The sequence below is a fragment of the Caretta caretta genome, chromosome 3 (genome assembly GCF_965140235.1).
Source record: "Caretta caretta isolate rCarCar2 chromosome 3, rCarCar1.hap1, whole genome shotgun sequence".
NCBI lineage: Eukaryota > Metazoa > Chordata > Testudines > Cheloniidae > Caretta > Caretta caretta.
The window spans coordinates 147006897-147151075 of NC_134208.1; the positions used below are offsets into that span (position 1 = coordinate 147006897).

The 144179-nt window shown below is 43.0% G+C and overlaps 1 protein-coding gene across 3 annotated transcripts; it reads right to left on the minus strand.

Annotated features, from left to right (window-relative positions):
* Positions 1–18918: 18918 nt before the first annotated feature.
* Positions 18919–92477, minus strand: RMDN2 (regulator of microtubule dynamics 2). 3 transcript variants are annotated; one of them, XR_007355715.2, is made up of 12 exons: positions 92073–92477; positions 90116–90568; positions 82203–82398; positions 79817–79919; positions 77519–77579; positions 57331–57406; positions 54546–54623; positions 48429–48527; positions 46627–46711; positions 45984–46177; positions 40217–40270; positions 40034–40115 (listed from the first exon to the last, which is right to left on the minus strand). XR_007355715.2 is itself a non-coding variant. In XM_048843618.2 (11 exons), exons 2-11 carry the CDS (start codon positions 90556–90558, stop codon positions 19701–19703), a joined length of 1245 nt encoding a protein of 414 aa, XP_048699575.1. In that variant the 5' UTR covers positions 90559–90568; positions 92073–92471; the 3' UTR covers positions 18919–19700. The 3 variants fall into 3 exon arrangements, 1 of the variants encoding a protein (XP_048699575.1); XR_007355716.2 differs by lacking the exon at positions 92073–92477 and adding an exon at positions 91372–91533; XM_048843618.2 differs by lacking the exons at positions 45984–46177; positions 46627–46711 and adding an exon at positions 18919–19754 and having other exon boundaries at positions 40035–40115; positions 92073–92471.
* Positions 92478–144179: the final 51702 nt, after the last annotated feature.

Here is a 144179-nt window from a genome sequence, read left to right on the forward strand (position 1 = left end):
CCCTCAGAGTAAATTCAGCCAATGAGAAAGTGTTCTGATTTGTGCTTCATTGTGTGAGTCTGTCCTCACTTATCAGCCTGCCAGGGGATGGAAGGGAAGCCCAGGTTTTCTCTGCCCTGTGCATTCACTTCAGTTCCTATTTAGCTCAGTAGTTTTTCTAAGTTGCATTTGGATTCTTAATCTGTTTCTCCACCTTAGAATTATATATGGATGTCCATCACCATGGTATCTGAGTGCCTTCCATAGAAAATCAATAGCAAAGTCCCTAAAGGGCTTCATGAAGTCTAGTCCATTCTATATTTGGTCTCATATGGCACTCATCACTGTAGTCTGAGCACCTTCCACTGGTGCATTAAGCAACATGACTTAACACCCGTCAAGTGTTGTCCGTTCTCTCATCCTCTCCCCAGAGAAATGGGTGCAGTGGAGTGTCTTGTTCTGGTAGTTATTGGGTTTTTTAAAACATATACGTTGCATGGATTAAAACCACCTCACAAAATAGGAAAAGAAACCCACAGATACAAGCCCACCTTTTACCATGATGATTATGAAATAATGAATGAAATACTACACACTCATTTAAAAAGTTACTCTCCATGAATGAGTGGGTGAGTAATGGGATGTTGCAGTCTATAGGATTTTGTAAAAATATGCTAATCAATATGAATATAATGTAACTGGAATATGCTTCATGCAAAAGGTCTCTTGTAAGGTATCATTACAAAGCTTATCATCCATTGAGTGTGGTCATCCTATTTGTATAAATGTATCATTCTTGTATCTGAAACTAGAAATATGAAATATAACTCTGAGGGCCTATTGTAATTATGCAAAGTGTGGGCCTTTAATGGTGGTTTGGAATCTTGATGGCTCCCATTAATCAGGACAGTTGTCTGTAGATAGTTCTGTTTTACTTGTAAGTCTTCCTGTATGTGTGTGTGCTGGCAAGTGGGTAATGAAGTCTTACAGTGACATGTGATCATGTCACCTGAACTGGAATCCATCTTTAACCTGGTGCTTTCCATTGAGAAGGAGGGGGTGGGAACCCAGAGAGGGAAAAAGGATTCCCACCTTATGCAAAAGATATATAAGTGGGTGGAACAGAACAAAGGGAGGCAGCCATCATGAGTAATCCCCTAGATACCACCTGAGCTGGAACAAGGGCTGTACCACGGGAAAGGATTGTGCCCAGACTAGGAAGGTGTCTAGTCTGTGGAAAAAAAAACTTATTGTAGCATCTCTAAGGGTGAGATTTTCTGTATTCAGTTTTTATTACTGTACTAGACTTAGACTTGCATGTTTTATTTATTTTGCTTGGTAATTCACTTTGTTCTGTCTGTTACTACTTGGAACCATTTAAATCCTACTTTCTGTATTTAATAAAATCACTTTTTACTTATTAATTAACCCAGAGTATGTATTAAATACCTGGGTGTGGGGGGGGGGGGTCAAACAGCTGTGCGTATCTCTCTGTCAGTGCTATAGAGGGCGAACAAGTTATGAGCTTTATACAGGGTAAAACCAATTTATTTGGGGTTTGGACCCCAATGGGAGTTGGGCATCTGAGTGTAAAAGACAGACACACTTCTTAAATTGCTTTCAGTTAAGTCTGCAGCTTTGGGGCCCGTGGATCAGACCCTGGGTCTGTGTTGGAGCAGACTGGCGTTTCTGGCTCAGCAAGCTGGCACTGGAGTCCCAAGCTGGCAGGGAAAGCAAGGGCAGAAGTAGTCTTGGCACATCAGTTGGCAGCCCCAAGAAGGTTTATGTGATCCAACCCGTCACAAGTAATTTCACAGGGCTTTCTTTCATCAAATCTATTTTTATTTCCTTTTGCTCATCACAAGAGACACTGCTGGGGCCTAATCCAAAGTCTGTTGAAGGCAATGTCTGTTGAAGTCTGTTGAAGGAAAGACCTCCAGCGACTTCAGTAGACTTTGGACCATGTCTTTAATAAGGTCTGCCACCTTGTCCCAGATTAAACAGGAAATGAAACAAAGTGGGCAGAAATAAAACTCTTCACTGAGCTGCTTTTGCCTCTCCATAAATCTTATCAGGCAAAGGAGGCTCAAGGCAGAAGAACCCATTGAGCTAGACTGTGAGTTGGGAAATGAGACTATGGGACAAAACAGAAGCAAAATACCAAAGCTCTGATTCAGGACTGACGTGCTTCAGTCCTCTTGACTTCCTGAAAATGGAGTGCTTTCCTGAATTAGGCCTTAAATATATCTTATTGTTCTCCCAGTGCTTTTCTTGTTGCTATAACTGCCAAAATATCTTTGATGGATAATTAAAAAGGACAGACACATACTTCAATTAAACAAAGTGATTAACTGTCCAAGGCAGATAACAAATGGAAATGATGCAAAACCCACTCAAGGCAATGGGAGTCTTTCCATTGGCTTCAGTGGTCTTTGGATCAGGACCTTAATGAAAATTTTATTTTTACCAAATGTCAAATGAATGAGAACTGTCTAGTTTCAGATGGTGACAGGCAGAGAAATAGTATTTGTCAATGTGATGGTTTTCACTGTAAAGAAATATTGGTCTTGTAATGCAGACTTAGTTTCTCTTGCTAACCAGAGGGGAAACAGCTTATAATCATAGAATTGAAGGACTGGAAGGGACCTTCATAGATTGAAGGACTCGAGAGATCTTCTATTCCGGTCCCCTACACTCATGGCAGGACTAAGTATTATTTAGACCATCCCTGACAGGTGTTTGTCTAACCTGCTCTTAATCTCAAATGATGGAGATTCCACAACTTTGAGCAATTTATTCCAGTGCTTAACCATCCTGACAGTTAGGAAGTTTTTCCTCATGTCCAACCGAAACCACCCTTACTGCAATTTAAGCCCATTGCGTCTTAATTTTTTTCTCCCTCCTCCTTGTAACAGCCTTTTATGCACTTGAAAACTGTTATGTCCCCTCTCAGTCGTCTTTTCTCCATACTAAAAGAATCCTGTTTTTTCAATCTTCCCTCATAGGTCATGTTTTCTAGATCTTTAATCATTTTTGTTGCTCTTCTCTGGACTTTCTCCAGTTTGTCCACATCTTTCCTGAAACTTGGAGCCCAGAACTGGACACAATACTCCAGTTGAGGCCTAATCAGCATGGAGATGAGCAGAAGAATTACTTCTCGTGTCTTGCTTACAACACTCCTGCTAATTATACATCCCAGAATGTTTGCTTTTTTTGCAAGAGTGTGACACTGTTCACTCATATTATATAAGGGTTGAGTGAATAAGGGGGCTGGCATGTTTGGGTTAACTTTCCTTAATCTTTCTTGTCTTAAACCTTTCAGGTGCTTCTGTACTTCCTGGTTTGGGCTGAAATACCAGGAAGAAAGTTATGCAGAAACCACCAAGGGCTGGGATCCTCAAGTGGAAAAGCCTGTTCTTTCCAGTTGCCTTGTCTGATTTCTTGGGCTGCTACAGTTTCACTGTATCTTCCCAGTTTTGGGAAAGGCAGAGAGGGGACAGATTGTTCAATATCATCTCATGTTAGTTTGTGGCTAAATTACATTTATGTCACTTACAATAAGACCAGTTTGCATTCAGACAGTGGACACACACAAAAAAAATACAACCTATTCTCATGAAAACACTACCTGACAGGTCATGGGAGGGGGGAGGGGGGGAGAAGAGATGACATGACTCCAGGTCAAACACCTTCTGACCAAAATCCAACCCAGTTCTGCTAGTGCAAGATTAAGGATCGAAACAGATACAGAAATAACATCAGTTAGTGCATCACCTCCTCCCTTGCATTGAACATGCTGTATGTATTAAATACAAAATAAATTAAGTAGCCTAACTAGTAATCAAAACTACTCTGCATGTGGCTGCGGGAGAGCAAATTTTACTTTGAGACTCTTCACTTCTGTGTTTTCTGACTGTTTAGTGTGTCAGGGGAATCAGGGAAAAATCAAAGCCAAACTTCAGGGGGTGGGAACTATGCAAACAGACAACAACATACAGGAGTTTGCCAGAATTCCTGCAAACTAAAACCATCAAGTTTTACACAGTTCTGCCCAGGATTTTATTTTTATGGACATATTTCTTTCTGGGCACAGGCTCATCTGTCTCAGGTCAAACCTATTGACAGGCTTGTGGTTGGTGTTGAATGGCCCGCCCATCTGCTTGGTGCAGAATCACTTAACAAGCCTTGAAATCCTGGCTCTAAGCTCATTGGCTTAAGGTTACGTTTTGGCTCTTTCTGACTTGGAACTCGACTGAAAATACCATTTGGTTTGGCAAGAAAACTGGAGTGGATTTAATGCAGCATTGGTGGGTGGTTTGCTGATTACAATCTTGAGATTTTTAGCTCTTTAGAGAGGAGGAGGGATACAGATGCACATTCTAGTAATCCTATACTGGGCAGATACTACAGCCTGGCTTTTGATTTAGGAAATTTGGGCAGTGTGGCTCTGCCACAAAAAGGCAGGCAGAGGAACACTAGAAGACTGCTCCCAGAGCTCCCTAGTGCACAGAGGAAGCCTGCACAATGCTACACCCCTTCATGTGATTTGGTATACTCCCCCCTGCTAGCGTGGTCTGCTGGCTAGCATGTGGCAGGGGTCAGAGCCATGGTTTCACCTGCTCCCTTCCTGAGATCCATGCACCACTGGCGAAGTAGTGAGGGACTCTTTGCACTGCCCTGAGAGCACAGACTGCAATTTGATCAGAGCCCTACCTAGGCTGCAACCCCTAATGCATAACAGCCATGTTTAACCAATTAGAAATAATCTCCTGCAAGGAAGACAATTCAGCAAAAAAAGGGAACTAAAATTAACGAAACACATTGGCACTTTAATGCCTTTGTATGCAAGATGGGAATATTCAAGAGGCATTTGAATTTTCTCAAGAGTACAAAACACTTTTTTTTCAAGCCACCTTATCCTTCCAAAGAGTGTAAATTAAGAGTTCCAAAAGGATATTCTGGAGGACAGCTGTTTTAGTAATTTTCTATGCTTCAGGGTCTTCAATTGGTTTTGGATCCATACCCTCTGCACTATATTTTTTGTACCCATTTTCTTTTAAAAAAAGATTTGAGAGTGAATTCAGAGCTCAAGATGATGAAGGAAGCCAGGCAAGTGCTGAGTAAGCTTTCCTCAAGCATTTCTCCTACCGCAGCTCAGTACTCTGCTACAGTACATTTGCTGTGCAAGTGCCAGACCCCCTTTAAGTAGAGACTTTTTATATTCATGCTGAATTGTGTGGTGGTTTAGTGATATACGTCTGCTAAGAACTAGAGAATTGAGCCAAGTCCACTGAAGTCAATGAGAGTCTTCCCATTGACTTTAGTGGGCTTTGGATTACAACCTTGGAAAAGAAGAATTTTTCTCTTTTATGGACTCAGATTAGGATCTGAACTCAGGTCCCTAGCAAAGGAAGGTCAACACATTGATTTGCAACAGCATTTACCCTTCTTCTGTCCCTCCCTGAAAAAGGGGATGAGTGGCCAGTGATAGAAACTGACTGGCCTACACCAAAATCAGTGTGCATTGTGTGACTATTAGCTAGCACTTTCTCCCTCTCTAATAAAAAGTCCACAGCTGCTCATATCTTCCTCTGATAGAGTAATTATCTCCACCTAGACCCCATCCCACGGCTGAGTTCCATTGGAGTTGCTGAACTTAAGGTAGTCAGCTGCAATTTCTCATCTTTTTATAGGATGGGTTTTAACTCTCTCCCTACCCAACACTGGACATGGCCTATACTATGCCCTGTCTTATCCTGTCTCTTGGGAAAACACTCTGTGAACCCACCTAAACGCCTAAACACAAGAAGGCCAAGTAATTTTTGCCTAACTCTAAGATGAACTACTGCACGAATCAAACTTCACAACTCCACTGTTTTATGGTGTTTAGAGAAAAATGTAGTCCTCATCCATTTTTCATATCTATGCATTCATTTCAGTATTCAAAGGTAAAGCAGAGATTAAGAACTTGAATCTGATCTGATTTACACCAGTGCAAATCAGAAATATTTTCACAGAAGCCAATGGAGTTACACTGGTTTCCAATGAAATCAGTCAAGCCCCATGGTTTTTATCCAATAATACTCAACACACAACGTAAATAAGACCTTACTGTATGCTATTGTTCAACTGCACACTGTTCTTCATCAGGAGAAACATTCCCTCACTCAACAAGTTTCTACTACTCTGGATTTTTTTAAATACATCAACAGATTGATCATCTGTTTCAAAGCTTCTCACAGAGTAGTCTTCACTTAGAACTGCAAACCAGGTCCTCAGCTGGTATAAATCAGTATAGCTTAATTGAGGTAAATGAGCCAGACCCTCCTCTCCCTGTCTAAACTGGCATAGCTCATTGCTAACAGAGCTACATAAAGGAGCTATACTGATTTACATCAGCTGAGGAGCTGACCTGCAATGGGTACAGTACTTTTATAAAGGTCCAGTAGTGAAGACTGTAATTAACCAGAGTAAGAAGAGATAAAATAAAACAATACAAATCAAATAAAAAATAGTCACATTAGCATTTTGGAGCTCAACCCACATAAATATTTGTTTTATGTTAATTAACTGTTCTCAGACAAGGCAACAAGTGGCAAACATATTTACACTATTAAAGGTCTTTTCCTTGTGTTGTATTTTAAAAGACTTTTAGTGTGCATGAAATTCTGCTAAAAATTAAAGTGCTGAAAATTTCTAATTATATGCAACATAAACAATGATCAGAAAAATCAAGGTGTTCAACATTTTTTCAAACCCTTCATTCTGTTATCCTACTTACCAATGCATATAAACATGAATGCTAGGCGCAGAGAGAGAGCACAAATAATCCACGTAGGACATGGCTTGTTTTAGTAACTAGGGCCCCAATGCTGTAACTGGTTCAACACAGGTAGGCTCTTGTGCCCTCTGGGAATGCCATTGAAGCCACAGGGACCTAATTGAAGTCAACAGGCTCCACATAGGCATTTGTCTTCCTGCATGGAACAAAACTGCAGGATCAGGGCCTTGAAGTCCTCCTTTTCAGGACATAAGGGATTTCATAAAATAAATACTATCATGCCTATGGGTAACATCCCTACCAACAGTGCAGGAAGTGAAACCAGATATTATAGGGATAACAGAAACATGATGGAATAGTAGTCATGGCTGGCATACAGGTATTGAAGAGTATGTGCTGTTTAGGAAAGACAGAAATAAAGGCAAAGGTGTTGGAGTAGCGTATATCAATGATGAGGTTGACTGTAAAGAAATAAGAAGTGATGGAATGGATATGACAGAGTCTGGGCAAAAATCACATTGGGGAAGAAAGCTACTAGAGACTCCCCTGGGATAGTGCTTGGGGTGTGCTACAGACCACCGGGATCTGATTTAGATAAGGATAGAGACCTCTTTAATGTTTTTAATGAAGTAAATACTAATAGGAATTGGGTGATCATGGAAGACTAACTTCCCGGATATAGACTGGAGGACAAGTGCTAGTAATAATAATAGGGCTCAGATTTTCCTGGATGAGATAGCTGATGGATTCCTTCATCAAGTAGTTGCTGAACCAACAAGAGGGAATGCCATTTTAGATTTGGTTTTCGTGTGTAGTGAAGATCTCATAGAAGAAATGGCTGTAGGGGACAACCTTGGTTCGAGCGATCATGAGCTAATTCAGTTCAGATTAAATGGAAGGATAAACAAAAATAGATCTGTGACTAGGGTTTTTGATTTCAAAAGGGCTAACTTTAAAAAATTAAGGAAATTAGTTAGGGAAGTGGATTGGACTGAAGAACTTGTGGATCTAAAGGCGGAAGAGGCCTAGAATTACTGCAAGTCAAAGTTGCAGAAACTATTAGAAGCCTGCATCTCAAGAAAGGGGAAAAAATTCATGGGCAGGAGTTGTAGACCAAGCTGGATGAGCAAGCATCTCAGAGAGGTCATTAAGAAAAAGCAGAAAGCCTACAAGGAGTGGAAGATGGGAGGGATCAGCAAGCAAAACTACGTTAATAAGGTCAGAACATGTAGGGATAAAGTGACAAAGGCGAAAAGCCATGTGGAGTTGGACCTTGCAAAGGGAATTAAAACCAATAGTAAAAGGTTCTATAGCCATATAAATAAGAAGAAAACAAAGAAAGAAGAAGTGGGACCGCTAGACACTGAGGATGGAGTGGCGGTTAAGGATAATCTAGGCATGGCCCAATATCTAAACAAATACTTTGCCTCAGTCTTTAATGAGGCTAATGAGGAGCTTAGGGATAATGGCAGGATGACAAATGGGAATGACGATATGGAGGTAGATATTACCACATTCAAGGGAGAAGCCAAACTCGAACACCTTACTGGGACTAAATGGGGGGGGTCCCAGATAATCTTCATCCAAGAATATTAAAGGAACTGGCACATGAAATTGCAAGCCCATTAGCAAGAATTTTTAATAAATCTGTAAACTCAGGGGTTGTACCGTATGACTGGAGAATTGCTAACATAGTTCCTATTTTTAAGAAAGGACAAAAAAGTGATCCGGATAACTACAGGCCTGTTAGTTTGACATCTGTAGTATGCAAGGTCTTCAAAAAAATGTTGAAGGAGAAAGTAGTTAAGGACATTGAGGTCAATGGTAATTGGGACAAAATACAACTTGGTTTTACAAAAGGTAGATCGTGCCAAACCAACCTGATCTCCTTCTTTGAGAAGGTAACAGATTTTTTAGATAAAGGAAATGCAGTGGATCTAATTTACCTCGATTTCAGAAAGGCATTTGATACGGTTCCACATGGGGAATGATTAGATAAATTGGAAAAGATGGGGATCTATATGAAAATTGAAAGGTGGATAAGGAACTGGTTAAAGGAGAGACTACAACGGGTCATACTGAAAGGTGAACTGTCAGGCTGGAGGGAGGTTACTAGTGGAGTTCCTCAGGGATCAGTTTTGGGGCCAATCTTATTTAATCTTTTTATTACTGACCTTGGCACAAAAAGTGGGAGTGTGCTAATAAAGTGTGCGGATAACACAAAGCTTGGAGGTATTGCCAATACAGAGAAGGACCGGGATATCATACAGGAAGATCTGGATGACCTTGTAAACTGGAGTAATAGTAATAGGATGAAATTTAATAGTGAAAAGTGCAAGGTCATGCATTTAGGGATTAATAACAATAATTTTTGTTATAAGCTGGGAACTCATCAGTTGGAAGTAACAGAGGCGGAGAAGGACCTCGGAGTATTGGTTGATCACAGGATGACTATGAGCCGCCAATGTGATATGGCCATGAAAAAAGCTAATGCGGTCTTGGGGTGCATCAGGCAAGGTGTTTCCAGTAGAGATAAGCAGGTGTTAGTACCGTTATACAAGGCACTGCAGTTCTGGTCTCCTGTGTTTAAGAAGGATGAATTCCAACTGTAACAGGTACAGAGAAGGGCTACTAGGATGATCCAAGGAATGGAAAACCTGTCTTATGAAAGGAGACTCAAAGAGCTTGGCTTGTTTAGCCTAACCAAAAGAAGGCTGAAGGGAGATATGATTGCTCTCTATAAATATATCAGAGGGATAAATACCAGGGAGGGAGAGGAATTATTTAAGCTCAGTACCAATGTGGACACAAGAATAAATGGATATGAACCGGCCATCGGGAAGTTTAGACTTGAAATTAGATTAAGATTTCTAACCATCAGAAGAGTAAAGTTCTGGAACAGCCTTCCAAGGGGAGTAGTGGGGGCAAAAGACCTATCTGGCTTCAAGACTAAGCTTGATAAGTTTATGGAGGGGATGGTATGATGGGATAGCCTAATTGTGGCAATTAATTTATCTTTGAATATTAGCGGTAAATATGCTCAATGGCTTGTGATGGGATGTTAGATGGGGTGGGATCTGAGTTACCACAGAGAACTCTTTCCTGGGTATCTGGCTGGTGAGCGTTGCCCACATGCTCAGGGTTTAGCTGATCACCATATTTGGGGTTGGGGCAGATTGGCAGAGGCTGTAGGGGTTTTTTGCCTTCCTCTGCAGTGTGGGGCACGGGTCACTTGCTGGAGGATTCTATGCACCTTGAAGTCTTTAAATCATGATTTGAGGACTTCAATAGCTAGGACATAGGTTAGGGGTTTATTACAGGAGTAGGTGGGTGAGATTCTGTGGCCTGCATCGTGCAGGAGGTCAGACTAGATGATCATAATGGTCCCTTCTGACCTTAAAGTCTATGACTCTAATTTCTGTCTTCCTCTTGGTTAGCCCCCCCAAAAAATAATTTACCTACTTAAGGGTAACCCGTCTTCCAGGTGTTGTCAACAGCAAAAAGGGCCACGTTCAATTTTTTGGAGGTTCCTTCTGAAAACAAATATCTCCAGCTTGAGCCCCCACCCAGAAACCTAGGAAACTACATACAACCACCCTAGGCGCCCTTGATAAGCAATATTTCCCTACTCACAAGCACCGAGTGTAGGAGTTTAAAACAGAGAACTTTAGAGGGAGGGAAGAGGGGAACAACAGAATGAACTTGGGAAAGGCAGCAATTACTACATGAACAAGATCTGTTAGGCAAGACTCCCACCCCCACAGGCTGTTTTAACAGTAGTCCCAACCTCAGACCTCCACTCTCGGGAGTGGCTCATACATTCTACCCACTTCCCTCCTGCCCAGCTTCCCCACTCACAGTTTGTTGTCCTGGGTGCGTGGTATCCAAGCATTCTGGAAGGTCAGTGAAGCTCCAGAGGCTTTACAACCTGACCCAGCTGGAGTGAGGTCAGCTTTGATTGCTGCATAGGAAGGCCTGCACCAGAGTCTTTCAAATAGGCTGCTGCAACTTCAGCCCAAGACACCTCAACTCTGCACTATCCACTACCTCAAAGCCACCTCACCTCTAGAACATCCACCCACTGTCTCAGCTGTGTGCTAGTCACTGTTTTGTAGCTAGCTCAGCTCAGGTCTTTGGAGAGGGCTCTACAGTACGCAGGACCTATAACAGAATCCTTACTAGGAGACACCCTCCCCTCAGAGGATAGAACCTTTTTCTTTCCCGCACTCACGTTCTTTCTCGCTCTCTCTTAAAGCTGCCCCACCCAACTGTGGTAAAGGTTAGGGTGACCCCTCACTCCAGACACAGGTAGTGCAGTTCTCTTGTCCCTTAATTTCCCAACAGGAACCATTTTATTGCCCCCAAATGTAGAACATTAACTGTTTGTTAACCAAAATGCCCCCAAACTGTCACAACTGAAATGCAAATAGGGCCTGGCCCATTCAGTCATTCCCTGTTGTTCACCAACAAATGCTGGCAAAGCTCCCTCCCCTGTGGAGCCTCTGTCCCTGTGCATGAGCTCTCAAGCAGCTCTGGGCTGCTCTTCTCCCATTTCACCAACAGATGTCAACAGCGAACTCCCATCTCTAGTGCTTCAGGACACAGGTTTACATCAGGATTCAGACACAGACTTAAGGGGACAACTTTAGGCACCCAAATTTGACAGCATTGGCTACAATGCCTGCAGCACTGTGTGTGCTACAAATACTTCCATTCTCATTTGCCACAGTTTTAAAAATCAATTTCTCCAGAACAAAAAGAGACTCGAATTGAAACAGAAATGCACCTACCACTACAAAACCACCAGCGGGGTAGGAAGAAGAGGCTGAGGCTGACTTCTGTTCTAGCCTTTAGCCTAGTGGCTGGTGTAACTCACCCAGGAGGTGGGGGACCCCTAGTTCATGTCCCTCCTTCTGCCTAATAAGGACAAGGGATTTAAACAAGGCTCTGCCACCCCTCAGGTAAGTGATCTAACCACTGGGATAGACAGTCATTCTATAGCCTAGCGGTTAGGGCACTCACCTCAGAGGTAGCAGATAACTTCCTCTTCTTCAGGCAGAGGGGGGAATTGAATTAGCAGTTTCTCACAACACAGGTGAGTGCCCTAGCCAGTGGGCTAAAGTTTACAAGAGAGGGGGCCGTCCCCTTGGCTGTTTTGTAGAGTTAGGCAACCTTTGCATACACCTAATGGATAGGGGTCCAGGTTTGTCACAGAGGTTATGGATTCCGTGACTTTCTGTGACTTCTGCAGTGGCCAGCGTGGCTGACCCTGCGGCCAGCTGCTCAGGAGGCCCTGGGGGAGCCCCCAATGGCTGCTGCTGAAATGGCTCTGCAGCCAGCCGCCTGGGCAGCCCCACAGTGAGCTGACTTGTGCTGCTGGAGCAGCCCCAGTCCCGGCTGCTGCTCAGACGGTCCCGGGCAGCCAGCCCAGGGGACCGCCCGAGCAGCAGCCAATGCAGCTGGCCCCAGGGACCGCCTGAGCAGCGGCTGATGCAGCTGGCCCCGGGGACCGCCTGAGCAGTGGTCACAGGGGCTGCGGGAGCCCCTGTCCTGGGTGCCAAAGGCTCCCCTCCTCCTCCAGCAGCGCTCCTCTCCTAAGATTCAGTCAGAGGTATTTATGGTATAAGTCATGGACAGGTCATGAGTCATGATTTTGTTTCTTGCCCGTGACCTGTCCATGACTTTTACTAAAAATACCCATGATTAAACCATAGCCTTACTAATGGATAAGGCCCCACTTGTGACTCAGCCAGCCACATGTCAATCTTTCTTCTGGTTTGTGGATCACTCTGGGGCTTAGGTGGGAGATAGATACCCAGATGCCTAGAGTGAGCCAGCAGCACACTTGCTCAGAGGCAGAAACACAGATGTCTTCAGAACTTTTACTGCAAAAAATATAGGCACCAGAATACTTTAGGCACCTACACGGTTAGGTTCCAGATGAATAGGAATTTTTGTGAATCACACTGGCACCTAAAAACAGGACTTAAGTATCTAAGTACCTTTGTGAACCCCACCCTAAGTGATGTAATTAGACACGCCTTCAAGGCAGCATAAACAGTGTAATAACAGGGTGAAAAACTATAGCCTGTGTTATATAGGAGGTCAGATTAGATGCTCATAACAGTCCCTTCTGGCCTTAAAATCTATTAATCTGTAATAAAAAATATAGAACTAATGGGTTTTAAGAAAACCACTGCTGATGGACTATTGATTTAAGCTATTGCTGAAATGACCATTTGTCCTGGTTTTTCATATGATGTCCCATTATCCCAGGAACTTCTTTCAAGACACCGGAAAAGTCTCAGTTTTTCATTTAACCAATAAAAACATTAGTTATATAATAACTGCAAAACATTTGTTCAAGGCTTTTCTATAATGAGTAGAATTTACTCTGGGTGAGATTTTCAAAAGTGCCTAACTGCTAAGGAGCAACAAATCCCACTGAAAGTCAGCTGGCTGCTTTTGAAAATCTCACTCTCAGGGTGCAATCCTGACCCCACTGAAGTCAAAGGGAGTTTTGCCATTGATTTCAGTGGGGCCTTTGCCAGGAATAAACAGTCCAGTACAACCAGTGTTTAGTGTGATCCACAGTGTGTTGAGCAAACAGAAAAGTCAAATGAGTGTAGACACTCCTCAAACTACTCTTAACTGAATGTTCATTATGATTGTGCAGGGTTACATGATAAACTCATTCAGAACATTAAGCAGAACACATTCTCCACTCCGGAGCAAAGAGCACATGTTCTGCTGAGTCAGAAGCTGGCATACAGTGATGCCAACACGCATTCTTAAATGTTCTTTTGTATGAATATTTTGTCACACTAAAAATGTTCCCACGAAAGCATCCTGTTTTTTTTATTTTGAAGATCTGATAACCTTAGGTATTGCTTTAAAACTTAATACACTACTTTATATTGTGAACCGAAGGAGGAGAGACATTATAAGATTTTACCCAGTGTTTTGGAAACTACCCACGCTAGATAACAAGACACAATCAGGAGTCTTACAGAAGATTTTTATTTCTCCCTAGAAGATTCTCTCCAGCATCAGCAAGATGAAAAAATGAACGTCTGAGTTCCTAAACTTGGGAAACAACTTGCACCAACTTTGCTATCCTGGCCCTTATTTGACTCCTCAACATTGTAAAGGAAATGTTACCCTGTGAAGTAACTGCAATTCTTTCTTCGGACGGGTGTTCCACTTCAGGTGCACATGCACCTCCTGAGCCCTTGATCAGAAATTTCTAGCTAGCAGTGCCCATTTGGCCCACACAGGTGTCCTATGCCTCCTAGTGGCAGACACCAAGACCGGGGCTATATAGGGGTGTGTGGGTGAACCACCCCCAGTTCCTTTTCCTCTCAGTCATCCCCTAGGGAACGACTGAAGCAGAGGGGAAGCAGGATGGGTACTGGAGCACCCATAGGGGGACACATCTTGAAGAACTATAGTTACTGTACAGGGTGAGTAACATTTCCTCCTTCTTCGAGTAGCATCCCTAGCGGTGCTCCATGTCGGGTGATTTCCAAACAGTATCCCCAGAAGGAGAAAGGAGCTTCAGAACAGGATCCAGAACTGAAGATAGTACTGCAGAGCCAAGTACCACATCAGATCTGATGGCACGGAACAGGGTGTAATGTTTTGAAAACGATGGACTGAAGACCTGGTAGCGGCGCTACCTATCTCAGATACCAGGGTATTCTTCAAAAAAGCAGTAGACGGCACTTCTGATCTGGTTGAATGTGCTCTCACCACCAGCAGGGGTCTGAGCACCTGCAGACTTGACCCAATATCCATTTTGAAAGTCTTTGGGCAGAAATGGGAGCCCCCTTACACCTATTCATTAGGATATGAATAGGTGGACACACTAGTGTTCTGTCTTGGGCTGAAGAGGGAGAGAAAGAACTGAATGTGGTTCACCCATATGTCCCTATATAGTCTTGCTGTCCGCCACAAGGAGGCATGGGGAGCACGTGTGGGCCAAATGGGCACTGCTAGCTAAAAATCTCTGATCAAGGGCTCAAGATGCATACATGCACCTGAAGTGGAGCATCTTGGAAAAGGGCAAATATAGTGCCCATCTATTAAAAGGGAAATAAGGACAACCTGGGGAATTACAGACCAGTCAGCTTAACTTCTGTACCCGGAAAGATAATGGAGCAAATAATGAAGCAATCAATTTGCAAACACCAGAAGATAATAAGGTGATAAACAACAATCAGCATGGATTTGTCAAGAACAAATTGTGTCAAACCAACCTGATAGCTTTCTTTGACAGGGTAACAAGCCTTGTGGATGGGGGTAAGCGGTAGATGTGGTATATCTGGACTTTCGTAAGGCTTTTGATACTGTCTCGCATTATCGTCTCATAAACAAACCAGGGAAATACAACCTAGATGGATCTACTATAAGGTGGGTGCATAACTGGTTGGAAAATCGTTCCAGAGAGTAGTTATCAGTGGTTCCCAGTCATACTGGAAGGGCATAATGAGTGGGGTCCCACAGGGATCGATTCGGGGTACAGTTCTGTTCAATATCTTCATCAATGATTTAGATAATGGCATAGAGAGTACACTTATAAAGTCTGCGGATGACACAAAGCTGAGAGGGGTTGCAAGTGCTTTGGAGGAGAGGATTAAAATTCAAAATAATCTGGACAAACTTGAGAAATGGTCTGAAGTAAAAAGGATGAAATTAATAAAGACAAATCGAAAGAACTCCACTTAGGAAGGAACAATCAGTTGCACACCTACACAATGGGAAATGACAGCCTAGGAAGGAGTACTGTGGGAAGGGATCTGGTGGTGTGGACCACAAGCTAAATATAAGTCAACAGTGTAACGCTGTTGCAAAAGAAGCAAACAGCATTCTGGGATGTACTGGCAGTATTGTAAGCAAGACACGAGAAGTAATTCTTCCCCTCTACTCCGTGATGATTAGGCTTCAGCTGGAGTATTGTGCCCAGTTCAGGGCACCACATTTCAGGAAAGATGTGGACAAATTGGAGAAAATCCAGAGAAGAGCAACAAAACTGATTAAAGTTCTAGAAAAAATGACCTATGAGGGAAGATTGAAAAAGCTGGGTTTGTTTAGTCTGGAGAAGAGAAGACTGAGGGGGGACATGATAACAGTTTTCAATTATGTAAAAGGTGGTTACAAGGAGAAGGAACAAAAATTGTTTTTCTTAACCTCTGAGGATAGGAGAAGAAGCAACGCGCTTAAATTGCAGCAAGACAGGTTTAGGTTGGACATTAAGAAAAGTTTTCTATTTGTCAGGATGGTTAAGCAGTGGAATAAACTGCCTAGGGAAGTGGTGGAAACTCCATCATTGGGGATTTTTAAGAGCGGGTTGGACAAACACCTGTCAGGGATGGTCTAGATAATACTTAGTCCTGCCTTGAGTGCAGGGGACTGAACTAGATGACTTCTCGAGGTTCAGTTCTATGATTCTATCCATAGGGACACTATTCAAAGAAGAATGACTCTTTCGGACATATCCAGCTGTTGAAATTCTATCCGCCACACTGGTCATCTCTTTCTATAAACTAGAAACCATAACTCCAGTTCTCTTTACTTGTTAGGCTGGAAAAGTTTATCCCCATTCACAGCTGACAGCCTTTAAATGTGTTGTTTCTATCAGAGCCCCATTGGTACCCAGTGAAAATCATTTATATGACAGCAGTGCCTCATTTGGGCTAGGTGCTGTACAAACACAGAGTAGCAGACAGTCCCTCTCTCAGACAGCTTACAGTCTAGGAAGACATGGGATGGGAAAGGAAACAGAGGTGAGGTGACTTGTCTAAGCTCACCCAGCAGATCACTGACAGAACCAGGACTGAAACCCAGAGCTCCTGAGTCCCAGTCTATTGCTCTAGCCCTCTTAATACAGTTCTAAAATCTCTGCCTGTTTACTGAAATTTAGTAAAACGTTTTATTGAAAAGGGTTAACATTTTAAGGAAACAGAAACCTGTTCTCATTTTCATTCTAGTATTTTGTTTACCAGTGACATAATGCAGGGGTTACACAGACATACAATGGATCAGAAAAGCTTGCTTTTTATACACCGCCAGGAATGATCTCACAGTCAGTTTGATTTGTTTCAAGGTCTACTTGAGAGGATCTGTGGTACATAAAGCACTAAAAATCACAGCATAACTTTAGGTATAAAGGAAAATCCAGGTGCTGCAGGAAGTGATGTTGGTGATTAAGCAGGTACTGCTCTCTCCTCTGAATTTGTATTGAATAAATGTTGGAGCATAGTATTCATGGTCACGAGGGATCCATTTCCCATGGAAAAATGTGGAATTTGCATTTTTACAAAGAATATTTAGTTTTTACATTTTGTGGGGAAAAAAAAAGCCATATACAATAGAACCGCATACCACTAGTGCATGCACAGGAATATGGGAAATTGACACTTCAGCCTCGGGCGGCTGGGCTCTGGCTGTCAGCCCCAGGCAGTGGGGCTCCGGCTGTCAGCTTTCATTTTAATCACAGAAAAAAACGTGCATTTTTGTGTGTTTTTATTGGAGAATTTTGGGCTTTTATATCACGGAAAACTAGGATGGCTGGTGGTCACTGTACCACAGGAGTTGCTGTGTTTTGGATAAGATTTAAAGTATAGGTTGTGACTTCTTGTGCTCATTAAAAAAAATCGGAGGACCACATACATTCCTTTGTAGGTAAATCCCCCAAATTCCCTGGAGTTCACTAGGGACTTCACAGGTGCTAACAACTTTACATGGAAGATGTTCAGATACAATCGTGAGGGGCAGAAGTAAGAATGCAAAGATCTATATAGAGACAGAAATAGGTAGATAGATAGTAAATCCATGTCTACCTACATTCCCCTGGTAGCTTCCTTTCCATATTTTTGGAGATGCTTTAAATATTATAAGAGTTTTAAAAAATAATTGGATAGAGGAGTTTTCACTTTGTTTACTAAACTATTTGGTCACCTAGTGCTTTTTAACAGCTTCTATATTGCTTTGAGAGATGGTGGTTTAGCGAATTTAGTGAAGCTTGGTAAAGAACTTTGGGATTCTGCAGAATGAAAGATGGTAGCTCTCTAAATGTAAAATTTTCATTATGACATACTTACTGTTGATATACGACCTACTAAATTAATATTACAAAACATGATTGAGACTGTAAGCTCTTTGAGGCAGGGACTGTCTCTTACTATATGAATGTACGTGCCTGCTGCAATGTAATCCTGATCCATGACTAGGATGGAGATCAGCAAGCAATATCTGAGAGTATTACTTTTATTGCAGTAAAGCACTGCACTTAGCCCTATACAACACGGTACAAAAAAATCATTGTCCCAGAGAGCTTACAATCTAAGCATAAGAAAAGAGACAGAGATTCAAGCAGATTGGGAGAGCATAAGAAAACAATAATACTAGTCAGCATGATAAGCAGAGGTCACAGCTATATATTGGTAGTAGCTCGGTCTCTTCCACGCTGCCTAAAGGTTCCAAGAAGTTAATGAAGTCAATCAGTAGTTCCCTAAAGGTGATGAAACTAGGGAACCAAGGTGGGTGAGGAAATACCTTTCACTGGTCGAACTTCTGCTGGTGAAAGAGACAAGCTTTTGAGATACACAGAGCTCTCCTTCAGGTCTTTCACCAACAGAAGTTGGTCCAATAAAAAATGTTACCTCACCCACCTTGTCTCTCTGATATCCTCGGACCAACATGGCTATAACAACATTGCATGAAACTAGGGAAGTGAGTGCTCCTCTCCTGGATGTTTTAAACATAAAGGAAAATATATGGCCCTTTGTCTGAAATGATGCTTGCTCTTGCTCATATATTCACTGGCTCTTGCTTATATATTCACCTGTTTTTATGTTTCATTTATGGGAACATTTTCTTGTTCTGGCCACATACTTTAATCCAGATTAAGATCATGACCCATAATTCATTAAGGGCAGTCGGAGTTTTTTCACTGACTTCAGTGGGTTTTGGATCAGGCCCTGAGCAAACAAAACGATTTCTCTGCCTTTCCTCTAACATTTAAACTCCTACTGTTCCATAAACTCTTGGTTTGATTAAGCAGAAGAAACAGGTCTCAGTTATTACATATGTATACATAAGCCACATTACACAAATGACATGAAAGATCAACAAATGTTACACATGGGGGAAGGGGCTCTCAAAGCCAGACTGACAATACCGCAACAGGCTATTTATTATTCAAAGACAAATGACCAGGATTCATCTACCTGGTGGGGCTCAAGTATCACACTTCTAACAGATTTAACCACAATATTTCATTTCATTGGTCCAATTTTTAATATTTTCCCTTCAAGTAACATAAAATATGACTTTAAAACATGATTTATAAAGTGTTCACACTTCCATCTAAAATTAAAAATAGGCTAAAGTCAAAATAGTTTTTTTTAAGACTATCCCTTTTTCCTTAACTTCCATCAGTCTTACACATTTCTTGTGAGTAAAAGCAGAGGAACACACATACATAGGTTTATGATGTACCTTCATATACATTTATATAGATAAATTCGTAGAAACATAATTTAATGTAGAAACAAAGAAATTGCTCCATATAATTCTGTGCTAGCATTGCAGTTTAGTTGATTAATCATTCCAAGAATACAGTTAATGCATTTGGTGTTCTCACCTATGTGGTGTCCATTGCCAGCAGTGGACTTTATAATGAGAGATTATAAGCAAGAATAATTTAAAACAAACCGTAGATCCAAAAATTAAAAATAAAGCTATGAATCAAAAAGATAGAATGCATCAATTTCATATCCCAATTGCCATCCACTTACAGGGCCTGATCCAAAAATGACTGAAGTCAAAGGCAGTCTTTCCACTTGCTTCCATGAGCTTTGGATCAGACTCCCAGGGACTATTCTCTATGGTTCTTCTACAATATCATCACGGCATGAAGAGCTAAAAGTGCTTTTCGTCACAGCTGCAACGTTAGAAGTAAAGCTTCTAAATCTTTCTGGGCTTCTTTATCCTAAGACAAGAAAACAAACAAGCATGCGATGAGATGTGGGATGCCCCGTGTGTTGCAGTTTGTTTTTATCATGCTAATATGTGCTCACGCACGTTTCTCTATTAACAAAAGATATTACGTAAAATTAATAGCCACGGAATGTCCACAACTACAAATCGTTGAACTAGTTACTTTTTCTTTTTCAGTGATCGTACAAGTAAAACGGGGGGGGGGGGGGGAGTAGAGCCCATGGCAGCCTTCTTCACACAGCTCTGACAAAGCACTTCCACCTTACCAGTAATATCCTTAGTGTGGAAGCATTGGTGCGAGGCCCACACTTTTATGGGTACACTGTGGGTCAACAGACATTTGGCTTCTATTCTGTGTGAAAGTTTGTATGCTGTGAATATACTGTGTCTAAGAGGATGCATCTCTGACTCTTCTTTGGAACTCTATCATCCAATTATCAAGAAAATATGAGAAACATACCTAATGATTTAGGGCCAGATCCTGCTCTAACCCTATGTGTCGATATACCCTTCCCTCCCCTCCTCCCAGTTCCAGGCATGCAGTGGAAGAGAAGGGGCTGCATGCCTGGTAGTTCCCCCTCCCCTGTACATGTGGGTGAGGAGTGGAGGGATGATACAGTTTTGGCTCCACCCCCAGCCCCCCCCCCCATACACGTACTACAGCCAGTAGAGTTGAGGCATCATGGGGGCAAAGGTAGTAATCTGCTACTGCTATAGTACGGCAGGTTACTCTCACTTGGAAATAAGCGGGGAGCAGGGAAAGAACTTTGGGCTCCTCCTAGGGCAGTATACAGGTAAACAGCTTACACAAGGCTGTGCCTAAAGGCAAAACCTGGCCAACCGAATTCTTTTGAAGGTCATAAATGATTACGTTTTGGCCATTAAATATAATCCATTATCCAAAGGTATTTTTGTATTTATACAAAATATCAGCTCTAAAATATGATGATCTAGTCATTGAAGCATTTCTCCTGAAAATTGCCACCTGTGTGTTACTTCTCCCTGCCCATGCACAAACTTCCATCTCACAAAGCCAGTATCAATTCAGATAAAGCTACATTTTTAGAAGTCTGTACATGATGCACACAAAGAAGTAGGGGTGAAAACACCTGATTCACACACACAAGTTCGGGGTTCACATGCACCAAAGCATAGGCATGCACACATCAGGTGTTTTGTACTAGTATTTCCAAAATTAGAAGCCGTGGTTTCTTCAACCGCCAAGGTAACGCTGCAAAGGAAATTTTCTAAAAGAAAATTCTGCAGACCAAGACAGTGAAGCAATCACTTAATTTCAGGATCACTGTGTTATTCAATCAAAGAACTGGAACAAAATACAGAACATTTTAAAATATAGTTTATGGGTGAATAAACTCCTGCTCCTCTTTATTTTGGTTAGTTGTCTATAATGACATGGTGGAATAAAGAGAAATATTTGAAACTGATAGAAAACATATGCAAGAAATGTCAAATGATATTATACTATCAGGCCGGATTAAGGCATAAATACGTTAGCTGTATAAGTCCCTTGAATATGTGCTCTCACTGGCAACAATAGGCTAAACTATCCACCTAATCATTTATCAGAGTCTTGAAAGGCACATATCGTACAGCCTGTACACTCTTGCCAGAATACTCTTGGTAACAGGAAGAAATATCACATTATATCCCACACCTCTTAAATTTCATGCCACTGCACCCCCCCAGAGTGTCTGGTCTAAGAGTATGGCTACACTCGAAACTTCAAAGCGCTCCCGTGGCAGTGCTCTGAAGTGAGAGCGTGGTCACGCTCCAGCGCTGGGGGAGAGCTCTCCCAGCGCTCCTGGTACTCCACCTCCACGAGGGGATTAGCTTAGAGCGCTGGGGCACTGTTCACACTGGCGCTTTGCAGCGCTGTAACTTGCTGCGCACGAGGGGGTGTTTTTTCACACCCCTGAGCGAGAAAGTTACAGTGCTGTCAAGTGCCAGTGTAGCCATAGCCATTGGCTCTTAATACAGAGTTGGAAAACACACAATCCTCGCATCAAGAAACTGCCACAATCTTGGTTCAGAAGTATAATAGGTTTACAAATTTATGACTGTTCATTCAATGGAATTCAGAAATGATTTTCAGGGCTAAACGCAGAAGTAACTGAACAGGCACTCTTGCTACAGTTAGGAAAAAAAAATAGTTCTAGTCTTTTCACACTTCTCTCAGCCGAAAGGTATAAATACTTCTCTCAGGTTCTGTCATATCCTAGGGAATTTTATTCAGTATTTCAAAGACGGATTGAGTTCCTTATTCACACCACAAATTATCCCTTTTAAAAATCATCTCCAAAATAGCCGTGCATATTTCTCTCTTTCCTTAGAAGAAAAACAAGACTAATACATTGGGCAATCTTTTCAGACAGTTGCAACACACCCAGAGCTAAAGGTTGGGCAATCTTTCCTGCATCTGCCTCTGCTGCTAAGAAAAGAAATTAGAGAAAGAAACCAAAATGTGGCTGCTCTAAAAATTACTTGAAAGAAGAGATTGGTAATAGCATGGAGCCTGCTTAATGGCCTGTGTGAATTGTTCTACCCAGAGAGAAGAGACCACATTGCAAAAAGCACAACTACTGGAATTTTTGCTGGCAATACCAACAAAGAAACCAAACACTGAATAGAAACAGGTCCCTCCAGGTGAGGGTTGTAGCACATTGGCAGGGAAGAAAAGCTTGCACTGCTGTTGACTGTGACCGTGCTTTATGGAGGAAGAGCTCAGATTCCAGGGCTGTCAACCTGGCATGCGGAGGTGCAGTGTGGAGGTAAAGGAGATCACTGATTATTGTGGGAGTAGAGGATCACTGGTCCTGCACAGCTTTCTCCCTTAAAGCATTTTAGAAATTCACTGGGTCTCTCATCTTCTAGGGATGAACAATCATATTGATTCATTTGTAGCTGGGAGGATGGGAAGGCCTTGATCTCCTTCTGGAGACCAGGAAAGCAGTTTGTTGGCAAGAGACCCAGTTGTTCACTCCTAGGTTGAAGATTGGCTCTAGCGGAGTAGGTAGGACCAATTGCCATTTTCAACTTTGACTTTCTACTGAAAAACACACATTGGTTAAATGCTTCTAATATATTTTTACAATCAAATGTGAGTTCCATATGTTCTGTGGGCCATAAACTGCTCCCTAAAGGACATTTAAGGTTATGGGCTCATCCACGGCTTTCTCCCCCCCTCCACCCCCCGCTCCCTTCTCTTCCTGTTTAGATGTCTCTCTTTTGTCTATCAACTTCAGGGAATTTAGCAACGGAGAGAAAGATCTGAGGGATTAGAGATAGAAAAAGTAAAGAGAGGCAGCTGAGAAAGGGGACAAAGAGGAAAGGGAGGTTGTTGAGAACAGGAAAGGGAGAAGAGGTTGTTGGGGAGAGAGGTTTGCTAGCCTTAATCTGCGGGTGTTTTGCAGCTAATTTCTGAATGTTTTTCTTTAACTGCAAATAAAAATATGGGAGAAAGATAAAAATCTTTATTTTTACCTCCCATCTCTCAGCTATTTCCTTATGCATGAAACATTCAGCACAATGGATACTTAACGTGTGTTTGGTGATAAAGCCCCAACTGTGCATCACTGGGAGTCGACACATCATGGCAACATTTCAAAATGGGTGCACCAGCAAACCAGAACATAACTTTGTGCTATTGGGGCCAAATTCTAGACTGCTATCCGTCAGGTATGACTTCACTGAAGTCAATGGGGCTACAAGGCTTGTTTCATCAGTTCAGAGTTTGGCCATCAGGGTCCAAAACTATACTCTAATATTCATTAAATGGACAGCATTGATGTTACCATGTTTTGAGAACCACTCTCATAACTTCTGGTTATAGCTATATAATTCCTGTACAGGTCCATGAGACACCCTCAAGTACACTACGAGAGAGACCCAATCACACACAATGGTGGCCAATTAATTAGAGTAAAATCTCTTGTGGACAATATATTTAGTTATATAAACTAACCTGCTGCCTGTTCCCAATTTAATAACTACCGCAGGCACTTCATATATAATAAGCATAACTGCAGTAGTCATCAGTTTAAATATAATTTCATAATATTGCTTTCCTCCTTAGATATTTCAATAAATCACTGCAGTCACCCACTTGCAATTTTCTGTGTTGTTACTGTATGTCACAAGACAGGGCGTTTTACAGTCTCACATATTTCTAATGTCTTCCTCTGGAAATGAGCCATAATTTCTCAAGACTTCTAATTATCAATGCCACCAAAATGAAAAACATGCAGTTGACTGTTTGCAATGCTGCATGTTCTAATGACACTTTATTTAAAAAATTATCAAAATGACTGAAAACTCATATTTCAGCTATTTCTAGGATTTGTGTTGCAGAGGTATGTCTTCGACAGATGACTTGAGGTTCAATTTATACTGATCATCAGTTATGTAAAGTTTTATATCCTGACTGGCTCTTCGTCCAACCTTGAAAACCAAATTTCACCACTTAATTTGGTTTCATTTTAGCACAGTTAGCAGCAGCATATCCCAAATTTTTGAAAGCTGAGCCTCCCCTCAGGAAAATGAAACTAATTGCACCTCCCTTCAATCCTGGCATGTGCTACCATCTCAATTTATATTTCTCCTACATGTCCGTAACTAGTCCTTGGAGCACCAACATGGCCCACACTGCAATCAATCAGTCACATTTTTATTACAGTGACACCTATGTTCAAACATTTAGGGTGACTGGATAGCAAGTATGAAAAATTGGGATGACCATTTTTTTTTCTCCCCAGGGCATTAGGTATATTGCATATATAAGACAAAGCCCCTAATATAGGAACGGTCCCGATAATGTCGGAATGTCTGGTCACCCTACTTACATTTGAGAGTATGCTGCCATGACTGCTTAGTAATAAACTAATCATCAGTTTCATCATAACATGTTAAACTCAATACATAGAGGTAGGATAGTTTATTAATATGTATAAAAATTACCACACAAGTGTGCCCCCAACCAAAAAAATGCAAATATCCAGGTCATCTCCCCATATACTTTTTTGGACTGTGAAAAAAATGTAAGCAATAGAAAAAGTCAAGCCTTTTGGCAATAACTTAAAAACCATGTAGATTATAATGTATGAGAGAGAGGTAAAAAAAAAGAAAAGGAGAATATAGAAGGTGTTAATCTTCTGTTTTATAAATTTAGTACCTTAACATATAGTCTGTTTTTAAGCAGCATGTTTCAGTTGTTAGTCTGTAAGAGTAAATTATGGTGCCCCAAAGATTGCCTATTCTGGCTGGGCCCTTTACTGAAATTCAAACAGTCACATTCAGTGCAAAGGGAATCCCCAACCAAATCAATATCTAATGCCTTTGGTATCAATTTCTCCACAAACAGAATATAACCCATGCCCTTCTTCTCTGCTCCAATCATACAACCATGGTGGTTTACCAAGATTTCTAGCTCTCTTCCCATGGCAGGATTATGGAAAAGAGGCAGCCTCTCTATGGTTGAGTTTGAGACTTATTTTTGACGAAAAATCCTGATTACTCCCCAATCCCAAATACTCAATAAAGGTAATTTCCCCTTAAAATTTGGTACTTTTGTACTCCCATGCCATATCTACAAACCAACTTGTCACAGAAATTTCAGATTAGGTTTATTTGAAGTATCTTGGCAAGACCTAGTAAGGGTGAACAGTTTGTGAGATTGGGAAAAGCACATTTAAGATGATGCAGGAGTGTTTCAAACATCAAAATAACCTGTGGGGCGGTGAGTTATATACACTCGTGGTGCCTGGGCTCCAGCAATATTCAGGGCCCGGTTCCACCAATGTTTGGGGCCAGGTCTCTCCCCCGAATGTCCCCAGGCCCCCACTTGCCGCCCCTGCTCACCTCCCCCACCCCGGAGCCTGAAGCTCATGCTGACTCTGCTCTGCCAGCTCCCCGCATCAACTGCTGCCGCAGGGTCCTAGTGCCCCCTATTCTTATCCTGCCCTCCCACACCCCAAGCCTCTCATCCCCAGCCCTCATCCCCCCGCACCCTAATCCTCTGCCCCAGCCCTGAGCCCCCTCCCACACCACAAACCTCTCATCCTCAGCCCCACAGCCCTTACCCTTGCACCCCCAAACTCCCTCCCAGAGCCTGCACCTCTCATCCCCTCCTGCACCCCCACCCCCTGCCCCAGCCCGGAGCCTACACCCAGCACCCAAACTTCATCCCAGAGCATGCACCCCAGACCCCCTCCCCCATCCAAACTCCCTCCCAGAGCCTTAGGCAGGTGGGGGGCGGAGTTTGGGGTGGGTGGGTTGTGGGCACCACCAAAATTTCTACAAACCTGCCACCCCTGCGCAGGTACAGCAAACTTTCAAAGGGGTCAAATGACTGATGGAAACTGCAATTCTCTCTCTTTCTCTCATATACACACATTTATTTTGTGTGTGTGTGTATACACACACATACTTTCTCTCTATATATACACATGCACATATATATAGTGCAAAAATATACATGTGAGTGTCTTTAGCCCTTTCCTATGCAAACTGTTGAAAATGTGAATCTATCACTAGGGAGGTCTGTCATGGTTATTTATATATACAAAAAAACCCGCACAGGCTGAGTTCTTCCCCTGTTGCTGCATTCTTGTCCAATATCAAGGGATTCTTCAGATTTTCACATTTCCCAGCTAAGTACCTTGACTCATCTGCCCTCTACTCTTGATCCCACAAGTTCCAGATCTTAATCCTTGTTTCCAGTCCATCTGCCTCCTCCTCATGGACTTTTTAATATTTTCAAGAGCTGCTGTAATCCTTAGTAAATCCCTGGCTCCTGCTAACCTACTACGGTCATCAGGCAATGGATGCCGGTCAGGAGTAAGGCCCTGCAGCTGCAGTATTCCTGACGCCCTAATGAGTCACCTAGGCTGCCTGATGGACTGCCCTGCCTGATTAGCTCAGGAAGCTAGCAGGCCAGTTCTTAAATACACCCACGCCCTCCCTGCTTTCTTGTGCTTACCTCTCACCAAACCCTGCTCCTCTACAGCTCCAGCCCAGATCGTGCCCTGCATCTCGTCTTGTTCCCATCCTGTCCCAGCCCTGCTCTTACCTCAGAACCAGACCTGCTCCTGCCAATAGTCTTAATGCTCGTCTTAGTTTTACTCCATTACTACTTGTTATACTACCTTAGACTTAACACTGAGAAGGGAGAAATTATTTGTACTTTCAAATACTCTTGAATGGTTATCATGTGCCACCTTACACCCTGATCCTTTAATGGGGCTGTTCATAGGCAGACCTCATCGACATCAGTGGGGCTCTATGTCAGCCCAATGGGCTGCCTATATGGAGGATCAGGGTATTAATGATCACTCAGTCAAGCTGTATATATTTAGCTCTTAGTCTTTCACTATTGTGACATAGATCCTAATATTCAGAGAAAGTTATCTTAAAGCAAAATCTAATTTTGTAACAAACTGTAAAATGAAATGGTAAAGTATTCTCTTAACTAAAACTTACTTTAATAACATTTTTACTGTAGCAACACATCATTTAATCCATCTGGTGGCAAAATGGGTCATATAGCACTCTTGGATGTCATAGCTGTAGTCATAGTTGATGTTTTGGTAACTGGTCAGACAGCTGTATTTGAACATAGCATGTTCAGGATCAGTGCCACACTATTTATGTGCTAAAGTGTTAAAAGAAGCAGTGAGAGATAAAAAGGCATCTTTTAAAAAGTGGAAGTCAAATCCTATTGAGGTAAATAGAAAGGAGCATAAACATTGTCAAATTAAATGTAATAAGAAAAGCCAAAAAGGAGTTTGAAAAACAGCTAGCCAAAAACTCAAAAGATAATAAAATGTTTTTTAAGTACATCAGAAGCAGGAAGCCTGCTAAACAACCAGTGGGGCCCCTGGACGATCGAGATACAAAAGGAGCACTTAAAGATGATAAAGTCATTGCAGCGAAACTAAATGAATTCTTTGCTAAATGAATTCCTTCACAGCTGAGGATGTAAGGGAGAGTCCCAAACCTGAGCTGTCTTTCGTAGATGACAAATCTGAGGAATTGTCACAGACTGAAGTGTCACTAGAGGTGATTTTGGAATTAATTGAGAAACTTAACAGTAACAAGTCACTGGGACCAGATGGCATTCACGCAAGAGTTCTGAAAGAACTCAAATGTGAAATTGCGGAACTATTAACTATGGTTTGTCACCTGTCCTTTAAATCCACTTCTGTATTCAATGACTGGAAGATAGCTAATGTAACGTCAATATTTAAGAAGGGCTCTTGAAGTGATCCCGGCAATTACAGACCGGTAGGTCTAACGTCTGTACCGGGCAAATTCATAGATTCATAGATATTTAGGTCAGAAGGGACCATTATGATCGTCTAGCCTGACCTCCTGCACAACGCAGGCCAAAGAATTTCACCCACCACTCCTACAAAAAAAACCTCACACCTATATCTGTACTATTGAAGTCCTCAAATCGTAGTTTAAAGACTTCAAGGAACAGAGAATCCTCCAGCAAGTGACCCGTGCCCCATGCTACAGAAGAAGGCGAAAAACCTCCAGGGCCTCTTCCAATCTGCTCTGGAGGAAAATTCCTTCCCAACCCCAAATATGGCAATCAGCTAAATCCTGAGCATATGGGCAAGATTCATCAGCCAGATACTACAGAAAATTCTTTCCTGGGTAACTCAGATCCCACCCCATCTAATAGCCCATTACAGGCCATTAGGCCTATTTACCATGAATATATAATTACCAAAACCATGTTATCCCATCATACCATCTCCTCCATAAACTTATCGAGTTTAATCTTAAAGCCAGATAGATCTTTTGCCCCCACTGCTTCCCTTGGAAGGCTATTCCAAAACTTCACTCCTCTGATGGTTAAAAACCTTCGTCTAATTTCTAGTCTAAATTTCCTAGTGGCCAGTTTATATCCATTTGTTCTTGTGTCCAAATTGGTACTGAGCTTAACTAATTCCTCTCCCTCTCCGGTATTTATCCCTCTGATATATTTAGAGAGAGCAATCATATCTCCCCTCAACCTTCTTTTAGTTAGGCTAAACAAACCAAGCTCCCTGAGTCTCCTTTCATAAGACAAGTTTCATAAGACAAGTTTTCCATTCCTCGGATCATCCTAGTAGCCCTTCTCTGTACCTGTTCCAGCCTGAATTCATCCTTCTTAAACATGGGAGACCAGAACTGCACACAGTATTCCAGGTGAGGTCTCACCAGTGCCTTGTATAACGGTACTAAAACCTCCTTATCCCTACTGGAAATACCTCTTCTGATGCATCCCAAGACCGCATTAGCTTTTTTCACAGCCATATCACACTGGCGGCTCATAGTCATCTTATGATCAACCAATACTCCAAGGTCCTTTTCCTCCTCCGTTACTTCTAATTGATGCATCCCTAGCTTATAACTAAAATTCTTGTTATTAATCCCTAAATGCATGCCCTTACACTTCTCACTATTAAATTTCATCCTATTACTATTACTCCAGTTTACAACGTCATCCAGATCCTCCTGTAGGGTATCCCTGTCCTCCTCTAAATTGGCAATACCTCCCAGCTTTGTATCATCCGCAAACTTTATTAGCACACTCCCACTTTTTGTGCCAAGGTCAGTAATAAAAAGATTAAATAAGACTGGTCCCAAAACCGATCCTTGAGGAACTCCACTGGTAACCTCCCTCCAGCCTGACAGTTCACCTTTCAGTAGGACCCGTTGTAGTCTCCCCTTTAACCAGTTCCTTATCCACCTTTCAATTTTCCTATTGAGCCCCATCTTATCCAATTTAACTAATAATTCCCCATGTGGCACGGTATCAAATGCTTTACTAAAATCGATCCACTGCGTTTCCTTTGTCTAAAAAATCTGTTACTTTCTCAAAGAAGGAGATCAGGTTGGTTTGGTACGATCTACCTTTTGTAGAACCATGTTGTATTTTGTCCCATTTACCATTGACTTCAATGTCCTTAACTACCTTCTCCTTCAAAATTTTTTCCAAGACCTTGCATACCACAGATGTCAACTAACAGGCCTATAATTACCCAAATGACTTTTTTTTTCCCTTTCTTAAAAATAGGAACTATATTAGCAATTCTTCAATCATACAGTACAACCCCTGAGTTTACAGAGTCATTAAAAATTCTTGCTAAATTAGTTGAGACAATAGTAAAGAATAAAATTGTCAGACACATAGAAGAAGATAAATTGTTGGGCAAAAATCAGCATGCTTTCTGTAAAGGGAAATCATGTCTTACTAATCTATTAGAGTTCTTTGAAGAGGTCAACAAACATGTGGACAATGGGGATCCAGTAGACATAGTGTACTTAGATTTCCAGAAAGCCTTCGACGAAGTCCCTCACCAAAGGCTCTTATGTAAATTAAGTTGTCATGGGATAAGAGGGAAGATCCTTTCATGGATTGAGAACTGGTTAAAAGACAGGGAACAAAGGGTAGGAATAAATGGTAAATTTTCAGTATGGAGAGGGATAACCAGTGGTGTTCCCCAAGGGTCAGTCCTAGGACCAATCCTATTCAACTTATTCATAAATGATCTGGAGAAAGGGGTAATCAGTGAGGTGGCAAAGTTTGCAGATGATACTACACTGCTCAAGATAGTTAAGACCAAAGCCGACTGTGAAGAACTTCAAAAAGATCTCACAAAACTAAGTGATTAGGCAACAAAATGGCAAATGAAATTTAATGTGGATAAATGTAAAGTAATGCACATTGAAAAAAATAACCCTAACTATACATACAATATGATGGGGGTTAATTTAGCTACAACTAATCAGGAAAGAGATCTTGGAGTCATCATGGATAGTTTTCTGAAGACGTTCATGCAGTGTGCAACGGCAGTCAAAAAAGCAAACAGGATGTTAGGAATAATTAAAAAAGGGATAGAGAATAAGATGGAGAATATCTTATTGCCCTTATATAAATCCATGGTATGCCCACCTCTTGAATATTGCGTACAGATGTGGTCTCATCTCAAAAAATATATACTGGCATTAGAAAAGGTTCAGAGAAGGGCAACTAAGATGATTAGGTTTCAGAGTAACAGCCGTGTTAGTCTGTATTCGCAAAAAGAAAAGGAGTACTTGTGGCACCTTAGAGACTAACCAATTTATTTGAGCATGAGCTTTCGTGAGCTACAGCTCACTTCATTGGATGCATACCGTGGAAACTGCAGCAGACTTTATATACACACAGAGAATATGAAACAATACCTCCTCCCACCCCACTGTCCTGCTGGTAATAGCTTATCTAAAGTGATCATCAAGTTGGGCCATTTCCAGCACAAATCCAGGTTCTCTCACCCCCTCACCCCCCTCCCAAAAACCACACACACAAACTCACTATCACGCTGGTAATAGCTCATCCAAAGTGACCACTCTCCCTACAATGTGCATGGTAATCAAGGTGGGCCATGTCCAGCACAAATCCGGGGGGGGGGGGTGAGAAAACCTGGATTTGTGCTGGACATGGCCCACCTTGATTACCATGCACATTGTAGGGAGAGTGGTCACTTTGGATGAGCTATTACCAGCAGGAGAGTGAGTTTGTGTGTGTGGTTTTTGGGAGGGGGGTGAGGGAGTGAGAGAACCTGGATTTGTGCAGGAAATGGCCCAACTTGATTATCATGCACATTGTGTAGAGAGTTGTCACTTTGGATGGGCTATCACCAGCAGGAGAGTGAATTTGTGTGGGGGGGGTGGAGGGTGAGAAAACCTGGATTGGTGCTGGAAATGGCCCAACTTGATGATCACTTTAGATAAGCTATTACCAGCAGGACAGTGGGGTGGGAGGAGGTATTGTTTCATATTCTCTGTGTGTATATAAAGTCTGCTGCAGTTTCCACGGTATGCATCCGATGAAGTGAGCTGTAGCTCACGAAAGCTCATGCTCAAATAAATTGGTTAGTCTCTAAGGTGCCACAAGTACTCCTTTTCTTTTTAAGATGATTAGGGGTTTGGAACGGGTCCCATATGAGGACAGATTAAAGAGGCTAGGACTTTTCAGCTTGGAAAAGAGGAGACTAAGGGGGGATATGATAGAGGTATATAAAATCATGAGTGGTGTGGAGAAAGTGAATAAGGAAAAGTTATTTACTTGTTCCCATAACATAAGAACTAGGGGCCACCAAATGAAATTAATGGGCAGCAGGTTTAAAACAAATAAAAGGAAGTCCTTCTTCACACAGCGCACAGTCAACCTGTGGAACTCCTTGCCTGAGAAGGTTGTGAAGGCTAGAACTATAACAGGGTTTAAAAGAGAACTGGATAAATTCATGGAGGTGAAGTCCATTAATGGCTATTAGCCAGGATGGGTAAGGAATGATGTCCCTAGACTCTGTTTGTCAGAGGGTGGAGATGGATGGCAGGAGAGAGATCACTTGATCATTACCTGTTAGGTTCACTCCCTCTGGGAAACCTGGCATTGGCCACTGTCAGTAGATAGGATACTGAGCTGGATGGACCTTGGGTCTGACCCAGTATGGCCATTCTTATGTTCTTCCCGGACACCCCAGTAATCCAGTTTTGATCCTCAGCTCTGATTCCTGATTCTGACTCGGTCTTTACCATTGGCTCTGTCATTTGGCTTCTGACTCCAGTTCTGACCTTCGACCCTGGTTCTGGCCTTGTCTTGAGCCAGGGCTCTGGCATTTGGACTCTGACCACTAGGCATGAACGCCTCAGACCCGGTCTCCTGACAATATCTTCATTGTGCATTTCTATAACATTCAAATGTGTGTTTCTTTAATGTCTGCAGGGTTATTGTAGCCATGTTGGTCCCAGGAATTAAGAGAGATTATAAATGAGGTAATATCTTTTATTGGACCAGCTTCTGTTGGTGAGAGAGACAAGCTTCCAAGCGACACAAGAGCTCTTCTTCAGGCGTAGCTTGAAAGCTTGTCTTTCTCACCAACAGAAGTTGGTCCAATAAAAGATATTACCTCACCCTCCTTGTTTCTTTGACGTTTAACCTTAATTCTGAATTTCTTGTGTTTTTAGTAGTAGTTTTTTGATAACTAAAGTATGCCAATACATTGTACCACCATTAATATACTTATATATAGTCTCCATCTTAACTCCAGTTTAATATAATTTTTGTCTGGATTGGATACATCTTCCAGTGTAAATGGATAGCTCTTCCTGCTTTGCTGTTTTCAGCTCTTCTGAAATGACAACTCTTTTTTGGGGGATAGGGGAGGCAGGCGTTTATAACCACAGTTCCTCACGTTTATTTTTATATGGGGCCATGGATGATTGGAACCTTCCAATTTTTTCGGGTAACATGCTACTAAATCTTTTATTATACTGCTTAGCGATGAATTCATTGTTCCCAATAGACAAGCATGGTATCTTCACTGTGGCCCACATGGAGGATATAAAAGCAAGTTATTTTTCTTGTTTTGCTTTTTATACTTGGACATATTAAAACTATATTTTTAGGTTCTTGCTGCTACAAGTTTCACCACTGACAATATACAAGATTCTTTGTTAAAAACAAGGAATCAGTGCTTTCAGTTCTGCAACACTAGGCCTCCTTTGCTTGCTGAGAACTGTATTTTTAATACTATATGCATATACAAACTCACACCTCCTTTTTAAATTTCAAATGACTGTTCATATTTTCAAATTAAATTATCGCATTTTTCTCCCAAGATTTCAAAAAGTATTGTTTTCATTTAGGTAGTTCACCACATCTGCTTTGGACAGAATTTATATAATGCCTTTCACACACTCAGTTCCTCAGAGCACATTTCAAAGTAATGGTAGCGTAATGACCACTGGCTAAACAGAGCAGCCATTATGCATTCAACTATAGTTCACAGTCTTGCACATTAGGACCTGTTTTATTGAGAGGGCAAATGTTTCCCTGGACCCTGAGGTTATCCACCTGGAGAGCTACCAGAGACAAGCAGGACAACGTAACGTCTCATGCACTTCTAACTTTACAATATGAGATTTATGGAAGACCATACGATTCATCAAAGCCTTCTGTTTAGTACAGGGGATAAAGGCAAAGAAATCTAAAATAGGGCTGTACCACCAATTTAACCCCCAAATCTAGTTTGTGACATTACTCGTGTATTCCCTTGCTTTTAAAAAAACTGTGTATATGATTGTGGCCCCCTGTTCAGAGATGCCAAGTTGCCCATTTCCAAAACCTCAAGATATAGGGACTTATAGGAACAATGAACGTGAAGGATAATAAATTCTCTTTGAGAAGTAGCTTGTCATTTTACTTGAAGACTTCTTTTGTGCCCCCTTTGAAGAATTACTCCCAGTTTGAAACTGGCCCACTGAATTTTTTTTCCTTCATGAGGGATATTGTCTACTTAGAAAAAAGAAAAGGCGTACTTGTGGCACCTCAGAGACTAACAAATTTATTTGAGCATAAGTTTTCGTGCATCCGATGAAGTGAGCTGTAGCTCACGAAAGCTTATGCTCAAATAAATTTGTTAGTCTCTAAGGTGCCACAAGTATGCCTTTTCTTTTTGCGAATACAGACTAACACGGCTGCTACTTTGAAACCTGTCTACTTAGAGATGCTCCCAACTGGAAGTGGCCCCCTGGGAATAAGTGCATATTCGGTAGCAGGGAGAGCAGAGAAAAAGAGGATATTTGGATGTGACTACTGTCCTGGATCTATGTTCATTTAAACCAGCTGAAGATCTGGGCCTATGTTTTCTAGGATCAAAATTCATTAGGGACAAACGTGAATATGAGAATGGCCTGATTTTCAGAGATGCTTAGTACCTGTAGCCCGCACAGAACTCAGTGCAAGCTGTGAGTGCTCAGCAGCTCTGAGAAATCAGGCCATCACTGACTATTATTTCTAGTGTTTATGCAGCAGTATAAATTGCACCACAAACAGCTTTAAGTGCTTATTACTTAAAACCCATTGTTGCACCACTCCAGAAATTTGTCATTTAGGGCTGGATCCACAAAGGGATCTAGGCACCTAACTGCCACTTTAGGTACCTAAGCCCAAAATTTAGATCCTCAAAATACCCACTAAATTGCTGCTTAACCTGGTAGGCACCTAAGTTTCCTCTGGTAACGTCTCCTGATGACGCCAAACAGCTTGGTGACTATACACAAAGTAGGTGTTCTTCTACCTATCTCACCTGCAAGGCCCAATCCAGTAGGCATCCTCAGAAGCCACCTATCAGATTGCCCCCACCCATCCACCAAAAACGCAGCCCAGGAAAAAGAGGTGGTGATGGCAACAGCGGCACCCTCATAGTCAGAAGTTAGAGAATTCACCCAAGATCTAGGAAACCAGGGTTCAAGTTCCTACTCTGCCTGATGTGGAGCAAGATCTCTTTCCCTTCCCAGGTGTGCGCCTAACCACTGGGCTTTAAGGTGTTCTGGGGTGGGTCACTCTTTCTTGCTTTTGAAGCTGTTCCAATTTGTAGGAAATACTTAAACAGAGAGAGAACAGCTCTCTCGCCCAATGGTTAGGGCACTCACCTGATGGTTCCAGTCCCTGGTCCAGTGAATATCTAACTATTTCGTACAAAGTGGAACAGTTTCCACAGGATAGATTCCCACCTCAGAAAGCAGTAGTTAGGAACTCATCTGAGAGGGTGGAGATCTGGGTTCAAATCCCTGATACAAATTAGACAGAGTGGGGATTTGAATCGGGGTCTCCCGTACCCTGGGTGAGCGCTCTAGCCACTGGGATATTGAATAGAAGGCCACTATTACCACCTCCTCCATTTTTTGTGAGAAAGAGGATGACGCGGCTTAGGCACCTAACTCCAGGAGCGGGTTCATGGCTGTGAATCCCGAGTACATGAGGCACCTCCTTCTGGCCCAGTATTAAGCGCCTAAGTCCCTTTGAGGGCTGGGGCTTAGGACACATCTCCCTCCTCAGTATTTCCTACAGGCTAGTTTAAGCAGCTCCTTGTCCACATAGTGGCCTTTGTGACTCCCATTAGGCTTCTAACTCTCCCCATGCTTTGTATAGGAGCCTAGCTGCCTAACTTGAGAATGAATTCCATTAGGTGGCAGGAGACTTAAATGTTAGACATTGCAATGCTGAGACTAAGTCCCCTTTGTGGATCTAGCCCTTAGTCTATTATTATTTGTATTATTATAGAACCTAAGAATCTCAGTCATGGACCAAGACCTCCATTGTGCTAGGTGCTGTACAAACACAGAACAAGGAGACAGTCCCTTCTCCAAAGAGCTCACAATCTAATTACAAGACAAGAGACAAACAGGTGGATATCAACAGGCGGGGGGGAAGCATTGGGAAACAATGAGACAATAATATTTATCAGCACAACAGGCAGTGGTCTCAGCACACCAGCTGTCTAACTGCAGTCAAGCTTTCTGTAGACCTTAGAGCAGAGAAAAGGATGTCACAGGAATCAAGACACGAGATGAGAGCCTGGACAAAGGTTTTAGCTGGATGGATGGATGGATCAATCAATCAATCGAAAGGTCATATTTTAGAGATGTTACACAGAAAGAATCTTCAAGACTTAGACACAGCCTGGAAATGAGGACTTAGAAAGAGGTTCAAAGCAAAGATGATACCCAGGTTACGGGCCTGAGTGACAGGTAGGATGATAGTGTTGTCCACAGTATTATTATATTATGCTTCTGCTTTTTATATAAATGTACATATTTCTCAAGAACCACCAATCTTTAAAAAAAGTATAATCAAAGAATTCCCCTGCTGAATTGACATTTTAAACCACTTGAGAAGAGGGTTACAGACGGAAATGACAGATTTCTAGCATGACTGTGACAGCATCTTAAGCCATGTGTCATATGATGAACTTTGAGACTGCACAATTATACTGAAGTAACCTTCACATTGAATACATTCTGCCTAAATTGCTTCTCCTCCTCTCCATCTTCAATCTATGACCTCCTTATTTTCAGATCTGTTTCCACTTTAGAAACTTTACTGGTATCTATTTACTATTTTCTTTCCATGAGCCTCTGCATTCTCAGTACGTCTTCCCTCCCCAAAGTAATCTGACTAGATATTCTTCCCACCTTAATCTCCAAACCCTGAATCATTTCAGGAGCTTTTCCATCACATTTTTTCCAATTTCAATAATAGTCCTTCCCTTATTCAATAAACAGAATAATCCACAATATTCTAATTCAGATGTAATTAGAGCTGACATTTGGCACAATTCATCTTTCAAATCTCTACATTATATTTACTTGTTTCACAGACTTTGCTTGTTGTTTGATCACACACATTGGTTTTACTGCATTACTCACTGTGACCCCAATGTCTCTTTTTCCTGGACTTTCTTCTAAATCTAATCCAAAACATTTCACATGTAAACAAAGCCAAGTCACGCAAACAACAATCCAGGGACAGAATGTTGTGATATATTTAAAATCATGCAAAACAGAAGAGGGTGAATCATTTAAGTGTTTTAGTTGAACAAGTATTTTGTTGCTAAGAGGGGCTCAATTGGTCCCCACTCTTAGGCTTGTCTACACAGTGGGGTGCTGCGCTCTACAGGGTGTGATTTCTAAAGCACAATAACGTGCTGAGCATTAGCTGGTCCATGTAGACGTTGCTGGTGTCCAAATGTTCTCTAGTGCATTTTAACATAGTGCTGTTTGCCTCAAGCTTTCTTTAACCAGTTTTCACATATATCTTGAAGAGAATTGATCCTTTTGGCTTGCTGTATTTGAGGGATCGTGTGCCCACCATAACCTTCTGGGATCTGTCTGTTCTATTTTGATGCATTTTTACTGTGTAATATCTGAAATGATTTCCTCTACTTTTTCACCCAGAGCTCATTGCAACATCATGTGGATAGCACAAGGGGGAACATGGGGGCAAAACCATTCAGCATACTTAGTCCTGCCATGAGTTCAGGGGACTGGACTAGATGACCTCTCAAGGTCCCTTCCAGTCTTATGATTCTATGACTAATGTAGACATGCTAAACTGTCTCTGCTTAAACCAGTTCAGTTACAAACTGTTCCCCAAAGCCTGTGGTCTTGATTTTTCTACAATCTACTGTGTAATGCTAACTGATGACAGATCTACTGTGTACTACTGTGTTCTGCTAACTGATGACAGATCCTCTTAACTTTAGTATAAAAAAAAAGATAAACTCAAGGCATATCTTAGCATTAAGTAAAGAATGAAACACTGCTAAGGAGATTAATATTAATATTTGTACCAATATATATTACCAGAAAATGTCATGGTTGATTTATTATATTTAATATATTATAATATACCCTAACTTTGGCTGATACTAAGGCCCACCCAGAAGCTGCTCTTGGTGCAGCAGGCAGTGGTCTGTCTTCTGAGCAGGAACATTTGACACAGTTATCAATCAAACTATGGGGCCACTTAAAGGTCTTATTTCCTTAACTTCAAGAACTGAATGGGATACGGCCATTTCCTCTCAGGAACCACCTCTATATCTCTCTCCTGTCCCACCACATCTGCTATGCTCACAGTGGGGTCTTAGGCTGACAAAGCTCAGGTTTGAACTTGTGACGCTCTAGGACATTAAGGCATTTTCAGTGGAAGGTCTGTAACTGTGGAACTTGCTTCTACAGGAGATCAGAGAATATGTATGGATTTTATTGCCACAACCTGGTCTACACTGGAGAAATTAAACCAGTTGAAGTCTCTAGGGTAGTTATAGAACACGTTGTGTCCACATACCAAAGCACTCCAAATGGTCAACAAAGGATCTAATATTCAGTTAGAACAGACTTTCTTCAGCAGGTGTAACAGGTTCAGACTGTACTAGTTTAATAGTACTGTGGCTGAAGACAAGTTGAAACTTTATCCTCCTTCTGCTACTGACCCACAATGCACTGGTGGTCTTGCAGAATCACCGGGTTCCAGAGTACACTGCTTTTAGAAGCAGAACCAGAAATCCACAATCCAGAGTCACTGAGACCGACATTATTTAGGGCAGTGCAAATGTGGACGTGGGGCAAAACTTTGCAGCATTTAAGGTCTGAGGCCTTTTTCTGCAGCCACATTAGGACAGCAGCAGCCATGAGCTAAGAAGCAGAAAGTCACATCCCCACATTCCATGTAAATCGCATCAAAACAATGTAACATTGGGCTGTTAAGAAGGCGCTCCTGTCGTAAGTGCTGACCATCACTAGATAAAGAAACAGATCTTAAGATGGTTAAAGAAAACTTTGTTTGATAGCATTCTGTCTGGCAAGGAATCACTCATCAACAGATGTGACTGTGAAATCTATACTTCTTTATTGTTTTGCCTTTATGGTCCCCACTTCTCTATTGTTTAGCTGTATGGTTTCTGTCTGTTACATAACTAATTTTGCAAGATTTATTTATATCCATTAAGGTGGTGGGGTCTGATTGGTTAAAGAACTGTTTTGTAATGGGCTAGGATTGGTGGAAAATACTGTTTTGTAGCACTTTGATTATGGTACAGCTAAGCAGGACTCAAGTTTAACTATATAAACGGGGGTCCAAAAGGAAGTTCTTTGGAAATTAACTCCAGGACATAGTCCAAGATCAGAGCTGCCAGACTTCAACAGCCTGTCAGCTATATTGTGCAGAAGGTGGAGGAGCCCCGGATGACCTGATCCCTGACTGGCCACTAAGAAAAGTTCATCTGCCTTATTGGGAGTGATGAGCATTGTATGCTTAGCGTGTGTATTCTGTTTTGGTAACTGTTAATAAATAGAGGTTAAGGATATTATTCTGTAAGGCTCCTTCACCGGTATCAGGCCCTGCAAACCCACTCTAAGCCTTAGGGTGGGTACTTAAATTAACCAGGTTATGCCCTGAGCTCTATGGGTGGCCCTGAGCTCTAGGAACTGGGTAAGGATAGGTGCCTAGGAATTGGGAAAGGGTGAGGGTGCCTAAATTAACTGGGTTACGCCTTGAGCCCACAGAAGGGTAAAGTTGGGGTGCCCTGGACTGTTTGGGTAACAAGAATGGCTAGTGTGGACACACGGAACAGTTTGAGCTTAAGTTAGTTTAATACAAATAGATGAATTACAAATGGGTCAACTCTTTGGCGTAAACCAGACTCTTTAGAGCAAGCTTTAGGAAGCTTCCCAAACAACCATTTTGTAAGATATTTCACACAGATGCAATCAACTATTGTAATAAACTGGCTTAAAAAGAAAGGAGGAGGGTTTCACCTTCAAGAGGTAAAGCGGTGTAGCTTTATTACCATAGTGCATTTGGACACAACAGTGATGAGTGCCAAAGAGAGGACAACAATTACAACAGAAACTTGTTGTCACTTTCGGTACTTACCTCATTGGTAACTGGTAACACTGATGATGCAAAATCACAGTATTTCAGTGCATTGCTTCTATGGCCAAGATCTTTGTAGCACTGAAAGAAAAAAAACTGTGTAAAAACTAACCAGGCCCTCTATAATACCAGACTCTATGAATTATATATATATATTTTTTAAAGTAAACTGTTTTAGTTACCTTTGCCAAAAACACATAATTGTATTTGGAATATCCAGGATGCATTTCTTCAGCCTGGATAATAAAATACAGGAAACAACAGAAATACAAATATAGCATGATGAGACTAATGTGATCAAGATTCAATTTCCAATAAAGCATAAAGCTTCCTCAAAGATTTAGACTGGGTCCCTTCTGTCTGAATCATCTCATACCAATGCTCCATAATTCCTTTAGCACTGTTTAAAAAATATATACATGTAACATTCTTATGGTTAACACGCAAAAGCTGGAAAAGTAGTTTTTTGAGACTTTGCTCAAGTCCTGGGGCTTCTGTCTCTTAAACGCTTGTAAAAGGATCAAGAAAATGCATCACCCCAGATACAAAATCAACAGCGTTCACCCATTCATACCAGGTGGAAGATAATTTTTTTTAAAAAGTGGTATTTTACTCTGCTGTCAAATAACCAAGAAACCATTGCTCACTCTAGGCAAGTGAGCAAGAACTATGCACAGTTGCTTTATCGATTTTTTTCACCCTTCCCCTCTTCTCCTTCCCTCTTTTATCTGTGTCTCCACACTCTTCTTCACCCTCTCTCCGGGAAGGTTCAAGATGTCTTTAAAATATATTTGGGAGCATCTGACTCCCCTAATGCTAACTTTGTTGTAAGAGCTCTGGATAGACTCCTCTGATGCCCTGCAGAGTTGGATACATGTATTCAAAAAATCTTATCTCGGCACGAGCCACAGATATTACCCCTTTTTGAATATACAAGAGATGTGCAAATCTTAATGATGATTGAACACTTTACAAAATAATTGGTAACCATAAGGACAGTAGTTATGAAGTATCTCAGCGGAATTTACTATTGCTGCTATTTCTTAGGCCAAAACATTCGCTGTTATTGGTGGTACTGTGGAAAAAAAATGCACAAACATTTATCATCAGGCATTAGACAGGTGCAGAAGATCACTTAAAACTACAGTTACTTTACAGCACTGGAGCCTGAGCCAAAGTCCACTGATGTCAATGGGAGTTTTTCCACTGACTTAGTGGAAAGTGACCCTTAAATAGAATAAACATTGGTTATATAGGCAGGGTGGTAGTGTAGATGTAGATACGTATTGTCCAACAATACAGGAATTTGTGTTTATTTTTAAACAAAGTAGGGACATGAAAAAAGCAAGCTTGATATTGAGGAAAAATGTGTTTGTCCAATAAATCTGAAAAATAGCTCAAGAAGGGGATGGAGACCCAAGTCCTGAGGTAAGTGGGATACAGGGAGGAAACACAAGGAGGAGGATGCAACAGGGGAGGTCTCCTGATTCATACTGAGAAAGTAGGGCAATCAGCTAGTTACCTTAGGTGCCTGTACACAAACACAAAAAGCCTGGGAAATCAGCATGAAGAATTGGAAGTCCTGGCACAGTCAAGGAACTAGGATGGGATTGGAACAACAGAGACTTGGTGGGGTAACTCACATGACTGGAGCACTGTCATGGATGGGTATAAACTGTTCAGGAAGGACAGGCGGGGGAGAAAAGGTGGAGGAGTTGCACTGTATGTAAGAGAGCAGTCTGATTGCTCAGAGCTCCAGTATGAAACTGGAGAAAAGCCCGTTGAGTCTCTTTGGGTTAAGTTTAGAGGTGAGTGCAACAAGGGTGATGTTGTGGTGGGCATCTGCTATAGACCACCAGAGCAAGAGGATGAGGTAGATGAGGCTTTCTTTGGACAACTACCTAACAGAAGTTTCCAGATCACAGGCCCTGGTTCTCATGGGGGATTTCAATCATCTGGACATCTGCTGGGAGAGCAATACAGCAGTGCAGACAATCCAGGAAGTTTTTGGAGAGTGTTGGGGACACCTTCCTGGTGCAAGTACTGGAGGAACCAACTAGGGACCATGCTCCTCTTGACCTGCTGCTCATAAACAGGGAAGAATTAGTAGGGGAAGTAGAAGAAGGTGGCAACCTGGGCAGCAGTGACCATGAGATAGTCGAGTTCAGGATCCTGACAAAAGGAAGAAAGGAGAGCAGCAGAAAATGGACCCTGGACTTCAGAAAAGCAGACTGACTCCCTCAGGGAACTAATGGGCAGGATCCCCTGGACGGCTAACATGAGGGGGAAAGGAACCCAGGAGAGCTGGCTGTATTTTAAAGAAGCCTTATTGAGGGCAAAGGAACAAACCACCCCAATGTGCAGAAAGAATAGCAAATATGGCAGGTGACCAGCTTGGCTTAACAGAGAACTCTTTGGTGAGCTTAAACACACAAAGGAAGCTTACAAGAAGTGGAAACTTGGACAGATGGCTAGGAGGAGTATAAAAATATTGCTTGAACATGCAGGGGTGTAACCAAGAAGGCCAAAGCACAATTGGAGTTGCAGCTAGCAAGGGATGTGAAGGGTAACAAGAAGAGTTTCTACAGGTATGCTAGCAACAAGAAGGTGGTCAGGGAAAGTGTGGGACCCTTACTGAATGGGGGAGCAACCTAGTGACAGATGATGTGGAAAAAGCTGAAGTACTCCATGCTTTTTTTGCCTCTGTCTTCACAGACAAGGTCAGCTCCCAGACTGATGCACTGGGCAACACAGTATGGGGAGGAGGTGAGCAGCCCTCAGTGGTGAAAGAACAGGTTCAGGACTATTTAGAAAAGCTGGACAGGTCCATGGGGCCTGATGCAATGCATCCAAGGGTGCAGAGGGAGTTGGCTGATGTGATTGCATAGCTATTGGCCATTATCTTTAAAAACTCCTGGCGATCAGGGGAGGTCCCAGACGATTGGAAAAGGGCAAATATAGTGCCCATCTTTAAAAAAGGGAAGAAGGAGAATCCAGGGAACTACAGACCGGTCAGCCTCACATCAGTTCCTGGAAATATGATAGTGCAGGTCCTCAAGGAATCCATTTTGAAGCACTTGGAGGAGAGGAAAGTGATCAGCTACAGTCAACATGGATTCACCAAAGGGCAAGTCATGCCTGACCAACCTGATTGCCTTCTATGATGAGATAACTGGCTCTGTGGATATGGGGAAAGTTGATTCCTTGACTTTAGCAAAGCTTTTGATACGGTGTCCCACAGTATTCTTGCCAGCAAGTTAAAGAAGTACGGTTTGGATGAATGGACTATAAGGTGGATAGAAAGCTGGCTAGATCGTCAGGCTCAATGGGTAGTGATCAATGGCTTGATGTCTAGCTGGCAGCCGGTATCAAGCAGACTGCCCTGGGGTCAATTTTGTTCCACATCTTCATTAATGATCTGATGAGATGGATTGCACCTTCAGGAAGTTCATGGATGACACTAAGCTGGGGGAGAGGTAGAACCTCCTGGAGGGTAGGGATAGGGATCAGAGTGACCTAGACAAATTGGAGGATTGGGCCAAAAGAAATCTGATGAGGTTCAACAAGACAAGTGCAGAGTCCTGCACTTAGGACGGAAGAATTCATGCACTTCTACAGCCTGGGGTACGTCTACAGTACAAAATTATTTCGAATTTATTCTATTCGAATTTTCGGAAGCGATTTTATACATTCAGTCTTCTGTGTCCCCACTAAAGCCCGTGAATTGGGCGGAGTGCGTCCACAGTATTGAGGCTAGCATCGAATGTCGGAGTGGTGCACTGTGGGTAGCTATCCCACAGTTCCCGCCGTCCCCGCCACCCATTGGAATTCTGGGTTAAGCTCCCAGTGCATGAAGGGGCAAAAACATTCTCTCAGGTGTTTCTGGGTGTGTGTCATCAGTCGCTCCTCCCTTCGTGAAAGCTATGGCAGACAATCGTTTTGCACCTTTTTGGCGTGCAGATGCCATACTGCTTTCAGCAGACGGTGCACCGCTGCTCTCCTGCTACTATGAATCCACCTCACATTTCCTCTCGTAATCTCTAGTATCTACTCGTTCTCTTCCTCATCGAACACTTCCGCTGCCAACTCTGCTCGGCCATCGTGAACCGAGCAGCACAGCTTCCGCCGCCAACTCTGCTCTCCCGCTCTTGCCGCGCTACCAAGCTTCTCCATGTTGTCTGTCCTGGGCTCCCGCGTCCGTGAAAGCTACAGAAGACAACCTTTTCCCACCTTTTAATGGCTATCGTGAACCGAACAGCACCTGTTCCGCTGCCACTCTGCTCTCCTACATTTCGCACCTTTTTTCCAAGATTACCCATGCAGGTGCCATAGCCATGGAGCCCGCTCAGATCTCTGCTGCAGTTTTGACCATTGTAAATACCTCGCGCATTATCCAGCAATATGTGCAGTGCCTGCAAAATCGGGCGAGGAAGTAATGACAGCGCGATTACTATACTGATGAGGACATGGACACAGATGTTCCTAGAAGCATGGCATGTGGCAATTGGGAGATCATGGTGGTGTTGGGCCAGGTTCATGCCATGGAACGCCGATTCTGGGCCCGGGAAACAAGCACAGACTGGTATGGGATGATTCCCAGTGGCTGTGAAATTTTCGTATGCGTAGGGCCACTTTCATGGAACTTTGTGACTTGCTGTCCCCTGCCCTGAAGCACAAAGACACCAAAATGAGAGCAGCCCTCACAGCTGAGGAGCGAGTGGCCATAGCCCTGCGGAAGCTTGCAACAACCGACAGCTACCCGTCAGTTGGGAATCAGTTTGGAGTGGGGAAATCTACTGTGGGGGCTGCTGTGATCCAAGTAGTTAACACAATCATGGACCAGCTGCTATCAAGGGTAGTGACTCTGGGAAATGTGCAGGTCATAGTGGATGGCTTTGCTGCAATGGGGTCCCCTAACTGTGGTGAGGCGATAGATGGAACGCATATCCCTATCTTGGGACCGGACCAACTTGGCAGCCAGTACGTAAACTGCAAGGGGTACTTCTCAATGGTGCTGCAAGCACTGATGGATCACAAGGGACGTTTCACCAACATCAGCGTGGGATGGCCAGGAAAGGTGCATGACGCTCACATCTTCAGGAACTCTGGTCTGTTTGAACAGCTGCAGGAAGGGACTTACTTCCCAGACCAGAAAATAACCATTGGGGATGTTGAAATGCCTATAGTTATCCTCGGGGACCCAGCCTACCCCTTAATGCCATGGCTCATGAAGCCATACACAGGCAGCCTGGACAGTAGTAAGGAGCAGTTCAACTATAGGCTGAGCAAGTGCAGAATGTGCGTTTGGACGTTTGAAAGCTCGCTGGCGCAGTTTACTGACTCGGTTTAGATCTCAGCACAACCATTATTCCCATTGTAATTGCTGCTTGTTGTGTGCTCCACAATATCTGTAAGAGTTAAGGGGGAGACGTTTCTGGCGGGGTGGGAGGTTGAGGCAACTTGCCTGGTGGCCAGTTTTGCACAGCCAGTCAACAGGGCTATTAGAAGAGCGCAGCAGGGCATGCTGCACATCAGAGAAGCTTTGAAAACCAGTTTCATGACTGGCCAGGCTACGGTATGACTGTTGTGTTTGTTTCTCAAAGTTACCTGCCCCCGAGCTAGACTGGGGAGTGGGAGGGAGTATTAGGTTAGGGGGGTGGAAGAGGAGGGAAGGACAAGTCCAGAAACCAAATCAAAATTTCAGATATGCCAGCTTTCTGCTGCTTGTGCAATCCCCTGGGGTTGACTGTGTGGGTCCCCGTAGCCTTCCCTCCACCCCATGTTCTTGGGCGTCTGGGTGAGGAGGCTATGGAACTTGGGGAGGAGGGAGGGCAGTTATACAGGGGCTGCAGCGGCAGTCTGTGGCCTTGCTGCCTTTCCTGCATTAGATCCACCATACAGCAGAGCATGTCAGTTTGCTCCCCCATGAGCTTGACCATAGCATCCTGCCTGCTCTCATCGCGTGCGTCCCTCCTCTCTTCATATTAATTGTTTGCCTCCACGCTTTCAGCTGGGCCCTATCAGTGTGGGGGGGCACTGCATGAGCTCGGCAAACATGTTGTCCCGAGTTCGTTTTTTCCGCCTTCTAATCTGGACCAGCCTCTGGGACGGAGTAGATAGGGGCCACGTTGAAACACTTGCACCTGCAAGAGGAGAAAAAGGGACGATAGTATTTTAAAAGATACATTTTAGAGAACAAAGAGGACACTCTTTCTCAGTGAAACAGGCAATTCATAGTACACAACACATGTTCTTTCTGCACACTCTTATACTGAAGTGACTGCCACTTTGGTGTGAGTAAGCCATCACATGCGATCGGGCAACAGAATTCAGCTTGCAGGCAGCCATGGTAAGCCTTAGGGGCACACGGGGTTCTGCTTCTTCCACATTCATTTCAATGCTTTCAAACTGCCAGGCTCTCTGGGATGATCGCTTCACACAACACCCTACTCTCCCTCCCCCCCCCCCCCCCCGCCATGTGGCTCCGATGAGGCTCTGAGCAGGGATGAACAAGCCCTTTAAACTAAACACGAACACCCCAGCGCAGCTGGTTTTCCCCCCACCCCATGGCTCCAATCAAGCTCTCACTCACCAGAAGTGTCTTCTCCAGGGTCATGGTCCAGGAGCATGCCTTGGGAGTGAGGGGAGGCTATTGTCTCCAGCATTAAGAATAGTTCCTGGAGGGGGGAAAACGGATTTCCCACTTGCCACCTGTGCACTGTCCTCCTCCTCCTCCAAAAACTCCTCCTCCTCGCTCCGTGCTACTCACCCCTTGCAGGTGTCCACGAACAGTGGTGGAGTAGTGGTGGCGTCACCCCCCATAATTGTATGCAGCTCACGGTAGAAGCAGCATGTATAGGGCTGTAACCCAGAGTGCCTGTTCACCTCCCTGGCTTTTTGGTACTCTTGCCTGAGCTCCTTGATTTTTGTACGACACTGCTCTGTGTCCCTGGAGTAGCCTCTTTCCGTCACGGCCCTGGAGACTTTAGTGTACGTATTTGCATTCCTTTTTTTGGAACATAGTTCTGCCATAACAGATTTGTCTCCCCAACATGCGATGAGATCTAGTACCTCCCGTTCGGACCATGCTGGAGCTTGTTTGCGAATCTGGGACTGCGTGGTCGCCTGTGCTAGTGGACTCTGAACGGTCACCTGTGCTGGTGGTGACCAAACAGGAAATTCAAAAGTTCCTGGGGCTTTTACTGCCTACCTGGCTAGTGCATCGGAGTTGAGAGTGTTGTCCAGAGCGGTCACAAGGGAGCATTCTGGGATAGCTCCCGGAGGCCAATAATGTCGAATTGCGTCCACAGTACCTGTAACCCGGAACTGCGATCTCGATTTTAGCGCTACTCCACGTGCTGAGGTGGAGTACAGAAATCGGATTAAAGAGCCCTTTAAATCAAAAAAAATTGGTTTGCTCGTGTGACTACCTGAAAGGGGGTTCCAAAGAGGATGGAGCTACGCTGTTCTCAGTGGTGGCAGATGACAGAACAAGGAGCAACGGTCTCAAGTTGCAGTGAGGAATGTCTCGGTTGGATATTAGGAAACATTATTTCAGTAGGAGGGTGGCAAAGCACGGGAAGGGTTACCTAGGGAGGTGGTGGAATCTCCATCCTTAGAGGTTTTTAAGTCCTGGCTTGACAAAGCCCTGGCTGAGATGATTGAATTGGGGTTGGTCCTGCTTTGAGGAGGGGGTTGGACTAGATGACCTCCTGAGGTCTCTTCCAACCTAATCTATGATTCTAAGGAATCACATTTATGAAAATTTACCCTTTTGAATTTGTTAACTGGTTTATACTTATCAACTGCAGAAATAGCAGTAACTGATAAAAGTTGCCCAATGGCAGCTTTAACGCATGCACACACAGTTTTCTTAACATTGTGAATTCAAAGACAAATGCACAGGAACATGCTTCTATGTGATGGAACCATCCATTTTGCTTCATATTACGTGCACTCAGTATTTACTCATCTCCCACACAAGGAAGAAAGCTTGAAAGCTACAGAATGCAAAGTTTAGATTAGAAAGAGGAAACTGCCACAGTGTCAGAGTTTTCCATTGAAATTGCATAAAAATCATCCTCACTTATGCAAGTCCCTTAAAAAATGGGCTTAACATAAAAGTTATTCACTACGATTACTTTTGTCTCGAAGGCATCTGTAGCTTTGACATGAAATCTGATAGCAATTAACCTGGGAGGTTACTGAAATTTTTAAAAAGAGAATAAATAAGTGGTGCTACTCACTCTACCCCATACTAACTTTAAAAAAAAAAAAGTATTGCAGAAATGTGATAGAACCTTGAATTTATAGCTGCTACGCTGATCTCTTGAAAACAGTCACACAGAGTATTTGGTAAATAGCTACTCAGAAAAACTGTTGGATAGGATCTACCTTAAGGAAATTCTGCAAAGCTTCCTGTACTGTTGAAGTTGGTGGAGTCCCAAAAAGAGTAGCAGCTACTTTCTTCTCAATCCAAGACAACTGTGCTACCTATAATAAAATCAGAGAAGGAAAATACACTTAAGGCTTATTTTTCAGTTGTGGAGCAAAATATTGCCTTGTATTACTGTATAGTTATACAATTTGGTGTGCAAAGGAACACCCAAAGGAGTCTTTAATAAAATATTTTTGCTTCACTACCCCAAAGAGTACACACACACTGAATATTTGACATAATTTAAAGGGTTTTTTAATAAATCCCTTTTTACTATAAAAATACACTACACACATCATGAGAAATTCAGTGCAAAATACTGGTTAAACCGACATGCGATTATCACTACCCACATCAGTTTTATAATGTCTGAGTTAGAGGGTATAGAGAAATAGATGGTATAGCTTGATAGCCCATCTACTGAACGTTTCTGACCATTAGAGGCAGTTGTTGATATGGTCATTATGTGGGTAGCTAATGCTCTTCTAAGACAAGTTCATTTTTTGTGCAGTGGTGTGACACAGATATCACTAAGTAGGTGCCCAGCTGTCCGCTTGAATTCTCACCAATAGCACATGCCAAGGAGCCTCTAACTTCCCAGGATTACAGGCTGGTGTAAAGGGACCTTCTGGAGTTTTCTTCATTCTGTGTTGCCATTGTCACACTACAGTATATACTGTATGCCATTTCCTTCCCATATATATCTAGGCATACTCCAGCAGTCACATGAAAGGATTCTTGAGAGTGAGTGGGTTACTGCCATAATATTTTTAGTTCCACCACCTAACCCAATGAACCAGAGACTCCAAATCCTTAATCAAAGCAGGAACAGCAAAGAGATGACAATACAGCAGTGGTTCTTGAACTTTTGTACTGGTGACCCCTTTCACATAGCAAGTCTCTGAGTGCAACCCCCCCTTATCTATTAAACACTTTTAAATATATTTAACACCATTATAAACGGTGGAGGCAAAGTGGGGTTTGGGGTGGAGGCTGACAGCTCACGACTCACCATGTAATAACCTTGTGACCCCCCCCAAGTTTTCCCCTGGTTTTCTCAAATGGAATGCCACTTCACTGAGTGGAGGAACTATCTGTTTTCCCCCAACTAATGTTTGGAGGAAAACTAGTGCTTCTGGAGAGGAAAAGCAGGATGATTCTCCTGCACATCTGTACTTTAACGGTACACCTGATGCTTACTGAAATTGACTAGGACTCACAAGGCATATGCCCAAGAAGTTAGGCACTATGATTCCTTGGCAACTGCTGGCATGACCTAAATAGAGGGGCCAGAGAGGAGGGGATGCAGCCAAAGAACGAAGAGATGTGAAGAATTCATGTGAGAACCAGGAGCTGGAAAATGTGGTGAGCCAACCCAGTCTCAGCTTAGACAGAGCGTCACATTGTAACCAAAGACTTGGGCCTTTAAAATTCATATCTCTTCTGCCACAGTACTGATGACTGGTGGTGAATGAGAAGGGGATGGAGAGCTTCAGAACCCTCAAACCCTTACTTAGTTGCTCCTCTGCTCTTTGCTGCTGCGGTTACCTATTATCCACCAGATTTTGAAAGCTGATAGCTTTCCATTAAAAAAAAGAATCTATCCAGAACTAACTATCATAACATATGCCTAGCCACTGCCATCCACTACAATTTTTTAATTTTCATGGGATGTGAATTTTTTAATATTTCTTATTATAAACTGTTCTGTAAAATATGCCATTGCAAAGTATTAATTTAGCCAGCATACAACAGTAAAGTGTATACAGACTATTTTCTTGTCTGACCTCAATCATTTTGGCCAAGTTTGAGTAGCACTGCATGGAGACAAAGCAACCTGGCCAAATCTTGCTGGTCTTCTGGCAAAAGCCAGTTCCTGAGGAATGACTTCATCAGTGAGTCTTTCACTTGAAACCACTAAAAATAATATTCTGAAGATAAACAATATTAAGAAGTAACTTTAGCTATGTTTATTATCTTTCTCCCTCCCAATGCCTCTTTCAAAGACCTGGTTTCGAGAGACATACTCTTTGACAAGCTCACTGTTTCCTGTTCATTAAAACTTGTTTCACCCCCACAATGCATAGTGCCAATATTGTGCTACTAAGTGCAGCCTGTGAGTTAAAACATACAAATGTAAGCTAGTGTGTAGATAAAATGATTCCTCCTCCTCATGCTGCACTTTTCACCTGCTCTTTATTTTCTAAAGCTCATTGCGTGGGACAGGGAAGTTGCAGCAGAGTTTAAAAGAATATATTGCTTTCTTCAGGCCAATCCATTGCTGCAATGATCTTTGCTCTCTTGGAACGGGAGGAAGTTATTACTGATATCTTTAGGTCCATCTGATCCAGGTGCAGTGAACCCATTAGTAGGGTAGGAGAGAAAAAGGAAGGGAGAGAAACTGCTCATATTGAACCTCTCTGGACCACCCAAAATTCTAGAGTTATACACACAGACACACTACATAGATACAATCACTACACACACACTCCCCTAATATGATTCAATAGTGAAGGGACTTCCAAATTTTTCCACGGTGCAATTTATAATTAGCTGCTTTAATTCTGCAACCTGAAATTTAAATACAAGTTCTGTCTGGCAGTTGTCTTGTTTTCTTACTAGATTTAATCAGAATTACTTTACTGGGGTCTGGTTTTGTATTTTGGCTGACTTGGGTGTGCGTTTGCACTGCTCAGACTAAAATAAATAGCTTTGCTCTGCATTTTTTATATTAAAAAGAAACACCAATTTAAAGCAACACAGTTATCTTCATTTTAGAAGTATGCATGGGCAATATTTCAGTTTTTAATAATATTTAGGGTGCACAGGGTTTGGTACTATTATTATGGATAATACATAAGCATCCTACTGGCTTCTACAGAACTTTAAGCATTCAGACTCATTTATACTCATATTCATTTATACTCTAACTGCTTCCCCTATGCAAAGAGAATCCCCACCCATCCTACTGGAGCTGCTCTCCATCCCCTTTGGGTCATGGAAGTGGTGCAAAAATAGAAGGGACAATGTTGGCCCAGAATGTGTATTATTTTTTAAAAGGTGTTTCAGGGCTATAATGATGCCAAGAAAGAATTGTATTGGAGCTGTTGAACTCAAATTTATTCCAGTTTAAAAAAACCCTTTAATTACGATGTTCAGGGTTATCCCAAAGAGTGTGAGATAGCTGCGGAGGCCTGTACAAGAGGGGTTTCAGAAAGACTAGGTGAAATGCGGACCCTCTCAATGTCCGTGGCAAAATTCCCTTGACTTCAGCTGGGCCAGGATTTCACCCACTATCTGCTTCCTGGGCTCAGAACCACAGGTTCCTCCTGGGAGTGGAGAGCAGAGCAAGATGTGGCTGATATCACAGGAACACAGTAAAGGAAGAACAAGCCTGGTCTCTGATTGACTTTTGAACCTTCCTTAGGTTAGTATTTTTGAAGCTAGCCCATGGCTCTAACTTAATAGCTTGAAGCTATCCTGACGGCATTGCAAAGGGCAAGGGAGGAAGCGTTATGGCCTCATTTCAGAAGAAAAATTAGGTTCTTGTCACCGGGATCCTTGAGGGTGCCTGTCCCTTCTACTGGGACAGTGGATTTATTAGCATCTTACAAATGGGGGAATCCCCTTTGAGATCTCAGGAGAATTTTGATGTTCTCCCTCTTTGAACTTTATACACCTTCTGGCATAATCTGGTGATGCCCCTCTTTTTGTGGGGTCTTTCCATTCAGAGTCCATTATACTTTCTGGAAATCAGATATTGAAAACAAGGCATCATCCCAGAATTTTATTGTTTCCTGATGTCCCTTGGAGGAATACAATCCATACCACCATCAGGATCAATTTTGAAGGATGAACAATTAGCTTTTGGAGGGTGCCTGTCTTAAAAAAGCCTGCTTTCCCCACTGGAGTCTGTCATACTCCTGGGAGTCTGAAGAAGACGACCGTTCTCCAACATCTGAGGATGAAGGGTGTTTGGTCTTTTCCCTTTCCCGTGCTTCTTTTTGTTTGCCCTGCTTGAAAAAGGTACTTAGAGGAGAGAGCCCAAGGAGTCATCAACTCCCAGATTAACCCTACTAATGTTGAAGGGGGAGAGGTCACCAAGATATCCCACCTACTGCCAAAAGATGGGAACAATCAGATGACACCTCCAGAAACCATGGAGGGGGAAGGGGACTGGCAGCTGAGTCTCTCTGTTGCTGCCAGGGAGGAAAGAAAGCTACCCAAAGGCTGCTGCCAGAGGCAGTGGCTGCCAAAAATCTCATACAAAATCCTGCTATTGGAGGATGGGGAGCAGACTTCTCATGTAGCCTTAAAATCTCCAGTAGAGAATTGAAGTTCCTAGCAGCCTCCCTTTCTCCCAGGATCCAGCAGTACCAGAACTTATTGCTATCAGCTAATTAACAAAATGCAAATTGTGTCCATTCAAAGTCTTTTTCAAATACCAGGAATCTGCTACCAAGGACACAAACCCATTCAATCTGAAAATTCAGCCTGGAAGAGACGTGCATCCCTAAAGAATTCCCTCCCTCAGTGCTTCCTTGGTAATAGCTAACTAAAACACACAAAACAATTGTTCTCAATAAAACCTTCCAATCCATCCAATTTTAGCAAAAATATTACTGTCACCTACTTAAATATCGTGAGAGGTTCTTTTTGTTTTTAAGTATATTAAGTATATTAAGATGGAATTGAATTAAGTAATTGTATAATGTCTCAGGACTTTTGGCAGAAATTAAGTAACTGGACAACAGCCTTGTTGTAAACTATCAGCTTCCAATGCAAATACTTTCATGTTTGCCGTGTAAGAGTTGAGAAATGCCATAATAGTCTGCATATGTACCTACCCATTTATCCAGCACAAACTCCTTAGGCTTTTCACTTACTAGTGAATGAGAGGAAGAGAATTACAAAGAATATGGTATAAGTAATTGGGTCAAATTGATTCCTTGTGTAACATCACTGAAATCATTTGAGTTACACCAACGGTGAGTCTGGCAATTGTGAGTAATCTGCAAAAAGAAAACTCAAGAGAGTCGACTTTTAACATTTAAGTGGCCTTTATTAGAGGCCTTGATACAGTTTCACTGGTATGTTTTGGCTGTTCTGCATCACTCCTATGATACAAAGCAGCCATAACTCCATCTCAGCCAGATACTTAGGTCAGGATTACAGCTCCTTTACATTAACTGGAGCAATGAAAAACTTTATTATAAAAAAAGCCATGTATTTGTTTGTATAACTTTCAAGAAAATTTAACAAAGCTACAGTACTAAGATGGGATGTCTGCCCCACCTGGGGCCTGAAAGAGCTAATGTGGGCTGGGAAGGCCAGTTATGTTCTTGGATGCACCGGGAGGAAGAGCCAGATTTAATGAAACATGAGTGCCAGCTGGGAAGGAGCTGTGTGGTTACTAAAAGTCAGGAAGTTAAAAGCTGAAAGGGGGCTGCAGGGAGAATCTATAATCAGTCTCTGAAAATAGAGAGGTGGGGAGGAGGAAGCCCTGGGATCCTAGCCAGACTAGGAGAAGGCTGGGAAGAAAAGTTGGGAGCAGGAGAAGGGAACACTCCTGGATTGTAGGCCAAAGAGAAGGGCAGGACTGGGTGAGGACTTTGAAAAGGGAGGTAAGCCTAAAACAGGGGCCAGGCTAGGAAAGTTGTGCTATAGAAGTACCACCAGACTAAAGGGGGGAAAAAAAAAAAAACAATAGAGGGGCTTGCAGAAAGGAGCTTGTACCTAACACCTAACCACCCATGCTTCCTCTCCAAATCTTAGTTACCATTGATATGTGTAAATAATAAAACAAAATGCAAAACAAGGGGCTTTGAATAGCAGTATGTGGTATAGTTAACACATGGGAGAACGATGGGTAACAAGGACAGTCTGTATTAATAACCAGGCACGTAGAAATGATTTCATGACAAGTACATAGCAATGCTTTGTTTACAGTTTCAAAGTTTCCACTTCAATAAACGTGTCATTTCTCTCAGATTTCAGTTACACTATTCCATTGTAAACACATTATCATTTTTCAGCACATTCAAGTCAACTGTTAGGCATAGAAAACAACTTACTGAATAGCACCATCTTCCATTTAGGTAATATAAAAAGGGATCTTGAGGCTTAAGTTCAATTGCTTTATCTAGATGCTCCTGTCAGAAATAAGTTCAAAAGAAAGAAAATGGGATATTCATTTCTGGTTGGGAGTTGCCTTCAAACTTTAAAACTGCATTGCAAAATCAGTGCAAATTTATTTAAATTCTCTTTTGTGACTGCTTTTGCTACAGTTCAAATGATCTGTAAATATTTTACCTGGCAATACCCTTGCTTACAGAAGAAAACCACAAACACAATTATTTAACAACTCTGCACATAACGTACCATAACATTGCATTTAGAATATGACCTAACAATTCTGAAGTTCAAACAAACAGCTGAAAGAGCTTTAAAACAAACAAACAAGAGACTGATGTACTCCAAACCTACTAAACTTTGGTTTTATCCCTATCGGGTATTAGAAAAGTATAATGCATCAACCCCATGCGAACACTCCTATTTTGCTTCCTAGATAACGTATGCTTGAACTAATGATCAACCACTGAAGTGTAACCTTCTCTGGTGTGGAACATGGCACCACATAACCTTTTGTATTTAGAAGCAGGACCTGGTTTTCTGAGAGGTAGATAATGTGAAAATACATCCACGGCAGGTAGTCAGAAACCTAGAATTAATTGGACATAGGACAGGAATTGAACCACAGACCTAACTTTTCAATTGAAATGTGACTTGAAGTACAGCTCCTGTGCCCGCACCCCGCAGTTCTGGAGATAAAATGGGTCTGAATTAAACAATACAAAGGATAATAAAAATCAAATGAGATGTTTTCTTCCAAACCCACCTTTCCCCTCCTCCCTCCATTTTCAGGTCTCATTTTTGAGGCAAATTATTTCTGCATAATCAGTATTTCAAGAATAAAGAATAAGGAGTTTTTTCCAACCCTGATTTATCATTTGCCTCTCAACAGAACTCAATTGTCAGATACTTTAGGTTTCACTTTTCCTACATCTCTATTTTTTTTTTTAACTAAGCCAATCACTAAAATAGTGGTATTATAACTTCTCATCTGAACCACTCAAATGATCGTATTCTTGCAGATCTGAGAGCTCCCTATTTCATTTTTTTTTTGGCAAACTATTCACATATATACTACTCTTTCAATCTATTTTTCCCTGTAATTCCCATGTTTCTATACTATTCATGTGATTTCAGAAGTTACCTCTGAAGAGGAGAATCTTACTGAAAATTGTACAGTTAACATTTGAGACGCTTCTTAAACTCACTCCTTTTATAACTGCAAAAATTGCTTCTTAAATATATGACCTCTTGTCATTATATCTGGCTCATGATCGATCCATTTTTCTCAGTTCTTGCCCTTTGCTGTGTGTCCAGATATTCTAGGCTTCACTCACTTGGTACTGTTAGGGTGGAATGCTCTTTAAGATGAGATGTATACTATATTGATAGTATACAATATGCTTTTTTACATCCCGACTTAAATTACACCTTACAATTTAGACAATTGCTAACAATTTTACTTAATTATGGAAGCATTTTCATTGATATAAACTGCCTTATTTGGCATAGGTGTTTATTAGTTGTGCTTTTTTTTCCCCCCTTTTCTTTTTGTTATTTACTGTGTAATGTAAAATGCCCTGATACCACTGAAATATATAAGAGACAATTCTGCTACCCTTGCTCTTGTTGAACAGCAACACAATCTATTTCTGGGTCTCATTCATTCATTGGGACTACTTGTGCAGCAAGGCGGTATGCAACATGGATCGTATAGGTGCGTGTGGGCCTCAATAAATAACATGTACAATACAATAGCAGACGGCAAAACTTCTCCTTAGACACCTTTAAGTTACAACTAAAATTTTAAGCTTTCTGTGGCAGAGACTTAGTTCCTTCTTTTTGTTTTATAAAGTGTGATGCACATCCATGGTGCCATGTAATAGATAAAAATTAAACATCAGACGAAACCTGAAAAACTGGAGCTACAGAGAAAATAACACAAAGACACTGGGCACTGGTTGGCGTAGCTAATAGAAGCAGGGATGCTAGCCACGGCATTCTCTTGCCAGTATCCTAGGGGCCAGGATTTCAAGAAGCAGGCTGAGGGTCTCTGGGGGGGTGTAATCTGCTGCTGTAGAGGAGATGCTGGAAAGAGGTTGAAATACAGGCTTGGGGGAGCAGAGATGAGTCAGGAGAAAAAGGGAGATTTATGAGTCACCCATGTAAAGATGATAATTGAAGCCATGTGTGTGTATGAGAATCCCTGGGAAAGATGTAAAGCTAGAAAAGGAGGATATGGACAAAGCCCCCGGCAAGACCTTCCCCCATGTTGTAATGCTAAGTGACATGGCCCAAATTTCTGAATGTGAAATATACATGTATCTGCAAATGGAAAACATTAAACAAAATTATCACTTCCCCAGGGTGACATGAAGCAACACCAATCACTGTAGGAAACTGCTGCATTTAGTGTTAAATTTGTTTCAATTTTCTATTTCTTTTTCTTTAATTACAACAGCAGAATCACTTTTCCCCACTTTACTTAGGTCAAGGAATAAAGCAAAAAAATCTTGGCATTGACATATGAAGTCATATTTAAATCTTTGTAGTTTGAAAGCTAATGGACAATATGTGGTAGGAGCACATACAAATAATTTCTTAACCATAACACTGGCATTGCAACATACCCTGAGGCTAAGTTAGTTTGCTGGAAAAACCTCTCTTTTATACTATCGGGGAAAGTAAATTAAGAAGAGTTGCTAATGAAACTACCAAAAAACATACCTTAAAGAGACAGCCATTCTTGATTTTGTTTTGTATACTGTCAAACTCAGACATATAGCCACACATAATTGCAAACCTGGAGGGGGGAAGAAAGGGGGAAACAAAGCAGCAAAAATAAAGTTCACACATTTATGATCATTTTAGTCAAACCCCTTTAAACCAAATTATAAAATATTTCCATAATTACTTCAGTAAATCTTCAGGAATAGTCTAGCAATGTATGGCTGGCCCAAAATTTAATGTGAGTTGTGCATATTTGGAAAATAGAAAAACATGATAAACTGGCAGCAAAAAAGTTGCCAGACACTGAGAAAGTATAACTGATATAGTCCATCAATGGGGTTTGAACCAGGGACCCTCCTTCAGAACTGAAAGTATCATTTTCCACTACTTAAGTCAAAGGACTAAGGATAACATTTTTAAAAGTACCAAGTGACTCAGGCACCAAAGTGCCAATTACAAAAGTGACCTAGGCACTTAGGAGCCTAAATCCATTGACTTTCTCCTGAGCGCCTAGATCACTTCCCCCCCACCCTCCCAATTGGAATTAGGCACTTCTGAACATTTTTACCCTTTATTATAGCTGACAGCTAGAACCCAAACTAATTAACCTTATGTGGACCAGCCATGAGAGGTGGAGAAAGATCCACACTCTCTTAATATGGATTACATAAGCAGCACACATATATCCTGGCATACAGAGAAGGGTGAAAGTTGCCACAGATGAGGTTGTCGAGCTTGAAAAAGGAGCCCAGCTCGCTATACATAGAAAACAGCATTATCATATCCTGTCTTTCAGAACCTGAAGCCAGCAGTGAATCTGCTGGAGCAAATCATTTCACCTCAATGGTGGAGCAATCAGTACACACAGTACCACAACTAAGCAGCACCAAGTAGATTAGCTGAACACTATGTTGTGTCAGTGATATGTCAAGAATGCCAGTGGGGGTGACAAGACAGGCCCCGGACAGCGCCCAGGAAGGAAACCCACGATGTCCACAAGCAAAGACAAATACTCACCTAATAGATAGCATGGAAATACTGAGCTTGTGATAATACCAAGGTGCGTTCAGGGGCATGGACTTAGGGGAAGGTGGGCAGCCAGCATGAGTTGCAATTATTTTAACTGCACGAACTGACCATGAGATATTAACACCATCCCCATCTGCAAACACGTATCTTCACATCAAGCTGCTACTGATAATATACCTGAGAGGCGAAAAAGGCCAGCAGGACCACACACATTTGATAGGAATGTAACTGCAGCAATTGGCAGCTATGACTGAAAGAGTACAAGATTGGCTCTCAAATCACATGGTTGCATCATTCATGTATTCACAGGCTAGCAAGGTTCACAGAAATCGTTTATTAATTATTACAAGAATGCAATGATTGTCACATCAGTTACATGGTGCAGGAGAGGTTTGATAGGGATGTTAGAAACATGAGCGAAAGCAAAGGATAAAACTGATAGTTCATGGCATGCAGAGCTCACAGAAGATCTTGTACGTACATCTTCTGTATAAATAACTTTTGCAGATTCTGTTTGTCTGTCATATGCAGGAAAGCACACAGAAGTAGAAGATGCAGCTACACAGAGACTACTCTATGACATTGTATTTGAGAAACTGTATGTGATCATGTAATTAAAGACTGTACCAGACTGCATATTCATGAAGGAAGGTCCGCAAAGGCTATTAGCCAGGACAGTCAGGGATGCAACACCATGCTCTGAGTGTCCCTAGCCTCTGTGTGCCAGAAACTGTGAGTGGATGACAAGAGATGGATCACTCAATGATTGCCTGTTCTGTTCATTCCCTCTGAAGCACCTGGCATGGGCCACTGTCAGAAGACACGATACTGGGCTAGATGGACCATTGGTCTGACCCAGTATGGCCGTTCTTATGTACAAGGGAGAAGAGTGTTAAGAGTGTGCACAATCTTAACTCCCATTTCTTGACTTGTGAATGCTACCTTAACTTTCTCTTGAGGTAGATTCTGTTATGGAAATGTATATAAATAGATTACACTGTACTCAATGATGTAGCACTGGCTATAACCAGAGTATTCTCAGCTAAAGGCGGGGCTCTTTGATGTGCTTACACTCACGAGTGAACAATCAGAATATAAACAGACACTTCAAATCTTATGTATTTTATTTATGGCTTTTTCTGCTGTAACTGAGTTAAGCAATGTTTTCACTCTTTGCTGCTGCCTAGCTTTTTAGAAGTTTTTCAAATATCTTAGTCACTTTTCAGAATGTCTCATCTCCCTTTTACCCATTCCTCCATGTTCGTTAGTTGTTCTGGCGTTTCTAATATTCTTTGTCCAGTTATTTTTTAAATTTCCTAAAATGTGTGTTCTGTTACAGCAAACCACACAATGCTGCTCTTTCCATGATTCCAAGCCTAGTCACCTACTGACTTCTATCACATTCCTCCCCTCTCAGTGCATCTTAGGACCTGTTACCTTAATTATTTAAAAATAATAATTTCACAGAGAAAATTCACACCTATTTTTTTTTTTAAAAAAAACACCCTATTATATCTTGGTTTTTTTCTCCTCCCTGTTTCTATATGAGCCCATGATCAATTGTTGGAGGCAAGCAGCATTTTAACAGGGCAACCATGAGGTCCCAGTTGAGCTATTTGTTTAGGCCCCAATTCTGGAATGTTTATCTTTTATATACATCGATTTCTATGGGATGACTCACGGGCATAAAGTTAAGCATGTACATTAAGTGCTTGGAGGATCAAGGCCTTCATTCCAAACTGTCTATAATTACAAGACTTTTCAAATTATGATAAAATTACTAGGTATGGAGACATTAGCATTTCAAAAGGAAATTTAGGGCCCCTCAAAAACAGTTACAATTGGGGAAAATATGCTGTTTTAGAAATAATTTTAAATGGACTCCCTCTCTAGGTTTGTATTATCTGAACAATATTCTCATCTTCTTGAAACTCCAGGAGCTTATGCATGCTTACTGATGTGCACATATTACTTCAATTATAATGGAATCATGCATGCATATAGAGAGGAAAACAGACACCCCTAGGCCTGATTTTAATTTGCCCTAAGGCCACTTTACACCACTGTATAGAAGTATTAAAGCAGCATAAACTCATAAATATGGTTTCTTAAATCTTGTAGAGTTCGGCTAAGACATTTAAGATTTCACAATGCATTATTAAATCAAAATAAAGAGTAATCTAAAAGAGAAAAAATAAGCTGAAGTATCGAGTTAAAGTGAGAATTATGCAAAAAACTTAGCAAGTAAATGACAGTAAAAGAAGAACAGTCTATGTTAGTATTCATTTATTTTAAGCATTATTAAATCTCAACTTTATTGGCTTCTTTACAAAATTTAACAGTTCGAACTACTAGTGAATCCTTGTTAAATGTATATACTGTAATTGTTGACACAAGTACTAAAATATCATTTTACTGCTTATAAATAAATCCAATGCTTTTACTATAAAAATCAATGATAAAAGTAATCATGTTATGAACTGTTGATTTCTGATACTGCCAATGTTTCCTGGTAGGGCATTAAAGTGGGCATAACAACAGTTGTTGAATTCATGTGACTCTCAGACAGATTGTCAAACATTGTTGAGCAAGATGTACACTGAGCAGAATCTGGCTAATCACGCTGGTACGGAGTCAACTTAAACAGCATGATTTCGTATGGGAAAGAGCTGGTGAGGAGGAACGAAACTAGGAAGGTCAAGAAAGTTCAGGCATTTAGAGAGAGGGGAAAGGTACTAAAAATGTTATTTGGCATAAATTACTCAAATCTAGGCAACATGTCTCCTACCCCCTTTACTCATTACGTGCTAATCAGATAAACTCAGCATACCATAGCTAAACGGATTGCTGCTGGAAAAGAAAACAATGAAAAGCGAACAAGTTAATCCCGCATCTTGCAGTATTTTCCTGTCTGTGCGTGACAAGGGAAAAAGGGCCCTAGCTTAAACCAGTTCAGAGCAGTACTTTTATTTATAGCGATTATCTCTAATATGAAGAGATCCCAACAAAATACACACAAAATGAAAAACAAACAAGCTAAAATATCAATTTTAAATACATTCCCTTTTCTAAAAATAAGGAAATCTCTCATATACTTGCTTCATTGTTCTACTTTACACTTTTCTATCTGAACAAACAGTAATGCTGACAACTTGTGTGTACAAATTACTTAATTATGTAGTGTTAAAATTGCAAAGCACGTTGGACAATCATTTGTGGATAGTGGTTGGTTAAAGACAGAATTCATAACTTTTCAGATTTCCAGGTGTGGATGCATTTGAGTACAAAAAAAAAAAAGAGAGGGTGGGGAAGGTGAAATTTTATCCTCATTTGTAAATTGATAATCTGTTAAATGGATTAACCAATCTGGATACCTGTGGCTAGTTACAGGAGAACCTTAACACTAAACCAGAGCATGGGACTAACAAAACATGTGCTAATCATTGTCCTGCCCAACATTTTGGATGTTACTTTAAGACAAATAATACTTTCACACCTGGTAAAATGTTTCACTAGAGAAAATAAATCAAGGGGAATTAAACAATCAACAGCGAGATGAAAGAGTCTTCGCTGCATAAAGATCCCTGTACGGACTTCTGGCATATTTATTAGCAAAGCTAGCAAAAGAAATAAAACTGGAACATTGCTTTTATTAGACATATTGAAATATTAACAACCTCCGTTTATCCAAATTCATCATTTATCTGCATGTTCAGGGTTCAGAGCTGCGCACTGCTAGGGAACTTCCCTCTTAAGAGTACACCACTCCACAGTCACTTGCCCCATCTAGTGGTTCAATTAGGAACCAGCAGACACCTTTAAAGCGGGGAGTATTTAGTAATTCTTGGTATGACAATGTAATTCCACTACAGTATTATAAAATTTGTGAAAAACAAAATGTTCAAATACTGTATAAAAAGAATAAAACTTTATAACATCTAGGTCTAGAAAAATAAAGAGCAAATCTTTAAAGACTAGGGACCTACAACAGTGACACCACGACTGAGTTAATGTTAGGTTTCAGAGTAGCAGCTGTGTTAGTCTGTATTTGCAAAAAGAAAAGGAGTACTTGTGGCACCTTAGAGACTAACACATTTATTTGAGCAAAAGCTTTCATGAGCTACAACTCACTTCATCGGATGCATTCAGTCATCTGATGCATCCCATGAAGTGAGCTGTAACTCACGAAAGCTTTTGCTCAAATAAATTTGTTAGTCTCTAAGGTGCCACAAGTACTCCTTTTCTTTTTGAGTTAATGTTGGTACTTAACTAATATCAAATACCCATACATTCAAACATGCTCATTAAACAAACATAATGGATACAGTTATAATTACTTTTGTATGAGCAAACATTGTTTGTTAAAGTTAAATCAAATTATGAACTTGGAAATATGCTTTAGTACAATCACTGTATGAGAGACACTGAAAAAAAGCATAAACACAACAGACAAACCAAGAAAAATGGAAATGAAGGTAAAATGTCTAGATTTCTGGAAGAAAAAAAAAACTTACTGAAAAACAAGAATTATTCTCCTGCAGTTAACGTTTTTGGTTTTTTGTTTGTTTGTTTTTGCACAAACACACACAATAAAAATCAGCTAGCTTTCAGCAGTCACCAAGGATCTGATCTTGAAATGAGCTTTGGCTGGATGGATCCCAGTGCCCACATGGAGACCTGTTGAAATGAAGCTCTATGCAGGTGGATGGGTCTGCCTACATGGAGCTCCTTGAAGATCAGCATACAACGAATTAACCTTTCCTCTGATGGTGCTCCAGGTGGTCTATTGGCATTCAGTCAAAACTAAGACATATTAGGGCATACCTGTTACAGTCAGAAGTACAGCAAGTTCATTCAGCCCATTTTACCTTGCATGTTCATGAACAGCCCAAATGTTAACACAGAAAATGTAGATGGTTCTAGGATTTATATCTGTCTTAAAAACAAGGAAATTTATGGATGAACATTTGTTCTACATAGTCTATCCCCTAAATCTTGACAGAAGAAACATGATTCTCAGCAGATATGCTAGTGGCCTAAGTTATTCTCCTGCAGTAATAAAACAAGATGTAGTTTAAAATATTTGCCAAAGCATCTAAGTGACTTAGGAGGCCATCCAAATCAGCACAGCTGAAGAAGAATGAAGAAGAATGTATAGGTTGTTTCTGAAGTTGTAAATGAAATAGCTCCAACTAGTCTGCTTTAGTAATACAAACTATTAAAACCTACAAGACAAGTCTGAGTTTTGTCTTCATGTGTATTACAACAGTGTGTCAAATATGAAAAACTCTACAGGGAGACCAAGATCTTAGCCCGTAGTCAGTCCTGGGATCCTCTTCTAACTTCTATAAACCCATCCTTCTCGGTAATAAATGGATCTTGCGTCATCACACTTTTATAAATAAGTTGAGGCGTACTGTTCAGAAAATGTCCTGTAATAGTTCTGTGTGAAGTTTCTCTAAATATAGTCATGTTGATTAAATGACTCTTAAGAGTTATTTTGCATGGTATGATTAATTTTGAAAATGCAATTCAACAGTAATTAGTAGCAATTCTGCTGCTAGCCTTGCTAGGAATGCTTGAAGCATATTGCTGCTTCATCGGTACATATAGCTAATACCACCGTCCCTCTGCCCCATTCACTCAGGGGAAGCTTGCTGCACATCCATGAGATTTATGATGTGATCTCGTGAACAAAGCCAAAAGGGTTTTGTGAGTTTGGCATTCCATTCAGAAGATAAAATCCAAGAATTTCCAGAATCATTATTGTTAATTTTTCCTACAGAGGCAAACTCTAATGATCTGCTAAACATTAATGATACAGATCATCTCTGCACAAGCATGAAAAGCAGAGGGAGGGCATATTTTCAGTGGAAATCTCTGTGAGGATACTTTCACAGCGATTACTCCACCCCATGCCATTGATGGAACGGGGAGGAGAGAGAGGAGGCTGGGGTTTGCCTAAAGATCCCTGAGGGCTGATGGAAAGGCAGAGTCATCACTACAGAAGTCTCATATCCCGTTATTACTCTGGACCCTGGTGGTCTCCTTGTTCATACTGCAGTGCGTCCGACTTTAAAAGGTCCATTCCGAAAGAGTGCCTCATGCCTAGGACATGTAATGCATGCATCAGATTGAGACACTCCTAAATTCATGACTTTCACCTTCTGTATTGGCATCTCTAAATGGGTGGGTGCTAGCAGCCAGGGGTGGTCTCTGGCAACATAGCCACCTGCATGGGTCCCCAGGAGGTGGATCCACAGCAAAGGCTGTTACTTTTTCCTGATAAGTTCCATGAGTTCAGAGCCAGGGAAATGATATGCAACCCTCTAGACCTGCTTCTGACCTACCCCCACCTCCCTCAGTCCACCCCAGTTCCTGCTCTCCTTCCCTTTCCTCCCAGATGGACCCTAGACTGGAAACCCACCCACTATTCCCCCACAGGGGAAGAGCTTTGAGGTCTCCTAGGAAGGTTTTAAACATTCTCATTTCCATAGGCGTGGGCTCACTAGATATACTGTAATCAAAGCTCTATAATTTGGAAAACGGGGAAAGGGTTAGCGCTATTTGTGAATGCCAGGCGATTTTCCATCCATTCCATCCTTTTTATTTAAAGGGTAATGTTCAAATACATGCAAAGCCCAGGAAAAGAAGGGTTCATTTTCACACAGTTATCAATGCTGATCCTAATTCTCCTTCCCCCTCCCCCACCCCCCCGGCCATGGGAGCCTCATTCATCCCCTCCCTTTTCCCTTTCACTGCTCCTCTCTTAGAGGTCCTGTCTCACAATTATCATCCCACCACTGGACCTTTTTTTCCCCTCCGAGTCCGTCTGCAGAGTTCCCTGTATCAGCCAGAAGAGCAGCACGCTCTCCCCCCCTCTCACGGCTGTATGTGCTGCTTACACAGTATCCACAGCCTCCGACACACACGGGTTGCTTCTGTGGCAGTGCAACTAGCCTCCTAGGCTTCCTTTCTAAGTCTGGCTTTGAATGAGATGTTAAAGCCTTATAGAGTTGCTCTCAGCTCTGTGATTTACAGTGCTGTTTATGATTGCTGTTACTTTACACTACAGATATCATGGGTTTGTACCTGAAGTTATAGCTTTTCTTACCACTATTTATAGAGTGTTTTAGTTATAAAAATGCATCTGATTAGTCTCAGGGCACACGGAAAGCATCAGTGGGATGCTCATTTACTTATGTTGGTGAAAGTGTGGGGTTGGGGTTAGGAATCTGCAAGCCTGCCAAGATGCAAAGCGAAGTCCTGAGTTTTTCCTTACTTGCAATGCAACAGAGCCTACACTGTAGACTCTGGCAGGAACCAGGCCTGGAAGAAAGAATTTTTGGGCCTTGTGCACTGTGGAAATTGCCTGCTCTGAACCTTTCATAAAATAGACAGCAAAGCACCCCCACCTCCTACATGCCCCACCCCACACACATACTACCAATTCCCCACAGACCCCCGAGTGCCCCTCCTACTCCACATATTCTCTAACAAGCCTCCACTTAACCTGACAGCCCTCAGACACATTCCAGCAACCCAGACATACATCCTGTTCACACAGCCCTCAGCACCTCAGCCCCACTGGGCACAGCTCCCAACATCCAAGTCTCCAACCCTGCCACCGTCAACATCCCCAACTGCTCACTTCACTAAACCCATAGCCCACCATCAACTCACCCACCATCCCCGCAACCTTGCTGGCCATTCATCAGTGCCATCCTGGGCTAGGGCAGCTTCTCCTGGTCCTGGTTGCCCAGTTCTGCTTGTTCTGCATGGGTGGCGGGCAGCCAGGCCAAATTTGAGCAAGTGGCATTGAAATGCAGTGCTGCTCAGGGTTCCCCCATCCTACCCCTGGTCATCGGATGGCCCCCGTGAGATACGGGCCCTGTGCAAGTTCCAAGAGTACACATTGGTTAATCCAGGCTGGCAGGGACAGTAGTTTTTGTTGTAAGATTTCATAAAAGTAATAAAGCTGAGATCCATGGAAATGTCAGGTGCAGACGACACGTGCAGTTAACACAAGCAAACACACTGGAAAAAAACCAACAGTTTTAAAAAAATACCCACACGAATGCAAACTAAATTTGAGAATTTTCCATATAGTAAAACATTGTAAAGGACACAGCAATACACAAAGAGGAATCCAAAGGCACACATTTTAGACTAGTATTCAATCCAGATTAATTTGTTGTACCCAAAACAACATTAACAGAATATTATGAGCCTTCTGCATTTCTGTGGCCATGGAATTTGTAGCAGAACTGTCCCCTAGAAACTAAACTTTAATTTTTAAAATATTTGTTCTTATCTCGTATGGCTGCAGATATAACTCTGAAAATATAAACAGAGCATAAATCAACAGTCATATCTTCATGAATCTGCACTGTGTGATACAATAGCTCTCAGAGGTGTGAATAGCTCTGTTAATCTCAACTGAGTGTTCACTCTGAAACCTATCATAATTTAATTGTCATTATTTCCTTTACTGACTATTTTAACAGAAACATCCAATTGGTGTGTTTATGCCACAATCCCAAACTATGTCCCATTCACCTGCAGTGAATTGCTGCAGAATTTCCACCAGAGTGTCACTAATCAAAGGACCTTGCTGCAGAAGGTGCCTCATACCTCTCTATAAGCTGGGTTCTATCTCCCATGATTCACCGTTCCCCTTCACCAAGAAGGAGACCACGGTTTATCAAGGCTATGTTTTAGTCACAGGTATTTTTAGTAAAAGTCATGGACAGGTCATGGGCCGTAAACAAAAATTCATGGGCCCGTGACCTGCCCATGACTTTTACTAAAAATAGCCCCATGACTGGGGAGTGTTTGGGGGTGAGGGGGGGCTTCCTACCTGCCTCCGCGTTCCTGCAATCCTAGGCGGCGGAGGGACCAGGGCAGGGGCTCCGCTACTCCCACCACAAGTGCCGGCTGCCACAGTTCCCATTGGCTGGGAACCACAGCCAACGGGAGCTATGGGGGCGGGGCCTGCAGGGGTAGGCAGCATGCAACGTAGAGCCCCCTCCCGCTGCCGCATAGGAGCTGCAGGGCCATGCCAGTGGGAGCCGGGGAGTCCCCCACCCTGAGTTAAGAACCCCCCAGCACCCCATGCCCCTAGCCCCCTCCCACATACCCAAACTGCTGACCCAGGGGCTGCATGCCTTGGGCAGCCCCTGAGCCAGCACCAGCTGCTGCAGAAGTCACAGAATCCATGACTTCCATGACAGACTCACAGCCTTAATCATGGAAGATGTAATCTGACCAGGGAGCCCATATTATAAAGGAGTCTGGGAGCATGAGCCACCTGAATTACAACTCCCAGGAGACTCTACACTAGCATTTTCGAATAAAAATATTTCTGTTTTCTGCAAAATAAATAAATAAATAGCCTGTAATTTTTTTCCTGCAGAAAATTTTAAATCAACTCTAATCACTAGCTTCAGCAATTAAGTAATCTTACTGCTGTAGCTCTCTACCAGTTGTCTAAATGTGCATAATTTACCCGCTTAGAGGCTAGAAATATAGAGTAAATTATATAAGGTCTCCCTTAGGCCCATTTACCAACCAGCAATTTGCAGCTCCTGAAACATCTCTTCTGCATCTGGGCCTATATATTTGAAGTTTTACATTACTTCTGTCAAAATAATAAGTGATTAGTGTATACAATGTGTCGACACTAAACATAATTAAAAAACATAAAAAAGCATAGATCCATACACACGTTATTTGTGTCTCCTCATAAATCAAACATGGGAAAAAAATCTTTCCCCAACCTGAGACATCGTTATGCCAAGTTTCAGCTGAGGGCAAGTTTTCTGACCAAAGTGTCAATCCTTTAAAAAATGAAGAATTTATAATGGAAACAGCTGCTCACCTTAGGCATAGTGGTGCTATCTGGCTCAGCTATAATATAAAAATATATGTGTAATTCAAGGAGAAAAGTGTTATGAACCTTAGCTATAAAAGTGTGTAAAAATATTACTTCCAAGTTTGAAAGTTTCCTTAGCTGTAAATTATTATCCTCACACATATTTCTGTCTTGTGTGACAAAGTTCCTCCTCTGCCTTGGCGGGTCCTGCACTTTTTGGCGGATTTGCTCATCTCAGAGGTTCACAGCAGCCCTCAGTTTGGCCGCTTCTGCTAGAGGCTTAAACCTGCAGTTCACTCAGCTAACCTCATCACTGGCCAGAATGGGGGAAAATAGAGAACAATCTCCGCAGTCTCTGTTGTCCCACCTAGTGGGTCAGGGACAGGCCAGAACCCTTTCCAAATTAGACCTTCCCTTCTGGTGTTGCTCACAGACCAGCTCTTCCTGTGTCCAATCAGGAGTTGCGGGAATGAGGGGAACCTGAGCCCACCCACTACACTGGGTTCCAGCCCAGGGCGCTGTGGATAGCAGCTCTCTACGTCTCCTGTATCAGCTGGGAGACAGCTAAAGCTCCCTGGGCTACTTCCCCATGGCCTCCCCCCAGCACCTTCTTTATCCTCACTGCAGTATCTTCCTCCTGAAGCCTGATCACGCTTGTACTCCTCAGTCCTCCAGCAGCACACCTTCTCACTCCCTGCTCCTTGCACACCCCCCACTAACTGATGGGAGGTCCTTTTTAAACCAGGTGTCCTGATTCGTCTGCCTGCCATAATTGATTCTTGTGATGTTCTTAATTGGCTCCAGGTGTCTTAATTAGCTTGCCTGTCCATTGGTTCTAGCAGGTTCCTTATTGCTCTAGGGCAGCCCCTGCTCTGGTCACTCAGGGAACAGAAAACTATTCATCCAGTGGCCAGTATATTTGCCTTCTATCAGACTCCTGTACCCCACTGGTCTGGGTCTGTCACACTTGATGAATTTTGTTTCCCTAGGGAAACATTTTACAGCCATTCCCCCTTCAAACCCTGATATTATCTAGAACATTTCTTCTATTGTGGGGGCCTGTCAGCATTCTCTATTTTGCTGGGAACTTTCTGTAAAATCCCTTCAGCCCTGTATTAGATGAGGGTTAAATAAAAGATTTTTCCCCCATATAAATAGCTCCCTTCCCTAGCCCTAGCCTTCACACAACTCAAATACTTTAAAATTTGAAATGTCCAAGTTGCCTAGCCCTGAGGACTAGATGCTTTTGTTAGTCACACATGTGCACAGATGTATAATAACCAAGTTAAGGCATTTACAGACTTGGTTTCATGCACATGCAGTAGTAATTTCTGCTAGGACTGGGAGCATAACACCAGCTGTGAGTTGGGTGAAGCTTAATCTGGTAAAGTCAAAATGATGAGTAAGATTCCCAAATTATAATGGGAATGGTTATAATGCATGTCCCTACTCCTGAGGGAGCTGTTCCCCTTTAGTTCAGGAAATTCACAGTTTGAGAGTGCATTCAGATCCCTGACTATTTTTGGATTCTCAGGGGTGATAGGAAGCCGAAAGCACCTTCTGACTGGGCATTTACACATTTACATAGCCAGACATCTCCATGACTTTGCAATAAGCCAATCTGGAAATTACAATGTACTCTACATTGGACTTTTGCTCTTTACAAAATAAACATAGCACAGAACAACTACCCTTAATGTCACACTGAAGTTTAAGCTAGTAGAGCAGGGGTGGGCAAACTTTTTGGCCCGACGGCCACATCGGGGTTGCAAAACTGTACCGAGGGCCGAGTAGGGAAGGCTGTGCCTCCTCAAACAGCCTGGCCCCCACCCCCTATCCGCCCCCTCCCACTTCCCGCTCCCTGACTGCCCCCCTCAGAACCCCCGACCCATCTAACCCTCCCTGCTCCTTGTCCCCTGACCGCCCCCCTCCCTGGAAATCTGCCCCTAACCGCCCCCTGGAATCCCACCCCCTCTCCAACACCCCCTGCTCCCTGTCCCCTATCCACACCCCCACCCCCTGACAGCCCCCCTGGGACTCCCACCCCCTAACCAACCGCCCTCTGCTCCTCATCCCCTGACTGCCCTCTTCTGGGACCCCCCCCACCCCTAACTGCCCCCCGGGATCTCACTCCCTTATCCAACCCCCCCGCTCCCTGTTCTCTGACTGCTCCCCTGACTCCTATCCACACCCCCACCCTGACAGGCTCCCCGGGACTCACACCCCCTATCCACCCCCCTCCGCTCCCTGTCCCCTGACTGCCCCAAACCCTATCCATACCCCCTCCTGACAGGCCCCCTGGGACTCCCACTCCCAACCCTCCCTGTTCCCCATCCCCTGACTGTCCCCCCAGAACCTCCACCCCATTCAACCGCCCTCTGCTCCCTGACTGCCCCCCCCCCACCCCGGGACCTCCTGTCCCCTTACCATGCTGCTCAGAGCAGCAGGATTGCGCCGCCCGGCCGAAGCCAGCTGCGCTCCCTGCACTGCCCAGTAGGAGCGGCAGGCCAGAGCACTGCCTGCACGGCAGCATCACTGCAGGAGAGGGGAAGCCTCCCCGGCCAGGAGCTCAGGGGCCGGGCAGGACAGTCCCGCGGGCCGGATATGGCCCACAAGCCATAGTTTGCCCACCTCTGTAGTAGAGCATACAAATGACTTCCTAGTTGGCAGTGTTAGCCTCAGAGGCTCAGATCCACCAAAGGACCGAGGTGTAACTGCGTGTTGCAACATCTAACTTTTACGTGCCTAGAAAATCCCTGGAACAACAATGGGACCCACAAAGCCTGAGTTAAAAGCCTAAGCTCCCTATACAATACATGGGGAGAGACAGATGCCTGAGAATGCAATCCACAAAACCAGCACACTATGCAGGGAGCCGCCAACGACAGTCAATAGTCACCATAATACCAGAATATCCCGCCCCAGCTGGCTCAGCATGGTCAACTATAGAATTCACTTCCCCTGCCGATCTGACAGACCCTGAGCTTTTGCTTAACATACATGTGCATGGGGAAGAAGAGTGGTGGGTGCGGTTGTACTGTGTGCAGATTTCACTTTGAAAAGTCATTTGTATTAAATAGTGTGTGCGCGCGCTCTCAGACGTTCTGTAATCAGCGACATCCTACAAACGCATAGAAATAATTAACTTACTGCCGCAGTTAGTTTTGTGGCTAACATATACATCGGCCCTGTAAAATATAGAAAACGTTCTGTGTAAACAAATGTCAGTCAAAAGAGATAGTATTTAGAAATCTTTCTGCTCTTTGCAGAGCTTGTAACCAACCTTCCTCTTCCAAAAAGTGGGTACGGTGGATTGAGCAGTGGCATATGAAAAGCGTAAAGAGAAAAAAGTGTGAAAGATTTTGCTACTCACAGAAAAACATTTATTTAGTTTTATCAATTGTTCTAGAAAAGTGGCTTAGAAAAAACAGCAGAATGGGATGTTTTCGTAAATAATGCTGTAGCTGAAATAAAAAATGTACCTGTTATATTCTAAGAGCTCCTAGTATTTATTAAGGTAATAGAACAGTGGTTTTCAAACTAGGGTCCGCAAACTATGTCTAAGATTTCCAAAGTAGTCCTCATCTCCTTTCAGAATTTTTTAGGAGTACGCAAATGAAAAAAGGTTGAAAACATCTGACATAAATAGGGCCCTACCAAATTCATGGTCGTGAAAAACGCACCACAGACCATGAAATCTGTTCTCCCCTGTGAAATCTGGTGCCCAGCTAGGAGCCCATACCCTGTGCAGGGCTCCAGTTTCTACTCCCGGCCGGGTATGGGGAGGGATGGGACTTGCTCTTCCCCCGCAGGTGCCACTCTCAAGACGGGGCAGACCTACCTCTGGGAACCTCCCCCGGCTGCAGGAAACTCAGCGGCTCTAGCTGTCACCCCCACCCATCTGCACAGGGAAGCTGCGGCTCCGGCTGTCAGCCCCACACTTGGGTGGTAGACTGCCAGGAAAACCATATGGTAATCAACCCCACATACCTCCCACCATGACTTCTGAGCTGCTGCTGGCAGTGGTGCTGGCTTTCAAGCTGGGCGTCTGGCCAGCAGCCTTCGTCTCTAACTGCCCAGCTCTGAAGGCAGCACCCCTGCCAGCAGCAAGGCAGAAGTAAGAGTGGCAATTCCATGACCCTGTTACAATAGCCTTGCAACCCCCCCGCAACCCTGACCGCCTTTTGGGTCAGGACCCCCACAGTTACAACCCAGTGAAATTTCAGATCTAAACATCTGAGAACATGAAGCTGACTAATTTTATACCCCCGGCCATGAAATTGACCAAAATGGACCATGAATTTGGTCATAAAACAATCACAAACAAGATTCTGTTTGAGGTTGCTGGATTTGCTTTTTTTTTTTTTTTTTTTTTTTAAGCTGGTTAACTGACAAACGCCAATTTTTGCATTCCACTCCCATGGAACTTGCAACAAGTTGCACAAGTTAAAATGCTCCAAGGTGTTCAAACATCTGAGTGCACATTTATATCCTTCGCTAAAATCTTACTATCGTTCTAATCCCTCTTCACAGGCTACTGGACTGATTAGACATGAAAATTACAGCTGATTTTCATTGTCAACAGTTTTCTTGAAAGTAACAGTTTAAAATATCTCTAATCAAACAAACAATCTAAGGGCTTCATGATATATCCAGGAACCATAAAATAAAGTATGACCACTCAACAGCTGAAGTCTGGATGCATCTATTAATTTTGAGATTATTAGCGGCTGAAAAAAAAATCGATTGCCAAGGCTGACTGATTGATAAAAGACGTTTTGGTCAGTACTTTCTATATTTATCCCACTGATTAAATTTAATTTGAAGATGAATATTGAGTACCTGGCACGCTGCTGGTAAAAACACTGATTACCTCTGGTACTGATATCTTTTTGGCAAAAAGATTATCTTCTGCACTGACAGATCACACAACTAAACACAGACAGGCAGTGGGCCCAATTCCAGGCATTTTTTGGAGGCAGATGTGGAAAGTACTTAAAAAACGACCTTAGCTATATCAGCAAACCCTCCTAATGAAGACATTACTTATACCAGCAAAAGAGTGCTTCTGCCCAAATAAATAACTTATACCAGTTCCGCAAACTAAAAAGGATATACTGGCAATAGGACTTTTTTGCTGATATTACTGTGTATACAATAGGGCTTCTGCCAGCACAGCTATGCTAGTAGGAGTGTGTGTGATTTTTTTCATACTCCTAACCAACACGTTATGCTAAAAAACTTTTAAGTATAGAGATAGGTAGACATGAAGGTATTTTTTTGTTGAACGGCATATGTGTCTTTGCCCAGAAAGCCCATCACTTGTTCTCAGATCATAGGACTTCTCTGAACAGACTAAATTAAGTCACCAAGTTGACATAACACATAAAATATGGTTACCAGGTCAAATAAATCTAAAAAAAATCTGTATGGGTGGGAAAAGAAGGGCAGAATTAGCAATTTCCCCTCAATCAATTATACTTCACAGTTGCTGAACTTCCGTCACTTGTACATATAGAAATTTATGTTCTAATTAGAGCTCCTAATTATTAGAGATAAGCTCCTAAGAAAAGCTTTCAAAGAAGCCTATTATCCTAATCCTCTGAGACATATATTTTATGTTCCCAATAGACAAACAGAATAAAATCCAGGGAAACATTAGTGCCAATTTATAAAACAAATTTTCTCCCACAAAAGGAAGGAATAACAATTTGATATACAATTTCAGAGTTGTCTAATTAAAGTTCATTTCTCCCCAAATTATTAGATTACAAGTGTCTGTGTAATCAAGAGAGAGAAAGAACTGTACGAACTAAGGCCATGTCTCCACTTACAGCAGCACTTGTGTAGCCACGAGAGACCTCTCCCATCAACATAATAAAACCAGCTCAATGAGCACCGGTAGCTATGTCAGTGGGAGAGCATCTTCCGCCAACATAACGCTGTGCACACGAGCGCTTATGCTGGCAAAATTTCTATCGCTCAGGCAACAAAAATTTTGCCGACGTAAGTGCAAGTGTAGACATGGCCTTAATAAAAGCAGATAAGTAGACTTAGCTGCCTGCTAGGAATTATACTATAATATTATTGCTTTTATTATTGCAGCCCGTCTAGATCACATTTGCGAAGTGAATTAGAGATAACCCTTATCCAGTACTAATCAGGGGAATAATATCAAATATTACAATATTCTTCATAAACAAAGTGGGATTATAAACTACTTTAGAGTCTATACCATATTAATCCTTAAAATCGCCACCAATGCTGAGCACTTGATCATTCCAAACTAACGAAACCTACAATGCCATTATACTTTTGGAAAGCCACCGTACCTCTGGTTGCATAGTAAAAGAAAAGTTCACACTTACTAAGGACAGAAATACAAGGATGAAATTGTAGAACGTATATAATTTTTTTTTGCAATAAGACACCATGGGATTTCCTTCCACACTTCAACCTCTAGAACAAGTTATTTGATCTATCTAATTTTGGGACACCTTTTCTTTCCTTACTTTTGTACTTATTTTTCCCTGCTAGCGGGGCCTGTCATTACAGTATTTTACTTCTCAACTATGACACAGTCGGCAAGGAGGAGGGGATAAATTAAAAGTCTCAAGGGGTAATGTCCTCTAGCACAGACTAAACTCCCCTTCCATAGTATACCTCTTTAATGGCCTAGAGCCAGAAAGCAGAGCTGGATCAAGGAGAGGTGAGATTAACATCAAAGAAAGGGGAAATACACCATTTTAAAAGCACAGCAACTCTCTCAGGAACCCCTGTGCAGGGACAACACAAAGTGCGGATCTCAGCATAGCAGCAGACAGACTAAACTGATGCAATAATTAGCAAATAATTAATAAACTAACACTGGAATGAAAGAAACAGAAACAAAACTTTCATCAGAATGGAGAAAAGTAAACAATAAATAAAATAGCAGCACTGAGGAGACCCCAGCTAAAGCTAGCAGAAATTTTTTTGATGGAATAGGTTTCTGTCAGAAATGCTGATTTGCCAAACTTGAAACATTTCATGGGAACATACAGACTTTGATAAGTGCTTTATTTTAATAAGGGAAAAACAATTTGTTTCAACTACAGCAAAGTGCCTTAATGAGGTCATTTTGATATCGCCAAAACTAAATTTTTAAAAACTTTTGTGACAAAGTTCCTGCTCTATCTTGGTGGCTCTTGTGCTTATTGGCGGATTAGCTCGCCTTGGAGCTTCAAGGCAGCCCTCAGCTTGGCCGTTTTTCTGAATTCACAGTCCAGGTCAACTCCTCCTGTGTCTGACCAGGAGTTGGGAGGATTTGGGGGGAACACAGGCCAGCCCTCTACTCCGGGTTCCAGCCCAGAGCCCTGTGGAATGCAGCTGTCTAGAGTGCCTCCTGGAACAGCTGTGTGACAGCTACAACTCCCTGGGCTACTTCCCTATGGCCTCCTCCCAACACCTTCTTTATCCTCACCATAGGACCTTCCCCCTGGTGTCTGATAATGCTTGTACACCTCAGTCCTCCAACAGTCCACGTTCTCGCTCTCAGCTCCTCACAGGCACACCACAAACTGAAGTGAGCTCCTTTTTAAAACCCAGGTGCCCTGATTAGCCTGCCTTAATTGATTCTAGCAGCTTCTTGATTAGAACACCTGAAGCCAATCAGCCTGTCTTAATTGTCTCCAGAAGGTTTCTGATGGTTCTGGAACCTTCCCTGTTACCTTACCCAGGGAAAAGGGACCTACTTAGCCTGGGGCTAGTATATCTGCCTTCTTATTACTCTCCTATAGCCATCTGGCCCGACCCTGTCACACTTCTTTTTTCAGGAAATTTTGACTTTTCAGTTCCAATTTGGGACTAAAGACAATTTTGAAATGTTGGAATTTCTCATGCAAAAGAAATTCTAAATTTTGCCCAATTCTATTACCAACTTTTCATATGTCATTTTGTTCATGTTCCTAATTTTTACATCAAGCTACAGGAAAAAAATATATATTAATTTTCAAATGTAAGACAGTAAAAATAGTTCTGCTAGTGTAGAAAGCAGTGGTTTATTTCCTATGTAATGTTCCTCTCAGAGAGCACATCACATTTGATCTTTATGATCTGCACTGGCCACCAATTCATTTCTAGGTGTAATTTATATTATTGGAGTTAACCAGGAAAGGCCTAAACATCTCATAAATCACCTACTCCTCACAATATATTAGGAGATTAGCTGAAGGCTGCAGCAAATAACTCCCTTGTTTATAACAGGGGGCTGAAGATATGATTTTGGAGCTTCCTTTCCCTATTGGTCCACCAGAACCAAATTTGTTGGTCTCCAATTAATGCTGCAAGTCATTAACTACCCTCACAGTTTCCTTCTTGTTGTGTGGAGGAGGAATTAATTTGGGAAGAGTGATGGAAAAGTCTCAATTCTGGGGATGTGGGAGGATTTTCAATTTTGGATGGACAATGGGCCAATATCTTGAGGTCTCAAACCAACACCATTTCAGTAAGCAACATGATAAAATGCAGAAATTAGTATCCAGATATACCCATATCTCCAAATGTTCACACAAGCCATAATTTTCCATTTGTCTCTCTCTTCCATTACATTGTTTACTTTTCGTTTTGTCTTTTTTCATAATTAGCTATTCCTAAAGTATTCCTATGAATATAGTGTATATTTAATTTATTATTACAATGCATCTGTCTAAAACTCTGGATTCCAGAGGGAATACTTACATAGAAAGATACTACTCTATACATACCAGAATTTGGCCCTATTGTTTAACTTTCATTGCTACAGACTGTAAGTTCATCTAGAGCTTTGGATGGGTGCATTTGAATGACATAAGAAAAATAACATCAAAAAGAAAATCATGTTAAACAACTGTTTTGAATAGTTTAGGAAAAGAAAGAAAATGGAAAATAGTAGTTTGCATGAATGTTATGAGATACTGGTATAATCAAATACTCATTCCTGCATTTCATCATACTTACTGGAAAACTGTTTAGTGTTTCACCAAAAAAAAAAATGAGGTTTCATGTACCTTAGCAAGCTTTTCTCAAAATATTTTAATGTAATTATTAGATGTAACTGCATTATGCTGGGTAAATAAAACCATATAAAGTTATAAACAGCTAACTTGCAAAACTGATATCCAACCAAAATAATCTACAATGATAAAGTATGAAGCCTGTAACTCTTATAGGACTTGTTGTGGAAATTGTTTATAGACAATTTCAGCTTTCTGACTTTGCAGAAAACCAAAATACAGACAATATTTCTCCATTATTCAAACTTACCATTGGTGGCTGTCAGCGCTCATGGTATCCAGCTGAATAGCTTTTTCAGCTACAATTTTTCCTGTAAAAGAAAAAGATATACTAAAGCATCTCTCCATCTTAGATTAAGCCAGGAACTACATTATGAGATAATATATTTTAGATATAAAAGAAACCAATCTGATTTTCCATTTAAACACTGAGAGGATATTGTAACATTATGGATTCACAATACATACACAAATGTATTTTTTATCCTTTTGTTTACTTAGGATAGTTCAATTCAGATGCAACCAACTGGTTTTCAGTGATGTTCTGCTTTTGACTCAGGAATGAAGAAATTAAACGACTTGGCCAAATTCACATTTTGAGTAGGAGTCCAGATGATGAGCTTGCTGTTTCTAAAGCCTTAGCTGTAACCAATTAAGCCACACTTTTTATTATTATTATTAAAAATAAACTTTAAAAGCAAGAGGTAAAGCAAACAATCCTCTGTCCTGGTGGAATTAAAAATAAGTTACTGTGCCAAGTCCGCTTTAGAAACAGTTCTCTCTGAGCCTCTTCCCAAACTAAAAATAATTAAGAAATGCTGCAAGAGACTTCAGAACTCAGAACACCCAGCCATTGCAGGATAAATATCTGAACAGGCTGTGATGCCGCACTGCTGATCACATGAATACCTCTGACCCATTTCACATACCACCATTGCTTCTCATCTCTCCCATCAACAGGTGCTAAAATTAATCACAAGCAGCAGCAAATTATGTGAGATCAAAGTATATTTTTTTTATTATTTTATTATTTATTTTTGGTAGCTCCAGTGTGCTGAGCACTTTCCAAACAAAGAAGGGAACATCCCTGCCCGAAGGAGCTCACCGTACAGACAGACATGTAAACAAATGGACAGTGAGTAAGGGGAAGGGAGTAACAAAGATATACTTGTGTTAATATTAAACACATACCGAGCTTGTAAGTTATATCCAAGTTAGTCGTGAAGCAAGACAATGTCAGTTAGCAAGTTTCTTATAGGAATCAAGACAGAGATGAGTCTTCACAAGAGATGTGATGGCAGACAGAGTAGGTACCCTGCAGAGCAGCTCAGGAAGGACACTACATGTGTAAGGATAGCGAGAAAGAAGGCATGGAGAGGTGTGTGTGTGTGTGAGAGAGAGAAGCTGTCAAATGAGTGGTCCAGGCTGGCATCCCTGGAGGAACAGAGTGGGTTAATGAAAACTCAGAACAAGACAAAGAGATAAGTATGGAGAGGCAGGATTATGTAGGGTTCTGAAGGCAATAAGGAGAAGTTAAATTTGATGCAGGGGGAGCCAATGGATGAGGTACAGAGGGAGTGATGTAATCAAAGATATGGGCAAAGAGGATTATTTTGGTGGCAGTGCGTTGTATGGACAGGGAGGGGGCAATGGGGATGTCAGAGAGGCAAGAGAGAAGAATTTTGCAGTAGTCGAGGTCAAGACAGCCTGGGTGAGAATTTCTCATTGAGAAAGGAAGATGCTAGAGGTACTGAAAAGGAAGAGGTGGCAGGATTTAGATACAGCTTAAATGTGCAGGACCAGGGAGAGAAAGCAAATGACTACCTCCCAGTTATGAACCCGAGTGATGGCCAGGATGGTGGTGCTTTGGAAAGTTGCAGAGGAAAAATGGAGGTAGTGAGAGGGGAAAAAAAAATCATGAATTTAGTTTGGACCAGTTTGAGATTAAGCTGACAACAGGACATCTAGCAAGAGATGTTGGATACACAGGCTAGGTGCAGTGGATGCAGCATATTCTGCTTTTCATTCTTGAGCACTGCTTCTAGTCCACAGTATTCCCAGGCTCCCGAAAGAGCCATATTCAGCCCTCCTCACCTGAGATGGGGTTACTAAACTGTGGGGCCAGGGGAGGGTGAGCGGAGAGGAAACCCTGGACCCCCACCTTTGCCCTAGGAAAAAAATTGTCTTAGCCTTGGCATTTATTTAGCTGTCATCAGGCTCATGAGTCTTTTTATTTTAGTTCTGTGTCAGTCTGGCTCACATTTAAGGATTAAAAGCACTGATTGGAGCCAATTCTGACTGGCAAAACCCCCTCTAATCCAGTCCTGGACCTCTTTTGAGTGAAACTAAGTGCTTGATGCCAAAACGCTTGGCAGTTTTATCATGCAAAACATTTTCATCAAAGTCTAAACGCTATCCTTATAAAACCAGATTACAAATTGCTTGGACTATGACATTTCAGGGAAAAGTACCACTAAAAGTTCACAGTATGAGCCTTTCTACAATAATCAGGTGTCATTTTATCTAGCCAGATTTTTGCTCCCCCTACCATTAGCAACATATTTCTTCTTTTCTTCAATATCTGTAGTCATCTCAAACATATCTCCATAAGCTCGTGCAAGTCTCCAAAGAAACCCTTCATGGTTTCCATACTGAAAGGAGAAGAAAGAAGCAGATATATTAGACCATTAAATTGACCAAAATGTAAATTTAATTTTATACAGTTTCCTTGAATAATAGTTAAAATAATTAAACACATATTTATTCTCTCCCCTCTTTCCCCTCATTGAAAGATGGTGAATCTTGGGCTATTTTTATTCCTGCCACACTATGTTTATTATGTTTGGAGAGCAAGATAGATGAATTTTTCCTCTAGGAAGAGAAGATAAATATTGGGACACTTAGCTGGAACCCATGTATTAGGTCTGTTCAGGTTTTTTTTCTCTTTTCATTACCAAAGGACTTTCTATAACTGTTCATTATTACAATTAAAAAGGTAATCCATTATACAAATATCATGCAGTAAGCAATTACAATGTTTTCTTTGTGCATGAAATACACTGACAGCATACACTCATCATACACTCACAGTAAGTATCATATCTACCAGTCTGACAGCTATTTTCTACACTTATTAAATGAGGAACACTACCAGAAGCACTAATATATGCCTAACCAGAAGAAATGTATGAAGAGTGAGCACTGTATTGATTCCTGCACCTAAAACTCCCTGTGATTTCAATGAGAGCGTAAATGCTGAAAGGTCAAGCTCACCTTAAAGGAAAAGTCCTGGAGCAGGGATAGTAAATAGGCAGACTGCGGGCCAAATTCGATTAACAGACACTTTTTAACGGACCCTGAAATCTTTCTTTTTTTTTTACTTATCATCATTATTGGGTTTTTTTATTATTATTATTTTCTCTGAAGTCTGGACCTTGACTATACCTTGACCAAGAAATTTGGACTTTGGCAAATAATAATTGACTATCCCTGTCCTAGAGAATATACCAGACAATTGTAACTTTCTACTCGTTTTTCAAATCATTCTTTAGAATTTAATAGAGAATTATATCCCTCTGTAATGGGGTGTACTGGGCCTTTGTGGCCCCCTGCTGGAGGTCCTGTGGTCCTACTACACCCTGCCATTGGAAAAGAGCAGCAAAGGTGGGTCCTATAGGCCTGCCTAGACAGGCTATATGGAAGGAGCCAAGCAGAGCCCAGTAGACTCAGATAAAAGAAGCTGCAAGACCTGAGCAGGTCAGTTGCTGGTTGTGACCAGAGAAGCAGGGAAGGGTGCTCCTCTCTGGTCACAGGAGCTCCAGAGGGAAGCAGAAGGGTTCTGTGGTATTTGCATTCAGACAGGAGGAAGAGGCTCTGAGAACTTCACCTCTGAAGTATGAGAAAAGGCCCAAGGAATAGCAGCAGCAAACTGGAGGGAGCAGTAAGTGGCTGCTGTGTGTTGGTACCTGGAGTAGTAGATGGACCTGGGTCCCCCACCAGCAAGTGCTGGAGTGGCCTAAGCCCTGGAAAGGGACACAGCTAGTTTAAAAGTCCAAGAAAAGGGACTAGATTTAAAGGGCCAAGAAATAGGACCCAGATGAGGGCAGACCAACATTCCTGGTGGAGCTCTTTACTAAAAGCCCAATAAAGAGGCTAGACTCAAGGGTCCAGAGACATTGCTGAAGACACTAATAAGGACAAACTGGTAGTCCTTGTTGGAACCTTGTTACCCCAAAAGGGGTTCATTCATTCATACGGACTGTGAGACGTGGCTGGAGAGCTCAGCCACTGAAGACCCACCAAGAGAGGTTGACAACCTACAGACAGGTGCAAGAAAGGCCCACAATACCACATCCAGCCACTAGAAGGCACTCGAGGTGAGTGTGCCATCATACCCTCCTATAGGACACTTAAAAAAACTACACACTAATGATCACTCTATTCGATTTTATGGGGCAGATCCTCAGGTGATGTAAACTGTCATAGCTCCATTGGCTTCAGTGGATATCTCCTCTATTGGTTTTTAGTGTAATTTCGATAAACACTTGTTAAATTTCTTTAGACCCCTATTGGTTTCTTCACTATTTAATTCCATAGGACTTTTCCATATAGACAAATTTAAGAGCTGGAAAAAACTATGGTCTAAAAAAGTCCATGCCATGTCTGTTCCTTAAGAAGCTGTAACAAACTGGAACTTGATATATTTTAACTTTAGTGCAAAACAAAACAATTAAACCTTTACAGCTACCCTAATAAAAATACTGATGTGATGATACTTTGAAAGAATTTTTGTTTTTAATGTCAATTGTTGTACAAAACCTTCTATTCTTCTGTACTATAGTTCTAATATTTCAAAGAGTTAAAAAGGATGACATATACAGTAGTGAACCTAGAGCCAGGACCATGAAAATAATTGTACATTTATCCCTTAGTACCTTTTCCTCTTTCTCAAGTAACAGTCTGAAGCTCTCCTTTTTATCATCATCTGAACCACAACGCAAACTGTCCACCTGCTGCAGAAGATTAAATAATTCTGTTTCCTTTTCTGGTCTCGCAGATTCTGCAGGTAAACTAATCCATCGCCTTTCTTCTTTGGATTCTCCTTCAGTATCAGTGTGAGCTGTAATATAGCTAAAATTATAGAAACAATAATTATATATTCTAAAAATATTGACAAAACATTCTATAACAATTTGTGCCAGTTCCCCAACTTTAAAAAAGTTAGCTCAGTTCCTGATAATTTCACATTCATTTTACAGTATCCCTACTCTGAACTGGAGAATAGATTCATTATCACTAGCATATTAGGCAAATAATCTTGATGCACTCTGCCAAAGTCTGCAAAACGTGATTGTCAGAGGCATTGCCTAGTGGTTAGAGCACAGGAATACAGAGAGTTCTTATTCTGTTTCTGACACTGTCTCTGTAGTTGTTACATGATCCCGTTACCAGATATGGGCTGGCTACAGAGCTTGCTTCTGAGCAAGATACATAGCAGGTGTGTTCATCATAAGATCCTTTAAGGCACTGCCAGGTGTGGCTGAGGTTAGCTTAAGTATGGTATTTTATGCACAGAGACATCTAGTGCCTGAACCGTACTATACAGTTTAACATTCCATTACAGTAGCCTTGAAAAACTCACTTGACCTCTGTGCCTCATTTTCCCCATCTGTGAAATGCAGGTGTAAAAACGAGCCAACTGCATAAGAATGCTGCAAAAATCAATGACACAGCATTTTAAAAATGCTTTAATGATGTCAAATGCTATTTACATGTTAAGCATGATCAATTACATCAATATATTTTGTACATTCAGAAGATTAATATCCCACACTGGAAAAACTAAAGTAGTTCACTAACTTCACTGACTGAGTTATGGGAAACTACAACTAAGGAAAGAATCCTTTTTATAAATTGCCACGCAGAGATAAATAAGTGGCCTTATTTTCCAAAGAGCTGACCAGCCAACAATTTCCACTAACTCCAAAAGACATTTGAAGTTCTGGCCATCTATTTAGGTGCACATACCCAAAAGGAAAAAAAAAAAAGTAAGTAACTGTTGACATCCATTTTTTGAAAATCATGTTCTTATGGAACAATCTCTTTGCAGTAATCTTTAGAAATTATTTTCTACCAAGCACAAAGCACTCAAAGTTATCATGACCAGAATAAAATACAAATTGCATATTTTTAATATTTATTTCACACCTTAAGCAATACATAATTCCCTCAAATTTGCTCAGAACAACCAAAACACACAAATGATTTTATAGAAATATGATCACTATAGTGTGTTGGAAATATAGAGCTACATGATTTTTGATAGGCTTATTTAAATAATCCTGTCTTCAATAAATCATTCTAAGAAAACTACCAGAATTAAAATGACACTGTGCATTTACATCTTGCTTGGATAAGTTAAAGTACGTATGCAGCTGCTTACTGAATAACAGAATTGCCAGATTTGGCACAGTAGTTTCTAAACCTAAATTACCCCACTGGTAAGGGAAAGAAGAGGAACACAAGCTTCTTAGTGAAAAATTGAAAAGCGAAGTATGATGGACCAAAGAAGTGAAATATTCAGAACAGATTTTTATATATTTAGTTTATTTATTTAGAGCTGAATCCTCACACCACTGAAGTCCAATGGCAAAAGTTTCCTTGACTTCATTAGAGTCAGGATTTGAAAGTTGTTAAATATTTACTGTAGTCTGCTAAAACATATTTAAAAGTGCAATATGTTGCTATTTCATTATTATTTTGAACTGGTTGTAAAGCTATTGCATATGTAAGTGTTGTGTATATAATGACTATATAAACCACCAAAAAAGCAGTACATTTTTAGATGCTTCTTTGGCTGTAATGCATGCTTCAGTGCTGAACTCCTTCTCTCAAATCAGTTGGTAATCTTACTCAGGTCAAAAGGGCTGTTCTGTTTAACTACGAATTGAAAAAGCTTGGTTAGATAGTGTAAAGTAGCAATGATTAAATAGTCATTGTAAATGGAACTACATGTTCCGGGTACGACACTAACTGTAAAAGTGTAGAGTTAAAAGCTTTTCCGAACCACATCAAACACTCTTTAAGGTTTAAAGTGTTTGATTTTGCTCATGGGAATCAAGGTCTCAGTGTTATCAATGATCATTAACGATAACTAGCAGAAATAACATCTCTTCCCCCATTTGTTTCTTTTTCCCCCTGTAAAAACATTGTCTGTCCAAGGCTGAAAAACAGACTAATATGATTACTGCAAGATGTTCCCATATAAGCAAAAAATGCCAAGGTCAAGTTTATGCTGAGAAGCACTCAAAAGCAAGCTCATCAGAGAACTCCAAAGGGTCTCATGTCAACCTGACAATACCAAGCATCAGCTCCGGACAGCCAGATCATAAAATACTATTTTTCAGCAACTTCACTTGGAAAATCTGTAAGCAGGTCACAGCTGAGCAATATTTTGTTTTGGAAATTATAACAAGTGAATAAGCTTCATCAATAACAAAACATAAAAATATCAGGGAAGTAATAATGTTCTATGGCCAGATCATATCCCCATCAATCCACATAATGTGCCTTTCCTCACTTCCCAGAACAAGGGAGAAGAACTCCTTTTCCAGTCCACAGCCTGTGCGGGGGACGAGGGAGGAGATAAGGTGAGTTGGAACAGGAATGGGCAGGTGGTTGCACATCATCCCCCTCTGATCCCATGGAAGTGCATTTAAAAAAAAAACCTCTCCTAGTCTGTATTAATATTCATATGTAGCACTTCCTCACCCCCATGCTTGTGAATCCTCACAGAAACATGTGGAGGAGACAATCTGTTCCCTTGATAAAGATAAATGACATTGTTCATTTTGATATTGTTTTCTCTTTTTTTTTTTTAAGTATCTCAAATCATTTCTGACAAAGGAAAAATGCTCGGTATATTATTAAATGAAACATGCTGAAACAATTTTACATTATTAAGGCAAAACCACTGGTTTCTGAGAGCTATAATGTATATTACTACAACTCCATTCTTCCTGAAAAGAGTCACAAGACACTCAATTAGTCCACCAGGGAACTGGGCACCAAAAAAAACTAGCAGTGATGGATGCTGATAGCCCAGATGTAGTACAGCAATTTTTAAAATCTTCTCCTAGCTTGACCTTTTCACACTTTTTCAGATAAGTTGAAAACTACTTGTCCCCATAGCAAAACATCCAAAGAGAGTACAATCTATGGCTCTGATCCTGCAAATAGTAACACATGCATAACTTCACACATTAGTAGCCCTACTGACACAGAGCAATGAGAATACTCAAGTACATAATTTAAGCATCTGCTTAACTGTTTGCAGGATCAGGGAACAAATACATTTTGAGTGTCTTTGACCTATGAATTTACTCACTATTCTCTCCCCTACACCTTTATAACATATTTTAAATATTTTCAGTATGAAAGCATTACATACTAAGAAGGGAACACAGATATTAAGACAACTAATCAACAAAGGTATCTTCTCATTAAAGCAAGGATTATATGCAGTTTATCAGTTTGAATCAGAGGCTGTTTTACCTCAAAGTAGAGAATTCTTCCAATTGTTAAATGACAAAGTAAGACAATATTAAAAATTACTGATGTGAAAAATGCTAAAGGGAGCCCAATGACTGGTTTCACCGGAACAAGCTAGCAGCCTTTTATATCACCCTGGTTTTAAAAGTTATGCGTAAAGATTGGAAAACACCTGGCACATTTTAATCAGGACTAATTTTAATCACATCAGTACTTCCACTGAAGTCAATGGGATTACATATGTATGTGCTTAAGTACCTTAATGAATTTGAGCCCTAAAGAACTTGCAATCTAAGGCCAACCTTGCAAGCACTGACCCATGTGTGTAATCTAATTTCTCATGTACATAATGTTAGGCTCATACGTAAGTGTTTGCAGGATCAGAACCTAAACTTAGAAATGATCCAGTGAGTGAGAGTAACAAAAAGGTGGAGAGCACTATTATGAGCAAGCTTAGATTTCAGAGCAATATGTTTCAGACTCAGCTTAGGCATGTGCACAGCTTCACAATTCAAGTAAAAGGTAGTGTTTAGGGTTTTTTTTTATTATAATTGTGATTCTTATTGGTAACAAAGAAAAAGTGAATCTTAAGGAACAATTTCAATGACAAGAGGGGCAGCTTTGCACTTTGGTGTTTTGTTATATTGTGTATATGCTTTGAAATTTAAGTAAAGTTATTAAGCATTTGTAAAGGAAAGACTACTGCAAAGAACTATGATGGTAAGGTGTAGAGTATCCACTCAGGCTCAAAATAAAATATATTTCAGTAGAAAAGTGTTGTTCTACACTTTCACCTTTGCAGGTTACCTTAGTATGAAAAAAATTGCTACTGATTATTTCAGCCTCAGGTAAGTCTATATGTTATTAAAACATTTTCCTATGACAATCAAACTAATAATCCAAGAATAACATTGTTTATTATTACATTAATCTGATCTGATTTAAAAGACACCCTACATATAACTTCAAATACATCTGGGGAATATCTTAGTGCTGAAGTCTAACAACAACTTATACAAAATGATTATTGTTGGTCAAATATATTTGATTAGTTAGATTTACTAATTTTCAGTTTTCAGAGTAGCAGCCGTGTTAGTCTGTATTCGTAAAAAGAAAAGGAGTACCTGTAGCACCTTAGAGACTAACACATTTATTAGAGGTTTCAGAGGAACAGCCGTGTTAGTCTGTATTCGCAAAAACAAAAGGAGTACTTGTGGCACCTTAGAGACTAACCAATTTATTTGAGCATGAGCTTTCGTGAGCTACAGCTCACTTCATCAGATGTTTACCGTGGAAACTGCAGCAGACTTTATATACACACAGAAATCATGAAACAATACCTCCTCCCACCCCACTGTCCTGCTGGTAATAGCTTATCTAAAGTGATCAACAGGTGGGCCATTTCCAGCACAAATCCAGGTTTTCTCACCCTCCACCCCCCCACACAAATTCACTCTCCTGCTGGTGCTAGCCCATCCAAAGTGACAACTCTTTACATAATCAAGTCGGGCTATTTCCTGCATAGATCAAGGTTTTCTCACATCCCCCCCACCCCCATACACACACAAACTCACTCTCCTGCTGGTAATAGCTCATCTAAACTGACCACTCTCCAGGTTTAAATCCAAGTTAAACCAGAACATCGGGGGGGGGGGTAGGAAAAAACAAGAGGAAACAGGCTACCTTGCATAATGACTTAGCCACTCCCAGTCTCTATTTAAGCCTAAATTAATAGTATCCAATTTGCAAATGAATTCCAATTCAGCAGACTCCAGCGAGAAACTGCTGAATTGGAATTCATTTGCAAATTGGATACTATTAATTTAGGCTTAAATAGAGACTGGGAGTGGCTAAGTCATTATGCAAGGTAGCCTGTTTCCTCTTGTTTTTTCCTACCCCCCCCCCCCCCCCCCCCAGATGTTCTGGTTTAACTTGGATTTAAACCTGGAGAGTGGTCAGTTTAGATGAGCTATTACCAGCAGGAGAGTGAGTTTGTGTGTGTATGGGGGTGGGGGGGGATGTGAGAAAACCTTGATCTATGCAGGAAATAGCCCGACTTGATTATGTAAAGAGTTGTCACTTTGGATGGGCTAGCACCAGCAGGAGAGTGAATTTGTGTGGGGGGGTGGAGGGTGAGAAAACCTGGATTTGTGCTGGAAATGGCCCACCTGTTGATCACTTTAGATAAGCTATTACCAGCAGGACAGTGGGGTGGGAGGAGGTATTGTTTCATGATTTCTGTGTGTATATAAAGTCTGCTGCAGTTTCCACGGTAAACATCTGATGAAGTGAGCTGTAGCTCACGAAAGCTCATGCTCAAATAAATTGGTTAGTCTCTAAGGTGCCACAAGTACTCCTTTTCTTTTTACATTTATTAGAGCATAAGCTTTCGTGAGCTACAGCTCACTTCATCGGATGCATTCAGTATTCATGTTAGATGCAGTCTACTCTACACATATGTAACATTCAGACACAACAGGTTACCATAATATGCAACACCTGTTTATAGAACCATTCAATAACTACCTTTAAAGCTACTAGAAGTCAGAAATAAAAGAAAAGGCATAAATACCGAAAAAGAGCCGTTCTGTATTTCTCTGATGGTATCACACCTTTAGTATGTCAAAGGAGAGAGACAGAGGCTCTCTCTGTGGAATTTACCTACTAAAACACAATTAAACCAAAAGCATGATCCCAGAACTTTTGCCTTCATCACATTAAAGACCGATCATAGAAGCTGGCTATCTATAATGACTTTAGACCAGGGGCTGGCAACCTTTCAGAAGTGGTGCGCTGAGTCTTCATTTATTCACTCTAATTTAAGGTTTTGCGTGCCAGTAATACATTTTAACATTTTTAGAAGGTCTCTTTCTATAAGTCTATAATATATAACTAAACTATAAAGTAAATAATGTTTTTAAAATGTTTAAGAAGCTTCATTTAAAATTAAATTAAAATGCAGAGCCCCCAGACTGGTGGCCAGAACCTGGGCAGTGTGAGTGCCACTGAAAATCAGCTCATGTGCCGTCTTTGGCACGCGTGCCATAGGTTGCATACCCCTATCTTAGACTGTTACTAAATGCAGGCCTTCACAATTCTACAGTATGTTTAGAGTTGAGTGCAGTCATTCCATGAGGATATTTGCATGGACATAAAGAGAGCTCTCTTCAGAACAGTCTTTAAGTGGTGTAGCAGATTTGTCAATATATGCACTGAAGAGTTGAGAACACACAGTTGGGGCAAACTGCTCATATTTCTTTCCTTCCCTTAAAAGGGAAAATTAATTATAAAAGTAACCCATTAATAAAATTCCACATAACCCACCATGACAACTGGCATTTATTAGCAGCCCGAGAAAAAAGGTCAAGGACTGAATGGTACGGAGACCTCTTGACCCGAAAAGTGGGCCCTCCAGGTCAGGATTTAGATGCATTATCAGGGCAATATTGTGAAATCTGTATTGCCACTGCCCATGTTGTACCTGTTTAAATTTACAGAAAGTGAGACCCGAAACTGAAGCTTAGATTCTGTGTCTCCAGGCCAGCAAATGATGACAGCACTAAGAAAACAGTATACTCACTTCTCAGGCAATAGGGAGCATTGAACACAATTAGTAATGAGTATAACGCACTTTGAAGAGAAAGCACTAAATAACTGTTAGACACAACCGGGACCCTTAAAAATGATCCAGGAGTTTCTTTTTAAACATCTCATCTGAAGTTGTGGCGATATGGGATGCCTCCATGAGAAGGTCAGGAGCAGAGCTATGCAGGAGCCAGAAATTATGTTATGCAGGAAATTTCAAGATTTCAAAATCTGTTTTCATTCTGAATAGGAACAAACCCAAAAAACTTAAAATTTCAGGCAAAATAAGTATTTTAGAAAAAATTATTTCAAATCAAACTGTTTAATTTTGATAAAATTGAAACAGTTTGTTCTGATGTTGACCTCTAAAATTTTATATTATAATAGAAAATCTAAATTTCAATATTAAAAGTCACGCTGAAACAAAATATTGAACCACCCCATCCCATTTGTTCCAAAATGCTTTATTTTTATTTGTTTTTTTAATCAAAATTGAGACATTCCTAGAAGACCTGTGCAAATCAGCCACAGCAGCGTACAGGATCTGGCCCTACTGATTTGGAAAGCTTTATCAGATGCTGAGATATAGAATAATAAGTACATGTGAAACATAAATAAATTGGACTGCTGTTTACAGAACATAATTCCACATATATGAAATGTTTGCATGCCAATTTTAAAGTGTACTGTGCATGAAATATTTTAGACTCACCCGCCTTCACTATCTGCCTCCTCAGAACTGGTAGTTTCTGTTGCTCCATAAGATGTCTCAGCTCTTCTTTTTCTGGTGGCTCTGTGTGAAGGGCTAATCCGACGAACATCAGCCTTCCCTTGAAGCTCATCTCGAACAAGCTCTTCCAGCTTTGGAACAGCTTCTTTAAGAAACTTCACCTCTCTCTTCAGTTCTTCCATATTCAATAGTAAGCCATTCAATTTTTCCAGTATCTGAAGCTGTCTTCTTTGTAAAGCCATCACTGTTCCTTGCTCGTTATGCATTTCATTTTGAAAATCTACATAATGAAATCTGTTGCGTAAATCTAGTAATGCAGTTGCCCCAGGTTTTCGGATCTTGTGATACCAAACCAGTACCAAGCTTATTCCTGCAGCCCCTGCCATTATGCCCAAAATCAGCCCTTTGTTTTCAGAGTGAGACATTTCTGTTTATCTGAAAATGAAGGAGGGGGGAGAGAATGAAATCTACTTTTTCACTCTGTCAGAATACTCTTACCTTTAAATATATAAATCTAAATCTATACCAGCCAGCAGATACGGTATATATTTATATATCATACATTTATTAGCCTCAGTAGTAATAAAATAAAATACTACATACATGCAATGAGGGCGACAATGTTGCAATGACGACCTTAACTTATGTACTTCCCAGTTTTTTTGTGTTCAAGGGCCTCCGTTCTGCAAACACACTTACGTGTGTACAGGACTGGGGCCTTCATTTGTAACTTTAATATTGTAGTTAATGTTCTTGGGCGTTTCTATTTTAAGAGAAGAAACCGGTGTAGTTTGGTTTTATAAAATTCTGTGGTTTTTAAACTACAAAATTTTCTAACACCACTTAACATTTACTTCGGGATTTATATTTTCACAGCACTTTACAAATTTAAGCCCTGATTTTACAGACTTTTTTTGTGTAACTTCAGATATGATCCTGCCTGCATGCGCTTAAAAATTATGTACATGCATAGAGGTTTGCAAGATCAGGGTCAGATTCTGCATGTGGATCTGCCCTCCTGCAATGCCCCCAAAGAAACCGTGAAAGTCAAAGGGGGCTGCCTTAGTTTGCACATACGCAAAATACCTAGCTATGGCTCTATGGAGTGGCACAGCCTGTTCTACAGCAGGCACTGACATAGTTTAATAAAATGTCTATTGTGCGTGCATGGAGCCTTTTAAAAAATGGCTTGTATCTTCATAATTTTTAAATTATTTTCAAAGACACTCAAGGATTACCTTGGCGTTTGAAAGTTGGCTTAGAGATTTCCATGCACAAAAGTAGTCGTAACAATTTTTTAAGAGGTAGAAGCACTATCTTCCCCTCACCCCCTTGATCAAAAAAGAGCCAAAAGGGACAGATGGTCTTCAGACTTCACAAAAGTCTTCCCCTGCCAGCTGACCCCCAAGCAGGGCACGTTCAGCCCAAAGGGGGGATATTTTATAAAAGCACAAGTGAGTGAAAAGAGGGATGGGTTAGAGGAGCAGAGGAAGATACACCTGCCCCGGCACTGGAGCGTTCACTGCGGCTCTCTCTCGCACCCCAGGCAGGACATGTTAACTGGGGAGCAGAGAGCACAGTCCAAGGCCATCCCGGTCGGCGGCGTCAGGGACCCGGGGCCCGTGACTGACCCCCCAGGCCCCTTCTCCCCTGGGGGCAGGAGCTGGACCCTGCCTGCGGGGTCAGGTGCCTCTGCCGAGCTGGCGCCTTCTCAGCAGGCGGCGCGGGGCGACTCGCCCGGCCGGGTTTCTGAGCTCAGGGCGCGGCGTGGAGGGCAGCTCCACAGCCCATACCCCGGGCGGCCGGGCTGCACCCCTCTGCGGCGTGCGGAGCCCCAGGCGCCGCCTCCTGCCTGGTGGGAGGCTGGGTGCTGGCGGGCGGCCTGCAGCCGGAGGGCGGTAGCGGGACCCCGGGGGCCGATTCAGCCCCGGTTACGTACCGGGCAGCGGGGCTCCGGCTCGGAGAGGAGACGCGGCTCCGCCTGGGAGGACGGAGGGGGCGGGCGCAGCGCAGGGGGCCGCCCAGGAGCTGCCGAGACCCGGATACAGGTGGGCCGAGCGAGCGGGACCGCTCCGCGGCTGGAGACTCCGAGGACTGCGGCCCGCTCGGAGCCCGTCCGCCGTGGGGCGGCTCCTGCTTGGCGGCGGGAGCCTGACGGCTGCAAGCCAGCAGTGCGGAGCCAGCTTCCCCGGCGCCGGGGACAAGGGCCCGGGGTGAAATCCCGGCCCCGCGGAAGCCTCCTGCAACCCCCCGTGACTTCAGTGGGCTTCCCCCGGGTGCGCCCATCCCAGCGGGGCCCTGCGCGGGGCTCCTGGGGCAGCCGGGCTGGGTCAGTGACCCAGGGCGGAGACGCTAACGCTGCCCTGGGCAGCCCCCTGGCGGAGCAGCGCTAGGCGGGTAACGCCCTTCGGAGCAGCGCTGTTTTACAGGTGGCTTGAGAGAAAAGAAGCCAAAGCGGGGCAGGGATTTCTTGCAGCAAGGTCCTGCCATCACCTGAGATATATTTTTGATTATTCGTGTTCCCGTAGTGCCTAGGGGAGCCGCAGGTGTGGAGCAAGATTACATTGTGCCAGGGGCTGTGTGAGCAGAACATAAAGCAGGTCCCTGCCCCAAGGAGCTTACAATCTGAGTATAAAACAGGAGACAGATTTGGACAGATTGATGAGGAGGACAAAAGACAATGAAACAGTATTGGTCGGAATGACAGGCAGTGGTCTAGTTGTGCCAGAAGCTTAGTCACTGTAAAGTTTTTGTAGGCATCACAAGAAAGGAGGGTTTTGAAGAAAGATAATGAGATAGTTTTGCAGATGTTTACAGGCAGCACCTCCCAAGCATGAGAAGTGGCATGAGAGAAAGCACAAGGTGCTTGAAAGTTTAACATGTGGGCAATGAAGGCAGTGGTGGAAAATGACAAATGATAGGTGTGGTGGGGATAGGTCATGAAGGGCCTTGAAAGTGAAGACAAGTAGCTTATGGTGCAACAGAGAAAGGGGTGCCATATCTCACACAGGCTTTTACATTGCACCCCCAGATAAGAGCTCTGTAAGGCCCAAATCATGTAAAACACTCACACTTCGATTTCAACAGGATAATGCACAGAGGTCAAAGTTAAGCATGTGAGAAAGTGTTTGCAGGATCAGGGTCTTAGACTTCAATGCCTTGATCTCTGTGCCCACACAGCGGCCCACTGAGGTTTCACATGGGTGCAGACCCTAATGGAGCACGTTGTAAGACTGAAGCCAAGTCCTTTACAGTTTGGTCTGAGATTGATCCATTTGACACACTTATTACAAGGAATGGCTTTATCAGGGTACTTTTATGGCTCCCAGCACACCCTTATCTGAGCACTTCTAATACATTAATAAATTTATTTTATTTTAAAAGGAGACTAAGGGGGGAGATGATAGAGATATATAAAATCATGAGTGGTGTGGAGAAAGTGAATAAGGAAAAGTTATTTACTTGTTCCCATAATATAAGAACTAGGGGCCACCAAATGAAATTAATGGGCAGCAGGTTTAAAACAAATAAAAGGAAGTTCTTCACACAGCGCACAGTCAACTTGTGGAACTTCTTGCCTGAGGAGGTTGTGAACGCTAGAACTATAACAGGGTTTAAAAGAGAACTGGATAAATTCATGGAGGTGAAGTTCGTTAATGGCTATTTGCCAGGATGGGTAAGGAATGGTGTCCCTAGCCTGTGTGTGTCAGAGGGTGGAAATGGATGGCAGGAGAGAGATCACTAGATCATTACCTGTTAGGTTCACTCCCTCTGGGGCTGCATTGGCCACTGTCAGGAGACAGGATATTGTGCTGGATGGACCTTTGGTCTGACCCAGTATGGCCATTCTTATGTTCTTATCCTCAGTACACCTCTGATACAAAGAATTATTATTATTATTCTCATTTTACAAGTGGGAACTGAGATAATCTCAATAGAGTTTAAGTGTCTGATTTTCAAAATTTCTGAACACTAACAATTCCAGTTGATGGGAGCTGTCCGTACTCAGTCAAGTCTTAACGTGGTCTCAGATGTCTGAGCACCCGCAACTTGCACCAATAGTAGTAGGAATTGTGAGTGCTCAGCAGTTTAGAAAATCAGTTTAAACAATCTTATGTAACTTGGAAACTTCATGAAAATATTAGCTATATTATTTCCAAAGGATTGGATTTTAGTATAGTGAGAGTTATAATTTTAAGTTACATAATACAGCTTCTATTTTTAGACAATAGGATGGTGCCAGTCTTCTAGCTAATTGTGTTTCAGGTGTTGATGTTCAGGAACAAGTGTAGCAAAAACCTTGCTTGCAAACCTTTATTTATATTTTAAGTACTATGCCAAATATATTCATGCAAGCTAAATAAAGCTAGAAAGGATTACCAAAGGTGAATTTACTAGCACATGACAGATGCAACACAAAGTTGAAATAAAAGATTACAGATGCAGCAACCAGTTAATTTTTTGTTTCAGTGGGCTAAGATTTTCAAAAGTAGGTGCCTAAAATGAGGCATCTAGATAAGTGGTCTGATTTTCAAAAGTACTTCCAAGAATTTTAATGGGGGTGATTGTCCAGTGCTTCTGTTAACTTCAGTGGGAGCTGTTCTTCCTGTTGAAGAGGAAAAGGTATTTTACGATTTTGCTCATAAAGAATTGAACTGTGAGGCTGCGTGGTGCCCTGCCCAACCCTCTACCCGTTATCTTATGATGAGCTACCCACCGCGAGGCAGTCAGGCATTAGAAGTGGCTGCCATAGAATATGTATTTATTTTTCTCCATGACCCACAAAGTGCATTGGGGCAGTACCTGGAACTGACTGGAAAACAACAATTCTGTTTTGCAAAAATTTGCAAGGTTTTGAAGTTCATTTACATTCCAATGCAGAAGGAAAATGAGGCCTCTTGAAATCTGTTGTCAAAAAAACCAAGGGAGACAGAGACCCCAGAATACCAGTAGTTGGGACAGTTTTCTCGGATGTGGGAGTCCCCAGCTTAAGTCCCTGAACTGAATCAGCCAGCGCAGGGACTTGGTCCTCAGATTCCTACTCACCCGGTTATAGAGTCAGTCTTTGTTTCTGGCTCAATGAATATTTATACCAAGTGGAACAGCTCCAACAGGAGAGACTGGCAGTGTCTGAATCCAGCATTCTAGCATTTTAGTTGGATTGAATTAAGCAAGAAGCCAGAGGTCACCTTGGAGCTCATAGTTGAGCTCATAGTTTTCATGTCATGGCTACTTGGAGCTTCACAGCAACAATGGGGCTAACCCTCAGATCTAGAGCAGGATGGGAATTTCTTCATGAAAGGTGCTTTCATTGGAAAATGCTGATTTGTTTAAACCGAAACTGTTCGTGGCAGGGTGGATTTGATTTAAATCATTATTTAAATCACTAGTCAGGAATACTCGATTTAATCATGGTTTTCTACATAAAAGTGCATTCTTGCTGGTTGTTATAAACTTAATACATATTCTTCACAACTCAGAAATAGATGTAGGTTTCATTTTTAGAAGGTACACACTATACATTTTTAAACAGTGATTTATTTTGAAAACTTTTCAGATTAGTTTTACAGCTATATCAGAAAATGAATGATTGTTTGGTTATTTCATTTACCAAAGGTAATTGAAGCAGATATTTATGAAGTCATTGGGAGGTGAACTATCTCCAATTCAACAGGTTAATCATTAATATTTGGAGGATTTTCTTGCCATGCTGTATTAGGAGGAGAACATCACCAGACAGACATTTAAATTGTTTTATTTAACTAAAACCACGTTAAGTATTCTGGATTTTTTTCTTCAGCAGCAAACATATAATATTTTAACAAAACAAGCATATGTCCCTCGCTTCTCACATTTATCTTGAGATTTCTTGTCCTTGTCCAGATCTATTCCGTGCCCAACAATCTTCTATTCACTGAACTTTTTGAAACTTTGCACTTTTATAGAGAGGTAAGGGATTGACTGTGTGTACACAAATTTGCAGAGAGATAACAGTGTTGAGGTCTGTTATTTCTCACCTCTATATATTATTTATTTATTTAAAACATTTTTGCTGTTAACAGGCATGTTACCTCTGGAGACACAAATCCACAGTCTAAGAACTGCAAAACTAAGCATCTCTGATGGTATCTTCTAGACTGAGCACTGAGTCCCATTGGGTAGATAGAAAGATTAACCTAAATAATCTATACAAAAGCCCCTGGAACCCCATAAGATTGGGTCCCTAATCCATGAATGATTGGAACTCATTTAGAAAACTTTTTCTTAAACGTTGCATGAATATATTGTCTCATACTATAGAATTAGAATTTATAATCCTTATTCCACGATGAGATATCTTTGAGCTATAATGTATCTTAATTAAAACTATCTTTAGATAGGTTTTTTTTCCTCAAAAAGCATGTTGTCAAAAAAATCCTATTTAAATTTTAAAAATCAGATTTTTTTTTAAATCATTGATTTTTATCCACCCTGGTTCATGGAAAAAGAATGGTTGTGACAAATTTCCCGCTTAACAAAAAATTGAAAAAATATTTTCAAAATTATCGAAAGACCTCCCCATCACTTTCAACGTTTTCTAAACAAAGAAGTTCTAATTTTTGGAGGTGATACAACTTTGTTTTGAAATTTAAGTTAATTTATAATAAAACAAATTTAAAAATTCTTTACATTCACTTTCCTGTTTTATAATGAAGCCCATCATAGAGGTGTCTAATCTCCAGAATCCTTCGCTTCTCTGGCTGCCCTGAAATCCATTCCAGACATAATTAAGGGATCTTCAGAAGGCTGATGAATTCCTTACCATAGGATTAACCTTTATAGTAGGTTCTTCTTATACAAAGTAACTCTTGGAAAGGTCTGATCAGGTTATGATCTAATAAGGCTATCCTTAATGCCAATAGGACCTGCGCCAACATTCATTATGAGTCTTTCTGTCAACTTCGTTGACTTCGCTGGGTTTTGAATCAGATTCATGAAAGAGGAACCATTTTATCTTGTATTGAAATGCAGCTACCTCTGGGGAGGAAGGTGATAATTGTGCAAGCTCTGGGAAAACCGTTGAGGACACGTATTTCGGAAAGCATACTATATTCAAAGGGGAGTTGGGTAGGCAGATTGTAGCTTCTTATATTGGCATCTGGCCAGGAGACTGTCTGGGATGGCCCAACTTGATTATCATACACATTGTAAGGAGAGTGATCACTTTAGATAAGCTATTACCAGCAGGAGAGTGGGGTGGGAGGAGGTATTTTTTCATGCTTTGTGTGTATATAAAAAGATCTTCTACAATTTCCAAAGTATGCATCCAATGAAGTGAGCTGTAGCTCAGGAAAGCTTATTTATGCTTTTATTTATGCTCAAATAAATTGGTTAGTCTCTAAGGTGCCACAAGTACTCCTTTTCTTTTTGTCTGGGACTAGGACTTTTGAGCATGAGAGTGGTGGTCAGTAGCATCGTTTTCCATCTTTGCCAAAAAGCTGCATGTCCAAGAGCACCCTGCTGGGACATTGATTCCAAACTGCCTCAAACAGACCGTGCCTCCTACGAAAACATCCACAGTACTCCCAACAGCACATTTTGTTTTCTTTAGAGGTCACTTATCCAAGCGCCAACCAACCCTGATGTTGCTTATCTTGTGAAATCTTACAACAGCACACTACTCTATGGATGCAGACGGCATGTAATTGCTTTTCCAGTGCTAACTATATGCACCCCTCTCTGAGGTTGTTCATTAATAAAAAGTAAGCAGATGATGCTATAATCAGTGTGTATCTGCTGCTAACTCATCCGATCTCTCTCATGCTCTCTTCATATAACTCTGCCTGCTTCTACCCTGTATTACTGCAAACTGCTGGTAGTTCCTTTTCAAAGAGAGAGTGGGGGTGGAGGTGGGAAAGGAGGCAAGATATAGCACATGCTAAGAGAAGGAAGAAAGCTAATTTGGTGTTATGGATTAGGAGCCAATACTGGATAAATAAATTGCCCTGAGTAGTGTGTGCTTGTAAGTATTGCTTTATTATTCCAACTGAAAGTGAATGATAGAAAATATGACCAGAGTTATCTTACTAGCAGCAGCAGGAAAATGTGTAGATTCACAGATTTTAAGGTCAGAAAGGACCATTCTGTCCTTCTTGTCTGACCTCCTGTATAACAGGCTGTACAATGTCACCAAGTGGTTCCTCCATCAAACCTATAACGTGACTGAGCCAAAGCACGGCTTTTGGAAAGGCATCCACATGCATGAGAGCCAGGTGGCTAAGAGAAAATCTTTTTTCTGTAGTGATGTGGAGTTAAGGGACACAGAGAAGAAGAAACCCTCGAGTTGGGCTGAGACTAAAGTTAGAGCAGAGAGGCCAGGATAATCAGAGCTAGGGCCCAGGACTGGCAAGCAGACGACCTGCTGTTTTCTGTTTCTGGCTTTGTGACTATGAGCAAGTCTCTTCACCTCTGTGTGCCTCAGTTTCCCCAACTAGAAAATAGAGATAATCAAGGTTTCATTTATTATCCCCATTTTATGGGGTGAGAGACTGAGACACAGTTGAGGCCTGTCTACACTATACGATTATAATGCATTTGTAAGCTGCTAACCCCCACATGTTGCTCAGTGCCTCTGGATAACACAGGTCCTAAGCATGTGTTTGTTCTGTGCTTAGCCCCTATGTAACACCAGGGCTGGACGGCTTTTTCCTGCTGTGCTGTAGGCATAGGTGCCAACTTCTCCTGGCACGGGTGGGTGCTCGCACCCCCAGCTTCCAGCCATGCCCCCTCCTGCCCCTGCCCCTCCCCCATTCCAACCCTTTCCCCAAAGTCGCCGCCCCAACTCAGCCCCCACCCAGCCCCTATTGGACTCCTTCCCCAAATCCCTGCCCTGGTCTCACCTCCTCCCCTGAGCATGCCACGTTCCCGCTAGGACTTTGTCCTGTAGAATCACTGGGGAAATTGGGGTTTGTCCTTTTACTCTTTCCCTCCCTCCTTTCTCATCTTCTCTTGCTTCTATTTTCCCTCTTCCCTCCCTCCCCCAAGGATGTTTGTGTTTTGTGGGGTGAAGAGGTTACCCTCACAAAGAGGGGTGGGGGGCTGGAATAGTGCTCTGAGAGTGATCCCATCCTTCGGGGCATCTCGTGAGACTGCTCAGCCTCCCAGCTCCAAGAGTCTGAATGCTGATTGGCCGAGCAGGGGGCTGTTGACACAGAGGAGACTCAGATCATTTTGTTCTCTTTTAACTTAAGACCAAGCAAATAAATCATAACCAATCATGTGTCTGATTAATCTTGCTGCTTCTCTCCAATAATTTGTCCCTGAGCAGTTCATGACCTAAGACAAGTCACTTCACCTTTCTCAGCCTTAGCCCTGGTCTACACTAGGACTTTAGGTCGAATTTAGCAGCGTTAAATCGATTTAAACCTGCACCCGTCCACACAATGAAGCCCTTTATTTCGACTTAAAGGGCTCTTAAAATCGATTTCCTTACTCCACCCCTGACAAGTGGATTAGCGCTTAAATCGACGTTGCCGGCTCGAATTTGGGGTACTGTGGACACAATTCGATGGTATTGGCCTCCGGGAGCTATCCCAGAGTGCTCCATTCTGACCGCTCTGGACAGCGCTCTCAACTCAGATGCACTGGCCAGGTAGACAGGAAAAGAACCGCGAACTTTTGAATCTCATTTCCTGTTTGGCCAGCGTGGCAAGCTGCAGGTGACCATGCAGAGCTCATCAGCACAGGTGACCATGATGGAGTCCCAGAATCGCAAAAGAGCTCCAGCATGGACTGAACGGGAGGTACGGGATCTGATCGCTGTTTGGGGAGAGGAATCCGTGCTATCAGAACTCCGTTCCAGTTTTCGAAATGCCAAAACCTTTCTGAAAATCTCCCAGGGCATGAAGGACAGAGGCCATAACAGGGACCCGAAGCAGTGCCGCGTGAAACTGAAGGAGCTGAGGCAAGCCTACCAGAAAACCAGAGAGGCGAACAGCCGCTCCGGGTCAGAGCCCCAAACATGCCGCTTCTATGATGAGCTGCATGCCATTTTAGGGGGTTCAGCCACCACTACCCCAGCCGTGTTGTTTGACTCCTTCAATGGAGATGGAGGCAATACAGAAGTAGGTTTTGGGGACGAAGAAGATGATGATGAGGAGACTGTAGATAGCTCACAGCAAGCAAGCGGAGAAACCGGTTTTCCCGACAGCCAGGAACTGTTTCTCACCCTAGACCTGGAGCCAGTACCCCCCGAACCCACCCAAGGCTGCCTCCTGGACTCAGCAGGCGGAGAAGGGACCTCTGGTGAGTGTACCTTTTAAAATGCTATACATGGTTTAAAAGCAAGCATGTGAAAGGATTACTTTGCCCTGGCATTTGCGGTTCTGCCTTTGCAAAAGGTTTCTGGGGAGGGCAGCCTTATTTCGTCCTTCATGGTAGGACACTTTACCACTCCAGGCCAGCAACACGTACTGGGGAATCACTGTAGAACAAAGCATTGCAGTGTATGTTTGCTGGCATTCAACCAAAATCCGTTCACGCGGTGGGAGGAGGCAAAATGCGACCTTGTAACGAAAGCACATGTGCTATGTATGTAATGTTAACAGCAAGGTTTACCCTGAAAGAGTGTAGCGACTGTTTTATAAAATGTGTCTTTTTAAATACCGCTGTCCCTTTTTTTTTCTCCACCAGCTGCATGTGTTTCAATGATCACAGGATCTTCTCCTTCCCAGAGGCTAGTGAAGCTTAGAAAGAAAAAAAAACGCACTCGCGATGAAATGTTCTCCGAGCTCATGCTGTCCTCCCACACTGACAGAGCACAGACGAATGCGTGGAGGCAAATAATGTCAGAGTGCAGGAAAGCACAAAATGACCGGGAGGAGAGGTGGAGGGCTGAAGAGAGTAAGTGGCGGACTGAAGACAGGGCTGAAGCTCAAAGGTGGCGGCAGCGTGATGAGAGGAGGCAGGATTCAATGCTGAGGCTGCTGCAGGACCAAACCAGTATGCTCCAGTGTATGGTTGAGCTGCAGCAAAGGCAGCTGGAGCACAGACTGCCACTGCAGCCCCTCTGTAACCAACCGCCCTCCTCCCCAAGTTCCATAGCCTCCACACCCAGACGCCCAAGAACACGGTGGGGAGGCCTCCGGCCAACCAGCCACTCCCCCACAGAGGATTGCCCAAAAAAAAGAAGGCTGTCATTCAATAAATTTTAAAGTTGTAAACTTTTAAAGTGCTGTGCTTAAAGTGCTGTGTGGCATTTTCCTTCCCTCCTCCACCACCCCTCCTGGGATACCTTGGTAGTCATCCCCCTATTTGTGTGATGAATGAATAACGAATGCATGACTGTGAAGCAGCAATGACTTTATTGGCTCTGCAAGCAATGATTAAAGGGAGGAGGGGAGGGTGGTTAGCTTACAGGGAAGTAGAGTGAACCAAGGGGTGGGGGGGTTCATCAAGGAGAAACAAACAGAACTTTCACACCGTAGCCTGGCCAGTCATGAAACTGTTTTTCAAAGCTTCTCTGATGCGTACCGCGCCCTCCTGTGCTCTTCTAACTGCCCTGGTGTCTGGCTGCGCGTAACCAGCAGCCAGGCGATTTGCCTCAACCTCCCACCCCGCCATAAACGTCTCCCCCTTACTCTCACAGATATTGTGGAGCACACAGCAAGCAGTAATAACAGTGGGAATATTGGTTTCGCTGAGGTCTAAGCGAGTCAGTAAACTGCGCCAGCGCGCCTTTAAACGTCCAAATGCACATTCTACCACCATTCTGCACTTGCTCAGCCTGTAGTTGAACAGCTCCTGACCACTGTCCAGGCTGCCTGTGTACGGCTTCATGAGCCATGGCATTAAGGGGTAGGCTGGGTCCCCAAGGATACATATAGGCATTTCAACATCCCCAACAGTTATTTTCTGGTCTGGGAATAAAGTCCCTTCCTGCAGCTTTTGAAACAGACCAGAGTTCCTGAAGATGCGAGCATCATGCACCTTTCCCGGCCATCCCACGTTGATGTTGGTGAAACGTCCCTTGTGATCCACCAGAGCTTGCAGCACTATCGAAAAGTACCCCTTGCGGTTTATGTACTCGGCGGCTTGGTGCTCCGGTGCCAAGATAGGGATATGGGTTCCATCTATAGCCCCACCACAGTTAGGGAATCCCATTGCAGCAAAGCCATCCACTATGACCTGCACATTTCCCAGGGTCACTACCCTTGATATCAGCAGATCTTTGATTGCGTGGGCTACTTGCATCACAGCAGCCCCCACAGTAGATTTGCCCACTCCAAATTGATTCCCAACTGACCGGTAGCTGTCTGGCATTGCAAGCTTCCACAGGGCTATCGCCACTCGCTTCTCAACTGTGAGGGCTGCTCTCATCTTGGTATTCATGCGCTTCAGGGCAGGGGAAAGCAAGTCACAAAGTTCCATGAAAGTGCCCTTACGCATGCGAAAGTTTCGTAGCCACTGGGAATCGTCCCAGACCTGCAACACTATGCGGTCCCACCAGTCTGTGCTTGTTTCCCGAGCCCAGAATCGGCGTTCCACAGCATGAACCTGCCCCATTAGCACCATGATGCATGCATTGTCAGGGCCCATGCTTTCAGAGAAATCTGTGTCCATGTCCTGATCACTCACGGGACCGCGCTGATGTCGCCTCCTCGCCCGGTATCGCGTTGCCATGTTCTGGTGCTGCATATACTGCTGAATAATGCGTGTGGTGGTTAATGTGCTCCTAATTGCCAAAGTGAGCTGAGCGGGCTCCATGCTTGCCTTGGTATGGCGTCCGCACAGAAAAAAGGCGCGGAACGATTGTCTGCCGTTGCTCTGACGGAGGGAGGGGCGACTGATGACACAGCTTACAGGGTTGGCTTCAGGGAGCTAAAATCAACAAAGGGGGTGCCTGTACATCAAGGAGTATTTCAGGCAGGACTGCACGGAGGGTTCCAATAAGAAATGGTGCACCTAAGTTATCGTTGTTATTGGAACAAGGAGGTTAGCCTGGCCTCTGATTGATACATGGCTAGATTTACCTCGCTGCACCTTCTCTGTGAGTGACTGCAGTGTGACCTAGAGGAATGAGTCCCCTAGACAGGGGAGGAGGCAAATGAGTACAAAACAAATCTGGTCTATTTCTTGTTTTGACCCACTCCATCTATCTTTTACATCTTTGGCTGGCAGCAGACGGTGCAGAAGGACTGCATGCCATCCACATCTCATGGCTGCTCGGCAGAAGATGGTACAGTACGACTGCTAGCCATCCCCATCTCTTGCCTGCCTGGCAGAAGATGGTGCAATACGACTGCTAGCAATCCTCATCTCTTGCCTGCCTGGCAGAAGATGGTACAGTACGACTGCTAGCAGTCCGTATCGCCTGCCCGCTCACCATAAGACGGTTCAATAGGACTGACTGCAGGACTAAAGAGAATGACCTGGTCAAGTCACTCCAAATTTAGTCCCTGCGCCCATGTCTGCCCAGGCGCTCCCAGCCGACGCGGCCAGGAGCACCTCGGACACGATGAGGACGACTACCAGTCGTATTGCACCGTCTGCTGCCAGAAGGCAAGGGGTTGCTGCTACTGTGCAGCAAAGCCGTACCGCGTCTGCCAGCACCCAGGAGACATAGGGTGACGGTTACCTGAGCGGGCTCCATGCTTGCTGTGGTATGGAGTCTGCACAGGTAACTCAGGAAAAAAGGCGCAAAATGATTGTCTGCCCTTGCTTTCACGGAGGGAGGGAGGGAACGGGGGCCTGACAACACGTACCCAGAACCACCCGCGACAATGTTTTAGCCCCATCAGAGTGCTCCATTGTGACTGCTCTGGACAGCACTCTCAGATGCCCGATTGTTTGCCATTGCTCTGACGCTGGGAGGGGCGCTTACAGGGTTGGCTTCAGGGAGCTAAAATCAACAAAGGGGGTGGCTTTACATCAAGGAGTATTTCAGGCAGGACTTCACGGAGGGTTCCAATAAGAAATGGTGCACCTAAGTTATTGTCCTTATTGGAGCAAGAAGGTTAGCCTGGCCTCTGATTGATACATGGCTAGATTTACCTCGCTGCACCTTCTCTGTAAGTGACTGCAGTGTGATCTAGAAGAATGAGTCCCCTAGACAGGGGAGGGGGGGAAGCAAATGAGTACAAAACAAATCTGGTCTATTTCTTGTTTTGACCCACTCCATCTATCTTTTACATCTTTGGCTGGCAGCAGACGGTGCAGAAGGACTGCATGCCATCCACATCTCATGGCTGCTCGGCAGAAGATGGTACAGTACGACTGCTAGCAGTCCGTATCGCCTACCCGCTCACCATAAGACGGTTCAATAGGACTGACTGCAGGACTAAAGAGAATGACCTGGTCAAGTCACTCCAAATTTAGTCCCTGTGCCCATGTCTGCCCAGGCGCTCCTGATCGACCTCACAGAGGCGACCAGGAGCACCTCAGACATGACGATGACGGCTACCAGTCGTACTGTACCGTCTGCTGCCACAAGGCAAGGGGTTGCTGCTACTGTGTAGCAATGCCGTACCGCGTCTGCCAGCACCCAGGAGACATAGGGTGACGGTTACCTGAGCGGGCTCCATGCTTGCCATGGTATGGCGTCTGCACAGGTAACTCAGGAAAAAAGGCGCGAAATGATTGTCTGCCCTTGCTTTCACGGGGGGAGGGAGGGAACGGGGGGCTGACGATATGTACCCAGAACCACCCGCGACAATGTTTTAGCCCCATCAGGCATTGGGATCTCAACCCAGAATTCCAATGGGCAGCGGAGACTGCGGGAACTGTGGGATAGCTACCCACAGTGCAACGCTCCGGAAGTCGACGCTTGCCTCGGTACTGTGGAAGCGCTCCGCCGAGTTAATGCACTTAATGCACTTAGAGCATTTTCTGTGGGGACACACACACTCGAATTTATAAAACCGATTTCTAAAAAACCGACTTCTATAAATTCGACCTTATTCCGTAGTGTAGACATACCCTCAGTTTCTCCTTCTGTCAAGTAAGGATAACAAGCCTCTCCTGCCTACCTCACTGTGGTAGGAGCTGTGAGGATCCGTTTGAGAGCGTCACTAGTAGCAGTGCATAATATGAGGTGTCCTATCACATTGAGTCATATCAGATTGTGACATAAGATATCTGAAATATTCTATTTTATTTGTATTTTATTATTTTGTAAATGTTAAGAGCAGCAACTACTTAGCACAGACTGAAGCAACTTATCTAATTTTCTTGACCAAAGTGTCTCCTTTTTGTGTGCGACAAGACAATTTAACACTTTGTGACAAACAGGAGATGGTTTACTAGGGTGACTATATTTCCCAAAGGGAAAACGGGACACCACGTGGGGCTAGCCCAAGCCCCTCCTCCCCCACTGATTGCCTGAGCCCTGCCTGCCCGCAGCGTGAGACTGGGGCTGCTGTTGCTTCTCACTCAAGCCCTGCCTCCCCCCCGCACAGGGATTGCGTCACCGCTCTCCCCTCCCTCCCGCATGTTCCTCTGGACCCCACTTTTTGACAAAAGTGCACATTTGTCCTGCTTGCTCTTGCCAGCTGATCAACTATTAATGTTTTGGCAACTGTCTTTAAGTGTATAGGTAAGCCTCTTTAACAAATTACCAAATATTTATTTTATACCTCAAAGGGAAGCGAGGAGCATTCCCCATTAGACTCATCACCCATCTAAGCTGCAAGTGTCCCTAAATATGTACCAAGTACACTTCTTAATTTAAAAAAAGCCTCCAAGTTAAAAGGGGCTGGGTGATTGCTCATTGATCTTCAGATTAACACATTTATTTTTTTTTTTTGCACTGACAGTTCAAATTGGAGTACTGGAAACTATCTGTAAAGTTTATTTTATTTATAATATGGCAATATTTATTTTGAAATATGTTCTTCTGTCTGCATACATTTCTTCTGCTTGTCATGATACTCAAGGACATCTTTGTCAAAATGTATTATCCCAGTGCATGTTCACTTTTTGGGCCAAGGTGCATGGTTAACTTTCATTGACCTAGGAGATAAGAGCTGTCTGTCCAGAAGATAGAAGACTTTCTACAGCATGTGTTCAAAATGAGAAGAAAAAGTTAACAGGCCGGCCAGGGCACAGAAAATGTAAGGGGTAATTCTATACTGCTGGTCTAATTTCCTCCTACACAGAAATAACCCTTACCCAGAAACCATGCTGCAAATACTTGGATGTATTCCAAATGACTGAATTAGCAGATTTATTCAGAAGACAAATTTAAGAAATGGCTTAAAAATATAAGAATTATATAGTCCTTCAGAAGTCCAAGAAAGCTTTTTATGCTATAATGAACATATGTTACAGGAAATCTTCCAAGGTTTCAAACTTTGAAATAACATTAAAATTTCACATTATTTAATCCTTTTTCCCTTTTGCCTGGTCTACACAAAAAAGTTAGGTCGACCCAGCTATGTTGCTCACAGGTGTAAAAAATCCACTACCCTGAGCGACGTCATTGTCAACCTAACCCCCAGTGTCGATAGTGCTAGGTCGACAGAAGAATTCCTCCATTGACCCAGCTACCGCCTCTCAGGGAGGTGAATTAACAGGAGAACTCCTCCCATAGTGTTTACATTGAAGTGCTACCGCAGCACCACCATAGCGTTTCAAGTATAGACAAGCCCTTAGACAAGGGATGTCCATCTGTCCTTTATCCCTGATGTGCAACTTTAGAATATTTAAAAGGGCTGTGACAATTTCCATCTGCAGGAGCCACAAGCGAATGAGCCTTCTTGGGCTCTACAGGACAGTTGCTCACGTTGGTATTGGGTAGCAAACTACAGTTTCCTGCTGACACAGTCTCACTTTCCTGCCTGCCTCCTCCCACAGACTCATTCTTACCCATCTGATCTAATTAACCCCACTCTCTCTTAAGCAAGTCTGATCTAGTCTACTTCTTTTCCTCTTGTCCTCTCATCTGGGCTGGGCTGGCTTCTACCCCTTAGGACAGGGGTGGGCAAACTTTTTGGCCCGAGGGCCATATCCGGCTATAGAAATTGTATGGCGGGCCATGAATGCTAATGAAATTGGGGTTGGGGTGCAAGAGGGGGTGCGGCTCCAGTATGGGGCCAGAAATGATGAGTTCAGGATGCAGGAGGGGGCTCTGGGCTGGGGCAGGGGGGGAGGTGAGGGCTTGGGCTGGGGGTGCGGGCTCTGGGATGGGGCTGGGAATGAGGGGTTTGGGGTGCAGGAGGGTGCTCTGGGCTGGGATCAAGGGGTTTGGAGGGCAGGAGGGGGACTAGGGCTGCGGCATGGGGTTGGGGCGTGGCGGGGGTGTGGCTCAGAGGTGCAGGCTCTGGGGTGTGCTTACCTCAAGCGGCTCCCAGAAGTAGCGGTATGTCCACCCTCTGGCTCCTAAGTGAAGGCGTAGCCAGGCACCTCTGCTGTGCACCGCCCTGTCTGCAGGCACTGCCCCTGCAGCTCCCATTGGCCGCGGTTGCTGGCCAATGGGAGCTGCAGGGAGCAGCATGCAGAGCGGAGCCTCCTGGCTACCCCTATGCATAGGAGTCGGAGTGGGGACATGCCGCTGCTTCTGGGAGCCACGCAGAGCAGCTTCCAACCCTGCTCCAACCTCCCTTCCCTCATCAGCGCTAGAGCGGGGCAAGCCCTGGACCCTGCTCCCCAATGGAAGCTCGAGGGCCAGATTCAGCCCATGGCCTTAGTTTGCGCACCCCTGCCTTAGGAAGTGTGACTTTCTGATGCAAATATCTCTTAGAGGGCTGGCAGGGCTTGGATCTGTTGTTAATAACAAGTTAGAGGAATGAATGTTGGGATTTACAGGTAATAAATTATGAAAATTTCGGCATGACACCTAAAGCACTAAGGGCCAAGTTTTCAACCTGTCTCCAACTAGACAGTGGGTAGTTGTCAATCCCTGAAGGATGTATGCTTTTATTTAAATACAAATGGTTCTAGCCAGTTGCAGGGAGGATTTTCAGAATTTGAACTGAATATAAACCAAAGCAGTCTTATCAATTCTCTGGTAAACTAAAACACTTGCCAAGGGGGATGAATTGCCCCATTCATCAAAATGAAGTCTAACACTGACAATACTATTAACTATTTCATTAATAATTCTAATATATACATCTAGGTATTTCAAGTTCTCCAGCATTGTCTGTTGGTGAGATGATGAGACTGGCTGTCAGGGGCTCTAGGTTCTTCCGATGGAGTACCACCAAATGCTCACATATTTTCATTGTCCCAAGCACAGGGATGTCACCAACAAACTTTGTTAGGGGCACTAGGTAGTCCTGTCCTGAACAACTCTTCCATCTAGTCCGCTGCATGTGTTAGGAACGTTTTACCACTGTGCTTGCAAAACTTCTTCCTGAAATTTCCAGCGACTGATATGTACCTGGGCTACAGTTAATGCTGTATCCAGGGAATTAAATTCTCACTGAGCTCAGAGGGCTGATGCTGAGGTCTACCGCTCAAGCGGCAGTTGTCGAAGATGTTGGGTGAGGAGTGCTGAGGCAGGCCGAATGCCTCCACTGGTCCTGGGGTGTGCGTTCACGAACTGTTTCATCAGCAGCATGCAGTCCTCCCAGCAATAGCCTTTAAGCACTAGCAATGGGGGCAGGCCATGCTACCAATTTAGGGTGTGGAGGACTGCTGGCTCCACTTACCCAGCTGTGTAACACTCGGGGAGTGCAAGCACCAGAATTCTGGCTGTCACCTGTGCTGGTGCAGAAGAGGGTCTGAGCTAACAATTTCCTCCCTTCCCTCTTGTAGCCCTGCTCTAAGGCAGCCACAGTCCAGTACTTGGAGGCCAGGGCTATGTCTACACAGCATTTTGGAGCCTGCGGGATCGAGTCTCCAAGCCCAGGTTGACAGAGTTGGGCTAGCAGGACTTGCACTAGTGCTCTAAAAATAGCTGTGCAGACAGTGCTTTGAAGCTGTCGTTCAGCGTGGAGCTCTGAAACTTGGGGTGAGTGGGACATGAGGGGGCAGGAGCTTCAGAGCCCTTCCTCCCCTCCAGGAGGCTTTTAATGTTGCGGGGGAAATAACAAGACACTGAAAAAGATCACTGTTTGTGAGTGACAGCTTTTTAATGTATCAAGATACAGAAGGAAAAGTGGTGAAATGAGAAGAATTGAGGGGAAGGAAGTCATTCACAATATGTTATAGGATATTTGCTATATACAACCATAATTTTTATCTGTGATTTAGGTTGCTTCTAGCAAAAAGAATTCTGTAAAACCTCTCCGCTTTGTAGGAGGCGGCACCTGACACCTTTGGATGTTGCAAGTCCCCCCGGGTTTTATTTTTCAAGCAGTTGACTGGTGTGCTAATGTACAGTGTGTCACGTTTTGGGGTGCAATCCAGACCAGTAAGGTGCTGTGTCACCACCTGCCCTGTCACCCCGGTGCCTTAAATGCTCTGCTGCTGCGGCTCACAGCTCGGATGCCCACAGCCAGCAGACAAGCGTGGAGTATCCTAAGTGTCTATGTGACGTGCGGCCCTGGTTCAGTCCTTCTGACCCCAGCAGCCTGCCACAACACAACAGAAGCCCCGGGTTTCCATGAACTTTGGCTACACCTGGCAAGATGGCCCAAAAATACTTCCAATCCCAAATTTCCCCACAACCATCTTCCCAGAAGTGTCTGACCCTCTTCTAGGCCACTCAGAGAAATAATAGCATTAGTTTGCTCTTTTAAAGAGACAATACCCATCAGTTAGCCATATTAAATGGAGTTAACAATTACTTCAATTCAAAAATAGCACTGATTATTTATTAACAGCAGGACATAGGTTAAGTGATGCCAGGTAAAAGAAATAAAGCTAGAGATGGTTACAAACAAATAAAAGTGAAAACACGCATCTAAAAGTCTAAAACTTAATCAGGCAAGGCACAATTTCTGTTTAAGATGGTTTTATTCACCAATTGCTGTTGGTCCAGCATGGCTGACTGTCTCTCCATCAGGACCTTCCACAGAAGTACGAGATGTTGGTTTCCCTTGTTGTCTTAGGTGTGAAAGAAAAAGATGGAATCTCCCTCTGTGCCTTATATTCCCAAAGAATTCTCTTTGTTCTTAGACATAGGAAGGTGTACTGGGGATTCAGCCTCTTGTGTCTCTCTGCGGTGCAGGTGCCATGTTAAATCTCTGTCCCTCGAGTTCATGCTCAAGACAGCCTCTCCACCCCCACACTGGTTTGCTTAATAGCTTTGTTTATGGCTCATATGTAAACTGAGGTAGGACAGACCTGTTTATTACCTTTACCTAAGCTAGTCTGTCCTCTTAAAACTGGCCTAGTAACATTATAAAGAGGGAATTCATAACTTCACATATAAGGTTAGCACATGCATTTTACAATTATATTAATTACCAGTGTGCTGTTAGTTTTCAAAGTTACCTTACAAAGCACCTTTTGTACAAACATCATTACACTAGTGTGTGAACACAGTGGTGCTTAGGGTCACACTGTGTAAATTCAGGTTTTTATTTTTCTTCTGCAGTTTGCACCCAGTTTTACCTTCTTGTGTCATTTTTCATGGGTGACTATCAGCTACAAATTAAACTGATCCATTCTTTACCAGAAGATGAAAAAAGTAGAGATAGTTTCTTGACCTTCAATGGGATGCTCAGTCTTACTAATGCTTCTTACCCAATAGTGTTATCAATGCCACCTTGTGGGAACAAATGTTATAGCAATTGTGATATTAGCGGTCACTTTTCTTGTGCAGAGATCAGTATTAGAATTAAGTGGGAGGAACACAAGCTATATAGCTTTTCTCCATATGTTTTCTTGGTTTTCATTAGCTTGTGCCCTTATACAGCAACTCAGTGAAGCAACAGTTTTGACACATCTGAAGATTGACTAGTGATGCCAACCTCAAAAAGAAAATTTACTGACAACAATAAATGGAATATCAGTAACAAATTTATATTGTCAAATTTTCAAATACCCAAATATATTATTTTGCACTTTAATAGGCACATTAAATAGTGATTACATATTATAAAGTATTCATACTCCCCAATTTGGGAAAGCGTTTAAGCACATGCTTAATTCCATCTCTATTCAGTAAACATGCTTAGTGTTTTGCTGAATAGGGATAGATTGCTGAATTAGGATCATAGAGATTATTTCTGAAGATTACACAGACAAACTCTCACTGACTTCACTTGGAGTTCTGCATGGATAAGGATGGCAGGATTAGACCTCCAGCCTACAAAATAATAATTTGTTCAATGCAATTTGACAAAATTATATTAATTTCAGTGGGACAATGTCTGCTCCCACAATATGTAGTGAGTTTTAGAGCAATTGTTTATCCACTGGTGTTTTAAATGTTGTTTCAAGATTTTGAAGAAGGCTTTGAATTCGGTTTTAGAGTTGCTTCAGGATTAATAAAATATAAACTGTTTTCTACCTATAATAAAATCTCACTTCTAATTTTATTTTGTTTTGTTTTTTTACAGTTGTTTCAAGGATGCAAAACATTTTATTAAAACATTTAAATGCAGTAGATCCTGTGGCTGCAAAAAGTTGTATTTTTAATATTTAGAAGAATTTTTAAGTTGTAAAGCAATCCCTGGGTTCCCATTCTCTATTCCTTATCCATCCAAAATTCCTACTGAAATCAACAGGACTTTGGGGGGTGCACAGAATTCACAACTGTGTCCCTGAACATATCACACACCAAGTGGTTTTGTGCAGCAAATGACACAGCTATGTCAACAATTCCACTGTCTTAGGCCCTGATTCAGGAAAATGTCCCTATGCAGGAAGGGTGCTTCAGCATGTGCTTAATTTCAATTTGAGGCCTGAATCGGGGCCTAAATTGCAATTTGTTTCCATCGGTAACAAGTAATGCTTAATATAAATTGTATAATCACACAGCATTAAGCATCAGCTGTGAAGATGATGCAATCGACTAGCACTTCTCTGCCATGCACAATAGAGGCACTGTTGAATGCAGGCAGGAATTTGAAAACATTGGAAGAGAAAGATTAGGCTCAGGGCGGTCTCATCTAGATTAGTGAAATCTGCAATTGTGTAAATACCTCAGTGTACTTATACCAGTGCAAAACCCTAATATAGGCACACCATACTAGTTTAAAATGGGGCTTAAACCAGTAATACAGTGCAGTAAATTACCAATGTAATATGTCTGCAGTAGAGGTTTGTAGCAGCATTTTAGTACCTGCTATGTTGAGGTGGACAAATTGCAGAAATATAGCTCCCAACAAGACAACATCACCCTGTGTAACAAAAGTAAAAAAAGAAATGTTTACATAGCTGGATCACAGATACATGTGATTTGATTTCTTTATTTCAATGTATTTACAAATAAGTATCTATTCCAACCTCTAAGTAGGTTAACATAACAAATATAGCCCTCCAATACTGGGTGAATCAAATATAAAGTACGTACCTTAGAAACTGTGCTCTTTTATTGGAGCTGGATATTCCTGGGTTCTACACAGTATTAATGCTACATAACTTTTTACAATTGTACCCCATCAAGATCACTTCATCCATCATTTTCATTTGACTCAATACTTTCTGCCTTTTCAAAGATAATGCATATTTAATAGCTACTTTGTGTGCCATACAGCAAGCCAGGAACATCTTACACACTTTGGCATGACAGTATGGTAATCTTTTGAAGCACAATGTTCTCACATGTCACCTGATTTATCTAGACATTTAAATCTTATTTTTAGAGATGCCAAAAGTTCTTGAAATTACCACTCTATGAAGTGGATGGACTTAAGTATATTTTATTTCTAGGATTGAGAAATAGGAGTCATAAGCCAGTTTTTCAAAGGATAGCTAATTCCCTGCCACTGAAAAAGGGGGAAAATATACACAATGTACGTTTACATTTAAAATCTTTTATACATAGTATCCAGCAATTTACATAAATGCCATTCCATACCTTGGGGGAGCGTACTGTAACACCCATATTCCTCATTTTCATATAATCGTGATCTTACATATAAAGCATGCCTTGTAAGGTATCAGGGGAAAGGTTATGATCTGCTGAAAGTCATTTCTCTATCCATACATGTGTATCATTAATGCATATGAAGGTATGAGAATTGTGTTGTACGGTGGTCACTAAAACAGGCTGTAAACTGGGGAATCAGCCAGATATTAGCTCCCCAGAGGCAACAGCAAGGAAAGTAACCAATGCCTGGGCGGGGTGTCAAACAACCCATCAACAAAAAGAACAGGAGTACTTGTGGCACCTTAGAGACTAACAAATTTATTTGAGCATAAGCTTTCGAGAGTTACAGCCCACTTCATCAGATCCATAGAATGGAACATATAGTAAGAAGATATATGTACACATACAGAGAACATGAAAAGGTGGAAGTTGCCATACCAACTCTAAGAGGCTAATTAAGATGAGCTATTATCAGCAGGAGAAAAAAAAAACATTTGTCGTGATAATCAAGATGGCCCATTTCAGACAGTTGACAAGAAGGTGTGAGGATACTTAACAAGGGGAAATAGATTCAATTTGTGTAATGACCCAGCCACTCCCAGTCTCTATTCAAGGCCAAGTTAATGGTATCTAGTTTGCAAATTAATTCCAGTTCAGCAGTTTCTTGCTGGAGTCTGTTTCTGAAGCTTTTCTGTTGCAAAATTGCCACCTTTAAGTCCGTTACTGAGTGACCAGAGAGGTTGAAGTGTTCTCCGACTGGTTTTTGAATGTTATGATTCCTGATGTCAGATTTGTGTTCATTTATTCTTTTGTGTAGAAACTGTCCGGTTTGGCCAATTTACATGGCAGAGTGGCATTGCTGGCACATGATGGCATATATCCCTGATGGCATGGCTGATGTGATTAGGTCCTATGATGGTGTCACTTGAATACATATGTGGACAGAGTTGGCATTGGGCTTTGTTGCAAGGATAGGTTCCTGGGTTAGTGTTTTTGTTGTGTGGTGTGTGGTTGCTGGTGAGTATTTGCTTCAGGTTGGGGGGCTGTCTGTAAACGAGAACTGGTCTGTCTCCCAAGATCTGGAGAGTGAGGGATCATCTTTCAGGATAAGTTGTAGATCTTTGATGATGCGCTGGAGAGGTTTTAGTTGGGGGCTGAATGTGATGGCTAGTGGCGTTCTGTTATTTTCTTTTTTTGGGTCTGTCCTGTGGTAGGTGACTTCTGGGTACTTTTCTGGCTCTGTCAATCTGTTTTTTCACTTCAGCAGGTGGATATTGTAGTTTTAAGGATGCTTGATAGAGATCTTGTAGGTGTTTGTCTGAGGGATTGGAGCAAATGCAGTTGTATTTTAGAGCTTGATTGTAGACAATGGATTGTGTGGTGTGTCCTGGATGGAAGCTGGAGGCATGTAGGAGTGGCTGGATCATTACACAAATTGACTCTATTTCCCCATGTTAAGTATCCTCACACCTTCTTGTCAACTGTCTGAAATGGGCCATCTTGATGATCACTACAAAAGTTTTTTTTTTGTTTGTTTTTTTCTCTCCTGCTGATAATAGCTCATCGTAATTAATTAGCCTCTTAGAGTTGGTATGGCAACTTCCACCTTTTCATGTTCTCTGTATGTATATATGTCTTCTTACTATATGTTCCATTCTATGCATCTAATGAAGTGGGCTGTAGCCCACGAAAGCTTATGCTCAAATAAATTTGTTAGTCTCTAAGGTGCCACAAGTACTCCTTTACTTTTTGCAGATACAGACTAACACAGCTGCTACTCTGAAACCCATCAGCAGCCATTGTCCAGCAAGGGAGCTACAATGCAATGACTCACCTGCATGTGGCCACACCAGAGGAATTGCTCAGCAATGCCCTCCAGACATGCCTGGACTTGTGTTCCCCAAGTACATGGACTGAGGGTATAAAACAGACAGAGTGGACACATACTGGGCCCTTCTCCTGCCCCCACCTTTGCTGCAAGCAACAAAGGGCTAGTCTACACTGGCAACGCTAAAGCACTGCTGCAGCAGTGCTTTAATGTGGCTTGTGTGGTCGCAGCAGAGCAGAATCTAAAGCCACCCTCTAAAGAAACCACCTCCATGAGGGGTCTAGCTACTAGTGCTGGGAGCATGGCTCCCCATGCTGGTGCATTGTCTACACTGGCACTTTACAGCACTGAAACTTGCAGCGCTCGGGGGACGGAGTTTCACACCCCTAAGCGAGAAAGTTGCAGCGCTGTAAATTGCCCGTGTAGACAAGCCCTAAAACACTGAGAAGAAGACAAGACTCCAACAGAGGAGATTGGCCCAGGTTTAAGAAACAAACCTGTATATTAAGGACTGTAATGTCCAGTGGGGTGACAAAAACTGCTTAATATAGATGCTGCCCAGTCTAATAGGGTTGAGAGTTTAGACTGCGTGCTTATATTTTATTTTATTTTGGTAACCACTCTGACTTTTTGCCTACCTATCTTTGTAGTTAATAAATTTGTTTGTTTATTCTAACTGAAGCAGTGCATTTGGTTTGAAGCATGTCAGAGACTCCCCTTGGGATAACAAGCCTGGTGCATATCAATTTCTTTGATAAATTGACGAACTCATATAAGCTTGCAGTATCCAGTGGGCATACCTGGACACTGCAAGGCGGAGGCTCCTAGGGTTGTGTCTGGGACCGGAGATATTGGCTAGTGTCACTTGGTTGCACAATCCAAGGAGCAGCTTACATGCCAGAGGCTGTGGCTCCCAGAGTCAAGGATTGGAGTGACGTAGCAGACCACCGGTCTGGATAACACCAGGGGAACGTCACTACATAATATCCAGCAATTTACACAAATGCCATCCTAGAATACCGTCATTACCAGAAAGTTACACAAATCCTGAGTAAGAGTTAATGAGTAGTGGCTCAATACTCGATGTTAACCAGCTAGCACATATATAGACATTTCTTTCCTCTGGCATGTTCTGAGTGAGTGGGGAAATTTACAGTTTCTGAATTTTGCCTGATTACAAAGGGGAAAAGAAAACAGAATATATGTACAGTATATTTGATACAGGACAAAAAGTTATAAAATTATTGCATATTTTAAAGTTGCCACTGTGAATCTAAAGCCACCCTATAATTTTTAAATTAATTTAATTTATATGCATTCTATGGCAAACACTGTATATTAATAAATGTCCAGTAATTTATTTTCCCCTGATACACTTCGAGTACGTCTCTTTAACAAAGCTCATGGGTAAGGATTTCATTCTCCCACCGCTACTACAGGACCCCTTTCAATCAGTTTGTACTTTGAACAGAGGAAGGGGCGGTGTGTGTGTAGATTTCTGTCCCCTCTACCATTTACTTTACGCTACCACCTGCCTTTCAACCAGCTGCAACTTCTTCTTCAATTTTGTACAAGAGAACCCATCTCATCTCCTAAAGCATTACATTCATAACTGCCAGTGCCCTTTCTGTATAATCCTGGGCCTTTTAATTTCCAATTGTTCTACAGGAAAGGAGTGTCTGGGGTGTTTTTTTAAGCAGGGATTCAGTATTATTCAATTGAATTCACCTTTGAGAGCAGGAAATGCCCTGAAGAAATTTTGAAGCCTGTAAAAGCAATATAATGAATGTATATCAGTATCTTCCCAAAGCTTCTGTCACCTCCGGCTATTAGAAGAGTGTTACTGCTTTCTCCATCTGAGAAAGTACTCAGTTCTAGACAACTTCATTGCATAATTCTAAGTTAAGTGTTGTGTAAGGACAGCGAGAAGGGATATAAGGGTTTACTATGAAGGTATTTTTTCCCATACATTTTTTCTGTTGTTTTTTTAAATAAACTGAGTCCTCTTTGGTTCGATAGCTTCTGCAGAGCGGATTCTAAATTAAAACCAGAGTATCTCCTGTTTGTGGCCCAATGTACTTGCCAAAGCTTAAAATCAGCATTTTGACCTGTGGAATTGGAATCAACCAACATGAGGGAAACAACAAAAACCAGTAAAACAAGTAGTTCCCAATGAGGCAGACAGAACTGCTGCTATATTTAAATGGGATCTGAGATAAATTTTAGGTTTATAATTTGCATCCCTCCTACTAAATTATACAATAGTCTGTGTGATGAGTGTGAGCCTGATGTGCTCTGAGCCTGATGAGTCATCTGAAATAATTCCCTGCGAGTCCTAACAGTCCAGCCAATCCATAAGCAAGCGTCCAACCAGGTCACTCTGAGGCAGGTATATAGGCTCCTAATGAAAGCAGTCACCCCAGCTTGGTCAATATTGCTACCAGGACTGTCCCTAGCAATTCTGGGGCCTTTGCAGCCCCCCTGTGGGGAGGCAGGCCTCCGCAGGGGGGGACGGGTGGCTGGCTTGGGGGGCAGGGAGGAACCACCCCCCAGCACTCACCGGTGGTGCGGCTCAAGCCCGGTCGCTGCACTTGCCGCCACCGGTGAGTGCAGGCCCGGCCCTGCTGCAGAGCTCAGGGGAGTGGGGGTGGGGCGGGAGCGGAGCAAGGGCGGGAAAAGGCAGGGCTGGGGCAGGAAAGGGGCAGAGGTGGAGCAGGGCATGGGCCTTGGGGAAGAGCCGGAGCAGGGCCTGGAGCAGCACACAGCTACACAGGGCACCAGGAAATTTGGTGCCCCAAATTTCCTGGTGCCCTACGCAGCTGCATACTTTGCATATGTGTAAGGACAACCCTGATTGCTACCTTGCTGGGGATAGTCCCATCTGCCTGGTAGTTCTGACAGACTGTGCCTTCTCCTATTCCTGCTAAAGCCACGACCAGTCGCCTGGCTGTCTGACAGTCTGTGTATATTTAGGTGTAACTGCGTGTGGGGGGGTGGCTAGATGTGGTGGGGGAATCTATTCAATATATCATACGCAGCGCAAAGTGACTTTAAAGAAGCTGACAATGGCTGTTGTGCAGGGGAACTCTCTGTTGATAATAATCTGGCAAACTATCCTAAATCTACCTACCCCCTCCACTCTGGATGTAAGGTGGAAAAGAGGCCTGTTTAGGGTTGCCAACCCTCAAGGAGTGTCCTGGAGTCTCCAGGAATTAAAGATGAATCTTTAATTAAAGACTATGTCATGTGATGAAACCTCCAGGAAAACATCCAATCCAAATTGGCAACCCTAGGCCTATTGCGGGCATTCTGGATTCAGGACATGGGTGGAACAGGGAGGAGGTGGTGTGGGAGAGCTCTGCGATGCTCAAGCCTCTGATGGCATAATTTACAGCTGCCCCGGTGCAGCCACAACTGACACCAGAGAATGCCAGCTCTGAACCATGGAGCCATAACTAGCTCCCTGCAGCTGCCCGTCTTGGGTATAGTGGATAATCAGATTCTGTGTAATGAAAGACTGCATCAAAACACATATGGGGAAGAGGGCCGGATTCAGGTGGCCTGACCAGCTTTTTCTTTTCCTAACACCTGAACACTTCATTTTGCAACCTTACCATTCTTTTCATGTTTCAGAGTAACAGCCGTGTTAGTCTGTATTCGCAAAAAGAAAAGGAGTACTTGTGGCGCCTTAGAGATTAACCAATTTATTTGAGCATGACTGTAGCTCACGAAAGCTCATGCTCAAATAAATTGGTTAGTCTCTAAGGTGCCACAAGTCCTCCTTTTCTTTTTGCATTCTTTTCATGTAGTTTTTCTGTACAGGACATTTAGCTCCAAGTGGCTTCTTGGTACAATGTGCACTAGTCTGATCAAAACACTTAAGGCAGTGGTCCCCAAGTTGTGGGGTGTGTCCCCCTAGGAAGGAGTGGAAGAATGTTTGCAGGTGCACACAGCAGGGTCCCTCCCTGCCCCACAAGAAGCAGGGAGGGAATGCCACCCAGCCCTGTTCTGCCACCCAGTCACAGCACCGCTCCGCCACCTGCTCCACCCCCACCCTGGCTCTGGTACCAGCTGCAGGTCCACTCCGTCCCTGCTCTGCCCTCATTCCCTCTCCGCCCCCAGCCCAGCTTTGCTTCTAGCCCCAGCTCCTCCCCCATCCCCAATGCTGCCCCCAGATCCACCTTCAGCCCAAGCTCCTCTGCTGAGCTGAGCCAACTATGCAGTAATGGTGGGGGGGAAGGGGGGGTTGGACAGATTCCATTATTGATAATGGGGGGCATGACAGGAAAAGTTTAGTTACCACTGATTTAAGACTAAATGGAGCTCAACTCCATGCCCACAAAGCATTGGTTGTTTCCTGAGCTTGACTACTGGCTCCTTAATTAAGGGGTGGATTCTTGTACTTTGGGGTCCTTATGCAGGGGAACTCCTGTCAACAGTGTTTTTGCAACAATTTTTATTTTTTTACAAAGGCCATTTTTCAATGGACTTTTTACATTTTAAAAATTTCAATTAGCTCTAAGCTTTACAGACATTAACAGGAGAAGAACAGATTATCTCTGCTCATGCCCAAGAAGTCTTATAACTGAGTTTGCTGATAAATGAAAAGAAAACAGGTTTGTAAAACAAAAGGGTAGTGATGGTCATTCATTGACTGGAGATGTGGCACTGCCAAATGCTAACAGTTGGGGCCCAATTCTGCAAAGGGATGAGCTCCTCTTGAGAGGTGGTAAATGTCAACTTCCATCAGAAAGACAAAGTGGGGGAAGTAATATCGTTTATTGGACCAACTTCGGTTGGTCTCCCTAATATCCTGGGACCAACATGTGTACTACAACACTACATATATCAACTTCCATTGACATTACAGCGAGCTGAGGATACTCACCACCTCACTGGCGCAGGTTCTGAGGTTATGGGGCATCTAGAGGTTCTTCAGTCACAATGGAGGCAGACAAACACATACCTGGTGAAGCATCTGGTAGGCTTTCTTTGCTTCAATAAGAAGGCACAACTCTCATGGACTTCAGTATGAATTGCACCAACTAACTCCCAGGCTAAATTTGGCTCTAAGAGAAATTTTCCTTTTGGAGGCTGGCGCAGTGTTTCCTGACAAGAGTGGGAGAAAAGGTCAAGATGACACAGAAATTTAAGTCCAAGAAGATGTTCCAATACTTTGTACGTAACATTTTCCATCGAGTTTGGCCAGGCTAGAATATTTTTACACCTTTTTTTCATTTTACGATTTAACTCTATTTCAAGTAAATTGCCAAGAAATACTACCAAATATTATTTTGTTTAAGAGAGTCTGAAATAGTTCTCATAACTGTTAGCTGAGTCAGTAGTTGATATGCACTTTGGAGAGAGCATCCAAATTCTGGGGAGGCAGAAACAGGAGAAGGGAATAGAGGGGAAAACAAGACCTAGGGCATGGAGAAGTTTGCATTCCTGCTACCTAAATTTTATTACACATTTCATTTGTGATAGTACCCACAGTGAGAGACACAATTTCCAAACAGAAATGAAAGCCATGAAGAGTGCCTCAGGAGGTGTGAAGGTCAGTGTGGTTATGGACAGTACGAAGTGATCTGAAATATACTTAAGAGACAAGGTGAATGAGGTAATGTATTTTATTGGACCAATTTCTGTTGGTGAGAGAGACAAGCTTTCAGGGAGCCTGAAGAGTGTTGTGGAGTTCAGAAGCTTGTCTCTTTTTTCAACAGAAGTTAAATTAGAGAAGATGGGGATGAATACTAGAATTGAAAGGAAAGTAAGGAACTGGTTAAAGGTGAGACTACAATAGGTCATGCTGAAAGGTGAGCTGTCAGGCAGGAGGGACGTCACTAGTGGAGTTCCTCAAGGATTGGTCTTGGGACCAGTATTATTTAACATTTTCACAAAAAGTGGGTGTGTGCTAATAAAATTCACAGATGAGGTAAAGTTTGGAGGTATGGCCACTAAAGAGGAGGACAGGAATATCATACAAGAAGATTTGGATGTCCTTGGAAACTGGAGTAATAGAAATGGGATGAAATTTAATAGTGCAAAGTCATGCATTTAGGGACTAACAACAAAAATGTTTGCTGTAAGCTGGGGCTGTATCAGGTGGAAGTGATAAAGGTTAAGAAAGACCTGGATGTATTGGTGAATCACAGAATGATTATGAGCCACCAATGTGATGCGACCATGAAAAGGGCTAATGTAATCCTAGGATGCATCAGGCAAAGTATTTCCAGTAGAGGTAGGGAAGTATTATTACCATTGTAGAAGATACTGGTGAAACCTCATCTGGAATACGGTGTGCAATTCTGGCATCCTATGTTTAAGAAAGATGAATTCAAACTGGAACAGGTGCAGAGGGGGGCTACGAGGATGATCAGAGAAATGGAGAACCTGCCATACAAGAGGAGACTTAAGGAGCTTGGCTTGTTTAGCCTAACAGAACAAAGGATGAGGGAAGATACAGTTGTTCTCTCTAAAAACATCAGAGGAATAAAGAGCAGGGAGGGAGAAGAGTTATTTAAGTTAAGGTGCAACACTGTCACAAGAGCAAATGCACATAAACTGGCCCTCAACAAGTTTAGGCTTGAAATTAGACAAAGGTTTCTAACCATCAGAGGAATGGAGTTCTGGAATAGCCTTCCAAAGGAGTAGTGTGGGCAAAAAACCTTTAAATTGGAAATTTGCAGAAAAACCTCGGAAAGGGTTTAAATTCGGAAAAATTATAAACTGATTAATTGGACATAAAATGAGTGATAATAGTATCAGGACCCTTTGGAATGCTTAGGATAGTAATTTGTTTTAGGAATAAGTCTTTAATTAAATAAAAATTAAGAATACTGTAGTTTCTAGGGCACGTAGGGGTCCATTGCATATGATGTAATAACTTCACTTTCTGTGATGCAACGGTGAATTCCACTTCCTGTGGGGAATGACTCAGCAAAATCCCAGACAGATACATTGTAGCCCATAGGAATACATAGGACTTTCAAACAGGAAGTAGCTAGGGTTCATCCACAGGTCAACTGAAAAACTGAATAGGAATACATTGAGCCCATAGAAGTCTATGGGAGGAGGACCGACAAGTACATGTGACTAACTGGAAGCTGATTGGCTGAGCTTGAGTGTCATGTTGGTACACGACATAAATTAGCATATGCAAATCCCTGAAAGCTGATTATTATCGTAATTCAGCCAAATTATCGCTAATGAGCTGCAAATCATATATAAAGGTGACAGCCAGCAGGCTAAACCCTTTTAGGGGACAGGGACCCGAAGGAGAGCGGAACGCTGCAGGACACCCGGAAGAAAGAAGACACTCACAGAGCTGCAGCAACCACACCAGCGGAACCCTGCTGGGTAAGAAAGCTAACTATTTCCTTACAGCAAGCAGCAAAGAAGCTAGCTACCCACTATCAGAAGCATCAACAACACTCGCTAGCCTCAGACAATGCTCACTCGAGGCCATCGCTCACAAAGCAGCTACTACTGCAGCAGCACCACAAGCCACAGCAATGGCATCCCAGCCACGCCGCACAACAGCACTGCAACGCACGCTCGCTAGCCTGGTTCCCGAGCAGCTCTTGCCGTTGCAGTAACAGCAGCCCTCCCCGGGTTCCAAGGTTGCCCCTGGCAACAGCCGCGTCTGCTACCCAGACAGCAGGAGGCCACTGCAGCAGCCACCACAGCAGCTACCAACCGGCTTCAGTCCCTGCCACCACGGAGCAGCATTTACCTCAGCAGCAGCTTGCGGTGAACTCACCAGAGAACCTGCGCTCCCTAAATTTACAAACGATCCCTAATTGAGACAGAGCAGAAGGACCTTGTAAGACAGTTCAGAGGGACTTCTGAATTTGTAAGTTGAATTTTCTTCTATTTTAACATCCTAGAGCAGTGGTGGGCAACCTGTGGCCCGCATGTGGCTCATCAGGGTAATCTGACTGTGGGCGGCGAGACATTTTGCTGACGTTGACCATCCACCGGCACAGCCCCTCGCAGCTCCCAATGGCTGCAGTTCACTGTTCCCAGCCTATGGGAGCCACGGGAAGCAGCGGGCTGCAGGGACATGCTGGCCGCCGCCTCCCACAGCTCCCATTGTCTGGAAACGGTGAACTGTGGCCACTGGGAGCTGCGGGGGACCGTGCCTGCAGACAGTCAATGTCAGCAAAATGTCTCGCCACCCACAGTCAGATTACCCTGATGAGCCACATGCAGCCCGCGGGCCACAGGTGCCCACCACTGTCCTAGAGCATATGGGTTTCAACTGTAAATAAAGCTGAATGCCTGTGGTCTGAGTTCTTCTCCTACCCATTTAGTAATTGCCAGGCCAGTGCTTACTAGATGCTTAGTTTTAAGTATTTAATATTGAATGTTTAATATATGGTTACCTGTTCAATTATTATGTTGTTATAAGTTATAGAATATTAAGTTAATGATTATATTGTTATACAGTAATTCCTCACTTAACGTCATCCTGGTTAATGTTGTTTCGTTATTATGTCGCTGATCTATTAGAGAACATACTCGTTTAAAGTCATACAATGTTCTGTTATAATGTACTTTGGCCACCCCCTGCTAGTAGGTAACTACTTTGTGACGTAAGCCAAGCGACACTCCTGCTTCAGTGTGGCAGCCATTGTTTACGTTGTGTCAGTATTCCCTGAACATTTCTAACCCATTGTGATTGTATCACCCAGTATCATGAGTCAAAAACGCCCAGCAAGTGATAGTGGAGTGCCTAGCAGTAGCAGTAAGAAAACCAGGAAAACCATTAGTTTGGGTATTAAATGAGATGTTTTAAGGTGTTTTGATGCAGGTGAGTGTGCAGTAGACATTGGCATCGCTCTAGGTCTTACTCTGACCACTGTGAGAACAATTCGGAGTAATGCCAACAAGATCAGGGCTAGTGCTCAGTGTGTAACACCACTTAGTGCTACTAAAATAAGTTGATCAAGAAGCAGTTTGATGGAAAACATGGAGCATCTTCTCGCAGTGTGGATAGAGGACCACAACCAGCAGAACATACCTCTAAGTTTGCTAGTGATACAAGCTAAGGCAAAAAGTTTGTATGACAATTTGAAGAGAGACCAAGGTGAAAGATCATAGACAGGGATGTTCATGGCAAGTCAGGGATGGTTTGATCGGTTCAAGAGGTGCTTCCACCTGCATAACATCAAGATGTCCGGTGAGGCCAATAGTGCCGATACTGCAGTAACTAAAACATTCCCCAACTATCTCAAGAAAATAATCGAGGAAGGCGTCTATTCACCTAAGCAAGTCTACAATGTTGATGAAACAGGCCTCTCCTGGAAAAGAATGCCTGAACGGAGTTTCATTTTCCCGAGAGGAGAAGACAGCTTCCGGATTTAAAGCAGCTAAAGACCACCTAACCTTGCTTCTAGGTTGTAATGCTGCTGGAGACATGAAGATGAAACCCCTGACAGTGTACCACTCTGAAACACCATGAGCGCTCAAGGAATTTTCAAAGGAACACCTTTGGGTCATTTGGAAATCCAATAAGATGGCATGGATAACTGGAGCTATTTTTTCAGAATGGCTGACTCTCTCTGCCGTCCCTGCATGGAAGGAATAATGTGCCAAGGAAAATCTTGATTTCAAGATTTTATTACTTATTGATAATGCACCGGCTCATCCAATCAACCTGGACAACCTGTGCGAAAATGTCAAAGTTGTCTTTCTGCCACCTAACACCACATCACTCATCCAACCCATGGACCAAGGAGCCATCGCTGCATTTAAGGCATATTACTTATGCAGTACTTTAGACCAGCTCAGTCATTATAGGCACCAATGGGGAAGACAAGCCTACATTTCGACAATTTTGGCGTGACTACAACATCCTCAAGTGCATCGATAGCATTGGTGAGTCCTGGGCTGAAGTTACTCAGGCAAGCATGAATTGTGCGTGGGGGAAGTTGTGGCCTGAATGTGTCAATGACTTAAAAGGATTTAAAGATGTCCCTGCTATGAAAAAAGATATCCTCGGCTTGGCCAAGAAAGTGGGTTTTGATGAGGTGGAAGAAGCCGATGTTACACAACTTCTGCAATCACACGGAAAAAAGCTACTACTAGAGGTGATGAGAGCAATGGAAGAAGAGGGCCAAGAAGTAGAGGAACCAACCCATTGAATTTTGACTACTAAACGTCTTTCTGAAGCTTTCCAAATGATTGAAGCTGGCTTGCAAATCCTTAGTGATGACTATCCTAACAGGAAACGCAACTCCAGAGTGATTAGGGGAGTTGGTGATGTAACAAATTGCTATAAAGAAAGAAGAAAAAAAAGGAAAGCAAAACAACAATCTCTAGATGTGTTTTTTCAAGTTCAGCAAGAGGAGCAGCCAGACAATCCACCGTCTTCTACCCTATGACTTCACCACCTCAACCAAGCTTCACAATCATCATTGGTGAGTACAGTATTAAATTGTTTGTTTAAAGTTATTTAAAACTTATACTGTATATGTATATAATGTCTTTTGTCTGGCAAAAAAAATTTCTCTGGAACCTAACCCTCCCTGTTTACATTCATTCTTATTGGGAAATTGGATTCTCTTAACAATATTTTGCTTAGTCGCATATTTCAAAAATGTAACGATGACATTAAGCAAGGAGGAGCTGTGTGCCAGAGTTAAATTGAAATTGTTATTGTAGTGTTGTGTTTTTATTTGTCGTGCCTCTTCATTCCCTTTTTAATTGTAACCTTATTTTATCTATCTGTACTCTTTTACTATAACCACTCACTTCTAAATAAATATTACTTTTGTTTTCAAAGATTTACTGCTTGACTGTCTATTCTTGATCGGAGGGCTGTATCCATGTCCTTTCAAGAGAAAGTTAGCCAGCCATGGCTTTCCCTGGAACCTCCTTTAGGGCAGGCCACAACCTTAATTACCAGAATCGATAAATTAAATATAAATTAAAAATAAAGGTTTTAAATTAAGAGCAACATTTGTAGGCAATATCATTGGCCTAATGCAATTGTTTTTAAATCTTCCAGTAACACTGACTCTACATGACCTAGCTGCTTCTGATAGGACGAAGAGCTCTGGGTGGTCTCTCCAGGGTTCCTGATTCCTCTGATGCAGAAAACCAGGTGCTGAATGTCATCTCACTAAGAGTCTGCTTTCGGAGCTGGCCCTGGCCTGTGAATGGCCTTCCTGGACCCATCCTTCAACAGACCTTAGTGGTTCACATTACTTTATGTTCAGGCTGCTGAGTATTTTTTTACATCCTTGGGTGAGGCAACAGGGATATGGAAAGGGAATGGAACCTCTGTAGTTGGGTTTTGGTCCAAGTAAAAGGTACTGATCACAGGCACATCCAACAGCACTGGACAAGCACAGTTGACATCGGAAGTACCTAATTCAGCACTGAAACAATTATGGCACAAAAATCACATCATAAAGCAGCAAGCCTTTAAAAAAAATCCCCAGCATGATATTACAATGCAAGCAGGTGGCCTTCATTACTTTTTGAAAGCAGCTGCACCATATGTTAATCCCCTACAGGTTAAAAGGTGAGCATTTGGAAATGCTAGCTATGACTTCTTCCACCTTCAGCCACACATATGAAAATGTCTGATATTTGGCTGCTCTTGGGCTGACTCTAGGAGAAGGAAGGGTCACCCTCAGTTCCTGTGGCCCAGGGCCCTCCTAATATTAACAGGGTTTGTTTTAATTTTAGAAAAAATCTAGGTCTCCTTACATCACCTTCATGTCATCTCAGGCTCATATTTGTGATCATCCACTAGGGGGGGCTAGAATGTAACTTGCTGTCAGGCAGATCTCTGTAAAGCAATTGATGAAGCATAACTATTTAAGGGATGTTTCAGAGTAGCAGCCCTGTTAGTCTGTATTCGCAAAAAGAAAAGGAGTACTAGTGGCAGCTTAGAGACTAACCAATTTATTTGAGCATAAGCTTTCGTGAGCTACAGCTCACTTCATCGGATGCATTCAGTGGAAAATACAGTGAGGAGATTTATATACACACAGAACATGAAACAATGGGTGTTATCATACACACTGTAAGGAGAGTGATCACTTAAGATGAGCTGTTACCAGCAGGAGAGTGGAGGGGAGAAAACCTTTTGTAGTGATAATCAAGGTGGGCCATTTCCAGCAGTTAACAGGAAGTCCGAGGAGCAGTGGGGGGTGGGGGAAATAAACATGGGGAAATAGTTTTACTTTGTGTAATGACACATCCACTCCCAGTCTCTATTCGAGCCTAAGTTAATTGTATCCAGTTTGCAAATTAATTCCAATTCAGCCATCTCTCGTTGGAGTCTGAAAGTACCCCTCCTCTTCCTCATGAATATCAGTGCTAAAACAAAGCAGTCCCCAACATTTGGACTGACCCCAGGCCTGATCCTGTGAGGGCCTGAGTCCCTTTTACTCCCACTGACTTCAATATTTTTTGGCGCCTTTCCAGAGTTGCACAGCATCTTCTGGATCACAGAGGCATGTGTAAGGTCCTCATTTATCCTAGCACATCTCAGCCCTGTTCTCTTGCACACTATTCGTATCATAGGCTCTGACTCTGTGGGTGCTCTGGGGCTGGAGCACCCACGGAGAAAAATTAGAGGGTGTTCAGCACCCACCGACAGCCAAGCTCCCCTCCCAACTCCCCAGCACCTCTCGCCCACCCGCAACCCCGTGGATCTACTCCTGCCCCTCCCTCCCAGCGCCTCCCGCCCACCACGAAGAACAGCTGTTTCACGGTGTGCCTGAGGCTCCGGGAGGAAGGGGGAGGAGCGGGGACGGGGCGATCGCAGGGGAGGGGGCAGTAAGAGGAGGGAAACAGGTAGGACAGGGGCAGAACAGGGGTGGGAAGAGGTGGGGCGGGGTGGAGTGGGGGCAGGACCTGGGGGACGGGGAGTTGAGCACCCCCTGGCTAGCGGGGAAGTCGGAACCTAGGATTCATATCAACACAAACACTTCTCAGTGCATATGACATTCCAGGATTTCTTTCTTCTAGTTTATTAATTATATTAACTAGGGAAAGGCACATTTTACATAAAAATAAGAATTGCGCTGAACTTTTGCTCCATCTCTTGAAAGGAACTTTTATAAAATTAAAAAATATGTAGTCCCTTCCCCAACCCCAATTTTTCACCAGTTGCTTTGTACTTTATGATACCACTTAGGACTTCGCATGGAAATGTTGAAATGCTACAAGGTCTTGCTACATATTCTTGTGTCAATAAACAGGAAGGCTCACGTAAGAGCCTCTGTGGGATTCTCAGTGAAAGCCTATAGAGCTGGGCTAAGATAGGTTTGGGGTTTTTTTTGTTTGTTTGAATGGGAGGCCTAAAATGTGACATCAGAATCCATAGTTAGACACTGATAGAAATGTCTGATTGACTTCACTGGAAACTGTGAGGTGCTGAGCACTTTTGAAAATCAGTCCACTTATTTAGGTGCTTTAATATGAACATAGGAGTCTAACGTTAGACACCCAGTTTTTAAAATCTTGGTCCTAACAGGCTTAGACATTTTGCATAAAGTTTTGGTTGCTGAACTGAACAACTTACAGTATTTTTATTTTTTTGATTCGGCTATTACTAGTTTTTCTAGGAAGAGGATTGAAAAAGGAGAAGAGATGTTTGAAAAGAGAGGTTTGGAACAGAAGAGAACAAAGACAGAATGATGGAGAAGAGAGGAACTGGGTGGGTCATGTTTCTGTACCAGATATGAGCTAGTCACAGAGCTTCTTACTGAGCAAGATACACACCAGATGTGTTCATTGTAAGATCCTTTAATGCTCTCCCAGGTACTGCTGAAGTTACCTTATTTAAGCTGTTACACCCAGAGAAACCTAGTGGCTGAACAGTATAATACAGTTGAGCATTCCACTACAGGGTGGCAGGAGGAAAGAACAGAGACATAATGGAATAGACATCTGAGGGTATGTCTAAAGAGCTTGTGGCAGTGAGTCTCAAAACCTGGGCTGACAGACTCGGTCAGGCTCACAGGGCTCAGGCTACCATGCTAACAACAGCTGTTTAGACAGTGAAGCTCAGACAAGAGCTACAACTCTGAAGCCTGGGGGAGGGGAGTAGCCCAACACTGCGAGCCCAACTGAGTCTGTGTAACAGCATGGCACCCACCTCTCATAAGCACCCCGTTCTGGTCAGGTGAGTCTGCAGTCTTTATCCAGTTCAGATAGTCCCTCAACCCTAGTATGAGGGCCATGCTCCCAGGGCTTCCTCTCTGGAGACTCTTCATCCTTTCTGGCCCTAGCTGTTCTATCTTCAGTTCTAGCAGCTAGCCAGGAGCTCTCTCTTGCTCCCTGAGTCCCTATCAGCAACTGATCTGTCTGTGGTCCTGTTGCATTTTCAACCAGACAGAAACACCATCCACATTCCTTCAGATTCAGGCAATCACTAATTGACTCTGCCCCTGCAGCTCCTTTTATGTGAGTCTGCTGGGCCCTGATTGGCTGCTCCCTGCAGCCTCTCTCGTTGGCAGCTTCCCCACAACCACTATAGGCTGCTTGAAGGACTTTTCTTCTGCTTCTTTCAGGAACAGAGTGTGGTAGGACCCTGAGGTTTCTAGCAGGAGGCCTCTGGGTCTAGGCCACCCCATCACAGTCTGTCAACCCAGACTCTGAGACTTGCTGCAGCTCACTGTGCAGATATATCTTGAAAGGGGATAGTTAAGCTGAGGGATGCTGTGAAGGAAGAAGAGATGCAGGATTCAAGTGGAGGAAGGAATGACATTGTGCATTAATACTTCAGCCTGTATCCAAATCTCTCGACCAGCAAGGCAGCAGTTACTATGATGCGTTTGCTAGTTTCAGAGAGCAGAATAGTTCCTGTAGTGGGGCAGCTGCCCCACTCCTGCAGAACAGGGGATAAAAGCAGCCCTGGAGAGAGCTGCAGCAGGGAAAGGGATTAAGAACAGCTGGGTGAAAGCACCTACATAGCTGACCACAGCTGTGGTCAGCTCAACTAGGGCCCAGCTAGCCCTGTGGGAAGGGCTAGCTGCCTGAGAGGCAGGTACCTGAAGCAGAACAGGGCTGGGGAAGAGCAAAGGGAGCTGGGGAGCTCCAGCCTGGTAAACCCCCAGGCTGCAGGCCTTGTTTAAGGCCAAAAGGTACTGGGGCTGCAGAAGGGCAGCCTGAGGATAGGAAAAGGCAGCAGGTCCTACCCCTGTGCCAATGATGAGTGGCCATTACAGACTGCTGTCTGCCCTAGTGAGCAGGGGCTACCTGATGACTGGCAATAGCCACTGAAGCAAGGTGGGTTTAGAAGGTTGTGGTTTCCCCTGGGAGGGGAGACCCAGGGTGTGGGGGTACTGCTGGGGCAGAACCCCAGGATAAAGGGTACCAGGGTCTGGGAGGGACACTGGGCCAGTAGCAGGTGAGACACCAGCCTGCAGAGGGTGTGTCATAAGCAGGAAAAAAAAGCTAATTCCCAGATGACCAGCAGGAGGTGCCGTACCAGTGAGTCATTGCATTGCTACAGTTCCCTTTCTTTTTATTCTTCTTGTTTTTGAGTTTGGAGCTGAACTAGTTTACTTATCTTGAGATTTGTTTATTAGCAGACCCCTAAACAAAGCACAAATGCTAAACATGAGTTTATCCAGAAACACAAAGTTTCAGAACAAACCCATGTTCTCTGAATTACTACAATACAGGAGCTGCAGGGGAAATGATGAAGAAAAATATTATGGGGGAAGGATGGAAACAGAGAAGCAGGAGAAGAGACAAAACTGAATATTTGAAGAAACAGAAAAAACAAAGGAAGATTGGGAAAATCCATCCTTGCAGAGAAGGAGCTGCTTGCCAGTCACGGCCAGGAAGTGCTGCTTGTAGAAAAGTTAAATCACACTTTTGGGCCTTATGGAAAAGTCCTATAGGATTTAATAGAACATGATAACTTTTCTGTATGTTTTCTGCACCATCCTATTGAATTTAATAGAAATTTACACCCTTCCACAGATTTATGTAGGTTGGTTTTACAGATAAAACCCTGCATAAAAAGCCTTCATTCTCTATTATATTCTACAAGTTTTCAGAGTAGTTTGACAGAATCCTATTACATTTCTATAGAACCTTATTGGTTTAATCTCTAGTCAATTCCATAGGACTCCCCCATAAGGGGAAAATGGTCAGTTAATCAGTAGTGGTGGCCCAAGGCATAGGACTAAAAGCCAACCAGCCAGAACACCATGCTGTAGGTCAGGGGTCATCAACCTTTCAGAAGTGGTGTGCCGAGTCTTCATTTATTCACTTTAATTTAAGGTTTCACATGCCGGTAATACATTTTAATGTTTTTTAGAAGGTGTCTCTCTCTATAAGTCTATATATTGTATAACTAAACTATTGTATTGTAAAATAAACAAGGTTTTCAAAATGTTTAAGAAGCTTCATTTAAAATTAAATTAAAATGTTGATCTTATGCCACCAGCCTGCTGCTGGTCTGGGGTTCCATTCACCTAGGCTGGCAGCGGGCTGAGCAGGGCCTGCAGCCAGGACCCTGGCTAGCAAGGGGCTGGCAGCCAGAACCCCAGACCAGCAGTGGGCTGAGCAGCTCAGCCCGCTGCTGCTCAGGGGTTCCATCCGCTGGCTCCTGCCAGCCGGGATCCCAGCTGCTGGACCCCCTCAGCCCGCTGCCAGTCTGGGGTCCTGGTCCTGCCCACATACAGTGGGTACCTACCTTCTCCCTGGTTCTGGCCATTCTCTTTCTCTCTCTGCACTGAGCTGAGGGTGGGAGTGCACTGAGCACAGGGCTAGGGGTGAAGGAGTAGCTTGGGGTGTAGGGTCTGGTCAGGAGCTAGAATGAGGAAAGGGGTTCAGGGTTAGGGCAGGAGGTTTGGGTGTGGAGCGCTTACCTGGGCAGCTCCCATTTGGTGGGAGGGGTGCAGGTGGGAATGTGGGGGGGGAGGTGCAGGAGCTCCCATTTGGTGCTCAGGGTGTGAGTGGGGATGTGGGGGTGTGTGCAAGAGTCAGGGCAGAGGCCTGGGGCATGTGAGGGGGTGCAGGTGTCAGGAGTATAGAGTGTGGGGGTGCCAGAGTCAGGGCTGGGGTTGGGGGGGTGGGTGAAGGAGTCAAGCAGAGGGCTGGGTGTGTGTGAGGGGGCTGCAGGGCTCAGGGCAGGGGCCTTGGGGGTGTGCGGGGCTGCAGGGCTGGGGGTGCGTGGAGAGGGGAGGGCCAGGGCAGAGGGCTGGGGGTGTGGGCTGGGGTCGTGGGGTGCTTACGGCAGGGGGCTGGAGGGGATATGCCCCGCTTTCCCAAGGCCCTGCCCCTGCTTCTTCTCTGCCTCCGCCAGGAGCAGCAAGCATGCTGACTCTGCTCCTCCCCCACCCCCTCCCTCACAAGGGCCATCAGCTGATCGGCGGGCAAGAAGGGAGGGACGGAGAGGAGGAGGAGAGGCAGGAACCCAGCACACTGCGGGAAGAGGCAGGGGAGCTGGCAGGACCAAGCTTCTGCCCCTTGCCCCCGCAGGAGGGGGCAGGGAGCGGAGAAGAGAGGGCCGGGCCGGATTTTTAATGGCACGCTGCTGCCTGCCAGGACCCCGGCAGGCTGCAGTGTGCCATTAAAAATGGGCTCGCGTGCCATCTTTGGCACAGGTGCCATAGGTTGCCGACCCCTGCTGTAGGATGTATGGCTCTCTGGCTGGCTAGGAACTTAGTGAGGACTAAGATAGGTGCAGACAAAGCAGCAGAAGGACATTTGCCCAACCACCGGCTCTTCTCCTTACACAACCCATTTAGGATTGGCTGGGAACTGATGGTGCAGTGTCTGTGGAGGTAGCATCAGCCAACCCTTTAATCTGTCCCTGTGGAATGTGGGAGAGTTCTGGTGCATGAATTATAGACCAGTGGTCATGTCAGGGTACATGGATTTCTCTCCTCTAGTTTGACTCGGAACATGCCAATGGTTGAATACCAAAAAATGTGTTTTACAGCACCAATTCTCCTGAGGGTAGGCCCTGTATATTAGGGCAGAGGCCAAATTACCTGAGGTAGTTAGGAAAACTGTTGAGGAGGGTGGGGTGGGGAAATAAGACAGAGGATTTACTTGCACTACAGCTGCACAGCTATGGTGCCGTAATTGTGTTACGGTAGCATCATGGTATAGATGCTTCCTATGGTAATGGAAAGTTTGTTTTTTTTCCATTGCTATAGTTAATCCACCCCTCTGAGAGGCAGTAGCTAGGTTGACATAAGAATTTTTCAATCAATGTAGCTACATCTACACCAGGCAATAGGTTGGCCTAACTATGTTGCGCAGGGTGTAATTTTTTCATACCCCTGAGCAACATAGCTAGGTCGATCTAATTTTTCAGTGTAAACCAGAGCATAAAAGGTGATTCAGACTTAGCCTGTTCAGTGGCAGAACCAAGTAATGGGAGCTGAGGGAATAGGAAGAGATGGGTAACATGGAGATTCCGCACAGTTCTTATGAAGATGCGGGGAGCCTCCAGCCCAAGTGGAGGAAATTTAAGCTAATTCTTTGGTTTTGGAAGTGCTTCTAGATAAGATCTCTTTAGCAAAAGATTCCCAAGGGAGATCTCAGTACTCTTCCTGTTTTGTTTAGATATTTTAAATAAAGTCAACACACCTAACTCTTCCCTTTGATATCTCAAAATTACAGTGTCTTATGTTTACAATGACAGCGTTCAATTTCTCTCCTCCTAACTTTTACTGTGCTTGACTATCTGCAAATTATCTTTTCTAATTGCCTCATGGTGGCTTATTTGGTCTTTGGCTTTATTGGTTCGGTCCTGACTTTAGATTCTCCATAGGTAGAGCACATTCAGCATGGTACTGTCTTACATTTTGTCTCCTGTTCTTTCTATTAGGAGTGTGTTTGCAGTGACGAATGTTTATAACAACATGACCCAAGGAATTTCATCCTCCCCTGGAACATTGTGTAGGAGATCTTAATGGACAAAGAAAAACGTCTGCTGGGTTGTAGCCAAAAGCTTGCACTTGCTTAAAAAAAAAAAAAATCATGTTTAACCTTCTGGTTTTGTGTACAACACAGGTTTTTTAACAAAATATTCACTTCTTGGTTTACAACCTAAAATGGAATCAATGAAAGAGGAATGAGCTCTTTGCTTCCTTTTTATGGCAAATCTCTTAATCATGACAAGTTTAATTCTGCCTCTTGACCAGATGCCTTACAAGGCTGTACTGCTCAGTTTATGCTTGTACAAATACTCATAAGTGGTAAAATAAATTAGGGGTAGATTGAAGAAAAAAGCTAAATGGGATAAAAAGAGATGATGAGGTTTTTTTATTTGCAGGTGCAATGTTCCTGAAACTTCAAACAATGGTGAAAAGTTGAAACCCAGTTTTCAACCACAAAAAATTTCCATTAACTTGAATAAAAGCTTCTCCTGAGTATGAAGTGATGTCCCAATTCAGCAAAGCACTTATGTCAATGGGGGTTAAACATGTGCTTAAGGGGTTTGCTGAATCAGGGCCTGAATAAGGACTTCAGGATTTGGCTGAATCTGATTTTATATGATTCAGGGGTTTGGGCAAAACTAAACTTTACTGTAAAATAACTGCCATTTGTCCTGCTTTGGCATGCTAATTCATTCCAGTGTCTTTATTGTGAAGAAAATAAATATGCTCAAAGATGGATTGAGGCATAGATACTATATAGGAATAGGGCCTAAACTCCTTGTGTCATGATTAATTCAGAATCTCAGCTTTCATTTAAAAAAAAATGCAAGCATCTAGCCCTCATGACTGAAGAAAAGTTTGAAACATGATCTGAGCATAACTGATGCAGCTATGTGTGTCCAGTCTGCAGTCCGCCTGAAATAACAGCTCTGAATGTGGTGTACTGCCCCATGTAACTCAATGGACTGTCAACTCCAAGACCCACTGTTCAGAGTGTGGGGTCAGGGGAGGTCCATCAACACCAGCCCAGCAGAGCACTGTGTGCCAGAAGGCTAAAAATACAGCAGCCCTGGTCCCCCAACTAAGCGGGCACCCTTTGCTGCTGGAGTAAGTAGTGCACTCCCCACTTCTGCCTGTCTCCAAGGGTGAGAGAGGATCCAAGAGCAGGGTACACTTCCTGCGGCTCCTGGAATGAAGAAGGATGCCCCTTGCTGCTGCCCTTGCGCATGCATCTGTGAGAGAGCTGTGCAGGAACTGGAATTTTTCTCCTGCAGAAAATTTCACATTTAAAAAAATACATCCATTCCAAATTGGAACAAAAGGTCAGCTATGTAAAAATCTTTCACAGGAGAGCTGAAATGGAAATTTCAAAAATTTCTGGTCTCATCATCTTGGGCTCCCAGCTCTCTAGTACACTGCCTGGCAAACTTCTGAGGAGCTTGGGAGCCCTGAAGGCTGCTGAGGTGGGCTGCGGAAGTGGCAGGAAACCAGGCAAGTTTCTATCCAAAGTTTTGTTGAAATCAACACATTCCCACAGTTTTGGATGAATCTGCATTTTCTGATGGGAAAAACATTCCACTGGAAAACTTCCAACCAGCTCAAGCCTTCATCACTACCATACCTAACGTGGGAAAGAAAGAGCCAGGATCATGGGGTATGGGGGGGCTATGAGGGGCCTTGCTGTATGGTGTGCCTCGCATCCTGGCTTGCCTTAATCCAGCCCTGAATATACTTTTAACAATGTAAGGTTGCCCATCCAAAATTAGATATGCTCACTCAATGCCATGTAGCTATTGAAATACTACAGTCAGCTTGATCATTGTTTTTAACAATCAAAGGGTGCCTGTTAGTAACATTATACTTCATTTATTAAAAACCCTTTTTTTCCATTAGACTTGTCTGTCTTTTCTATCTGGAGAGGAAAGTGAATTCTCTTGCTATATTTGCTTTATTATATATTTTAGTTGTTTAAACTCATGTTTATCAACTTAACTGACTTAGCCCTGGTCTACACGACAAGTTTAGGTCGAATTTAGCAGCGTTCGATCAATTTAACCCTGCACCCGTCCACATGACACAGCCATTTCTGTCGACTTAAAGGGCTCTTAAAATCGATTTCTGTACTCCTCCCCAACGAGGGGATTAGCGCTGAAATCGACATCACCTGGTCGAATTTGGGGTAGTGTGGACGCAATTCGACAGTACTGGCCTCCGGGCGCTATCCCAGAGTGCTCCATCGTGACTGCTCTGGACAGCACTTTGAACTCCGATGCACTAGCCAGGTACACAGGAAAAGCACCGGGAACTTTTGAATTTCATTTCCTGTTTGGCCAGCATGGCGAGCTCATGAGCACAGGTGACCATGCAGTCCCAGAATAGCAAAAGAGCTCCAGCACGGACCGAACGGGAGGTACCAGATCCTTCACTGTATGGGGAGAAGAATCTGTGCAGGCAGAACTCCATTCCAAAAGACAAAATGCCAATATATTTGCCAAAATCTCCAAGGGCATGATGGACAGAGGCTACAACAGGGACCTGCAGCAGTGCCACATGAAAATTAAGAAGCTCAGGCAAGCCTACCAAAGAGGGAAACGGCTGCTCTGGGTCAAAGCCCCAGACATGCTGCTTCTATGATGAGCTACATGCAATTCTAGGGGGTGCCCCTACCACTGCCCCACCCCTGTATGTGGACTCCTGCAAGGGGGGGGAGTCTCCTGCAAGAGGCATGAGGATTTTGAGGATGAGGATAGCACACAGCAGGCAAGAGGAGAAACCATTCTCCCCGACAGCCAGGAACTGTTTATCACCCTGGAGCCAATACCCTCCCAAGGCAGGCTCCCAGACCATGAAGCTGAAGAAGGCACCTCTGGTGAGTGTACATTTGTAAATATAATACAGGGTTTAAAAGCAAGTGTGTTAAATGATTGATTTGCCCTGAAGACTTGGGATGCATTTATGGCCAGTACAGCCCCTCTTTTTTAAATGGCCAACCCAACGGGTGCTTGGTATGGGAAAGAAGGGTGCTGCTGTTTGAAACCATTTCCACATGTTATGAAGGTTGAAGAAGCAGAGAGAGTGTGGCTTACCATGGCTGCCTGCAAGCTGAATTCTGTTGCTTGGCCCTGTGTGTGTGAGATCTCTCACACCAGACCGGCAGACCCTCAATTTAAAAGGCAAAAAGCAACCTTGTACTGAAAGCACATCTGCTATGTAATGTTAACAGCTTGGTTCACCGAGAGTCTACCCATTGTTCTCTAAAATGTCTTTTTAAATACTACTCTCCCTTTTTTCCTCCCGCAGCTGCAAATGTTTCAACGCTCCCGCTAGCCTCTCAATCCCAGAGGCTAACACAGATAAGACGGCAAAAAAAACTACACTCGTGATGAAATATTCTGAGCTCATACAGTCCTCCTGCACTGAAAGAGCTCAGCAGAATGCGTGGAGGCAAATAATGTCAGTCCAGGAAAGCAGAAAATGAATGTGAGCACAGATGAGGTGGGGGGAGCACGATGAGAGGAGGCCGGATGCAATGCTGAGGCTACTGGGGGATCAAACTGATATGCTCTGGCATCTGGTGGAGCTTCAGGAAAGGCAGCAGGAGCCCCTGTGTACCGCCTGCACTCCTACCGAAGTTCCAGAGCCTCCTCACCCAGGTGCCCAAGCAACAGAAGGCTGGCATTCAATAAGTTTTGAAGTGCAGTGTGGCCTTGTCCTTCCCTCCTCCCCTCATCCACCACCCCACCCAGTGCTTCCCTCCTCTCCCTCCCCTCCTGGGCAACCTTGGCAGTTATCCCCCCTATTTGTGTGATGAATTTAATAAAGAATGCATGATTTTGAAACCATGACTTTATTGCCTCTACAAGCAGTGGTTGGCTTACAGGGAAGTAGAGTGAACCAAGGGGGTGGGTTTTCATCAAGGAAAAACAAACAGAACTGTCACATTGTAGCCTGGCCAGTCATGAAACTGGTTTTCAAAGCTTCTCTGATGTACAGCATGCCCTGCTGTGCTCTTCTAATCATGCTGGTGTCTGGCTGCACATAATCAGCGGCCAGGCCATTTGCCTCAACCTCCCATCCAGCCATAAATGTCTTCCCCCTTACTCTCACAGATATTGTGGAGCAAACAGCCATAACAATGGAAATATTGGTTCGCTGAGGTCTAACCGAGTCAGTAAACTGCGCCAGTGCGCTTTTAAACGTCCAAATGCACATTCTACCACCATTCTGCATTTGCTCAGCCTATAGCTGAACAGCTCCTTACTACTGTTCTGGGTGCCTGGGTATGGCTTCATGAGCCATGGCATTAAGGGGTAGGCTGGGTCCCCAAGGATAACTATTGGCATTTCAACATCCCCAATGGTTATTTTCTGGTCTGGAAAGTAAGTCCCCTTCCTGCAGCTTTTCAAACAGACCAGAGTTCCTGAAGATGCGAGCATCATGTACCTTTCCCAGCCATCTCATGTTGATGTCGGTGAAACGTCCCTTGTGATCCACCAGTGCTTGCAGCACCATTGAAAAGTACCCCTTGCTGCCAAGGTGGTCCGGTCCCAAGATAGGGGTGTGCATTCCATCTATGGCCCCACCACAGTTAGGGAATCCCATTGCAGCAAAGTCATCCACTATGACCTGCACATTTTTCAGAGTCACTACTCTTGATAGCAGCAGCTCAGTGATTGTGTTGGCTACTTCAATCACAGCAGCCCACATATAGATTTGCCCACTCCAAATTGATTCCCGACTGACCGGTAGCTGTCTGGCGTTGCAAGCTTCCAGGGGGCTATCGCCACTCGCTTCTCAGCTGTGAGGGCTGCTCTCATCTTGGTATTCTTGTGCTTCAGGGCAGGGGAAAGCAAGTCACAAAGTTCCATGAAAGTGCCCTTACACGTGCTAAAGTTTTGCAGCCACTGGGAATTATTCCAGACCCGCAACACTATGCGGTCCCACCAGTCTGTGCTTGTTTCCCAGGCCCATAATCAGCAATCCATTGCATGAGCCTGCCCCATTGCCACCAGGATGTCCAAATTGCTGGGGCCCGTGCTTTGAGAGAAGTCTATATCCATGTCCTCATCACTATCACCGCACTGCTGTCGCCTCCTCTCCTGTTTTTGCAGGTTCTGGTTCTGCACATACTGCAGGATAATGCGCGAGGTGTTTATAATGCTCATAACTGCCGTGGTGATCTCAGTGGGCTCCATGCTTGCCGTGGTATGGTGTCTGCAGGAGAGCAGAGTTGCAGTGGAAGCGGTGACTAAAGATGGATGCCACAAGAATAGATATTTATACAGAACAACGAGAGGACCTGCGAGGTGGATTCAGGAGAGCAGAGTTGCAGCGGAAGCGGTGTCTGACGATGGGTAGCAGCACCCAGGAGGACCAGAATGGATCCCCTGAGCTGCAGGAGAGAAGAGTTGCAGCGGAAGCAGTGGATGATGATGGTTAGCAGACCTACTGCACCGTCTGCTGCCAGCAGCACCCAGGACACAACAATGGCAGTGTTGGTGAGCTGAGTTGAGCGGGCTGCACGCTTGCTGTGGTATAGCGTCTGCGCGGAAAAAAGGCACGAAACGATTGTCTGCCGTTGCTTTCACTGACAACATGTACCCAAAACCACACGCGACTATATTTTTGCCCCATCAGGCATTGGGAGCTTAACCCAGAATTCCAATGGGCGGTGGAGACTGCGGGAACTGTGGGATAGCTACCCACAGTGCACCACTCCGTAAGTTGATGCTAGCCATGGTAGCGAGGACGCATTCCACTGACTTAATGCACTTAGTGGGGACATATGCAATCGACTGTATAAAATCGATTTCTAAAAATTGACTTCTATAATATCGACCGAATTTCGTAGTGTAGACATACTCCTAGATGCAAATGAGGTCAATCTGAATTACAGAGTCAAAATAGTTCAAAGTTGCAGGGTCTTTTTAGTGTCATCAAAGCAGTGTTCCTGCAACGAATAGGGACATTATTCCTTATATATAAATTTCTCTTCAGGAGCTACGGTGCCTCTGCTTTCTTAGATCAACTGTCATATTTCTATATAATTAATCTATCTGTGCGCAATCCTCTTCCACATATTGGGAGGAGAAACAGCAGAGTTTGGTTATGCCTGATGTATGATTTTAATCTCTCCATGATAATCATGATTGGAGACTGGAAGAAAAAAACTGAAATCTAAGTAGTAACCTGACCTTATAAACTAACGAAGTTTTATCTGTAATCATGGATATACAGAACCAGAGTTGAGCTAACATTTACTTTTTATTACTTGTAAGCACTGATGATCTTAGTGCCGACAGATAAAGACAGCCGTTGCCTCAGAGATTACAGTATAGGAGGTATAAGAAATGTAATGTGTTGGTTTAGAAATAATGGCCAAAATTCTCAGCTGTGCCAGACCTCTTTCAATACAGCAGGCAGGAAAGGGTGGGGGACAATCAGGGAGCCTGTTACAGCTTCTTGGTTATCTGCTTAGTCCTGGCACGGGTTAGAACACCTTGTGGGCTGTTCCAACATACACCAGATACATCAATTTTAAGGCCAGAATGGGCCATTATAATTATTTAGTCTGATCTTCTATATAAGGGCACATAGACCCTCACCCTATGATTTCTGCCGAAGTCCAAAAGGACTGGCCGCCAGCTGTGGATAGCCAGAGCACATCACACCCTGGCCACAGAGAGAGAGAGAGAGAGAGAAGGTGACAGATGAGAAGAGGCAGATTTGGAAGTCATCAGCAAAGAGACTGAAGACATGGAAATAAGGTGTCAAGTAAGAGGAAAAAGAGAAAGTGTTGAAGGATTTGAAGGATTCCTGCAGAGATTGGGAGTGAGGGGTGCAGAAAAGAGGAGGAACTGCCAAAGTGGATGCTGAAAGAAAACAGGGTCATGAAAGCCAAGGGAGGAGAAAATGGCAATGGGGAGGGAACGATCGATCTAAGGCTACAGAAAGATCAAGGCGGATGACAAAGGAGTATTGGCCAACAGGCTTAACCACAATGAAGTGATTAGTGACCTTGGTGGGCGTAGTTTCTGTGGAGCGGGTGGAAAGTAGGTTGTGGAAATCCAGGACAGCGTTAAGAGAGGACCCAAGGCAGTGATTGTAAATAGCCTATTGGGGAAGCTTACAAGTGAATAGAAGAACACTATTTAGAAAGAGTGATGGGGCTGATGGTGAGGATTTCTTTAGCACTGGTGATACAAAGCATGTTTGTCCACTGAAGGAAAGGAGCCAAACACAGAAGGTCAAGAGTAGCTAGGGTGAGTGCTGGTTACAGAGTGACTGGTGTGTGGTGTGCTTGCATGCCTTAATACAAGCTTTAGCTCTAATATCATGGCAGAGGCCTAACTACATACATGGGGCACCATGATTCTGATTCTCAGTGCTTATTTGTAATCACCTGCAAATCATTATTTAATACATTGCTTGGGACCCGATCGGAGTGGTTTCCCCATTTGCTAGTTTTAAACAAAGCTTAGGCAGGCTATAATGCAGCAGTAATTAATGATACTGCACTGCCAGTACTTAACACCATTGGAGACAGACCCTGGCTGTAGCTATAACACTGGACACTCCACTATGGAATATGGAGTCTTCAGAACAAAGAAACACTAGGTTAGCAATAGCTCTCCGGGGTGGTCTTTTCCCTCCTTCAGGCCTAAGAGTGTCTCATAATTTTTCCTACAGGCACGAAGTGCTAGTGCTGTTTACTGGAGAGGAAAAAAAGCAATTTTACTCAGAGCAGGTTGTTTCTTATGATGATATTAAATGAAATAGCCAATGTTATCTGTTTGCACATACAGTGCAAAGATGTTCGCATTTATATAGTTTGAATAATTTAAAAAGTTGTCTGTTACATTCATACTTTTTAGGCCCAGATACTCAACAGTATTTAGGCACCTAACTGCTATTGAAATTGTGAGTTAGGTCCTTAAACATCTTGGGGATGGGAGTTAGACGTCTAGTTTGCTTTGAGGTACTGGCCTTAGCCCCTTGTGACTAGGTGATTATGTCTCTCTGCACTCATGCTGCTGGTGCTGCCACAGCTGTTGTTGGCAAGGGGTTAATATTTTCCTTGGGACGTGTTGTAAACACATGTATTCCTCCCTCTCTGCCATTGATTTCATTGGTTCTGGAATCTGCATCTGGTTTTTAGAGTTATGTTTTCTGACAGTGTTACCGCAGCAGTTTCTCCTTTGTTTGGGTTCATGCTAGAAATATATGGGATCATATGGTGAAATATACCGTGTAAGTGTGGCTAATTCCCTGTGGGTTACTCACAGGCTATACCTAGGAAGAAACTAGTGTTCACAAGCCTCTTGAGAAGAGAGAATTGCAAATCTTTAATAAAACAATCAACATTTTAAGTTAGTCCCAAATATTCGGGTTTAACCAATGGCAGAAAACAACCTGGTGTTGCACCCCCAAAAGGTTTTTATCAAGGTCAGCTTGGCGCTTATGCTACAAAAACATCCTCAGCTTTTCAAACAGGCCAATAAATTGGTCTCTGGGGAATCAGAATCTTGCAAATAACCCCCTTCCCTCACACTATCTTTTAGACTTGGGAGGAAATAGTGAGTCAAAAATTATGCCTCTGAACCAACAAGCTGCTAGAAGAGTTCAAACTAGTGTAAGCATGGGCAAGTGGGGTAAGTTGAACAGTAAGGCAACATTCAGATCAAGATGATGTCATGGTCTGATTTGGAACATTTTTAATACAGAGTGAAAAGTGCACAATAAACTCTCTAGAAATGGTCTGGCAGCCAAGCAATTTCATTTTAATATAGGTGACGATATGGTCATTTTTAATAGGTTTGCTTGTAGTGAGCCAAAGTAGGGCCCTATGAGAAGAGAAGTGAAGCTTTATAATAGTAGCTTGTATACATTCAGGGACTAATTTCCATTTCAACACTAATAGCCTTAAAAATAGACTGAGGTCAAGGGAAAACAGAAAGGCTTATACATTTTTATAAAACAATGTATCACATTTATTCCAGAACCAATTATATTTAACATTAGAGACCAGGTGGGTGAGGTAATATCTTTTATTGGACCAATTTCTGTTGGTGAAAGAGACAAGCTTTTGAGCTTACACAAGCTTGTGTCTCTCACCAATAGAAGTTGGTCCAATAAAAGATATTAACTCACTCACCTTGTCTCTCTCATATCCTGAGGCCAAAATGTCTACAGTAACACTACATCTACGTAACATGGACAGTTATGAAACAAGAAGCTTGTTTAATGGCTATCAAATTATATTTCAATAGACTGAATAAAGGGAAGTATGTTCTTCTAGTTACAGTTTTTTGTTGTTGTTTTGTTTTTTGAATTAAACAGTAAGCTGTGGCAAGCAGTGGATTTCTGGTCAGTTTCTGTAGTGTCAAAAAGGAACAAAGTCCAAAATCACATCAGGTCAATTAGGTCCACAATGTAATGAAGGTGGCACAGAAGTGCTGGTAAAACAAAACCTCTTTATTTCTTGGCCCAATCACATGACCAAAGACAGGATTACAAGAAGTTTTAACTCTGTCACATGGCAAGTGCGAGAGTCCACTGGCTTTGGGCATTATTCTTATATATAATTACAGCTGGGCAACATTTTCCAATGTTGTATCTGAAGAAGTGTGTTTTTTATGCACGAAAGCTTATGCCCAAATAAATCTGTTAGTCTTTAAGGTGCCACCAGACTCCTCGTTGTTTTTGTGGATACAGACTAACACGGCTACTTTCTGATACAAGTTGTGGAGGGTTCCCTTCTCCTCACCCCCCCAAAAAAAAGGGTTTGTAAGAATTCTAAATTTCAGTAAATAAAGAAATGTCAATGACACTTCCATTATATTTTTCCGATTTTTGAACAATTGATGGATCTGCTAAGCAGGGGACTACAACACCCATCAGCCTCCTCCCCGCTGCAATCTGCTTCCTCCTGGCCAGGGCAGGGAAAGGACCTGTTCCAGGAAGTGGCCTGGCTCCATCTGGAAGCAGTGGCTGCATGGCTAGCCAGGAGCTGCAGAGAAGCCAGGTAGAGATCAAAATTCCCACTAACTACATGCAGAGCTGTGTATGGAACAGGGGGGACTGCCACACATCACAGCTGGGTACAGGTCTGTGTGGACCGATGCGGGAGCAACCGCAGGTAGGCAGGGAGCCAGTGCAGAGGGGTCCTACTAAGAGACACTGTCTGAGTCTGTCTTGGAAAACCAAGAAGTTCTTGTTTGCTAGAATAGAGATTGGGCTGGAGAGGGAACCCCAGGCACTAGGCCTGATGAGTCCTAGCTCTTGACGGGACTGCCACCAGGGGCCTAAACATTTACCACCATTGCTTGCGTTGAACTAGAACTGTTTAAACCTCTGTTCCTAAGGTATTTGCAACCTTTCCCTTTCCTGCCATCCCTGGAAAAAAACCCTTTCCCTTAGCCATGTGTCTGAGGGTCTACA

What these genes read in the sequence shown, in the direction of transcription:
- RMDN2 (XM_048843618.2), bottom strand. Translation starts at nt 90,558, where the DNA reads ATGTCTCACTCTGAAAACAAAGGGCTGATTTTGGGCATAATGGCAGGG. An exon ending in ATGGAAGATGGTGCTATTCA is followed by an intron (nt 48,528 to 54,545) that starts GTAAGTTGTTTT and finishes ATTTTATTATAG; the next exon opens with GTAGCACAGTTGTCTTGGAT. An exon ending in TGTTACCAGTTACCAATGAG is followed by an intron (nt 19,755 to 40,034) that starts GTAAGTACCGAA and finishes TTCTTGTCTTAG; the next exon opens with GATAAAGAAGCCCAGAAAGA.